This window comes from Rhamphochromis sp. 'chilingali', assembly GCF_963969265.1.
Source record: "Rhamphochromis sp. 'chilingali' genome assembly, chromosome: 11".
Classification (NCBI taxonomy): domain Eukaryota; kingdom Metazoa; phylum Chordata; class Actinopteri; order Cichliformes; family Cichlidae; genus Rhamphochromis; species Rhamphochromis sp. 'chilingali'.
The window spans coordinates 31,054,387-31,198,565 of NC_137938.1; the positions used below are offsets into that span (position 1 = coordinate 31,054,387).

The 144,179-nt window shown below is 39.3% G+C and overlaps 6 protein-coding genes across 8 annotated transcripts in view; 1 reads left to right on the plus strand and 5 right to left on the minus strand.

Annotated features, from left to right (window-relative positions):
- Positions 1–15,416: 15,416 nt before the first annotated feature.
- Positions 15,417–19,917, minus strand: LOC308406197 (uncharacterized protein). 2 transcript variants are annotated; one of them, XM_080897065.1, is made up of 6 exons: positions 18,370–19,915; positions 17,733–17,825; positions 17,204–17,644; positions 16,751–16,905; positions 16,427–16,545; positions 15,417–16,163 (listed from the first exon to the last, which is right to left on the minus strand). In XM_080897065.1, the coding sequence occupies exons 1-6, from the start codon at positions 18,554–18,556 to the stop codon at positions 16,031–16,033; spliced, it is 1,128 nt and encodes a 375-aa protein (XP_080753191.1). In that variant the 5' UTR covers positions 18,557–19,915; the 3' UTR covers positions 15,417–16,030. The 2 variants fall into 2 exon arrangements, with proteins under 2 accessions (XP_080753191.1, XP_080753192.1); XM_080897066.1 differs by lacking the exon at positions 16,427–16,545 and having other exon boundaries at positions 18,370–19,917.
- A 12,967-nt stretch (positions 19,918–32,884) lies between these two features.
- On the minus strand, positions 32,885–34,823 carry LOC308405504 (tripartite motif-containing protein 16-like; the record flags this gene model as incomplete). Its single annotated transcript, XM_080896178.1, has 1 exon — positions 32,885–34,823. Exon 1 carries the CDS (start codon positions 34,637–34,639, stop codon positions 32,885–32,887), a length of 1,755 nt encoding a protein of 584 aa, XP_080752304.1. The 5' UTR covers positions 34,640–34,823.
- Positions 34,824–39,390: 4,567 nt separating this feature from the next.
- Positions 39,391–44,027, minus strand: mettl6 (methyltransferase 6, methylcytidine). Its single transcript, XM_080897386.1, has 5 exons — positions 43,563–44,027; positions 40,653–40,787; positions 40,330–40,500; positions 39,913–40,054; positions 39,391–39,621 (listed from the first exon to the last, which is right to left on the minus strand). Exons 1-5 carry the CDS (start codon positions 43,851–43,853, stop codon positions 39,479–39,481), a joined length of 882 nt encoding a protein of 293 aa, XP_080753512.1. The 5' UTR covers positions 43,854–44,027; the 3' UTR covers positions 39,391–39,478.
- A 225-nt stretch (positions 44,028–44,252) lies between these two features.
- On the plus strand, positions 44,253–48,211 carry eaf1 (ELL associated factor 1). The gene is made up of 6 exons (XM_080897387.1): positions 44,253–44,521; positions 44,881–44,975; positions 46,120–46,256; positions 46,374–46,546; positions 46,788–47,009; positions 47,180–48,211. The coding sequence occupies exons 1-6, from the start codon at positions 44,419–44,421 to the stop codon at positions 47,227–47,229; spliced, it is 780 nt and encodes a 259-aa protein (XP_080753513.1). The 5' UTR covers positions 44,253–44,418; the 3' UTR covers positions 47,230–48,211.
- Positions 48,212–48,779: 568 nt separating this feature from the next.
- On the minus strand, positions 48,780–85,779 carry bmper (BMP binding endothelial regulator). Its single transcript, XM_080897380.1, has 17 exons — positions 85,175–85,779; positions 84,758–84,897; positions 79,191–79,276; positions 68,803–68,902; positions 65,649–65,731; positions 64,954–65,044; positions 63,827–63,909; positions 62,602–62,701; positions 62,135–62,244; positions 61,912–62,046; positions 61,338–61,442; positions 56,994–57,039; positions 56,097–56,266; positions 55,189–55,390; positions 54,389–54,731; positions 53,743–53,873; positions 48,780–53,348 (listed from the first exon to the last, which is right to left on the minus strand). Exons 2-17 carry the CDS (start codon positions 84,861–84,863, stop codon positions 53,167–53,169), a joined length of 2,073 nt encoding a protein of 690 aa, XP_080753506.1. The 5' UTR covers positions 84,864–84,897; positions 85,175–85,779; the 3' UTR covers positions 48,780–53,166.
- A 13,403-nt stretch (positions 85,780–99,182) lies between these two features.
- The window catches only part of bbs9 (Bardet-Biedl syndrome 9), a 174,741-nt gene continuing 129,744 nt past the window's right edge, over positions 99,183–144,179 (minus strand). For both annotated transcript variants that reach the window (XM_080897378.1, XM_080897379.1), the window contains exon 22: positions 99,183–101,835. In XM_080897378.1, coding sequence (XP_080753504.1) covers positions 101,507–101,835 — 329 coding nt within the window. In that variant the 3' untranslated portion in view covers positions 99,183–101,506. The remainder of the gene's footprint in view (positions 101,836–144,179) is intronic.

A 144,179-nucleotide genomic window follows, 5' to 3' on the forward strand; every position in this document is an offset into this window, starting at 1 on the left:
GCTCAGAACGCTTATGAATATATATTTATTTAAAACAAAAAGCAAATCTCAGTTAAATTAAATGCTCTTTCTATATTCCCATATACAAACATGTTAGAAAATAAGAAAATGCGAAGAAACACTTGCTATGACTTCAAAACATGTGCTGTGTTAAGGAGATAACAACTGAAGCTTAATATGGGCCTAGCCGTATGTTCATGTAACTAGTTTGTACCACCAAGTGGTTCAGTTAGTTAGTGTGGCCATTATTTATCCAGGTAAAGGTAAAATAGTAACAACAACAATAATAATAATATCTTTATTGTCATTACACATCAAAATCATCATTAAATCAAAATTGGATGCAAAGTGAAAAGGCCTGATAAAGGCTTAAATGTCTTAAACAGTGTACATGCATGTATGTATACCACACATTAGAGACATTTAACATTCTATGGGCATACTAGCACAGTTCATTCTTTTAACAAAAAAAAGCATCTTTTGGATGAAAGATATTTTTAAAACCTGAAAACCTGAAACGTGTGCCTAAGGGCAACAGTTCAAACAGAGAGTGTCCAGGGTAGGATGGATCTTTTAGAATCCATCCTACCCTGGACTTGGAAGGCTTTTTTTTAAGGCAGCAGGAAATGTAAAGATCTTCCAGGGAGAGGAGAGGCCATTCAGTTACGTTATGGACAGTGGTGATGACCCTCTGGAGAGCTTTTCTCTCTGCTATTGTGCGGCTGGCAAACCACACACGGACACAGTAGCTTAGCCCTTGCCATAGAAAAACAATGAAGTCAGAAAAACCAAAAATGCTTGGTGGTGAAAGTATACAGTGTTAAATATAATGAAAACTGTCCACTGAATCCCTCGTCCGTGCTTCTTTCTAATAGTTGTGAGCTCTGCTATCACTCCCTTTCCATCAAAGCATTCTACCTATGTGCCGGCTATGCAGTGCTGGCTTTTTGGAGGACTTTAGCCAATCATATTAGCATAGGTTGCATACCTACAATCCTTGCACTAAATTACTAAGACTGCATTCTTATTTACCATGTTTGCCTGGCAAAAGGAGAAGCCCATTAAGAAAATGGGTGTAAAAGTGTGGAACTTATAGAGTAGTACATAAAAATACAGTACCTGTATACCTTTAGGATATTGCCCTATATTTGTTGGGATTGGCTCTAGCCCCTTGCAACTTTGAACTGGATAACAGTTGAGAAAATGATGTACTGTTGGACTTTGTTGGATCCTTAAAATCATCATGTTAGTGGAGGATGAATCAGTAGTTCACTTGGACCCTGACTTTTCCATAGGCAAATAAGCACATATATAAAACAGTATGCATGAATTTAAAACCACAGTCCTTGTGCGTAGGTCTGCCTTGGTTTACACATTTGTGTTGTCCTGTGGTGCCTGGTATCTCAATGTTGTGGCAGTATGGCAGGTCTTTGGCTTGTTCCAGAGGATCCCACAGATGCTTGATATCCTGCTGGAGGAGGCTGCTGCCACTGGGGAGTGCCTTTGTCATAGAGTGATGTACCTGGATTTCAGCATTGTTTAGATCAGCAGTGGATGATTAATTTTCCCAAGGAGCAGCATGAGAAACTGGAACTATTGTGGCAACAATAAGCTGTGCCCACTTGGGAAAGTTAATGGTCCACACCTGCTTTAGATGGAAAAGTCAAACCAGCATAATGCCAGGATTCAAGGTTATTCAGCAAAGCATTCCATAATCTAATGCAATGAAATAAACAGTGTCATTCATCTGAACCTGTCAGTGGTTTTAATGTTTGTTTTTTTTGCTGAGTGATTGCTATACCTGCTCCAAGTATAGCCAGCCTTTTACAGCACTAGTTAATGTTACAGCCATTAGCCAACACAATAGCTATAGCGGGAGCCACAGCTTGGATCACAGGATCAATAATGTTCTTATTAAGGTCAGTTGTGTTATTATCTATTTTTCTTACTGATATATTTTAACATTAGTTTAAGAGAACCTCATGTGGAAAAAGGATTGAAAGCTATTGCTATAAAAATGTTACTGCTTTATTCACAGAGGTCACAGAGTTTTTTCATTCAGTTATATAGTACGATATTGTTATGTGATTGTGTTTTTATCTAAATTCCAAAATGTGCTACCTTAATATATAATGCTATCTCACTGTAAAACAGCATGATCCACATTGCCTTCCCTGTGTGACAGGCGCTGCCCTTTGCACTGAAAGGGCATCTTGTGTGTCTCTTGTTTGTGTATGACACACATTTCCGGGTTATTGGCATAAAGATGAATCCCTCAATATTTTCTATTCTTGGAAATTTGTTATTATTAACCTCACTAACTGACATTTCTTCATGATACAAGCAATTCTGTTGTAACTCTCCTTAATCCACACCACTGGCCACAAAAAGTTCCATATAAAAGTCATTTCATTTAGTTAAAAAATAAAATACTAAGAAACAACATGTAATATGATTATAGACATAGACTTAATTATAAGTCTGGGTTTAAAAACGTAAAATATAGTTCTGTGGAAAAATATCAAAGACTTTAATGTCATAACTGATATGCCAAACAGACTAAATATTGAATTGAATAATGTGTAGTGACATTGAAAAACTTTGTCCCTACTGTGTACACAAACAGCATTTTGTCCCAATTAGATTAAAAGCAGAAACTTTACTGTCCAGCTGACGCATGAAAGCTGTTTCCCAATTTGTAAACATCCCCTCTTTGGCTGTCTTGTTGAGTGGCCTTGACCTTTTCATGTAATATCTTCATACTGTATATGCACAGAAAAATTTTCAGTTTGACAGAAACATGTCTGTTGGCTTATGGATGTGAAAGCTTACTGTCTCTCTGGCTTGTCAACCCCATGCTCAGACTTGTTCCTGTTGCACAACTGTGAGTTCATCGGTTACAGTTTTTGTGAGGAAAAAAAAGCCTAATTTCCCAGTAAAATGATGTCTGAAAGAAAACTAGAGTAGGTCCAATGGACTCACACTGGCAACTACATCAATATCATCAGACTTGGCCTTCATTTAATTTGCCAATACAATAAGGTTTCATAACTATATCTTGCACAGGTATGATGTAATCATGTTGACTAAATTGGTCTACAGACATGTAAATACCTGCCAAAGTGCCCTAGTGGTGCTCTGGAAATGCACACATTGCAAGACTCACTGTCACAGCTGATGTTAGAAATTGTAGGATTTGCTGGAGTAGGACAGGGAGACCGATCTGGGGTTAAAAAAAGGTTGCGAGCACTGGGGATAGAACAGAAGAGCAATGACAAAGAAGGCAACACTTAGGTGGCCCGGTGGATAAGGTGGAACAATTCTGACGGCCACAGAAAAGCCCAGTGAAGGTGAAATCTCTCTGGAGGCTTAGTAGGAGGATGGCTGTGAAGGCGGAGCTTCTCAAATGGCCAAGGTGCTGAGGTGGTGGCTAATGATGGAGAGGCAGAACAGGTGGCCAGCTATGGCGGTGAAATGGTGGCTGAAATTGGGGCTTGGTAGGGCTTAATGAAGGGCATGTAACCCCACTGGAGGCTTTTCCAGCACCTGGTGGTGGAAGAGCATGGCAAGTGGCCAGTTCTCTGAAGACTTAGCAGAAGCACGGTGGCAGTTGGGCTGGCATCGTCATGGACTCATTATGGGACACTGGTGTGGTGGCAGATAGGAGGCTTGGCATCTGCTGACCAAGGTGGCAAAGCTGGGTGATACATTTATAAAGAAAATTATTGTACAATAACTTTTACTCAATAGAAATTTGAGGTATGATATAAAAAAAGCCAGTAGAACTCATTCCATCCATTTTTTGACAGATAACACAAGAAGAGTGCTGCACTAAACAACTCATGTGGATGGAATAAAATCAGAGCCACATCACATTAAGTAGATGTCCACAAAGCACAGAGCATAGAATGAAAAGCGTAGCAGCAGCATATGTGCTAATGTTTGGGGTACTGCAGTCGTGCACACAAGTACTGTATTAGTATGACTGAGATAAAAAAGAAAGCGACAACAGAAAACGTTGACAAAATACTCAAGTGTCAGAATGACTGGAGTGGACACAACCCAAGGTTCAAAACACGAGGACGCTGAAAAGAAAGATCCAAGGAATTTGGTAGTGTATAAATGTATAAACTCAAATGACATAAATTAATAAATACTACTTTTTCAGCATTAAGCTAACTCCATTTAGCTGAGCATAGTGGCATAATTAAATGCTAATTTGACAGCCTTGGTGAACACTGCAAGTTAAACCTCAAACTAAAAACACCAAGAAACACGACAACCTTCTGCATACAAGTGACCACAAAAGTCATATCAAAGAATTTCAGAGCTGTAAAAGTAAACAAGGTTTGTTACAGAGACAGACATTCTTTTCATGTGCTGGCATCACACTTCACATCTTTGTTGTCATTCCTAGTATTTGACAGAGAAGAATTCACTGAAAGATTTAAAAGACAGTGGCCTGAGGTGGTATTATACAGGTTTCATTATACTCAATGTGTTTACTTGCCTCAAGGGTTAAGGCTGATGAAGAAGCTCAGAAGGACAAAATCAACTGATCAGAAAAAGGAAAGAAAGAAGAAAAAGAACTCAAATCACTTTCCCAAGAACCTTCTCATTGAGTTTATGTGATGGAGACGCATATATCGAGACTGAAATAATACATCTGTTTATCATGAAGGCTTTAATAAGCTGATGACCTTCCACTCATGATACATTTTATATCACATAACCTTCACTCATAATAAATGAGATGTATTCATGATGGTAAAAGGCACTTTAGATAAAAGCATCCCTCTGTCCTCTTGTATGTTTGAGTCATTCTGAAGGACTTTCAAAGTCAAACATGTATGTTTGTATTCAAAGGAAAGATGGCTCCAGCTTAGTATAGAAAATCAACCGATTCACTGTACAAACCAATAAAAGAACCATACTTGAAAATATGGATTTAAAAAGTGTTTTTCACTCAATATGTTTACATTTTCAACCCTTATTTTACAGTCCAACATTTAGATTTGGAACACATATACATACATAGTTAAATAGATAATGTCTGCAGTCTCAAGTGAGCCTGTGAATATGCCATTTTGACACTGGACAAACATTTCAAATATTAAAAATAAAATAATAAGGTAGGAAAGGTAGAAGTGCTTAAACATTTCTTCAAAAGTATAAGATTTTCATTCCTCAGTTATTGTAGTCAGAGTAGTTTTTGATAACAATACTCTTGTAATAACTATAGAAAATCAAAATCTAAAAATAGATTTTAAAAATCAGCACTGCTAATAATACTAGCAATCATGTATGTCCATGTTTAGTATGTATTGTCATTTTGAGCACATTAATTGACTTAAAAACACAAGTGAATGGAGCTGTCAAGTGGTTATATAACCATAACTGTACAAAAGCATACAAAGGGACAGATACACAGTTATTTGGGTATTATCACATATACATTACTGGCACAACATCATTATTTTATTATTAAGCAAAAACATTTCCAGTCAAACCATTACATGGTTTTATCAATATTAAACAATGCCAGCCAAGCATGTCTCAAACTCTGATATTGATAAATAAGTCAAAGCGTTAATTTTACTCTGACTATAAATTTAGAGTGAATCTAGCCAATCAAAGCTGTTGACGGTTCTGTCATAGCTCCCAAATAGTGGACCGGATGTCCTCATGTACTTTATCAGTAACACTGAAGGTCAAGGTGCAGGTTTTGTACAGTGACACACATCTTTATTCAGACGTACTCTCACCACTCCCTTCAGGACCGCAGTCCAACTTTCCTGGCTGAAAGACATCCCTTTGTCCTGTGGGCGCTGAAGGATATCCAGTCGTATCAGCATGTTTTGTCTCTCTTTGGGAGCTGGTGATTTGTCTGAATAACAGGATATGTCAAACCCTTATAAAGAGGAAGAAGCAGACTACAGTGTCCTCTCACTGTAACCTAGGTCACAACCTAGGCTCACTGACCTCTGTGTGATTGTATGGCTATTAGCTTACTGTCACTATGATATATGACTTGTGCCAGACAGAAAAATCCGCCTTCAGTAGGGAAATTTGTAAAGAAATGTGGAATTTGTATCCAGAGGCATCATTATCCATGTAAAACGTCTCTTTATCGAATTGTTGTAGAATTTGCCTATCTACCCAAAACCTTTATCAGTAAGTTACAATCTAGTTTAACATCATCCAAACAGAGACGCATGTGGGCCAAGGGCATTTGATGTTTTCCGAAGTGATATAAATGACAGAATATGTGTGGATATTCTTAAGGTGTGATTATACATTATTATATAACAATAACAACAACATTATCACTGCTTCATTCACTGGGTCATTGTGCTTGTTAATCTGGTAAGTCATATAAGAAAAGAAGAAAAAAGTAACAAGGAGCTTTCTGTTTATGGTGCTGTTGTGTAATTTTCCAGATATGTAGAATATTCCAGGCCTTATGCGGACTTGTCAAGACAGGTCGAGGTTGATCGAGAACACATAATCCTCGTCTGAGAAAACATTCTTTGCTTTGTTTACTTCTGACGTTTTATCTGGATTTCTTTCTGATTTTTACTTTCAGGTTTGTGGCTTGGAATTCTAGTAATCTAAGAAATAAAATTCCACCCAGTCCTTCCTCTCACTGCAACTAACATTGGTTAAGAGTGTCAGCTAAATGGCTTAACTGGAGGTCAAGCTAACAATGGGCTTTTTGCTGTGTCAGTGAGACAGTTGTTGCATTCACAGCAGAAGAGAAACAGATTGTATCTGTTTAACTTTATTTAAGTGGACTGTCATGAAGCGCTTGTTTAAGTAGCTCAGATTAGAGTGTCGGCTCCTGAAGAAAAATGCTGTAGAAACCTGACTTTATTTCGTTCTAAAATATCCTCCTGCTCAGTTATTTTCTTTCACTTCTTAATTATTTAAAACAAATGGTGAAGAAATGATTGTGTTGTGACAAATAGACTACTGAATATTTTCCTTACAAAACTGGTATAAAAACTATCTGACAATTTGTGAAAATAAAAAGCTGAATGACAGATGAATTCTGAAATTCACATCTGTATACCTAGCACTGGTTACTAGAGAAGAATTTTCACACTGATCAGAACCCTATGATCATCCATCCATCCATCCATCCATCCATCCATCCATCCATCCATCCATCCATCCATCCATCCATCCATCCATCCATCACTTATCCAATTCAGGGCTGGGGGATGCTCAAGTCTTTCCTGGCTGTCACAGAACAATAGGCAGGGTACACTCTGCCAGCCTGCCAGCCTTACACAGTGAGACAGACAGAATGTCCATGCTCACCTTCAACACCTACTGAAAATTTATGATTGTTAATTAACCTAGCACATGCATGTCTGTGGACTCTGTAAGGAAGTCAGAGTACCTGTGCACCTGTGAACACTGTTCCATTTTACTCCCGTGACTGGTTAAACTGAACCCTCTGCTAGGCATTCTATAGAATAATTCTGTTGTATTTTTAGAAGGTTGCAGAGCAAGTCAAACAGTCAGTTAGGAAGACAGTTGCTGTACACCAACTGCTGCACCTCCACCCACCAGTCTGTCAAGCTAATCAAGTTTGCAGATGACACCACCGTTATTGGACTCATCTCGGACGGGGATGAGTCTGCCTACAGGAGGGAGGTTGAACGTCTGGTGTCCTGGTGCAGCCACAACAACCTGGTGCTGAATGCCCAGAAGACAGTGGAGATTATTGTGGACTTCAGGAAGCACACAGCTCCACTCCCCCCCATCATCCTGACTGACACCCCCATCACCTCTGTGGACTCATTCCGCTTCCTGGGTACCACCATCACCCAGGACCTGAAGTGGGAGCCCACCATCACCTCCGTCATTAAGAAAGCCCAGCAGAGGATGTACTTCCTGAGGCAGCTGAAGAAATTCAACCTGCCAACACGGACGATGATGCAATTCTACACTGCAATCATCGAGTCCATCCTCACCTCCTCCATCACCGTGTGGTACGCTGGAGCCACTATCAGGGACAAACAGAGACTGCAGCGTGTTGTGCGCTCTGCTGAGAAGGTGATTGGCTGCAGACTCCCATCTCTGCGTGACCTGTACACTTCCAGGACACTGGGGCGTGCAGCTCGGATCTCAGCTGACCCTTCTCACCCTGGACAGTCTGTTTGACCTGCTCCCCTCAGGCAGGAGGCTCCGGTCCATTCGCACCAGAACCTCTCGCCATAAGAACAGTTTCTTCCCCTCTTGCACACATGAACAATAAACGTATGACTGTTCCCACCACTAACACATGACCCTACGCTGTGTTCACTGCATCATTCCATGTTTGGCACTGATCACCACCTGCACTCATGTATATATCATGTATATATCTATCCACTTAGCACTTTTAATTCTTATTCTTATTTTTATTTTCATGTCTATTTAAGCGTAATTTATGACAGTATGTTTGCACTGAAGCACCGCAGCAATTTCCTAATGTTGTAAACCTGCCCAACATTTGGCAATAAAACCCTTTCTGATTCTGATTCTGATTCTGATTATCAGGAATGGGCATGACTTTGTTGTTCATCTTGGTAGAGGTGCAGTTGACGTTTAGGGTGATACAGAACAAGAAGTGAATGACCTTTTATATTTCAAAACTTTCAAAGCATTTATTTATTTGCATCCATTTATTTAGCTGATATGTTTTAAGTGGAAATCAAAAGAAAAAAAAAAGACTAGCAGGTTATTTATATTACATCTTGACTATAAGTAAAAACACTGTAGTACAGTAAATGTCTATATGGAGATTCCTGCTGCCCAAACTTATAGAAAAGGTCAGGATATGCAGGCTAGTATCTGTACCTCCAACTTTACACTACTTTACTTGCACCAGATCACCTGTTATTAAAATATAACGCCCTGCTATTTTTAGAAGGTTGCAGAGCAAGTTACATTCAGTTAAGAGGTCAGTTTCTATTACCAAACTAGGTGTAGCTATTTATTTTCATAGAAATGCAGTTGAGGTTTGATGTAATAGAGGCAAAGAGATGAGAGAAGAATAAGAGAGACAAAGACACCTGTTTGTAACAACTCAATGGCACTAGAGGTCTCTGTTTGGGATTTTGTGTTGTGTTGTACTTTGTTCTGCTTGCGCTACCCTGGGGCCCAGTGAACTTTGCTATAAAAGCTTCCTCTCCTCAGTCTCCCCCCTCCATTGCTCCATGTCCTGACATTGCTACCAGCTTTTTGACTTAGACCAGCTTAGCTATGGCATGATTTCTGGAGATATTTTTGTTTCTACAAATATATATATATATATATGCTTTACTGTACACTACTGACCTGTTGACAAACAAGTTGTCTTTAATTATGGTTTGTAATTTTAAGTTGTCACCTTGTCTGATTCCTCTCTTTTGTTTCAGTCTACAAGCTGAGCTGTGACAAATGACAGATCATCCTTTGCAGCTTAGATTTCTGGCTGGTGTTATATTCTGTAATTAGCTTCATATTCATGTATCTTTGATTTGAAACAGCTAATCAATGGTGGCAGTGTCTTTGTGGTTTGGGACTCTGTTGGCCTTTTAGCTGTGCTGAAAATGGCACAGGTTATGTATTTGTCTTTTATTCCCACCTGTCAATGTGACTAATAAAGAAGGTTAGGCATTACATACTGGCACAATGAGTGTGTTTACTGCTCAGCATATTACATAACAGCATAGGGGGCATACATGGATGCTGACCTTGATAAGAGGATAACCTCTTTGGCCGCATCTATTTGACTTCCTATCAGGATGAGGAAGTGGGATGTGCTCCGCTTTTCAAGGACAGCTCACAAATTGTCACTCATGCAGTATGCTCTGAAAATTTGCATTTAGTATTTCAAGCCTTTGTTGGTTCAAAACTATAAACAGCAGTTCTTTATTCAACCAGTTTTAGACATCAGTTTCAGTTTTATCTTCATTCCACAGTCTACAACTACAGACACTAGAAAATGCCACGTATTTCTGGGACAAATAGATTCTCTCTGCCTCTGAATAAATTTCAATCATTTGCACCAGCTCATGAAAGTAAAACAGATAGCACCAAAACTACAAGACAGTAATTTTGTGTGACATAGGAGACAGCATTTTAAATAGAACAGATTCTTAGGGTGTTACAGATATTTTGGAATTATGTGTTTTATCCAAAATTACAGTACAATTTGAGGTGAAACAAACTTATTTTGCCATGTTTAGGGCATTTTAAAAGATTAAATGATTTATAGTGAATGATTTTTTGATGATTTGATGCACAGCAATAACATGTTAACAAAGTTTTAGTTCCAGCTTTGTCATCAAAATGTATTTTATTGACATGCAGCCAAAACAAGGCTTCAGTAAATATAAAAAACAAACAAACACTCTCATCTAGTGGTCACATGCAGTCAGTACAACTCTTTACTTATAAAATCCAATATTATACAAATACTTGAAAAGCACACATAAATTATTTTGTGGTTAAAGATAAGAAAAAGTGTTGATAATTACATTGCATCAATAGGAATGTTTTGCAATGTATTACACCACCTGTCATAAAAATATGACAACATATTTTAGAAATTTGTCAAAAAACTTTTTAAGCTGAAAATATATTTTAAAATAAGGAATAATTACAAATGGAATTCACATTTTCATACCCAAATTTGAGTCGCCACACTGGACTTCTCTGAGAAGTCAGAAATTACAATTTCTCCTGATTGTTTTGGCGCAATTTCACATCTAAAAAGACTCACTTATAACTGGGTGTGTTTCCATACACCCATGTCCAAATCCAGAAGAAGCAAAGTTTTTTCTGACCTGTTAAGCCAATCCAAACTTTTACAGCACATCTGACTTCACTCACCAGTTTCTGTTTTGGAACAACTGTAGTTAGGATGCTTCATTCACTTAGATTTGAGAACAGCCATAAAACATCAGATGGAGTGTTGGACAGCTGATTTAAGACATTTCAGGAGATAACAGTGAATAGCACACCAGAGACTACATAAGAATAAAGTTACGTTGAAACCAAGCACACCATTGTTTTTCTTGTGACATTACCTATAAGTTTGATGTGTCACATGGCCCTCTTCCTATTGAAAAAACAAAAGTTGTATCCAAGATGGCCGACTTCTAAATGGCCACCATGGTCACCACCCATCTTGAGGAGTTTGCCCCCTCACATATACTAATGTGCCACAAACAGGACTTTAATATCACCAACCATTCCCATGTTATTACGGTGTATCCATATAAATGGCCCACCCTGTATTTTGCTTTTCTCCCTTTCAGAGATTTTTGTCTAATAAATCCTTCACATTTCATTTTCGTGCCTCATCACTTCCCCCCTCTACATTAGGTCTACATTTTTGCTGTACTCTTTCCAAAGTCCATAAGATTTTGATAAAAGTAAAAAAATTTAATTTATGTCTAAAGAGCACTAAACACTGAAGGCACTGCATAAAACTGACACGATGTTCAGAATTTTATGCATCTGAAATCACCGTGTAACGTACATACGCGCTCCGTTTTTGCGGAAAACTTGACCTCAAAAACGGATTGTGAAAAAAATGAAGTTGACATGAGGAGATGATGAGCTAGTCCTGATGTTACTAAATAAGAAAAGAATGAAACTGAGATTCTATGTTCATCTAATTCTCACGAGAAGACAGCACCAGGGTTTGATCTGGAGTTTCAGACATATTTCAGGATGTCAGTGGGGCAGTTTGAACATGTTAGCAGAGATGGAAGCTCATCCAAATAGGCAGAGAAATCATTTCATAGCTGTGTGCCTGAGGTAAAACAGTTTACTGTTTACTATTTTCCAAATCATAGTATAATCAGTACAGGTGTGCAATTTGAGCTACAAGCACGCATGTGAATGTGCGAATGTGTGATTGTTGTCTAGGTGTGGGCTAAAACTTGTAGACACAAAATAAATAAATAATAATAATTGAGAAAGGATTGTATGATGCACAGAAGGCTGAAGCTTGCCAATCAAATTATAGACTAGAACAGTGGTTCTCAAACTTTTTTTACAATGAGTACCACCTCATAAAATATATGTCTATTAAAGTATCACCCTTATGACTGACATTAAAGTAAAGTAGTATAGGCCTATTTAACACAATATATGCGAGACAATTTGATTTCTTATATGAATGTTATTTATTTTAACTGTCATAAACAGGATGTGATGTGATGTGAATAATTCTGGTCAAATGTACAGTGAACAAACAAGCTGATGAGTAAGATAACCAAAAAAATGTTGCACTGTGTTATAGTCTGACAGCTGCTGGTAAGATTGACTTGCGGTAGCGCTCCTTCCTACACTGTGGGTGTAAAAGTCCACTGCTGAACGAGCTGCTCAGAGCTCTTACTGTCTCATGCAGGGGGTGGGAGGTGTTGTCCATGATGGATGTTAGCTTAGACAACATCTTCTCCACCCCAACCTGCTCTATGGACTTCAGCGGACAGTCCAGGACAGAGCAACTTAGACCCTTTTTTGTAGACTGCATTTGTCTTTGTGGACCAGTCCAGTTTATTATTGAGGTGAACACCCAGGTATTTGTACTCCTTCACTGTATACTTACAGTTTCCACGAGCTGTATACTCCTCCTTGCATACTTTGTAAAGCAGTTTGAACTTCCTTTAAGGTTAGAGGCTCCCCCAGCTCCTTGTCTTTCTTGATTTCCCTCTCCATGAGCTACAAGCATCTTCAAAAAAAGAAAAAAAAGAACCCTTTCTCATCCTGTATGTAAAGCATACACATCCACAAATACATTTTTAAACACACCATACTTTGCCTTCACCACCATTATTCTGCCCTTTCCGCCTCCTGAAATTCACAGGACTCTGGTAGGAAGTTTTTTGAAAAAAGGAGCGCCACTCCACCACTGGCTGTGTTTAAATGACTCAAAATCCTTTCTCCCTCCCATTCCCTCCAGTCTGTCTCAATTAAACAGTCTGTGTTTTTCTTGGACCATTAGCACATTTATACTCTTCAGTTTGATGAATTCATACACACTGACTCGCTTCCTCATATCTCTGGCTTCATTCAGATTTAAAGGAGAAACTCTGAAGTTACTCATTACAAAGATGCAAGGATAAATAATGACATAAAATAAAATAAATAATGACATAAAACACAAAGCCTCATCTGTCATGTTTAATTAAGAACAGGACACTAACATAGGCCTTTCATGGTTAGCAACAGTGAATTTATTTACAGTGCAAAGCAAAAAGTGTTCCAAACTGTGCAGTTTCCTTTAAGGCAAAACTCCCGACTCCCATAAGGTGTTCTCTTGATCCATGGTGCAAGAATAATCCAAAACGTGTTATTTACAGATGTGCTCATGCCCTTCAGTACTCCTCCCGTGGTTACCTGTGTGGAGTTCTTTTTTACTGAGAGAATTTCAGGAGACAATCTATCTGTTAGTTATATTTTATTGTTGGGCAGTTAAAGATTCGACTTGCGTAGCAGTGGACTTCTCTGCAGAAGTCAGGCAGTCTGCACATGCAGAAGCAAAGTACAATTAATAATTCATTAAAGTATATATTAGACACATGAAAACAGGAAAATAATTGTGATTGGCTATTGATGGGGAAATACTGTGGTTTAGCCTCAGCGCTCCCTGATTTATCTGGTCTTTGACCACCAGTCTGGGATCTTGCCCTGTGTGAGAAAGCTCCTCCTACCTTACAGTTGTTACCAGGAATGTTTTATTTTCATGCTGATTTCAGTTTTAACTGACACAATGACGTCTCTACTTCTTGTTGATTAGAACATCCTGTTATTATACACCCAAGGCCAAGCAGCCTGTCCTGTCTGAAACTGTGTCTGTCTGAAACCTTCTACACTCAACTCTTTCTATCCCTCTTGGGGTTAATACTTATATCCTTTTAAAAGGAGTTTAACAAAATTTATTATGAGCATACATTGCAATTAATTTTAAAAAATAACATAATATAATATTAACTTAAATGGGAGATTCTCCTGAACTTGTTGCAACATAAGCAGCATTCTAGAGAAGACTTGGTCAAAACTTGTTATGTAATTTATTTCTTCCCTCACAAGCTATCTTTGGCTTAGCTCAGTCATAGTTTCCTTCCTGTGGTAACTTGGTAACAAAAACAAAAACAAAAAAAAAGTATTAAGAAAGCAAATTTCCCTAAATCGGCGTATTCTGAACCTTTGGCTGAGTATTATCTGTTTGTGTCACTCCTGCCACTGATGCATCAAAGTCACTCTGTAATCAAAAAATATTTGACAACCTGGTAAAAGAACATGCAGCAAAATGTGCTGAAGAACAGCATGGCAACTATTTTATAGGATGTTTTCTACAACTTGCTTCAAGCTCCAGAATATCGTTAAAAGAAAGAGGGGGGAAAATATAATTAACTACATGTTTAGTTCTCAGAATTGAGTGTGACATCCTTGGCAGCTAATTGATTTTCTTGATCCCAAAGCTCTTGTAGTGTTATATATGATGTTATAAGATGACCTAGAAGGTCATCTTATAAAACAGTTAATGATAGCTAACTGGGTTTTGAGAGAAAAGATTAAATATAAAAATAGAGAAAAACAGATTTCAAACATAGGCAGCCTACATACAAATTTGACATGAGGTCTGAAAGTGTAAATGTCCTGTTTTAGGTTCATACATTTAATTGTTTAAAAAAAAAAGACTTTAAAACAAAGAGTTTAGACCTGCCTACTCTCCCTGCAGATTCCCCAGGGATCTTCCAGAAGTGATGACATTATTTTTTGGAGAATTGATTTGTTAATAGGCATACCTGCTCCATATGTTACCATGGCAATTTAGCCCAGTAAGAAGTGAACCACCTTCTTTGTACAAAAAACCCAACAATAACCCTGCAGTTATCCAGATAAACCAAAATCCTTCTTCACAGTCCAGGACTTTGGTAGCAGTTTTACTTTAAAGGGTGCTGATAGCGTAGGTGTGGCCACAGCTGTAACAAAACCAGGAAGGAAAAAAAAATCCAGAGAATTGTTCCTCTTTCTGGATTAAAACGTACTTTTCTTAGAAGTAAGAACCAATATATTCTTTGAATCATCCACTCTTTACTTTCCTGGGGATTCATAATGTTGTGAGTTTGCTTTTTAATAACATTTTGCTGTCAGAGACAGAGAAAATAGAGAAAAAGAAAAAAAACAGCAAAAACAAAAGAAAAAAGGGAGAGATCTGTCTCATAAAGACTAAACAACTGAAATATCAGAATTACCTTTGAGAATTATTGCATATGATGTTTTATCATGCAATCTACAAACCAAAGTACAGCACAGAAAAGCAAGGAATAAACTGCATTTAATATCCAATGTATTGTTATTTGTTTATTTTTGAGCACTGAAAGAAAAAGTATAATCTTTACTTACAAAAATTAAAGGGTTTCGGTTTCTTTTTCTATCATGAAGCATATAGAAAATGGGACAGGCTACAGGTTCACCCTTATTAGATCTTAAAAACACAGAAATAAAACCTTGTCAAGTGGCCACATATGGTCAGTCCTTTATTATCACTTTATTTAAAATGCAGTCTAATATAAAAGAAAATGGCAACAACGAGCAGTGTCAGATGTACATAAGAAATAAAGCAGCTTTGTCATATTACACAGAAAATTAAAATAAACTGCACAGACACATTTTACATGTATCTACTAACATGCTGCATGTACAAGTGATTTATGGGTTAAATGATAATTAAATATTCTGGGAGTGTTTTGGATCTTTAATACTGCAATTACTAACGTATACAGTGTCCTTCATCAGATCCGACTCAGTGACACACGCTTTTGTCATGTGGGCAAGGTTAGAACTCTGAATTCAGGTATCAAGTATTTACATGTGAATCTGGTATGTGTATGGTTTAATCACAGATAAATTCTACTCTCTTATTTCAGGGCACTACAATATTTGGGCGATTCAGAATAGTGTGTATGCGTGTGTGTGTGTGGGAATAATCAGTTTTGCTGTTTGATGCTTTTTTCTATTTACTAAAGTCAAGCTAGAAGTTTAACTCCTTCTCACACATCCAGTAGTAGTTTTTGTTACATTCAGCAGTATCCCAAATGGACCAAGTTGCACTTTGGTACGCACAAGTCCAGAGTGTAGAGGATGAGGATGTTTGTCCGAAGTTGCTAGAAGAAAAAACAAATGTGTTTTCAGTGCATGAGGCTTTGGAGTGTTGAGGTTGAAATGCGCCTAACAAATAGCAGAACAGCAGTGGCTCTACTAAGGCTAAATGGTTAATAATTGTTGCTTCTCTGCTGCTCTTAACCAGCTAACTACAATCAAAAAAGGAGTCCTTTGGTGTGTAGCTCTTGCCTCAGTGGGCAATCAGACATTTTATAGTGTAAGATAACAGGATCGATGTGGTGATTTAAGATTCAAAGGGCCTCACTTATAACACAGTTGGCTTCCATCCACCCATTTCAATGTCCACATACTGCTCATGTTGTTCCACTCATATTTGAAGCCGATCCAAAAATGTACAGCCTGTCCATAAGACCTGACAAAATCCTGTTTTGAGGGAAAGTGGTTTTAATCTTTTATTCACTTTGGTTGGAGGATGACAATAAAAGAATTCAGACATTTCGGAACATGGGAGTGCAGAACACACCAGAGACTAAATCAAATAATAACTATTGTTGTTGCAATACAAACGAGAGTGGCTTTATTCTGCTAAACGTTTTAAGTTTATAGGGGAAAAAGTTTATCTAAATACCTTTTCTGCATCATCACTGATAATCACCAAATGAGCTCCAAGCCTCTCGCAGTTTTGTTTGGCATCCTCCCAGGTGGATTTAAAAGAGGAAAGGCGGTAGCAGCTTGACCTTAATCTTTTCCATCCCGGGGAACATCTTGGAAGGTTTGGTAGCGCTAAATAAACACGACAAGACTGAATCTTTATGAAACGATTTCCATCCCATTTATCACCAAATAAAACATTTATAGCTCAGTTGGTGCAGAATTTTCAATCACATTCATCCATCACCATAGGTACTGGAATAGATAAGTAATGTTTGAATTTTCTGACTTATTTCTTTTACTTACTAATTCTAACTTTAGCTTAGTTTAGCTAATTTTCACTGAAGTGTTGTTTAATGACATTACACATGTACGTGTCTTTCCAATTTCTAATGCAAGTGGCTTGACTCTTGAATCAGTTTTGTTTTACCTTGATTCAGTCTGCTGTTTTCTTCAAGCAGTTTGTCTTTCTCTTGAATGAGCTGATCAATATGTTGATTCATTTGACTGTTCTCTTCAAGCAGCTTGTCTTTCTCTTGAATGAGCTGATCTTTATGTTGATTCAATTGACTGTTCTCTTGATTCAGTTGACTGTTCTCTTGATTCAGTTGACTGTTCTCTTCAAGCAGCTTGTCTTTCTCTTGAATGAGCTGATCTTTATGTTGATTCAATTGACTGTTCTCTTGATTCAGTTGACTGTTCTCTTCAAGCAGTTTGTCTTTAGTCTGCAGCAGCTGATCTATAAATTGATTCAGCTGCTCTTTCTCTCGAAGAAGTTGGTCTCTCTCTAAAAGCACTCCTCTGATGTCATCAGCTGACACTGAGGTAAAATTGCAAGTTGAACTGTTTTTTGATTTGTTGGAATTCTCATCTACAAAGTGAATCAGATATGGGTTTGTTCGTTTGTTTGTTTTTGTTTAGTTTTTACTGTGACTTGTAAAATGTGGGCTGATACATACCGACTTGTAGCCACATATAGACATTGAGTGATGATTGTATGACACATAGCAGGCCGAAACTGATTCCAGCCAACTTGTAAATCGTTGATCCTCCTACAACACACACATCTTACATCAAAAATGTATCATCAGCATAAAGAAAGTTACATTTTTTGTTTTCTCTGTGTTTTCATGATGTTTAAATCTAATTATAGAATCCAGCTGTCTTGCATGTACATTTTGTTAACATTGCTGCATTGCATATTTTTCATCATCTTAGCTATGGGCCTGGAGCCCTACATTCTTCCATTACATTTATACAACTTTGTACACTAAATTACTTTTATTGTCATTTCTTAATGTAATTATGCTAGTATGTAGCTTCATTTTTTTAAACACCATATAACAACATTTTTATGTGGATGTCCGTCACACTGAAAATCTTTTTGCCTTTGAATGCAGATGACATATCTGGACCCAGGTTTCTCTGCAGTGGTTATTGTTCACAAAAGTAGATTAATTAAGAATAAAAGCTAAAACTATAATCCTTGATTAATTTGCCTTTTGTCAAAACTTTTGTGAACTATCAATTTAGAGAGAAATGTAAATTATAATGATCATACCAGAGATGAAAAGAGTAAAATAATTTAAGAGTTACCTGGCTTGTGATTTGCTCTTGTTGTTTCTCTGCTATCAAGAGCTGAAGTGACAGAATATTGAGTTTCCATTCTTCTTACACTGACGATCTGAGAAAGCACTGTTTCATCATGTAAGCTGAATCTCTTATTGTGGCTGTTGCCTTTAGTTTCCTTTAGCCTTTTGTTTCCTTGTGGTAAATTAATCATCTCCTTTTTATATTCACTGATCTTTAGATAGTATAGTTATAGTGGTTGTGTCATGAACCACAAAAAAAAGTGTAAACAAAGGAAATTATGATAAATCTCCCCATTTTTTTAAAATATAGAGCAAAGGCCTATCGGTGCTTGCATAATTATTTTCTTATGTTGCCTTGTCTTTATGTTACCACAAATAACCTATTATGTTTTTCTTAATGAATAAATAACTAACATTTACAAATTTAAAAAGTATCTATACACACCCTATACCACACAGTCATGCAGTTTTACTTCCTATGAGTTCATATCCTGTCTTGAAGTTATTTGACATGTTTAACATTATTGCACTGCTATAACTGTACACTTCTTATTTTGCAGTGTTTGGGTTGTACATATACATTTAACTTAAACAATTTTCTACCAGATTTTTGTGTTTGTTGCTTTTTGTTGACCATGATGTAGTATAAAATAAACCCCAGTTCCAGACTTATGTTTGCAGGCAGGAACTATGTTAATTATTTTAAAATGCGTTATATATCTTGTGGTATGCATAACCTTTAAATCAGTAGAATACAGCTTAGATTATGTCCAACAGCAGAAAATTACATAATAAAATCTACAATAAAAGAGGTGCATTAGGTGGTATAGGCATAGGAATATTGAACTTAATTATATAATACTTTGTACTAATATCATCTATGTTATGTTTACAGTACGTTTTATGTTCATCTGAACTTGTTATTCAACGCACACTTAAACCTTACTTTAAGTCTTAAACTTAGCAAAAATCCTCACAGGAAAAACTTACTGCTAAAGATTCAATAGATTTTAAACTCAAACTAGAGTCCTGAGTGCTTGATAAACTGGACTTCTTCTGGGTCTGTGAAGACGTTTCGAGGTTATTTCAGTTCTAAAACAACTGATGGAGAGTTATTATAACTCATAGTGAGGTTGTAGACATGTTCCTGAGGTCATTACCCACTATTACTCATGACAGCCATCACATCAGTCAAGGCATAAAACGGAACTTGGATAATTGCAGTCCTCACTCACCAGCCATGAGCCATATTTTTCATAACATACGTCTGTGTTATGAAAAATAAGTTTTGAGAACTGCATGATGAGTAATGAGAATGACTTTTCTGTTGTGAGAATTGATTGAGGAAAAACTGCAATGAGGAAGTTCTTCAAACCTGCATTCTTGAGGGGGCGACTTCACCCCAATGAAGTCAATCCCATGGTGGTACTTTCTGGTTTTTAGACAACATCTGCATGCTTTTTCACAATTTAACTTTAAGATTCCATAGTCTGCCTTGTGTAATGTAATTGCTATCACTGAACGGCTGTACTTCTCATTTTTGAGCGGCGTTCAGTTTGTGAATATTTACCTGAGAGTGGATCCCAGCTCTTTTATCCTTCCTGAGGAAAAAAAAAGTCTTTGCTGGACTTTCTTTACCAGGTGAAATGCATTCAAAGCCAAGGTCAGATCAGCTGTGATGTCAATGCCCAGGAACTTATTGGCAACCTGTTCTGCTTGGAATTCAAGCATTCCTGTAGTCTGCAATGACCTCCTTGGTCTTGCTGGTGTTAAGGACCAGGTTGTTTGATGAACACCATTCGGTCAGGCGCTGAACCTCCTCTCTGTTGCGAGTCTCATCAACAAAGACAATGGAAAATCAAACTTGTGGAGTTATTCAGTAACGTCTTTTATAGGCCAAACATTTATAAAAATTAACATTAAAGTATATACTTAAATGTTAGTAAATTCTCCTGAATTTGTTGCAACATAATCAGCTTCCTAGAGAAGGATCAATATTTAAAATTGCCTATACTGTATATTCTATATGTTCCCTCACAGCTATCTTTGGCTCTGCTCATACACTTATTGACAGAGTGACAGCCAGCTTGCTGTCATAGATCCCAGTTCTATGACTATGGTAATATAGATAGTGTAATAGCTTTCTTAGTAAGGTAAATAGGTTCAAGGGTGCATTGTGTTCCCAAATAAATTTTTGCAAATCTGAGTTATGTTGAAGTATTAACTTGGTAAATTACTCTTACTACAATCATGATCCAAATTTGCCTCGAACAGCAGGTCTATTTAAGAGCTTTGGCTCCTATTTATGGAACATGAATGTTCTACACATTTTTCCTGATGATAATTTCACATAATCCAATAATACTGATCCACACTGTATATAATAAAGAGTCTAAGCTTCTGTGTGGTTGACACAGAGCTAACTGGCTTGTAGCTAACTGGCAAACATTTAGCAAGTTGCAGACAAGGGGAGCTATTTGTATTCTTCATTGCTGACGGGTTTTTTTTCTATGAGTCAACACCATGAGATAAAGCTGTATTTTTCCTGCATGCGAGCCACATAGAACTAAAATTCCCATGATGGTTCTTTTTTTCCCCTGAAACCAACATCCAGATATGTATACACACTCTATACCACAATGTCATGCAATCTTACTTCCCTTATGATGTCATTTCCTGTATTGAGGGTATTTTAAAAAATATCTACTATCATTGCAGTGCATTAATATGGTTGCCCATCTTCAACAGGTTTCTTTCAGTGGAAGCAATTGACTGTGTGGCATGTTAATGGCGTAAGGAAACAAATGCAGACATGTGGAGACAAGTGGAGATTAACTGAAAGTGTGCTGTTTATTTGGCTGAAGGCAGATAATACACAAGCAAAAAGGAACTGAAGGCTATAAGTTAATGAATTCCCCAAAAACTGGGAAACATGCTAGAGCTGGAAACATTGAGGCTGGGAACCACTGGGAGACTGTGGAGATCGAGAGGGGTGGACCCAGGCGCTGACAATGAATCGGAATAAGAAACAAAAACAGTCCACAGAAAACAGTGGAGCTCACGAAAACAGTTTATATATAGATCAGAGGACCGGCCCGGAAATTGACAAAGCAGGGGTCCATTACGGAGCAGGTCCGGAGGCCAAAGGCCTGTTTTACTTTTAAGGTCCATGTGTGGTATTCTGTTTTGCTTCCTCCCTGTGATCATTTTAATTATTTACAAAGGCGTGATGTTATGTGGTAAAGATAAGATATATATATATATATATATATATATATATATATATATATATATATATATATATATATATATATATATATATATATATATGCTAATTGAAATGCATTGTATCTAAAACTACATATAAATTAGTAGTTTTAAATGCAGAAACTTTATTGTCATGAATGAAATGTCATAATAGGGCATAACAGAAAGAAAGATTAATTTCCTTTTGATCTAACTTAATGGTTAATGGTTCTATTATGCTCTCTGCGTGATAGATGATAGATCAGGTGAGACATCAGTGGCACAGGCAGCATTCGGGGGGCACAGGCAGCATTCGGGGGGAAAGGCATCATTACATTACATCATTACACATTCACACAGTGTGTGAATGTGTGTGTGAATGGGTGGATGACTGGATATGTAAAGTGCTTTGGGGTCCTTAGGGACTAGTAAAGCGCTATATAAATACAGGCCATTTAGTGGCACAGGCAGCATTCGGGGGGCACAGGCATCATTGGTGGGACAGGCGGCATTGGGGGGAAAGGCATCATTGGTGGGACAGGCTGCATTGGGGGGAAAGGCATCATTGGTGGGACAGGCTGCATTGGGGGGAAAGGCATCATTGGTGGCACAGGCGGCATTGGGGGGACAGGAGGCATTGGGGGGACAGGCATCATTGATGGCACAGGCAGAGGGTTGCACTGCAGTGGGCGGCACAATTCTTTCACTGAAAAACACCATAGAACACAATGCATTTTGTCATCAATATCATGTCACATTTAATGTTCATGTTCAGCTAAAATTGTTATGCATAGGACACTCACAAAGCAGAAACTCCAGCAACACTTGAGGGAAGATGACCAACTTTAATAATTGACCTACGCGTTTCGGCTTGTGGCCTTCATCAGGGTCAAGCCGAAACGCGTTGGTCAATTATTAAAGTTGTTCATCTTCCCTCAAGTGTTGCTGGAGTTCCTGCTTTGTGAATTATTTCATCTTCTCCATGCACCTTGGAAGCAGGTGAAGTTGTGCCAGAAAAGTTTTTTTGCTGCGATGCATAGGACACTGCAACTTAAAATTTGATAATTTTGCCTTTGTGTGACTCAAAGCCTTGCAGTAAAGGTCTGATCACTGAACTTTTTCTTCAGTGTAACACCATATTAACATCAAACTGCAATGTGCTACTCATGGATGATAAATGAGCCAGAAAAACACTTTGAATGTCTGATTACTTTTTAAAATGCAAATTTACACTCTTACTTTCTGAATTTGAACCTTTCCACCAGTTTTCAAAGACTGGTGGAAAGAGACATTTCAATTTATCCCCTGTGGATCTGAATTAATTCAGTTCATTTCAATTCATTTTTATTTATACAGCATCAAATCACAACAACAGTCGTCTCAAGGTGCTTTATATTGTAAGGTAGACCCTACATTTACATAAATCCCTACCTTATTGTGGTGGAGAGGAGTATGCGCCCTATTGATCCAAGAAGCTATGTTTTTGAGGTCAATTTGCCCTTGTAGTGTCCCAAGAAAAATTTGTTCTAGATGAAGTGTACTAAGTGGAATTCTCAAGACCCTTATTGAAGGTAAACCAATGTACCATAACATCTTGCCTGGATAGGGGTTACCAGGGCCTTAATACTGGAACTAGGCCTGGGCAAGAGGCTCATTGGTGAGCATTGGGTAGTTGGCCCCTAGGCCATGGAGCCTGGCAAGGCTCAGCCTGAATGAGCCACATGGGCCAATCCTTCCTGTGAACACACTACCAACAGGGCAGAGATGATGATGATACTACTACTACTACTACTACTACTACTACTACTAATAATAATAATAATAATAATAATAATAACAATAATAATAATAATAATAAAAATAATAATAATAATACATTTTATTTAAAAGCACCTTTCAAAACACCCAAGGACACTGTGCAGAGTAAATAAGACAAGCATAAAAACAGGAAATAAACACAATAAAAGGCAGAATTCTTGGTGGTCTGATGCCAAATTGCTGAAACTGGCTTTAGGTACATGGAATGTAAGTTCTCTGAACTAGTGTTTGAGACCAAGTGATAGCAGTTGGATATAGTATAGCACACCATAAAACACACTGGGGGATCTAGAACCAGTCTCTGGAGAGGGGTTGAACTCTGTTCCACTCTGGAGCTGCCCTTGGTGAAAGGCAACAAGTAGGGGTGGGTATACTTGTTCAGCATCTATGTGCTGGAGTTTCCCAAGTGGATAAGAGGGTTGGCCTGCTCAACCTGAATCCGAACGGTGTTTTGTTGCCGGACTTCTTTGACAACCATGCTTTGTCAAAAACAAATACTATATATATATTTACATAAGTGCATGTGGCACCAGGGCACCATAAAAGCGAAGGTCGTTTTTGTAATCGTATTACCAAATCTTCGTCCACATGTTCTGGACACAAGGGTGAAGAGCAGAGCTGGAGTTGGATCAAGTGGGCATCTTTAGGGGGATTTCACTTCTCAGCTACTTTTACACTACCTTTTGCTGGAGCTTGGTCCGCACTTCCATCAATAATTCAATCATTCAATCATTCTCGATGGATCTTGGATTCTGCTAGTGCTGCTCATTCAGTTTTTAATTTTTATGGACAGAATCGGTCACAGAATGTCATCTTTGATTTTTGCAGATGATGTTGTTCTGTTCAGTACTTTGGGGTACGTTCACCAGGTGGGGAGAGTTGAATGGGAAATTGACAGATGTATTAGACCCTTGTCTGCAGTAATACAGATACTGTATCGGTCTGTAGTAGTGAAGACAGAGCTTAGTATAAAGACAAAGCTTTTGATTTACTGGTCCATTTATGTCCCAGCCTTCACTTATGGTTATGACCTTTGGGTAATGACTGAAAGAATGAGATCAAAAATACAATACAACACAGTGGAAATTAGCTTTCCCGAAGGGCGACTGGGCTCAGCCTTAGAGCAGCTTGGCTAATTGGGCAAACCTCAGAGTAGAGCAGCTGGAGAGATTATATCAGATTATGTCTGGCTTGGGAATGCCATAGTGTGACCAAAGAAGAGCTGGAGGAGATGGAGGCCAGGGCATCGCTGAATCATGTTACTAGCATAGATTGCAAAATTTAACTTTGTTTATTTAATTCACTTACCCCTGTCTAGTTCGGACTGAAGATCCCTTATCTGAACTTGTTGACTGATGATATTGTCATTACACATCCTCTTCTGTTCAGTTAGGTGTCTATTGGTGGCCTTTAGCTCATTGTTCTTCTTCTCCAGTTGTTTTTTCTCTTGAATGAGTTGTGTTTCATGTCGATACAGCTGGCTGTTTTCTTCAAGCAGTCTTTCGTTATATTGATTCAGCCGATCATTCGCTTCAGTAAGTTGTTTTTTCTCCTGAAGCAACTGGTCTCTCTCTAAGAGTACAGCTGAGATGTCATCAGGTGACAATAGGGTGATATTGCACGTTGAATTGTTTTTTGAGCCACCTGAAGTCCCATCTAGAAGAGGAATTCAATTAAATGTTTGTAATTAATTACATGTTATACATTGCCTTGCTACTCAGTGTTATGGGAAACGCATTTGCATTCAGGTGGGGGCTAATTTAACACTGTTCTTTCTGAAACGTCATCCAGGACTCATAGTCTTCGAAACTAATTAAAGGGTGTTAGCTGATTGAATTTAACGAAGTCAATAAGGAAAAATAATGTAGTTAACTTGAAGATAGCATCAGATTGTGTAGCCCACTACAATCAGTCAGTAGAACTCCAGTCAATGTTTGCTGTGTTTTTATATTTAATGTGATCTAAGGGGTATGCTACAAGTGTAGCTCAACACAACCAGACTTTTTTGTGTTTCTTGTGTTTGCTGCCTTGACAAAACCTAAAGCTCCAGCCAAAGATAACGGCTATTTCTATGATGTTTATCGACTTTCTCTGTTTCTGCCGTATATTCTGTGTGCGCTCAAATAAGAACAGGTGTTTTGTAAGTGATTTGATTCTTCTTCTGCACAAAATGATTCCTTTGCTACTTCTCCAATCAGACATTAGAACGTGATAATGATGATGGGATTTAGTGCAGAGTGGTAAGATAAAAACTTTAACTGAAGTTAATTATTTTATTGCTCAGTGTTGCTGTTTATTTCTAAGGTGATGGCTGCAGATTAGTGCTCTAAAACCTAACACTGGATACATTTAGACATTTTAATGTCTAAAGAATAACATTTCTAACATTTATAAATATAAATAACATTTATACATGTTATTCTTCCATAGCTTAATAAAGGAGACTTTTTTTTAGCTGACAAACTAAGATGGGAATCACTTTTCAGCAGATTGAACTGAAATCAATTTTATTAACTTGGCATGTGCTCGTAGTGCTTCCAGCTAATTTTAGACTCAGACATGGAACATAACCTACTCCCAGTCAGGTTATGTGTTTTAAGCAGGTTTCCACAGTAATTTAGTCAAGTAAAAAGAAAGTGACCCTAATGATACAGAAAACTCCTACTTTAAACACAACATCGCTCATTAAGCCATCAATCTGGGTTTGTAGTACATTTCTGTGGAAGGTGTGGGCTGATACGCACCAGCTTGGAGCCAGATATAAACATTAACAGCAGACTGGATGATGCACAGCAGACCAAAGCTGATTCCAACCAACTTTAAGATTATTGCTCCTCCTACGGGTAGGCAAAAACACACATATACAATTCAAAAAGATTCTGTTATTAGCATTATAAAAAAAAGAGTAAATGTTACTTTTCAATATTTTTTTTGAAGTTATTAAATCAAATTATGCAATCCATGTCTTGCCTGCACAATTTATTCATTCATTTTAAAAAAAAAACTGTGTGCCTTTGAAGTCCTGTGGTGATTCTTTACTTGTTAGGGCCTGGGCAACATTTAGCTATTTAGCATTATGTTTGATTATAATTTTATGGTCTACTGTCTTCCTTTTTTTGTTCATCTTTTTCTTCTTGGGTTTTCACTTCCAGGAGGACATCACCCTTTCATTTTTGTTAAATAGATTTATAGTTGTTTATTGTCTTCCTTCCCTCAACCAGTCACAACAGATGGCCACCACTCCCTGAGCCTGGTTCCTTCCTGTTAAAAAAAGAGTTTTTTCTTCCCACTGTCGCCAAAGCGCTTGCTCATAAGGGGTCATATGCAGAGGTCTCGCACTCCAGGCCTCAAGGGCCAGTGTCCTGCAGGTTTTAGATATCACCCTAGGTTGACACTCCTGAATCAAATGATTAGTTCATGCCTCTGGAGAAATTCAAGACGTGTGGAGGTAATTTAGCCATTTAAATCAGCTATGTTAGATCAAGGACATATTTAAAACCTGCTGGACACCAGCCCTTGAGGCCTGGAGTTCCCCCACCCCTGATCTAAATGTTTTATGACTGTACTCACCAAAAAAGAAAAAGGTAAAATGAAGTTTTTCCAAAAGAAATTACATTCTCAAAGACTCAGAGAAAGTCAAAGACTTCTACTTCCTCAAAACATTATTATTATTATTATTATTACTACCCTTAATTCATTTTTCTGCATTACAAATTTAACTTAAAAAAAAACACGCTGCACAAAATATGCTGGTGAAATAAATATTTCACTGGCTGGGTTTGGAAAAACACAAACCAGAACTTTTTAGTGGCATTTGGAATTTAAGGAATCCTAAATGTATTACAAGCATATAGAAAATCTATGCACTTCAAATAAGCACAGACACACATTTAGTACATTTAGTAAACTACATAGTTATTTTTGTCTTTTAGAGATGGAGCAAGACAAAAGAAACTTGTAAAGAATGATTATAAACTGCTTATTTGAAGTAAAATGTAACTTCTATAAATTACAGCAATGACAGAAATGGTTGACATAAACAAAACAAAGTTTAATTATTAAAGATTTAGACCTGACTGATTGTCTCTGGTCCTCGCTCTCCTACCAACAGATGAATTGACATAGTGCCGTAGTTCCATTCTTCTTTATTGACAGTCTTGAACCGATGTTCAGCGAACGTGTTCTGGCTTGTAAATTGTGACTGTAATAGTTTCTAAAGTAGTTAGTTCCTTGATTTGTTCAAAGGGGAGGGTAAATTCATCATTTCCTTTCGTGGCCAAGTGATTTGAGACTAAAATTAACAATGAGGAGTAAATGTGACATCATCACTTGCTTTTCATTTTGCTTTGACTTTTTCAGAGGGGCAACTTATTGTTTTAGCTTGTTTTGTATTGCTTAAAAAATGTTAAAATTTACCAAAGTGAAAGCTTTGAAAACAATGTTCCGTCATAACATTTACTCTACCATCATCGGTAGCACGTGAAAGAACCTTACACAACCACAACAACCTGGCACCTCCTCCTTATGCTGGTCACCAGTTTGGTCCCATACTGCTGTGAGATGGTATCCAATTCTTCAACCAGCATTAAGCACAAGTCTGCCAGTATAGCTGTGCTGGTCGCTCTTGCACAAAAGTCAAGCACAAGCTGATCCCACAAGTTAGCACGGGACTAAATGCAGTATTTATTTTACTCTCAAATTCTGGAGGTAGTCAGTGGTAAATCCTGCTTTGTTGGGGCAATGTTGCCATTTTGGAGGATAGAGTTTCTCTGGTTGAGGAAATGCCATATCCCATCTCAGTATTTCTGTGGATTGAGATCCAGTGATGACAAGCCTTGTTTTTGGTGGAGATGAGAAAAGCTGTTACCCTATCGGTATAGCAGTCAGCATGGCGCTCTCCGTGTCTTTTCCACGTTTTAAACCTGCGATCCAACTGCCATAGGCCGTATCTGGACTCATTGCTCAACACAACATTGATCAACATGTTCAGGTTTCAGTGCACATGTTGCCGACACCAGGGCAAATGAGCGTGATGGTGTAGGGCAGTCATTGCAGGCCTCCTGGCAGCCATGTGAGACCAGAGACTGGCTGTGTGCACTCTGTTCTGGATTGTCTGGGTAGAAAGCTCAAAAATCCTCCCAATTTTCATCTGATAGTAAGTTGTTTTTGACAGCATTGTAGATATTTATTTAGCTATACAAATAATGATATTTTCTAATTCTTCGGCCATGAATAAATGAAGAAAAAGGGAAGACGTCATTTAGATTGCAGTAAGCTGCAGGAGGCTGTCAGCATAAACAAAACACAAGGCAGTATGTTTTCATGTAGTAAAAGTAGTGGAAGCAGATTTCTGTGTCAATGCGCGTGTGTGTGTGTGTGTGTGTGTGTGTGTGTGTGTGTGTGTGTGTGTGTGTGTGTGTGTGTGTGTGTGTCCTTTCCTTTCTGCAAAAGTCATTGCATGCCATTACTCTGTATCACACTGTCATGCGATTTTACTTCCCTATGAGTTCATGAACTACACTGTTGGTATTTAAAGCCCTTAATGTTGTCCTGCTATATATACACATCTATATATAATGTTAATATATAGATGTAATTTATGCACGTTTTTACCAAGCCTAGTGTTTATTTGCTTTTTGTTAAATAGATTTATAGTTGTTTATTGTCTTCCTTCCCTCAACCAGTCACAACAGATGGCCACCACTCCCTGAGCCTGGTTCCACCAGAGGTTTCTTCCTGTTAGAAAAAAAAAGAGTTTTTTCTTCCCACTGTCGCCAAAGTGCTTGCTCATAAGGGGTCATATGCAGAGGTCTCGCACTCCAGGCCTCTTGGGCTGGTGTCCTGCAGGTTTTAGATATCACCCTGGGTTGACACACCTGAATCAAATGAATAGTTCATTGCCTCTGGAGAAATTCAAGACATGTGGAGGTAATTTAGCCATTTAAATCAGCTGTGTTAGATCAAGGACATATCAGGAAGAAAATATAGAAAGAACAGATGCTCCTTTTGGATTAAAACTGTTTCTGAAAACATGAAAAACACATTTTACTAAACTGTTCATATAATTTTCTTAACATCCAACCTTTTGCTGTGTGATGTGGAACATGAGGGTAAATACTCACTTCCTCTAATACAGTTTAGGCCCTTTTTAAATCTGTCTCTCACATCTGACCAAAAATATTGGAAGTAAAAGAGTAATAATAGAAAGTAGCAAAATTATCATTAATTGTGACATGTAAGACAACATGGATAACATGTAAGGTATTTTACAGCATAATTTCAACATAGAACAGAATATTTACTTTTTCAAATCAGTGTTTGTTTATTCATCACTCAAATTATGATGTAAAATGAGTAACAGAAGCAAGACTATAATATGCATATATTTCAAACCCCAAACCAAAGTTGTTACAGTTATGACGCTATATGTCATCTGAAGTAACCTAATCCATACTTAGTATTTTAAAACTGCAAAACTAGTATTTACTAACATGAACTGAGGTGAATTGCCACAGTGGTTTTCCGACTGTTGCCTAAAAATATTTAAATGCAAACAGCCCCATCTAGGGAGCACATGTGCTCAGTACAACTATTAACTTGCACAAAGCCGTACAAATAGGTTTGTTTCTTTAAAATGTATAATACCTTCCTATTGGTGAGCAATTCATTTTTCCAAGAAGTCTTGTGGAGGACTGATTGAGATTAATTGTGTCTTTATTTTTTATAGATTATTAGGTAATAGTTTTTTTGTTGTTGTTTGGCCCAACCCTGCTTGAGTTTAGATTGGGAGACATGTGGCCATAAAATAAAATAAATCTTAACAGGCCTTCATTTCAAAAAGTAAACATTTTTTACTGATTGAATAATTACTTAGAAACCTGCAGACATATGAGTATAAAACAATGTGCGGGGGCAGTTGTATACACGATAATTGGTGCCTGATATCAGTCACCTCTTAGTTCAGTGCCTCCCACTCCCCACCAGTTTTAACCAGTTAAATAGATACACAGTCTCATATAAAACCATGTGAACTGTTAGTAGATGTTATTCTCTTCTGGGAAGTTGGCTGCTAACAATACATAGTGATTTCATTTCAGGCTAACATATTATTTGGGATACAATGATATGCCTAGAGTTATATTACTGGAGCTTGCTGGAGGCAACTCTGTACAGTCCACAGCCACCATGGTGATTCACAGATAATGTGGGAAGGTTTGGATCTTGGGCTGTTACTTCATGCTTCCACATTGTCATCACTAAGCTCATTAGTTACTTATTGCCTAAATAAGATAAGCCAGGTTTTATTCTTGCTGTCACACTAATATCAGAGCCATGACTATGGTGGTTTAAATAATGTGATTCAAATGGTTTTATAATGATGCCATGTTATATTCAAACAGTAACTGAGAACCAACTTTTCTGAGTTGTTTTAGGCAATTTTCACTTTAAAATATGTGTAACTGCCTGATGAAACTAATAGGAAATAAAAAGTGTCTGAATCATTATGAGCTAGCCCACATATTGGTAAAAGTACATGGATGCTGATTTTCTGGTAGCAGCAGAATCCTTTATCTTACCCTCTGTGGATACAGGACTGTTGTATGCAGTGGATCTGGAAAAGGTATAGAGAATAGAATAGCTCTTTATTTTCACTGTTACAAGAACAATGAAAGGCAGTTTGGCATCTCTCCATGTGTGTGAAATACACAATAGCGTAAGTATTTAAACAATAACACAAACAAATGTACATTTACACAAGAAAGATATGTGCAAGTTATACACACATACACATACACACACGCGTACATATGGATATACCCAGTATTCTTCTATACAGTATTCTTCACTAAGATTTATGTACATCTACTTCTACTAAAAATGAGATCTACTAGCTTGAATATTCTGACTGGCTTGGCCATCAAAGAATATCTCATTTCTTTGCTTTGAGAAACACTTGGGCTTGTTACGACCCAGCTCAAAGCCGCAACATAAAAAAGGAGACGAATGCCAGAGTATGGGTGAGAAGAGGGTTTTATCTTAAAATGGAAAACCAGGTTGGCTAAAATGGCTAATGCCACCAAGGCAAAGACAAGTGAGCTCCCTGGGAAGCTTGCCTCAGGTATGCTTTTATCCACACCTGACTAGGTGTGGCCAATTAGGACCAGCTGAACACACTGAGCAGATTAGAGGCTGCAGAGGGACGTAACAGGCTGCTTTAGTAGTATGGATTGGGTCATATCCATTTACAATGTGAAGTGCTGTCTGACTGTACACTACTTCTATCAACAATTTGCTTGAAATCATGAGTTGTTCTATTTCTTCCCCACACTTTTCTCTTCCATCAGTCTGGTGCAAGTTATTCTTGGTTTCAACTGACTTATAGTTCAGTCTTTGCAGTGCGATCCCCAGTGAAAAAATAAAAACAAAACAATTAGTCACAATTAAGATGGTGCAGGGAGTTGCCCCTGACAACACAGACAGGGGCAAGACAGTCTGAATTTTAACTGTAGTGCTCAGTAAAAGTGAAAGCTGCATTCAAGGCAACAAAAAAGTGTTTTTTCAACAGAGTGCAAAGAGAGGCAGTAGGTTTGTGGTGGTCAGAACGAATGCAGATAGTCACACATAGCTGAGCACGGAGTTGCATATCCTCCACCCACGCATCTGCAAACACACTCACACATTGCAGCCAGTGGTGTTCATGCATCTTATGTGAAACCTATAACCTAGTCTGCCATTTGTGCTGTGGTCCTCGTGTTCATCTTTGGTGATTCCTGCTGTTGTATCTTATCTACAATGTCATGGTTTACTGGCTTTGCAGTGGTGCTGTTGATGACTTTTCCGCTGTTGTTTGCTCAGGAGACAGGTTAGTAAACAATTTTTAATTTTTTTTCTCTAAATTTTATTTTCTTGATAACGGATGGTGTCATCGCCAGAAAATCTATCTCAATAAAACCATACATGATACGTCATTTCTAATTATACTCCTACATTAAGCCAAGAAAATCATCTAAATATAAGAATATGTATGTAGACATATCCGTGGCAGTATAACCTTGTTACAATCAAATGTGTGTTAATAACAGCTTGTAGTCTGACCATTAACCGTACTTGAAAGTGAGGCTTAAAGGTTTTGGGAATAATAGAAAATGTTACAGTATGTGAAATATTTATTCTAATCTTTTCACTGACTTAATACCAAAGAAGCATCACTCATAAACATAAAGCCTGAGTGTATCACTGCTTACAACATAATATTGACCTTCAGTATTTGACATCATCGATACATTTATACTAACCTTTTGTTTTTACACTGGATTTAAAAAGTGACCAGAACAAAGTGAGGAGTAACACCCCCCAAAAAACTCAGTGTCAATATGATATAATAGGCATTAAGGGGTTACAGAATGCAATGCACAGGTCAAATCTCCTTTTTTCACGTAATTAAAAGCAGTATCTTATCCATCAACCTCTTTTGACCAAGTTGACTTTAGTTTACACAACTTAGCAGTGTCTCCAGCCCAGTAAACCGAGACTCCGGCGTATAGCGGCTGACTGAATTTGGTTTGGACTTTGTGAAGGAGAATCATTTCTTCAGAAATGCCGTAGAATGACAGCGTACCGGCCCTGTGATCCAGGAACACCCCAATTTTGGGCATCTGAGAGCCTGAGAGTAAAGTTTTCATATTGTTATGTCTGAAATAGTAATTAAAGTCAAAACATCCTAATGCCCAAGACTTGTCGTTGTTTCCAAATCCACTCTCATCCCCAGTTCTGCTAATGTCCTTGTATGCAACAGCTACTAAAATTCCCCCACCGCTTCTCTCAACCTCCCAGTAACAACACCCAGTCAGACTCTCTTTGCTGAGGCCTTGAAGCCAGTGAGTGAATCTGTCTGGGTGACAGTCATATATTTGCTTTTCTCTCATCACTGTTGCTTTTGTGTTGCCTTCAGATAATGATATCCACGGGTTGACAGTCTGGGGATCCAACGTGATTTTACGAGAATATTGTAGGAATTCTTCTCTTGTCTCTGGCTCTGGGATTGGCAGTAAAACATCCACTTCAGTCACTTTTAGTGAGATTTTTGGCCATTCCTCATTTAGAACATTTTCCAGCTTACCTCTGATCTCTGACAAAGCCTCTGTCACATGCTCAAAGTACAGGGGAGGATGGACATCTGAGCTGGGCAAGTCTGTGGACTCACTTAAATGTGACAGTGAAGGGTAATTAAGTAGAAACTGGATGTGGTCATCAGTATTTGAGAGCAGCTCTAGTTCCGCATCCTTCACCCACAACTCAGCAATTTCCTGCTCCAGTTTCTCCTTTAACTCTGTAACTCGATTAACTTCAGCTTTCTGCCGGAATCTGATTTGTTCATTTAAAGCAGAGCTCATTTTCTCAACAAGACAAACTAGTTCTGTGAAGATCTTTTTGCTGTCGTTCACTATTTTATCTGCAGAGAAATTGATGGCCTCAATCTCCTCCTGAAGAACTTTCAGATCTTTTTCTCTGTTCTGAATTCTCATCTGGATTTTTCCCCGACTCACCCCAAGCTTCATCTGCTTATGGTTTCTTTCTGCTTTAGCTGAGACTGTGTCGTGATTTTTGTGTTCATCAACAGAGCACAAAAAGCAGATGGCCTGCTGGTCAGTGCGACAAAAGATCTTCATCACCTCATCATGATGAGAGCAAAATTTCTCCTGTAGATTTTTTAGCGGTTCAACCAATTTGTGCTTTTCAAAGGCAGAGGATTCGTAGTGAGGCTGAAGGTGGAGCTCACAGTAGGAGATCCGGCACACCAAACATGACTTGAGGGCTTTCAGCTTTTTGTCAGTGCAGAAATCACAGGCTACATCTCCAGGCTTGGCATAGCAGTGATCAGCTGGAGCAAACTGAAGTCTTGTTTTCTTCAGGGCTTCAACCAAATCAGCAAACATGGCACTTTTCACCAAGTCTGGCTTTGGTGCAAAGGTCTGTTTGCAGTGAGGGCAGCTGTAGCTTTTATTATGTTCCTCTTCAGTCCAGCGGCTTTCAATACAATTCATGCAGTAGCTGTGCCCACAGGGAATGGTCACTGGCTCCTTAAGTAAATCCAAACATATGGAACAGCAGAGCTTTTCTTGGTCTAGCTCCATCGCCATTTCACTTGATAATACATTTGAATATAACTCCGATAGGGAAAAGGGTGTGGTAGTCAGCTTACACAACATTCCAGTAAGAGGAGTGGTTTATTAGAAGAGGAATGGTGCTTCGAGTCCCTATTTTCTCAGTGAAAGTTGCATGACCTCATAAGTCTTTTTAGCGGTAGCAGAAAAAAAATATGTCTAGATATCAGGTATTTCAAAGATACAGTTTCACTTTTCTTGATTTATTTCTGTTAGAAAAAGTAAGCAATTCAAGGAAGAATGAAATATAACCACAATTTATCTGACAATTGCTGATCTGTTATTTTGTTATGAAGAAAACCTAGACATCTAGTTTTTACTCTTGCTGTAAAAACATAAGCAATAATATTTTCATTAGTAATCCTTAAAACTGCAGATAGCAGTAGAAAAAATAAATGCACTGTTTGATCGACAAAGCACAGCAGTGAGTAAACTTCCAGGCAGCTGTCAGGAAATTCAACCTGCCACAACATGGGTGGTGTCGTTTTTGAGAGTGTCCTGACCTATAATGTCCTGATAATGAGAAGCAGTAGCTCTGGGGCTCACAAAAAGGCCCTTCATAGAGTTAATATAACTGTAGAGAAAACAACACACATACCTGCTCCGAACAATATCAGAACATCCTGCTGTCTCTGGAAAACAACAAACATCATAAAAGACCCATCACACCCAGTTTACCATCTCTTTGAACAGCTCCCATTGGGCAGATGATATTTTAACACACACCAGTAGCACTGACTTTAAGTGACTCAAAAATGATTTGGGAATTCAATTTATTTTCATGAAGTGAGATATTAACACTGGGCTTTTTTTATGTTCTAGATAATTTAGAAGTCCGCTACCTACAGAAGACATTCACTCCGTCTATAGGCTCATCAGTCACACTAACTTGTGAGGCACATTACGACTTCGAATCGTGTGGTGTGGTGCATGTTGTGTGGCATGATGTCACCAGTGGAAGTGTTGAGCTAATTAACCCCAAAAAGTACTTCACAACAGTGAGTGAGACAATCTCTGAAGGGAAAAGACGCAGACTGGTTGTGACAGAGATCCTCAACGTGACACCAAAGGACGCCGGTATCTTTCAGTGCAAGGCTATGTGTACAGCAAGTGGAGAGACAGCCATGGGCCATTTGATCACTGTTGATGTCAAAGGTATTTTCATGATCAGAGTCACTAAATATGTCATTATTATTTTTGAACTTTGATTATAACAATCTACTCCTCAGTACGGCTTTGTATTTGAGGAGTTGAAATATTTGTAATTTTTTAACTTTGTGGGAAGGCGGGGAGATAAACTCAGTTTCTACCACATATGGATTTGATGTCTCATTCTGCTGTTCTGTCTGTTCTTTTACAGATCAGTGACTGAGGCAGCTGTTTTGTTGGGATGGATACTTTGATGAATATTGTTCAAAAAGCATTTCGAGAACACCTCTTTGCTCTGATTTGGCTGAATGAAGTAAATGGATCAAACATATTTTTCACCATTTTTTTTATATCACAGCAACAAATGATTTTTTTTTTTTACAAATTTAATGTTTCATCATAGAGTATAACTGCTTCAGTTGCATATTAAAGATTTATCGTATCACTACGACTCCTCTGTCTGTAATCTCTTTAATATACAGTAGTAGTAGTCCCAAAGCAGCTACTTTTTTATTTTTGTGTCATTTAGAATAGGGGAGGCTAATATTATAATACAAATCAATTTTACTTTGTATATATTAGGTTGTATTTTACTAGTGCTGTGAATTTTGGACTAATCTAAGGGAACATTAAAAATACATTGAGAAAGAATAAAGAAATATGTTGCTAAACTGACCTAAGTAAATGCAGTTCTTTCTGGATATCAGATTCTGTCATCATTGCCAGAATAATTTGGTGTGGAAACTGAAATTAAACAAAACGCAGTTTGGACGAACAAATTAATAACAATCAAGCGTTAAAATTGCACTTGGAAGCCATGCTGTGCACACATGTTGAGAGTGAAAGCAGAGAAGGAAAGAAACCCAGGCTGCTGCAATGTGGAGAGATTCAGTGGAACAAACAGACCTTTAAGTACGTGCTGGTTTGACTGTGTCGGTGCAGTAGCTGGTTGCAAAAAAGGTGTGAAAAGCCACAGCAACCATCACCAGGTTAAAAAAAAATATCAAGGTTGGAACTTGCCTCTATCTCTCAGACCACAATGTCATCATCAAAATTCATACATACTCACAATTTTATTTATTTTTAAAAACCACACACTAGAGAGCACGTAGCCACGGCAGAAATAATTAACCTGAATTGGGATATATGATGATTAATAAATCATAAAGAAAGAAAATGTAATAAAAAAATAAAACTCAACAATACAAATAATCCCCACAAAATATAGCAGAAATACTAATAAAACATTAATTTCTCCAACAGAATTAGTTAGTTGTATTTATTTTACTGATCAAAATCATTCATCATATTTTATTTAATGGTTGTAAAAAAAAAACATAACAACCTAGAATAAACTGGTACGAGCATCTTTAACTGTCTTGGCACTTTCATTTCTCGCTCGAAGCTCGAAGAAGCCAAACCACGGGACAGGAAACTGTATCAACTGCATTGTACTGCTTTGAAGTCAGTCTTAAAGCAGCGTGCATGGTCAGATTAAATAGGGCACCTCGCTTAACATATCACCGCATCTCACTAATCACAATTTTCAACATTTTTAAGGGTGACTGAGCTGTTATTTCATGAAAAAAAATTGTTACGTAGAACTGAAGCAAATGGCAATTTCTCAGGAATGAAACTAATTTTAATTTCGTTACATTTTTGGTAACCACAACTTTTCTTCCAGAACCACAGAAAACGTTTTCAGAATCAGAATATTACATTGTGTCATTAATTAAACAACACAATCTTCATGATCGTAATCTAGAACTAGTCCAGCTTAACTAATTAGCAAATTATGAAATTACTGTCATGAAAATGAATATTTGTTCATGTTTAAAAGCATACATGAAATGTTTAAACAATATAGCCCAAGATTGAATTATGTTTTAATATAAATATTTATTATTTTAATCTTTACCCACATCCCATTCACTCAAATAATTGTCATTTTGGATTATTTTATTTGACTACATTAAATTTTACAGGGATTTATGCAATTTTGATACTCACTGTGCTTTCTAAAGCCGCCCAAAATCTTTTACTTTTCACCACTGGATAACATATAAAATCTGAAAATGGTAATTTCATATCTGTGACATGAAACACTGTGATGCCAATAAATCGCACTGTGTCAAACACCAAATTATATTTCTGTTTTGAGAGGCACAACAAATCTTTAATGTGTTCTAAACTGGGAAAGTCAGTGGGCGACACAGCTGCTGAACAGGAAGCCACATTTAGTGCATGTTGCAAGTAGCTTGACAGGCCCTAAACCGATTCACCACAGTGGTCTTTTTTAGCAGAATGTACAGTACGATGAAGGCAAACATGCATGAATGCAAAACTTAACTAAACTGCATTCACATATAAAAGCTCTTATATTTGTTGTTAAATCGAAACAACGGCAAACATGTTGATCTTGGGAGCAGCTTATGGTACTGTAGTAAGGGCAGTTCTCTTTTAGGCCTTTGTGTGTCACAGTTGTTACGACTGTGCTCGTAATCATGTGTGAATTTGAGTGTCCAAAAGACCTTTTCCAGTGCGATCAATTTAAATATTTTATCAACTAAATTGTTTAATGTGGAGTCCTCCAAATGTGTACAGGGAAGAAAAAATTAAATAATTTTCTTGTCATTATTTTTTTGTTATTGTGTTTTCTCCATTAAATAGATTTTTAATTTATGCATTTTTAGTAGCCTGTGTTACTGTTAGTCTTTGAATTGATTGCTACTCAGAAATCAAAGGAGGAAATAAAATGTCTTCACAATAAATATTTAGATTCAAAGGTTGTTCACACACTTGCTCATCTAGTTTTTCATATAGACTGAAATGTCTTAATCTACAAGTTGAAAAAACATTACAGAATAATAATTTATAATTCATAGATAATTTAATTATCTATTTTGTATTTACGCTTTGGGCAATGTGGATGTCTTAGAGAAGAAACCTTTAAGGCTGCTAGGATGACAAAATCTGTTTCTATACAATGAACATTCAGTGACATCTGCCAGGGAAGACGTTTTCATTGAATCGTCTGAAGGAGAGATAGTTAAGATAGTTTTAAAAAAAGGCTCAAAATTTAGCATGTTTATTCTTAAACGTGGAAATATCCATACATCCACCACAGGCATTCATGGCCCATAAAATGTGACCCTCAAACAGAATGAGAGGCTTTGCTTTTTCATCCTAAACAATTTTTTAAAATTTCACAGAAAAAAGTGGGAAATTATAAAACACAGATTACCATGTCCTCTCACAGTATATGTGGGAAAATAATAAAATACATTTATTTAAAAAAATAAATTTTTAAATGATGACTTGAACTCAATATTAGGGGAATGAAGGGCAAGAAAGTCATAATTCTATTAGCAATCATATCACTGGTTTATATTTAAAGTGTTTCTCAGAACGGTATCACAAACTGTGAACGTTGTTTTTTTAAAAAAAGTGACTTCAAACTGTTCACACTTAAACAACCATGTTTAATGCCTTTTCTTTCCCGTGAAAAAAATCCAATCAAATCCCTTTAGATGTTGGCAGCAGAGCTTTTCTGGGAGCCTTCCTCAGGTGGTTTGGTCAGCAGATAGCAGGAGTACATATGCTAAGTTACCTTGATGGCCCAATTTCCATTCTGGTAAAGTTTTGGCACACCTTTTACTGTCCAGTTTTCATCTGACATTTCAGTGCTATGTTTTGCCAAACCTCTGTAGATCTGTGAGACGACAAACGCAAAGTTCAGCTCTCTGGTTTCATAAATTTGCTCTGCAGGAACACTCTGGGTACACAAAGTCCCTCCTTCTTGTTGACAGTCTCTCTAAGAACATAGTCATTAGAAACGCACTTGAAGCCCGTCTTCTCAAACAGCTCAGCCAGGAACTCTGAGGGCAGTTATAAAAAAGAAAGAAAAAGGTTTAGAGATTTTCTGATGCGTCATAAAAAGATGAAATGCATAAATTGAGCCTTCTCTACTTGAAAAGGTTATCTCAACAATGAGTGACCAAGGAAGGAGAGGTCAATGTTGTTGCATATGAATGTGCTGATATTCTGAAATAAAAGGTCTGAAGCCTCAATTCACACATTTCTAAACCGGTAATATATATCTATCTAATTATAGAGATAAGCTAAGTTAGTATCAACAAAAAATAACTTCCTTAAAATAAACTACTGACCTTTAGAGAAAAAGTAGGACCTAGTTCCATCTTGCCGTACATAGAAGTTCTCTCCCAGCTTATTTCCGGGTTTAAATCGGAGCATGGCATGGTCATAAAGTCCGTAGTCCCTGAAGAGGATAAATCCCCCAGGCTTCAAAACCTTAAGATCACATGCAAATCACATTAAACTATTTCAATCTGACTAATGTGGCACATTAAAAGCATATCTAGAAATTAACCACCAAATACATCATCAGATTAAAGGCTTCTTTCAATCAAACATTTCGTTTTATCCACATTATGAGTACAGAAAGCAAGTCCTTGTGTAGTTCCAGTAGGAGAGAACTCTCCCACCTATCATTTCATTTAAACTATACAAGCTGTTGGGAGTACAGACTTATACTAAATCTATCCACACGCCATCTCTGCTCTCACCCTGCTAATGTTCTCCAAAACCAGCTTCATTTTGTCAGGATGGACAGCTGACAGGACGAAGATGAGTGTGATGACATCCACACTGCTTTCTGGCACATTTTCCATCAGGTCATCTTTAGTTAAATCACACTGGAAGGCACAACAGCGGTCGGGGCAGTACAGAGGGTTTTGCTGTTAACACAAAGAAAACAAAGGAAAGAATGTTTTTTTTTTTACAAAATTCAGTGGGGTTTTTTCTTTTTGTTGATTCCAAGATTCTCAGGTTAAAATGTCTGAATCCATTGAATGTAAAGTAGTATTACAGCTTCACTAATAGAGCTTACTCTGACAAATTCAACAGCTCGTGGTGAGAAGTCACAGGCATAAACAAAGATGTTGAGGTCATCCTCGAGCAGAGGGAAGATGCAGTTTCCAACACCACAGCCTGCCTCCAGCAGCACCAACTTCTGGGACTCAAACTGCAAGCCAGATGAGACAAAGATAAATTTAAAATAGCCACAAACAAATGTAGTATCTAAGGTAAAAACAGACTTTGTACAATCAAACAAGCTTGAAAAAAATCAGTATTTGGTATGACCACTGTTATTCCTCAACACAGCCGGAACTCTCTTAAGTAAGCTTTCTTGTAATTTCTTCAAGTGGCCTCCAGGAATAGTTCTCCATGCTTCCTTGGGTGTTTATTGTCTTATGTAGTCTGGAAGATGAGTGGATGGTGGGGTGGGTGCAGTTTTCTCTGTGGTGGGGTTGGGTGGAATGTCCCGGGCTCTGTGGGGCCGGGAGGCGCTGCTGCACTGGGCCCCGGTCTGGCGGGTCGCGGAGTATGGGGGTGCCTACTGGGGTCAGCGGGGGAGCTGGCCCCAGGGAGGGGTCACTTGCCCCTCCCTTCCTTCCCTCCCCATCTCCAGCTGCCTCCCTCTTCCCGCTCCACCACAACCACCCACACATGCAGGACCTTGGAGTAGGGGTATGTCACCAGGGTGCAGAGGAGGCTACCCCCCCCCCTCTGTCCCCTTCTGGCTGCCTCTGCCTCAATTTTATCCCACAACTTAGACATTCACATTACTCACACTCTCATTACACATACATATAGGATCTTGGGGGTGGGCACGATACACGGAATCCAAAGTACCATCAGGGTGTACACCTCACCCCTGGCGTCGTTGCCCACCTCTCAATTTTAAATAGACGTAGACATTGAGGGCCAGCAGGAGGGACCATGCGCTTACCTGCTGCTCTCTGGCAGGTAGCTCCATGCCCTCCTGGGTTTTAAATGCACCTTAGAACACACATGCATCAACACTACAATGAGCGGGTGGAGGGAGGTTTGGAGTCTTCTCTCACCCCCGTTCTCTGCGGCCTGCTGGAGCGGGGGGGCTAGGAGGAGGAGTTGGCCGTCCGACTGGGGTCTGGAGTGTGGGGCCTCCCTGCTGCTGCGGAGTCGGGGCAGTCTGCCTCTCCCCACCGCAGGGAAAAGGGTAACACCACCTGGGTCTGGGTGCAGTTCCCCCCTCCAGGGGCAAGGGTACCTAGACCCGGTTTGTAGAGTACGCTTGGGGAGTGTGATCGTGTGTACAGCGTCTCTTTATGTCTGTCTCCACATTGGTTGAGTGTGGAGTAAGTGCATATGAGAGCATGAGGGTGGGAACGGATGTTTGTGTCTGTGTGTGCCTGTATTTCTGTGTCGATATGTCAGGTTGGGTATCAGACGCCACCTCTCTGGGGACATCTCAGGCCCTCCAAGGTTTGGAGGCCTATCTCCCCCTACCACCACTTCCCCTGCCAGTGGTGGACTCCCTCAGACATCGGTGCGTTGGTGGTTCTTTGTGTCCGGGGATGGGCGTCCAGGTACACACCGGCTCACTCCTTGGCGGCCGCTTATCGGGGCCTGGAGCCTGGGGCTCGCTCGGGCCACTTCGGAGGTGGGGTGCCCCCGGCCTCTCGGCCTGGGGCTCGGTCACTCAGGCACGGCTGGCTGCCGGCGGAGCTCACGGGCGCGTCACTGCAACTCCCCCTGGCTTCTGCTCCGCGACTGCTGAGTGAGCCCTCATCTGGGACTCTCCTCAGCTCTTTCTGGGACAGTGGCGCGGCTGCCCCTCTGTTGGTCTTCCTTGGTCTCTTGTGTTCTGGGGGCCTCTTGATGTCTGGAGTTTTGATCTCCTCCATACCTGCTTCATGCCCTGGAGGACGGGGCTGTGGCCCCCCCACACCCTCTAGCAGATCATTACATGAAGGAACCTTTAAAAAAAAACAAAAAAACAAGCGTGTCCATGCTCACAGGTGTACACACGGGTGATCACACCCACAAACTACACCCTTTTTGGCTCCTACCTCAAAGCATACTGTGTTCTGTTGATCTTATGTGCTGCACAATAATGTTTAATATTTAGTATTTACTGTCATATTCCCATATATCATTGTGATGTTGTTTATTCTATTACTCTTGTTCTCTTCTGCTTGTTTTCTTTTTCTTTCTCAGCAGGTGATCCAGGTGATTGATATATGCATTTTTTTTTCTCTGCCCATTCTGTTGGTTTTTGTCTTTTGCCCTTCTCCCCCGTCCCTCTTCTCAGCTGTTTCTCTTTCCTTCTTTCTTTCTCCCCTTCTTTCCCCCAGTCAAGTCTGTCCCGTATTCAGTAAGTGAAAATAAAATAAACAATAAAAGGTGAATCAAATGGACCATTACGGCAAGGCTGGGATGGTCAATTTGGTAAAGTAAATCCGTTGGGCATCTTTCTTTGCCTTTAGACAACAATTCTGATGGCAAAAGAGCCAAACGGGACAGGCAAAAAAAAAAAAAAAAAATAGCCACAAACACAAAGTATTAGTCTACTCATGTCTCTCAACTCAGCTTAATGATTTTTAATAGTGAAACTCCAAAAACTCACTTAAAAACTTTTACAATATCCTTTATGCTAAATTACTGTTGAAAGTTGCAAGCTTTTAACTGACCTCTAAATATCAGCTCTAGAGAAAAGCATTTACTTTATTAGGTGGTAATTAAGTAAAATCAGAAACTACACAGCTGATAATGTCAAGTCATGGCCTGTGAAGCCTCAATTTTCCTTTAGGGTGTCCATTGTATACATTAAAATCAGTACATTTTTTATCTATTTCACACAATACCACATGCATGGCAGTCATACAACTCAAATATTTCAAAACATACAGATGTTATGTTTAATATCCTGTAAATGAACCTCCTCTGGTGTGGTCTGTTGTAAATATTTCCTCACCTCTCGGCATGCCTTGAGCTCTTCAAATTCCCTGGTGGTCCAGTGTCTATCCTTGAAGAAATTTGTTGTGTTTCTTTTGTAAAACAAGTCCCAGTTTTTCTGCGCTTCTTTCTCCAGCTTCATCTGTTTGAAGTCAGATACCAGAGCCCGCTCACCGTTCAGTCTTTCCTGCTCCCCCAGAGTTAAAATCCTGGCAGTGGGGGTGTTCGCTTGGTCTTTCGGCTCCTCTTCTTTTCCAGGATGTGTACAGTTAATATCACCACTCAAAACCCCACTTTCTGACAATGCCATGATAAACTGCCACAAAGTGTCTCCACGTTCTGTTTATACTCGCTTATGAAAAATAGACTTTTCAAACATGCTAACCCCCAATTAACTGATTTAGAGTTTTATTTTAAAACAAATTTGAGGGTAGCCGTACTTTTTCCACATTTAATGCATCCATGTTGTCCGTTAACTAAATGATGTCGTGTGGTCTTTACTACTTAATTCCGTTTCTCATCGAGTGGCGCGTTTTCTATAATTACTCGTTACTGACTAAATTAAAGCACTGAAAATATTTTCATAGGTTATTATGTAGTGAAATGCGTTGTTTTTTTTTTTTGAAAAATCTTTTGCTTTAATGAAAACAGGTGACGTTGCTAACACAGCCCACTTTCGGCGATATTTGAGAGCCGGACCAAAAGCGGAAAAGGCGTGGCCACGTGATGTTTTGCTAACTGTTAGCCACAGCAAGCTAACTTTGTGTTGTAGTTGGTATCTTATTTTGATCCTGCTCAACTTGCCAGATTGCTCTCGGGTCTTCGTGGGATTTGACCTAAATGCGAGTTTTAGTAACCATTAAACCAACGGAGCCATGAACGGGAGCACGAATCCGCTGCTGGACAAAGAGGAGCATGTTTTGAAGCTCGGAGAAAGCTTTGAGAAGAGGCCAAAGTCTTCCTTTCACACCATCAGATGTAAGTGTGACAGACTGCGCGATGTGTTAAATAAAACTTTGGCACCATACAAAGCGCACTGTTAGATTACTGTTGTGTCAGACTCTCTTTCTCACATGGACGGAGAGGCTGTGTTTTACACAGTCTGTGTATGGGTAATTATATGGAGAAAACAATATAAGTAAGTATTTGTTGCAAATGGTGTGGCAGCATTATACACTGAATTTTATCGTTTTACTCCCCATTCTCAGGTTTTAAATCTGGGTTCGTCGGCTCATAATTTTTCAATATTTGTTTAAGAGACTTAATAAAATGTCCATGTATTTGGAATTACCTACATACAATGTCTGGTTAAATTATCTGTTGCATCTCCTTTTCAGATGACTTCAAACCAGCATCGATTGACACAAGCTGTGAGGGAGAGCTTCAAGTTGGGAAAGGAGATGAAGTTACCATAACACTACCTCATATTCCAGTAAGACTGCATGATGTGCACTTCTTTCTGTAAATTAAGCAAATAATAAAACAATTTCCATTCTTCTAGCATCAAATTCATCGCCCTTAAATACTGACTGAATTGGTACTTCCAGGAAGTGTGGCACTTGCATGTTAGATGAATATCTGTTCACATTCTGTACTGTGCAAAAGTTTATAAATGCCTTTTCATTTCCTTTTGCTTCCAAGCTATGAGACTTTCTTGTAGTTTTTTTTTTAAGTTGGTTTGAGCAATACTTTTCCAGGCTTCGTCAAGGTCTTTTTGATTGTTCTTTTGCTTGTTTTTTGTTTTTTTTAAACACTGGCTGCATTTTTTGCTCCTTTCAGTCCAGTCCTTGTATCTGACCATTTCCAGAGGCAATTTGTTTCTAGCATTGCTAGTATTTTATGCCAGTCAATTTATAACAGATTGCCTGGCATAAAATACCATAACATTTGCACCAACCAGGTGATTCCCAAATAGCTATTAGGTGTATACTTGGCATATCTCAGCATGGTTTGCAGGGAGTCCTTAGACAAATTGGTTGAAAAGTGAACATTTAGAAGATAAAAGAATAAGTGGTAGGCCTAATAAAACCCCAAAAAACTACAATCTCCATCAGATGAACAAAATCTGAAAGTCGTGTCCTTAAGAACAAGTTGTGGAATGACCTGGACCTCAACGTTATTGAAGCAGTGTGAGATTATTTATTACAAAACAAAAGGCAGCCAACATCCAAAAAGAGCTTTGAATGTCCTTCAGGAAGCATGGAGAACTATTCCTGGAGGCCACTTGAAGAAATTACAAGAAAGCTTACTTAAGAGAGTTCCGGCTGTGTTGAGGAATAACAGTGGTCATACCAAATACTGATTTTTTTTTTCAAGCTTGTTTGATTGTACAAAGTCTGTTTTTACCTTAGATACTACATTTGTATTTATGTTTGCACATTTAGAAATCCAGTATCGAGGGTAAAAACAGACTTTGTACAATCAAAGCAATTCAAACTGAAGTCAGCGAGTCAGTCACACCAGGAATAAGCACTGTATAATGATACCTTCTTCCACTGTTTTAATGTAATAGGGTCTGGCAAAATTAGCCAAGACTGTCCATATTTAGTTCTTACATTTTCTTTTTTTTCTTTCAGGGCTCTACCCCTCCCATGACAGTATTCAAAGGAAACAAGCGGCCATACCAGAAGGACTGTGTGCTCATCATTAACCACGACACTGGGGAGTTTGTACTGGAGAAACTGAGCAGCAGCATCCAGGTCAAGAAAACTAGGTGAGATATCAGTGATTACAAAATTAAGGTTATTGAAGTGGGAAGTTCAGGCTGGCTTCTATGTTACTCTTAAATAAATCCAGGTGAAATCACATCTGTTGTGTGTGTGTTTTACAGGGCAGAGGGCAGCAGTAAGATCCAAGCCCGGATTGAGCAGCAGTCGCTTCGGTCCAGCCAGCCCACCTCTCAGTTTAGGGCCCCCACTAAACCCGGGGCTGGGATCAAAACCTCTCCTTCCCCATCTAAGGACAACCCCTCCCCAGAGCCTCAGCTCGATGACATCAAGAGAGGTAAGGAAGGTGATACACGGCCATAGCTCATAATAGAAGAGATGGTTTTCCTGACATAACTATAGTTTATGATTAACATCACAAATAACATATTCTATATTAAACATATGCTACGTGACACACTTAAGTATCACATAGTTCTAAATAAATGTAAGGACATTACAGTTTGTTATAAACAATCTTTCAGTAAATGCTGAATGTCTTTGTGTTAACTGTAGCGATTCTCTGCTGTTCTTAACAGAGCTGCGAGCAGAGGTGGAGGTGATAGAGCAGATGAGCAGCAGCGGCAGCAGCAGCTCCTCCGACTCGGGCAGCGCCTCAGGGAGCGGCGATGACAGCAGCAGCAGCGACGGAGAGCTCGAGACCCCCCGACCCCTCAGCCAGACGTCACCCAGCCGCCACCCCATGGCCAACGGAGGACCTGACCGGCAGCAGGGGAACAACCAGCTCATGAACACACTCCGTGAGTACCTTTGGGTTATACTTAGACTTGGTCAGGTCAAGAGATGGAATTTATACATGCGTGCATTCGTTTTCTGTGCTGCTGCTAATCTTGCTCATTCACTGCCAGTGACTCTGTGCTACCACACTGCATTTTTGGTATTATGGTCATTTATCTTCTGCTCACCACAGGAAATGACCTTCAGCTCAGCGAGTCAGGCAGTGACAGCGATGACGACTGAGCTCTGCTGGTCAGTCTCTCTGTCCACACTCCTCCTCCTTTCTGCCTGGTTGACTTGTTTCTTTGCTGTGATAGCTGACCCCAGCTGTGTAGGTTGGTTTGACTACATATATTTTTTTTTATTTGCTTTAGTATATCCTGAAAGCTGGCCAGCCTGGAACTTAAGAGTGTATTTTTTATTAGATGTATATCTTGTTTTGTATAGCAAAACTGGAGACAAAGAGAAAAATTCTTCAGAGGTTTGGAAGATTATATATTAGAGTGCACATACATATTTTCTGTACTTAGAGCAGCTAGTTTTATTTACTTGTATCATTAATATATTTTTTTTCAGTTTTGTGTATGGTTTGGCAAGCAAGATTTTCTGTAGCTGTGCGATCATCGCTGTAACATTTGTTTTTTGTTTTCATTTTGCTAAGAATACAAAAATAGCAGAATTGCACAGATGATCTGCAAATAGCAACAAAGCAAAGAAAACAAATGCCGCAGGTATTTTGTCATCCACTAAGTTTTTGAGGTCATTGTGGAACATGATGCAGAATCGGTATCAGTTGCTGATGCTAACTTTAGTTTGCTGTTTGCTGGTCTTTTTTTTTTAAGTAGCAACACTACACTCACTAGATGTCACCTTTTAGCAGGTTGAGATTGTGGTTTGCTTATCTACGCTCATGGAAAATTAACAGGGCAACATGCTGCATGTTGTTTTAAAGCTCCAATTAGTTTGTTTTATGTCCACAAGGGGGCAGAAAAGAGTCAACAACGAGCAGAAACTCAGATTGCTGGTATGAATAACATGTAAGTAAGCTATAGAATGTAAGTCTAGTGTTGTAGCTCTCTTTTGAATTCAACTGCCACCCCCCCAAAAATGTCTAACTAATTAGCTGCTCAACTTTCCTCACCAGCTGCGTTTTACTTCCACTGTCTACTCTGTGGTGCCAGACACTAGAGATGGCACGATACCACTTTTTTATGTCCGATACCGATACCGATATCATAAATTTGGATATCTGCCGATACCGATATGAATCCGATATAGTGTTTTTTAATCAACAAAACTGTTTTTTAAAATATCTTGCTGCATTTTGCAAGTCTGCAAGTTCATACTCAAGTTTAAAACAACAACTACACTAAAGCTATTCTGTTATACCTGTGTACAAAAAAAATATTTAATAGTTCAGCAATACTGATCAATCTAATAAACTTAAACCTACACCATCCTCCCTATTCTGGTATTTTAAAGAGTACTTAGCGTAAATATTAAGCAACCTAACTAACAGGGTTCCAACTCCCAGCAACAACAAAAATAAATAAATAAAAAATAGGGAACCACCCCTCACGCGCCACCTCATGATGCTTAATCGACGTAATCAACCTTAATTTGATGCAGTGTGAAAAAAAAATGCACAGAAATCAATTATTTTTCAAGAAATATTAAATAGATTCAACATCTTTCTTCAACAAAATTGCAGACTGCACAGATGGTACCTTCCCAAAGGAAAAAGTACTATAGCTTACTAGGGTATATATATATTAGACTTAATAGTCACTATATACAGTAATTGACTTCTATTCCTTTTACATCAAATTAAAACTTTGGGTGTCAGATAATTATTTATTAAAAGCTAGACATTTTAAATGAGAATAAGAAAGAAAAGTATGTCTTTGTGCCCCCTTTTCCATGTTAATGCCCTATCGGCCCCCCTGGCTAAACTTTGCTAGATCCGCCCCTGCACAGTTACCAGCCGTCAGCTACGTAGAAAAAGATCCTCGAGTAGAAAGTAATATTAAATAAATTCTAACAACAGCTTATCAAGCTTAAACGTTCTGCTGTTGTTCAGCCGCTGGTTTCCTCTTTCTGGTGCAAAGTGGGCCAAAAGCAAACAAGAGACACGGACTCGCGACAGAAAAGCCGATCAGCTGATCATTAAGCAGTTTCACGATTGAAGTAGCAGCCGGAGAGCGAGAGGCAGTCGCTCGTTAAGCTTAACGCAGGAATGCTTTACAAACATTCAGAGATGGACTTACACACTTGCTTTACTTCTCTCGGGGATAACTTTGTCGGAGATGAAATGCCGGGTTGCTAGCGAAGCTCCAAATGCTATCCAGACCACCGACAGGTCCCGCATGCCACAGCCGCTCTATCACGTGATGCATACTGCTCCGACGTGCTAACGTTCTGAGGTGAGTTACGGCGTGTTGCAAGTTTTGTGAGGTGCTTTCCTGATATTTAATGGATCGGATTACATTTTTTATTTTTCTCCGATATCCGATCCAGTAATTTAGGCCAGTATCGGACCGATACCGATACGTAATATCGGATCGGTCCATCTCTACCAGACACACAAGCTTTTATTTTTCTAAGCTTATTTATATGAAACAGTAGTTACAAACGCACGTGTTTGCTTTTTTTTCTGATGGTCAGAGGAAAATGCAGACTTTAATCCTCCAGTCGGTCTGTGAGGCCATAACTGACAAGTTAATCATATTTGAAAGGAGACAGGTGCATCGGGGTTGGCTTCTACAAAATTTCTGTCAAGATTAAAATACTTAAATAAAATCAAAGAACCAAATTAAAGGGGGAAACTAATTTGCCCCAGAAGCATGCAATGTGTTAATCATCACTTTCAAGTTTGTTGTATCAGCTATGTATCATTTGCAAACAGAGAACATTATTTTTTTGCTCCAGTATTTTCATATAAAACCTATACCATTGTACCATTCCACGCCTTAAAGCATGCTAGCTTGGAAAAAATAAGTGAATGTGTCATTTTCTGAAAATGCCAAAGAGTTGAAATGCCCCTCGTCATGTGCAAGATGTACAGGAATGTTCACAGTGTAACGCCTTTTCCATGCATTTACTGCAGCTCTGAAATGTTTCCAGGCATCGCCTGCAGTGGTTGTATGTGACAATGAAAATCTCTCAGTCGGTCAAACCACAAGTTAAGCAGACTTTAACTGGTCAGATCCCTGTTGCACTGTGGTTGTGTGTGCATAGAGCTGGTAATATTAATTTTCTATCATGCTTCCTGCACCCTCTGAACAGGTGCCACCCATTGTATAAACTAAACATAGTGTTTCCAGTAGTTAGAACACAAACAGATCTCTTACTGTGTCCTAAATGTGTGAAAATCACTTAACGACACCAGTGTGTAATTGTACTTTTCATTTTTTTCTGTAGTTTATGTGTAATTGTGATTTGTATCAGTGATTTTCTTCCAATTTCTGCTAGAGACTGTGAAGATCCTGTTTGTGATTATGAATGCAGTATAACAAGCCACAGTGTAGAGAAAACCGAGGAGTTTTATTACAGAATGATTAGACTTAAAGGTCACAGTATTTGTTGTTAAAGAAATTTTGACGAATGCAAAATTTTAGGATGAAACGCCAGATGATTGTCATTTTTGAAACTGGTAACAAGTTTTGGGTCATATTTAAAGGAAATTTCCATCAAAATAATTAAATAGTTACTCTACTCTAAGATTAACATTAGATGTACTTTATTATAATTAGTGTTAAATTTGAGATTGTAAGGGTCTATTTTAATCAATACAGCTGTCTGCAGAGACCCGCTTTATGTGACCCAAAGCGTCTTTTTAGGTCTATTTTCTTCTGTTTAATGCTTGCAACCACAGTAATGTGTGTGGCCCATATACCATACTGTGGTTCAGGACCGAGGCTTTGACATGCTACTTTTTCAAAACCTTTTTGTGTGACTGCATTCATTTGCAGAGGAAGAAACAAGTGTATTCAAATAATCCAGCTGCCCCTTACGTACGCATCACTCTGTACAGACGGCTTAAAACTGAACTTTCATTTACTTAAAAACCACATTTAATATAAGGAACAATTACAGGGATTTTCTGAATCCCATGTACACGCATACAGATGCTGTTAAGCCTCTTCTCAGGACTGTGTGGGAGTGGATGGACCATGCTCCATCGACTCCAGCCACCACACTCACATTTTGCACCTTTTAATGTTGAACAAACTTTGAAACAGCTGACCTCATGTAATTCCCAGCATAGCACTATCCCATATACAACCTCAGCAGTACAAGGCTTGCAAACTGAAAACATCAACAAGGAGTAGAAAACGCGTGTAACTGGCATCCCAGTACGTGCATCATTTATTCAAAAAGATGTGTCAGCTACCAAAAGAGAGTAAATTTGCTCTAGTTTTCTGCTATCCTGTACTCCTGAAATGAGAGATTTTACGAGTGGATGTGCAGCATCAACATTTTGATGTTTGACATTGACTCATAGCTAAGTTCATTTTATGGGCAGTGTTCTAAACTGAAGCTAGTCTTTTCTTTTTAACTCACATAACAAAGCAGACATGATTGTGAGTTATAAGACTGTCATACTGTGCAGTACTAGAAAGAGTTACAGTAGCAGGTGAAATGTAAGTATTTCTTCTTGAACAGGGGGGAAAATTCACTATCTTCCATGTGTCAGTGTTTTGTTTCTCCACCTGGGCCAGACTGCAGTCATTTTTTTTTCTGCTTTTGAACATTGCTTGAAGTGAAAGAGGGTGGCGAATTGTCAAAGCGAGTGAAACCACTGAAACAGGTGGACACACATCTAATCCCCTAAAACCTGTACAACCCTGGAGACTCAGTTTGCTGTTGAATGAACTCTAATGTATTTGGTGCTTTTAGTCCTTATGTTTTATTTTAGAGATGTGTTCATGTGAAATATGTTTGTATAAATTTGAAGTGTATTAAAGCTGTGCAAATGTATTTAAAATAGTTTTACATCTTTTTTTCTTTCAAGATTTGTGTCTTTTATCTTTAGTGGAGATAAATCTAAGGAGCCACAGATAAACATGAAATCAGCTTTACTTCATTTTTTTTTAAACACTGGCTTCTTTTGGGAATTGAACTAGCAGCCGTAATCTCGATTTTTCTCCAGCACTACATAGAGGAAGGACGACAGTCAAAAATGAACTTCGAGAAAAGATTATATTGCTGGTCTTAAATAATTATCGTCAAGTGAAACATATGCTTTCACGAACACCTTCAGTTTACTAACCACTACAACCTGTACACTGAGCATAATACAATACAGTACTTAATCCCTGCGATGGTGCAACAGCTGAGTCACATTTGGGCATTTCTCTTCAAACAGTAACAAAAAATACACAACAAATATATAAATAGCTTTTGTTTCCCTTTAAATCATTTATAACACAATTATATTCATGATTCTGGCTCTTGCTACAACATTTCATTTGACTGATATATAAATTAACATCAACAACAAATAATAGCAATAATATTAATAATTAGAACAATAATTATATAAAAGCTTGTCTGTCTTTCATATAAATCTGGCTAGCTTACAGTATGAAATGATGGAATAGAGATGATAAGTTCAGTTTTGATATGATGAATCCGAGTTTCTCTTTGACTTTGAATCTCACTATTCCAAATGCAGATGCTCTGTTGGTCACTTTAATGTGTTTGCGAGAGAAACTCAGTCGCCATGTTGGCTCTAAGAGGAGTCCGCTGGCCCCAGACTGTTCCCTGAGGGTCCATGGCAACATGCCGTAGTTCCTGTAATTCGTGAGTTGTAAAATCTCCAAATGCCACTTAAGTTGTCGCTTGAGATTTTAGTTTTTATTCTCCAAAACTGTAATTGGTGGCGACTGGTGTAGTAACAGTGTGACAAAGAGGCGAGAGGAAGTCAGAAATCGAACGCTCCGTGATCAGATGATCATCTGAGTTTCCCTTCAGTCCGTCACCATTGTTTGGATCGCTGGCATCTAAGTCACGACAGCGTACTTCCTTGTGAAGTTATGGACCCTGAGTACCTTGTTGCATCTTATCTGTCAACTTGAGACCCTTTAGTGTCTTCCCAAACTCTGCTTTGCTAGTTTGGACCCTTAGTTTTAGTTCAGATGACCCTCCCTTCAGTCCCCTTCCCCCAGCTCATAGGGGTCACCGTCCAGGGCATGCTGTGGGTTTGATGCACCGTCCCTGGAACATCACCAGGTTGGCGGGGCAGTGGCAGCCGGCCACGCACGGCTTACGGCACGGTCCGATCTCATTCCAGTTGTCACAGGTTTTGGTGCAGCCTGGACCACAGGTGTCGTACACTGCATCGTGTTTACACTGGGTGGCTGATGAGAGGAAGAAAAGGTAGAAAGAGGGGAAAAAGTTAGGACTTGATTATGTCAATGTGAGCAGATTCTCAGCAGCTTCTCATTGGAATTAGCTGTTTCTCATGCACTCATACCAAACCCAATGCATACTGTTCATTTTATCAAGGTTGAACGATAATATCATGCAAAAGAGGGAATTTAAGCATACATAAGGTAAATCCTTTTCTACTTCTCTAAAAGGGAGTACTATGAACTGGAATGGCAGCTGCAGTAAGTGTCAGGTTTGCTCAGAAGTGAGCAGAATTTTCTTTAAACAAAAAACAAAAAGCCAAATCTGGTGTCATTAAGACTGGCTCTAATAGTCAAGAGCACCTCTCAGAATGCTCTGCGATTTATGAGTGTTGCCACTCACCCATACAAGCAGCTTCGGGTTTCCAAAGTACGGGCACACCTTCCCTCTCACAGGCTCTGCTGTAGGCGATGAAGGTCTCGCAGTAACAGTTTTTATGGACTGGACACTCACACATGTCCGTCACACACGACCTAAAGAGGGCAGAATTTGGTTTTGTTTAAGATTAAGTTCCCGTAATGAAAAAAGATTTTACCGAAAGCCTCATACAAGTATGGTTATGGTAGGACAGAGAAATGGATACGTGTGACAAGCTACAGTGTTTGTGGGTGGGGGCGATCGTGGCTCAAGAGTTGGGAGTTCGCCTTGTAATCGGAAGGTTGCCGGTTCGAGCCCCGGCTTGGACAGTCTCGGTCGTTGTGTCCTTGGGCAAGACACCTCACCCGTTGCCTACTGGTGGTGGTCAGAGGGCCCGGTGGCGCCAGTGTCCGGCAGCCTCGCCTCTGTCAGTGCGCCCCAGGGTGGCTGTGGCTACAATGTAGCTTGCCATCACCAGTGTGTGAATGTGTGCGTGAATGGGTGGATGACTGGATATGTAAAGCGCTTTGGGGTCCTTAGGGACTAGTAAAGCGCTATATAAATACAGGCCATTTACCATTTACCATTTGGCACTTTAACAATTAAGTTGTCACTTGAGATTTCTCCTCACCTGTAAAAAGACCCGAAGTCCACCACACTGTGGCACTTACTAAAAAGCCACGATTTTATCTTCTGGCACTCCCGGTGAGCCCTGAACTTGACTTTAACGCTGCCGGGGCACAGGAATGAAGTCGGCCTGCGAGGCGGGTGATGTTTGGTGCAAACCTCATTTCCCTCGACCCTCCATGACTCTGCGAACTCGTCCACGTCAAACTTGAACTGCCCGTCACCGCCTATGGTATCGTCACGCTTGTGGCCATTGTAGTTGCCGCAAAGGCCGCAGAGGCGCCCACGCAGATGAGGAGCAGCTACAACCTCCACAAAACTGTCACCATCCCATGTGATCTCCAGACCTGCAGAAAAAGGTGGAGGTTAGAAACAAAATCTTTATTATTTGTAACCATCTCTTGTAAAAGAATGATTTCAAATTATCAACTAATTTTTCAGATATGTGGTTTTCATCTGCAAAGTTTGTGCTGTTATTCTTAAAGCTGCTTTAATTTTGGACAAAAAATTCATAATAACCTTTCTGCATATTTTATTTGGGTGGCATGAGAGGGCAGAAGACTCCTGCGCTTCTGCTGATGCTTAACAGAAGGCCACACACAGGTACAGTCAGACCAAATCAGGTGAAAGGTCCACACAGAATGTTAAATAGACGATCATACATGGAAAACCAGGCTCCACTCACTGAGCCATGCCATATTTTATCAAGAACTCTCCAATGATTAATTCACCTTCAGCTGAGACCACAAATAGAGGTCAATATTTGCTGATTTAAAAACTTGGATCAGAAAGACGTATACTGACCTGCAATGGTGGTGAGTTTGAGCAGGTATCCATCCAGGTCTACATGCACCCCAGGACCATGGTAGGGCAGGGCGATGCGAGTACCATTCTTCCGTACCGTTAAGTGCTGGTGCAGGCTGAGGATCAAACTACCCAGCTTCACCTCGACAGACTGAGTCCAGGAGAAGGAGCGAGTCCTCCGGGCGTGATTCTTCACCAACACCTGAAATCAAAGTAATGAGATTAAAAGCCAATAAAACAGGACAACTCAGGATCTATTGAGGTCTCAGAGGTCCTGATGTCTTTATAAATTTCAGCTGCTTTTGGTTTCTAATGTGTGAAAAAAGTCAGCAGAGAGGTCAGCAGAGATGAGCAGTTTCCCAATTTTTTCATCCCATTCTGAGTACACATTTTATCAAATCCTAGTGTATTCTAAATTCCATCAATAACATACTATAATACAGCTTAACCCGGCCTAACTTTCAGGTATTTCACTCCTTTTGAAAATTATATTTGACCAGTGATGGTGAAAGAAAACCATCAAGTTCCATCATTGTACTGTAACATTTTGACTGTATTTATTTTTTTTGTTGTAAGTTGGTAAGATAAATGAATAATTGAATAATAGGACATCCAGCATGCACATCAATATAACAAATATAAAATAAAGATTAATACGCTCTGTAATAAGGCTTGCGGCCTGAGAAGTACAGCATGCTTATGATATAAGATGGGGAAATATGGTTTGTTTTCCTCCAGCATTACCATGAAATTGCACACTACTTAAAATTACCAACCCAATATCTAAATTTACTTACAATATAATTATTTATTTGTTTCCTGTATATACACTCAAATTCCATTTAATTACAGAGGAAGTATGCCCTCAGTTGTGGGCTATATTATGAAGTGATACCCTTCCATTTTACCGTGAAGCTCGAGTCTGGGCTGTTGAGGTTGATGTTATTCCCAGGCCCTCCAGAGGGAATGCTACCACAATCACGAGTCAGAACATACTGACAAGTTCCCTGAAAGTTAAAGGTCCTGCCGTCAAAGGTGTTGTAGTGAGGGTCGCCAAAGACTGTACACACGCCTGGCTCTGAAGTAGGACAAAGAAAAAGAAAGCTCTTGATATGTTTAACCAAAAATATAGAAAGAAGTCAAAGAAAGCAAATGCCTTTTTTAACCTCAGTGACCTAAAACATGAACTTTGGAACAGCAGTAGGTCCCTGGACAGCAAGAGGCAACCCAAAGTTAAGCACTTTATAAAAAAGGATACATGTTGAAATCTGACAGCTAACAGCAGAAAAATTATTTACGATAAATGCTGAAATATGTGGCACTAATGTGACTCACTGTGGTAATACATCTGCCTGACCAGCTAAATCTAAACTCTATATTATACACAAGTGGGGTTTATGGAGTATTTGTAGTCCTGAAATAGAACATTTTGGGGGATTTTTTTGCTGCAGTTTGAAGCCAAAAGCTAAAGTAAAACGACCCAAAGGGTAAACCACAGTCTGGACTGAAGTTCACGGGGAATACTCAAGTGAACTGCAGAGGCCAGGATGAGATTTTATTTTTTATTGCTCATAAAAAGAACAATTCATAGGTTCTGAAGTATAATTAGCTTTCTAAACATTCAGTATCAATAACTCTGATTCTTGTGCAGCCACAAACAAAATATATATATATAAATATATTTGAGATATTTTAAGACTTTGATGGGCTCAAATTAAAGGGCTTCCCTAGATATATAGATTAGAAGACACTGCAGTGAGAATCCCACAAATCACTGTGTGGAGGGTGGAGAAGGACTTACTCACTTTCAGTGCAAACTGGGCAGCAGCCAGTTCTGTTCAGGATTTTATTCTGCAAGAGAACAGACACAGAAACACTGGATTAGATAACTGACAGAGGAATTAAGGGAAGATGACAAGAAGCCTGAATGTGGCAAGGAAACTTGTTTTGACAGAATGTGGAGCAGTGTCACGAGCAAAGCATAGACACATGGAATAAAAACCTAAAAGAAAATTACAATAAGAAAAAACTGTTATGCTTCTGACTAGCTTTGCAGTTTACAAATTTCAACCGAACTGTACACGAATCAGAATGTCCAGGAAAAAAGTTTCTCTTTTGATAAATATTTCTAAAAACCATTAACTTTTTTGCCCTTGTTAAACTTTCTTCTACTGATCACAGATCACTAAGTCAGATTATTCCTAGTTTTCTGTATTTGGGAGCAAAAGAAGATCAGAGTTTTGTAAATGCAAGAAAACTAACAAAGTAGGCCTAAAGTAAAAATAAATAAAAACAGTAAAATAAAACAGAATCTGAATCAGAATACTTTATTAATCCCGAAGGAAATTGTAGGTTACAGCAGGCAGGATGCTAATGGTGCACGCGCAAAGGAACCTTCTGACCAAACTTTACATAAACATCACATTGGGAAGAAAAATAGTAGTTGGAGTTGATTCCTGATGGACCCCTGTTATTGAACGTAGGTCTGCCACATAAAATACAGTATTATAATGTATGACTTAGAATATGATGACTATTACTAATAATCTCTCATAATATTTTAACTTGTTCTTTTTCCTCTAATTTAAAGTCTTGTTTCCACACAGTTGAGAACCAAGTACTGGTGGTCAAACGATATATATTTCCCATTTTTGTTGGTAGAGATTATCAACAGTTCTAATTTTGTGCTGTCATTCAAGCAGAGGTAACAGAAGTTACATGAAAGATGGCGATACAGGAAAAGTTCACGTTTTGACAAGTTCACAGCAACACCAGGAAGGTTTCAGAGACACACATACTCCAACTTCAACTGCTGAACTTTGTCTGTGTAACAGGACCCTCTGTGTGTGTGTGTGTGTGTGTGTGTGTGTGTGTGTGTGTGTGTGTGTGTGTGTGTGTGTGTGTGTGTGTGTGTGTCCGCTGTATGTTTCAACTTCCATCAAAAGTGCAGATCAGAGGGCTCTTTCACACACCTAGTTTTTTTGCCTCAGGGAAGCCCTTTTTTTCACACGCACGCACGCACACGCGCGCGCGCGCACACACACACACACACACACACACATGTAATTCTATCTTTGTGAGGACCTTCGCTGATACAATGCCTTCCTTGCCCCTTAAAACTACCTTAACCAGCCTAACTAAATGTTTTAACCCCAGCCCCTACCCCTGTTAACCACCCTTTGAGTCTAGACTAACCAAATGACTCCTCTCCCAAGGTCTAAAACTGGAACCAGTCCTCACAAATAGACATATAAACGTATACGCAGTCTTTTCCCCCTGTCTTCCAGACATACACAAACACACACACACACACACACACACACACACACACACACACACACACACCACTCATCTGTCATCTCATAAAGAAGTTCTCTGTACCCTCAATGCAGACTCCAGAGTCCTAACCTCGGCACAAAGGGCACTCTCTCTCTTTGAAGAGGGCTGCCTTTTGACAGACTGATGACACAAACAAGGACACGCACACACACACTCATTCAGGCACACACAGTGTCAGAGATTGGTTTTCAGGGGCCTAAATATAGGGAACCTCTTCTTTGCTGTCACTCAAATGCCACACAGACAAAAGGCTGTTCGGAGACACACTGTCTCCAAATGGGACCCACACGCTCTGCCGACCTGCTGCTGACCGCAGGATGATGGCATGGGAAAGAGTATGCGTGAGGTATGTGTGTGTGTTTTGAAGGTAATGTGGACTGTAATGACCTCTGTGAGAGTGATAAGCCACACTAGATTACATTTACTAATATCTTTTCATATCAAGAATAGTGCAAATGTCAGATTTTTCATTGTTATTAAACTGTGGGACAGATTGTTTAAAACACCTGCCTACAAATCAAACCTGACTTTGTATTTTCATAAGAGAAACATTTTCATAAGAGAAACATTGCAACAATTTTATTGCAATCAGAATTTAATAAATTCACAAATTATGCTTAATATCAACATATTTTTACAAGAAATTATGTTTACTTTATGTAAAGAGCAGAAAAGTCAACCCAGGGGGTTAGCGGTAACCTCTCCACTGGTCCTGAAGTGTCCGATTTCACTCACTGATATCAACCTCACAATGCAGCACACACGTGTTATCCGATATCGTGCTATATATTCCCCACTGAAAATCTGTTTACATCCTTTTGCATTCCTTTACATACAACTACATGCATCTGGGTAACTTTTTCCTGTGTCACTTCTTTCATGTTGTTTTTTCTTATACAGCTCTCAAAAAGTGATGTCACATACTGTCTCAATGTTGTGTCAATGCTCTAAAAAGTGCATTAATATGTTAAGAATAGAGACTTTAACTGTATATAAAAGACAGCCACTGTGAAATCACTTACTAGTTAGGAAAGTGCCGGATTTAACCCATTAAAACCGACTGGAGCATCTGTGCTCCCATAGGTTTTAGGTTAAACTTTTACGTCAAACTACCATAACTCTTACACCATTTGTGCAACCACAAAATTTCAGTGGTTTCTGAAAGCAGAAACTGTTATTTTCAGTGATATAAAGGTCATTACAGTAATCCCAAGCAAGGCCCACATTCAGTACTTAGCAAATAACACAGAAAACAGGAAAAAGAAAAAAAACCCCAAAAAAGAACCCCAAAAGATCAAAAGAAAACAGATAAAAAGTTCTGTTTTCTGTTGAGCTCTTTCTCCCCTCACTCTCTCTTCTCTCAACCAACCTTTGTCTTTGCAGGGCAGTACTTGAGAAAATCGCCGAGTCTGTGCTTTCAGGAAGTTTTGGAATTCTTTCAATTGAGCATGAGGTTAAGGAGTTACGGGAGTTACAGATGTTTTTAAAAAAAAAAAAAAACGCTGTAAAACACCTGTCTGACGCCAGCGATGGAAACAGAAATACAATACACATTCATATGGCAGCAACTTGCCAATCTCCCTCTGTGGTTTCCTTTTTTTCTCCTTTTTTGATGAGTATGTCATCAAAACATCTACATTATTTTGCAATCAGTAAGACTAGAAACTTGTGACTGAGACCATAGAGGAATCACAAAAGTGTTTACTAGGATCACAGATCAAGGAAGCAGGAGGGTCATTTTCTTACAAACATTTCAACAATCTGGCTTTTTTTTTTAGCAACCAGAAAAGTCGCCCCCTGCAGGCCACTAAAAAGAATGGCTGCTGCATTCACTGCACTTTTTCAACATTGAAGCTACAGTCCTTAAAAAACTATTTGCCCTCTTCCACATTTAAAGTGACTTATAAAACTGCTTTTTCTCTGGAGACAAAACTGAATGTGGACCACCAACGGCACTGTGCCTGTTCTGACCGCAAACAACAGGTGAGGGCTCGTTGTAACCACTGGAAGCGTGTGAACTTAGACCAACATTGACACCGGCTTTGACTGCGTGACAGCCACCGGCATGCCAGGAATCCACTCCATCACGAAACGCACGACAGATAACCTCAAAGCGACCTCTGCAACAGGTGAACGCACCATAGACCCTTCTCTTGCCAGAAGTTCCCCGAGTTCCCAGCTAATGCCACATTTCAGCTGTGTTACAGTGCACTAATTGAGATCTCTTTATGCAACAGGCTGTGTTACTCTTTGATATACCCTTATAGTTATTTTGCTTATTTCTTGCATATGTCATGTAAAAAAGAGGATACATTTTTACATGACATGTTCAATGTTTTGATTCAAGCTGATACTCTACACCTGCATTTTGAGGTGAACCTGTTGAAATTGAGAGTCGGTTATGGCAGCACTGCCGATAAATCTTGACAGTATTGTCATTTTGAGGCGTTACGCATGTGAAATGAGAATCACGAAATTAGTCATGGGCTGTAAAGTATGAGTGTGAGACAGGTCAGATGGAGAAAAGGAAAGCAGATAAAGTGGAGTGACAAAGACAGGGTTGTTGTAGGTTAAACCACCAGGGGTATGAGGTATTTTTGTTTGTGCCACCAAATCTCCACCCACCCCATCACCTTTGGATGACTGACTGCTCCCAGCCTTCACTAGAGATTGCAGTGTTTTTTGCAAACATTATAGTCCAAGAAATTAAAAAGACAAATACACAGTCGAAAAGCAGCTAGGGTAACATAACAGCACATAACACACCGCTATAAATAAATGTAATCCATTGATCAACTGGTGTCACTCACCGAGGGGCAGCTGGTGATTGGTACACACTGTTTGGGCTGACACTCAATGCTGCCTTTAACGCAAGTACAGAGAGTACAGTTAACTGATGACCACATGTCTCCTTCCTGCAAAGGAAAAAAGACACAATAGGGTTAGAACAACATCCATCAAGACGTAAAGGCACTTATCATTCCAACAATACCCAAGAATACAGCTACGTATTATCTATACGTTCATCCTTTGCTGTTGTAGTCTTTCTGATCACTCAGAGTGCTTTAAGCCACTACTTTACCAATTCTTGCACATGGAACTTTAGTCACATTTTAGCTACCATGCATTCACACCTACAGCCTCTATAGAATCACCAATGTATCTAACGTGCATGTCTTCAGAGCTGTGAGAAGTCTGAGTCTGAGGGTCACACAGGAAACATGCTCCACACAGAAAGGTCTCAGCCACCAAAAAGATTTTAACAAGGAGGCAACAGAGCTAACCGTTACCATCATCCCACTCCATAATCCACCCACCCATCCATCCATCCATCCATCCATCCATCCATCCATCCATCCATCCATTCATCCATCCTGCTCTTACCCTGTAGATCTTGTTCCGGACTCTGCAGTACTTCACCTCCTCCACCTTTACATAGGACAGACACTCCTCACAGCAGTGGCTGCCTTGGCAAGTTCCCTGCCGCGAGCAGCGTTTCTTGCACACTACAGTGGAATTCTAGAAAGATTATTTGAATTAGGATTTTTTAAATTTACTAACTGACCATTGCTTTGTTTAATGAAGCCTTTGCTATTCAGCCTGATACCTGGCAGGTGCAGGTGGTACAGTTGTCGTGTATAAAGGAGGTGCCATTGTCATAGACCTGACTGTAGAACAGACAGCTTCCCAAAGAGAGATCGAACACCTTCCTCTGACCTGGAGGAAAGACAGAGTCATGTAGAGAAAAATGGGGATTAAAAACGGAATTGATTTGGTTGTATCTAAATAAAATTCTGACTGCTTCAGACATCCATGAGTGCAAAACAAAAAAATTCCCCTGCAAGATATGACTAAAGTTATGAAATTAAAATTAATGGAGGCTGAGGATAAAAAAGATATTTAGGGTTATTAGGAGCAGCATTAACCCCTTCTCTAAGGAGATTACATGTTTCATTGCCTATCTATGCTTCTGGCCACAGCTGTGTAATGTCTACCACCTCATTTTAACAGGAGTTATGTTTTGTGGTGTTGCCCATCATTATGATCCCCATCATTGAATTTCCCAGTCTTTACCGACACATCTGGGACAACACTGTCCAGGCGGGGTGTGGGTGAGCTGAGAGGGGCAAGAAAGGATGGGACACACCTCCCTCGTGCAGAGAGTTCGGCCTCCCTGAAACAAAAACAGAATAACAGCAGCAGAATTAACCTTTGAATGAAACTTTCCTAGGAAGGTGATTTGTTTAATTTTGTTGTCAATCTTTCAGTCTTTCATGCATCAGCAGAAAAGGGGGTGTGTGGTTGAATGTGTGACTTCATATTACCTTTGCAAACTACGGTACTCACATCTGACTTGTGAAATACGCTTAGATATTTGGTACAAAGCCTTCATCAGTGTAAAGTCTGGATATTTTGGTTCAGTTTTATTAGCACAAGAGCCGAGTTAGTACACAGCTAATGTTTGAACGTAGTTACCCGCAGAATCAATAACTGGTTTTCTGTCCCTGAATTCTTTTCACAGAGGCCAATAACAATTAGACAACAACAACAACAAATAGATAACTGTCTTTAGCCCCCATAAAATAAGACTTCATACACCGCCATATTTCTCTACTTGATGGCTACAAAAGTACATTTTAAAACCCAGAAAATCCATCCATCTTCTTCCTGCTGTGACAAAACAAATTTCCCACATGTGGGACTAATAAAGGTTATCTTATCTTATCTTATCTTATCTTATCTTATCTTATTTGTCCAGTTCAGTGTCACAGGTGGTCTGGAGGCTAACCCAGAGTGTGACAGGATATCACAGGACAAAGTAAATTCAGTGTAGTTATATTTATGTTGACAATTGGTTATTCATATTATTTTTTTAATTAAGACAAAACAGAAAATTTAACAGAACAATTAGTAACAGCATGCTGATTTCTATTTGGGAAACACCTCTGTATGTGTGTACATGTGTTAAAAGCTTACAGGTTCTCAAACTAGGTGTCAGCACATTAATGCTTTAATGTGTTTATGGACAAACCTGTAGGGTTTGTTTATCTAAGGTGTGTGTGTGTGTGTGTGTGTGTGTGTGTGTGTGTGTGTGTGTGTGTGTGTGTGTGTGTGTGTGTGTAAGAGAGAGAGAGAGAGTGAGAGAGAGCAAAGAAGTTATGGGGGAAAAACCAAGGAAAGGGATGTTGTTCCAACCAAAAATTTGTGACTCCCAGGAGAGTCCAACACTAACCAACTGGTGGGACAGAGCCCCTGCTTTGCTCAGAGGGGGGTGTAAGTAGAGGGTATGTGTACTCACAGTGCAGGTACACTTGATGCAAGGTTTCCCTTCTGGACTGAACTCCTGATTCTCTTTATATAGACGACCCTCAAAGATACAACCTGCAGGGAAATACGTTATACCAAACAAATTATTTTTTAATCCACTCATGTTCACACAAATCTTTTGCCTCTTCACCTGAAGCTTTTATTACTGCACTTTTAAAGTGATTTAAATATAGACAACAGCCACAGACACAGACCCTTCTACCAGCAGAAGAAATACACATTAAGTCAGAATTCAAAAAACTGCAGTGCAAGTATGTTGACTGTTTGCGCACATTGGCAAGTCCAAAAATGTTACTCCCAATTTCAACATAAGTGGAATTTGTCATATCTCATAAATAAATAAAAACTCTATTATGAAATAAGATAAAAGATCCTGTTTCATCAACTCTAATCTTTTTCTCTCCCATTCTTCAGGTCAAATAAAATGTAGTTCAAAATCACAACAAACTGCATGAGGTTCCTCTTCTTTTTTGACCAGAGAGCTAAGAGAAATTCATAACTATTGTTTAAATTTTCCTCATCAACTACAGGAAGCTTTGGGCTTAATGCTAGTTAATACATTTCCAGAAAGAGAAAGAAAAAGAGACAAAGAGATATGACATAAATGTAGCGCCCCTGGCTTCGACCTTCTGAAATTGCTGAGCACATCCTGAATTTGTTTTACTTTATCTTAACTATTAAGCTTGTTATCAGTTCCTGTTTAATATCTATAAATATTTCATTTCTGGGTTTCCTTTCAGCCAAACGGCCGCCTCTCCCTGAGCCGGGTTCTGCCGGAGGTTTCTTCCTGTTAAACAGGAGTTTTTCCTTTCCACTGTCACCAAAGTGCTTGTTCATAGGGGATCATATGATTGTTGGGTTTATCTCTGTATGTATTATTGTGGGGTCTACCTTACAATATAAAGTGCTTTGAGGTGACTGTTGTTTTGATTTGGTGCTGTATAAATTAAATTGAATTTAACTGAATTAAATTAAACCTTAACTCCACTAATGTGGATATAAAGAAAATGAATAAACAGAATCTATGCATGTACAGTAGAAATAAAACTGAACCCCCAAATGTTTCCAGGCTACACTTGTGTTAAAATTCATACTCACCGGGGCAGGTGGGGCAGCACTTCTTTGGGTGGTTTTTGGGGGTTTTGCAATGGATGACACACTGAACTTCTGCTTCAGTGATGACACCTTCCTGTCACAACCAAGTGGAAAATATTTTCTTCAGTTTGTGCATCTTTATAAGTAACATGTTAATGTATCTTTAATGCTGCTACTTTAAAGCTTATTGTTCCACCATATTGCCTTCCTTTTCTTGCTATACATATATCTTTCCTCTGCTTCTGCTTCCTCTATTTGATTCTGTTCCTCCTCACTATGTTTTTCCTACTTACCTGAATTCCTTCTGTCCAGTGCTGCCTGTTCCTTTTTTTATCCATACCTCTTTTGAGCAGTTTTCCAGACCTGTTCGTGCTTACTCCACATTTCTTCTTAATCTTTCTGGCTTATTTCCTTTCTTCCATCCCTCAGTTCTCATACTTGTTTTGTTTTCTTCCATGGCTACTCACTTTCTTTCCTTCAGTGTCTTTGTTTACTTCCCTGCCTTTTCCTTTTCCCAACCCTTTTCCTTTTTTTCCCATCCTTCACTCTTCTAGCATTATGCCTTCTTGCTAACAACATGTCTGTGTGTTTTTCACATCTGATTTGGGATCAGTGCTTTCAACTCGAAGCCCGAGCTTTGCTTCCATTACCTCTCATCTGCTAACAGTGCAGCTTGGTCAGTCAGCGCATATACACACCTGACAACGTCTTGTTATGCAGGGTTTCGTGGAGGTGGTCCAGGATACTGAACTGTTATAGGAGCATCCATCTAACGTACAACCTGGGAGAGAAAAATATAACCTTAACTTGGAAGACAAGGGAGAAGCTGGGGAACAGGAACAATGTCAAGAGCTCAGTTGCTCTAATTGTGTTTCAAGTAGTTTCTAAATTTCAAGGATGTGTAATTTCTAAAATACCTACAACTTCAGACGCATTTCACTTGTAGCTTGTGGCCGAGAAGACGGCTTGGAGAAGCCAAAGTCATTTTATGGCAAATGACCAAACTTTTTTCCAATTTGTTATTTTGACAAAGGGAATTTAAGACTGCCATCCTTCAGATAGTAAAGATAACTTTTTTAATCTCCCAGAACGTTGGTCCCAGTGTAGAAATGCAAACTATCCATGCAAATGATCTACTGGAGGAACATTCACTTTCCTGCCAATGTTTCTGTGAATTCATTTTTTGGGAAACAGAAAGCATACATTTTCAATTTCTGCAAATGCTTTAATTTTTCTGCCATGCAAAGAAAATTTTCTTAATCTGAAAACTTAGATTTTAGATTGGAAAATGAGAAAGCAGTAATCATAATTATGACTACAGCCCTGCAAAATGTTCATAGGTTTATAGCGGTGTCATTTCTAATGTAGAAAAATAAATTGTGTTCTAATCTTGGCCAAAGCTCACGGAAGTGACTAAGAACATCTGGTAGACATGTTTCAATTAGCTTTATATATTGTTTCTTTTCCCTCTCTTTGTTGTTGGTAGCCAAAGTTTCATCTAAGTTTTCATTGTAAGATGCATTAAAATATCAAGGAGGTCAAATATTACAGCTGTGTGAGGTCAAAGTCAAGTCTTCATTTTTGTGACTTAAATCTAATTTAAAGTCTCGAGTCTAAAAATAACCACATCTGATTATATGATGTGAATATTTAAACTCTCTTTCAGTTTAATGTTAAATTCAGTGTGTACACACTGATCTCTTCCTCATATACTTGGATGAGTCGCCCTCTGAGCTGTCAGCAGCTGTCTATTCAACTCTAAATGAATAGCCTATTCATTTCATCCCATTTGCAGAAAGTGGGTTCAGATCAATATAGAACTTTCCATACAATGAAACCTGATCACACCCATTGATCTACTTTCCTCAGTGTAAACTAAACCCTGTGATACTGTAATACTGCAGCAGGAAGATGTACAGTATATATTTTATTAGTACGAGTACAAGAACCCACAGAGACCAATACCCTGGCAAAACACTCAAACTGTTAATATACTGCATAAATATGACGGCTGTCAGAAAGAAGCACTTTTGCATTTGTATACCAATATGTAGAAGAACACTCATGTGAAAAACACAGTCCATGCTGTGACTCAGAAGCTTTGGTCCCTGTGGCTGAAAAAACAAACCTAAAACATTGCCCCTTGACCACTGTGCTCGACAGTTGGTATGAGGTTTTTGTGCTGATATTCTCTTTTCTGGTGTTAGCCAACTGTTGCCCTGTGGATTATGGCTCTCCACTTTGGTCTCATCTGTCCAAAGAACAGTGTTGCAGAAGTCTTGAATTGTACGATAAGATGGTGGGAAGGATTTACTGAACCATCCAGTCCTGGGAAGGCTGTGGCATTGTGTTAACACATACCTGAATGCTCTGAACCAGTAAAGTGATGATGATCAGTTGATCAACTGCATTTGATTATCACTGACTAGCTGCTAGCAGTAAGGGTATCCCCGCTGAAGAGAATGTTTAAAGTCCTGTGGAAACTTTCGATTTTACATGACTGTTTTAGTCAAAACCTGGTGACAGTTGTGTTTGTTTGGTGAGGCTGCCGAGGAAGTTCTGACAGCTATACTCCTAAAAATACGTATTTTTCAATCTCAAGTGCACTTGCTATTACACTGCTGCATATATAAACGCCTTAATTAAAGCCGCTTTATAAAGCTGTTCCCAATAAACTGATGCAGTCAAGCTGTGATTCTCTTTAACTGTCGGCATGATTTCATAAAAGTGAGAAAATGGTGATATGACATCTAGGAATTAGTGTGCTTTAAAAAGCAAAGACACAAAGCAGTCCTAAATTTGGTCACAGTGGCTACAACTTAACCACACAACTAAAACTAACACCGACTGCTGTGGTGACGTGGGGCTTTCCATGTCCGAGTCGAGCATGTTCTGTCTCTCTTAACGAAGTGCCGTGTCGTAAAATGGCGAACCGCAAACAAAAGGGCCCCCTCCCTGCCGAGAGCTGGGAGGTAGGTGTGACAGTTTATGTATTTCCGCAGAGCCACATGAGCTTCATAAGCACAGAAAAAGTAAGGGAAGCCATCGTAGTGCAGACTTTGTTTAAGGGTCCCCTTTTGGGTTTTTATAGAGGTTAAGTGTCTAAGCCAGTACAGTGGGAACTAAAGATTCGGTTCCTTTTATACTTGCTGGATGTTGAAGCTCTACAGCTATGCAAAAATCAGCTACAGTGGCTTACTTTGTCCAATACAGATCTTTTAATTCTAAAGAGGGCAAAAAATACAACAAGTCAGAGCTCACAATTGTAAATGATATATTTATGTAGCTACAGTGTGCAGTTGGAATTTAGGTTTGATGATTGCTTCAGCATTATGTCTCTGTTTTAGCCTGAATGCATGTATCTGTTTGTCTTAAATGTAGTACATAAATGTGCACGGAAAGGGTTTTTGTTAAAATGCCCAGTTTAATTAGGCTGATGTGAAGTGACTAAAACCTTACACAGAGGATGAAGAAGGAAGGTATATAGAGGAGTTCCTGCCTCATAAAAACAACTGTATTTTTGTGGGCTGTAAACCCAGCAGTGAACCCCTTCAGCAGCAGCACAGTCTCCTTGTAGTGCAACTGTGTATATGTGGCTTTTATGTGAGGTAAATAATGAAGCTTTACTCTCACATGCTCTCCTAATATAGGCCTCGCTGTTAGGATACGGTGAGATAAAGTAGTCCCCGAAGGGTCTGTGTGTGCGTGAGATTAGCATCTCTATATTTCCAGTGTCTCCCATTAGTACAGAGGACCTGCAGGCATACATAGCTTTACAATAAATATAAAAAAGCAAAGGCGCACAGGTATTCTCTTATTGTCGCCTGACCTCTGTCCACTTGCTTGTCTTACCTTTACACCTTTCACAGCAAGCTCCAGTCTGTTTCACCACCAGAGCACAGTCCTCTGAGACAAGTGGACATTTCTCCTGTTTACAGTCTGCTTTACCGTCCTGCAAAAGAGACAGAGAGAAGAAAACAACACCCAGGGTTATATTTTTCCAACATTTTTCTCCTTTTACTTTCATCCCAATTTTTACTTTCTCACAGATTTCTCTGGCTGTTATTTCTCTCTGTGGAAATTAAAATGGGATATAATACCATCATAAAGTCAAGGATTCAAATGTTAAATTTGCTGAAGAAGATTAAGGAGAAATATAAATAATGTACTTGCCAAAATCCAAGGCGTGATTATTACTGGCAAACTGTTTTTTTTCTCCCACAAGTACCAAAATATCTCGGCTTTACAATTCCTCACGGTGAACACGTGCATTGTTTAAGGTATCAAAATTGAATGAATATAGAGTCAGCAGTGTGTCTGTTATACCCTAAGCCCATTGACTAACTCTGAAATCATAAAGTGAAAGTGTCTAAATTTGTGACCTCAACATGTGTCTTGAATTATTTTATCCTTTTTTAATCAACCGCCTCTAAAGAGACTAAAACCAGGAATTATTTATCCTGTTAACACTTCTGATTTTTCGCTGCCATCCATCTTACATTGCTTTGATATTTCAGTCTTTAAAGGTCAACACTTTCATCCATCTAGACATGCTCATGGAATGAGTAAAGCTAAAACTCAGGATAATTGTAATATAAATATTTTTTGTGTGTATGTGGTTTAGGACCACTCTTTACCTAATATACCATCTCCGTTCTCTGCTGTCAACTTCATCTAATGTGAAAAGGCTGCAGGTAAAGTTCCTACATAACAAAGTGCCTCAGTCTTCACAGTTTAGCTGTGAATTTTCACACCAGTTCAACAATCCTCCTGTCACCTTCAGAAACACTGCACACTGTATCCGTCATCACCAATAACTGCACCGCAGGACTGGACAGAATCAGCGCTTTTTAAAAATTCACTCTACTTTCACACCCAGCTTTTATTGCAGATTTTATCCACATGCTGCGTGTGTTTTATTTTACACACTGTGAGGGTTCATAAAGTGGAGGCTGGCAGGTCCCGTGGCTCTGTAAGCACTGTGGCGGGCGGCTCTAACGAGAACGGATCAAAGGAGGGCGAAAATATATCAGTGTGGTTTAATATAGCTGCAGTGCTCCAACTAAACCCCAACCACACTGAGGACAGATGATGTCATGACATAAGAGCAGGGAGGAGAGAAATGGAGATGGAAAAGAGGGACAGAGGATGTAAAAGAGGCTAGAAGGACAAGGAGAAACACATGAAAGAAAAGAGACAAAGAGGGGCGGAAGAAAGACAAACGTCACGTCTTTATTCTGGAAAAGTTGATTTGAGAATACAACAGTTAAATGACAGTGGATTAGGCTTAATTACTTTTTTATTTTTGCTCCGTGTCCCTGGCAAATCAGTGTGTTTTATCCACCCAGATTAGATGTGGGATTTCTTCTACACTTGTAGGCTCGTAGCAGTCAAAACATCATTTACCCATAAACCCAGCCCTGATCTTAAACCAGAGGTGAGAGATTTCCCAGATGAACATCACAGAAAACAGTCATTCACAATGGTGAGTGAACAAAACCATGTGCATTTTACCTCTGAGCAACAGGCCTTACCAAATCAGTCAGTCAGTCAAAGAGTTTCAGCTTTAAACACTGAAACAAATATCCGGCAGCACGAAACTAAAAAAAAACAACCAATGCATGATTTGGGATTTAAAATATACAACAGATTAAAATACAGTTAAAAGTCCAAAATTTATGCCCATCTTCACACTTTATGTCCCCAGCCATTATATTTGACACCCCTCCCTTAGAGGGTTGGTCACTGCAAAATAACAATGTTGTTCCGAGTGATCACCTTGATTTCTATACTGATCTGCAGCGAATAGAACACCCACATCCATATGTCATGAGGGGAGAATGAAAATAGCCATATGTTAAAGCCTTCATATATACCAGTTCTTAATCCAGAAGACAAAGGTCCTGCTCGGCCTTACCACTTGAAAATAAAAGCAGCAAACAAAAGCAAGGGAAGCAATTTGCTATCTGTTCATTTCAAGGGTTGGACTTGTGTGCAGGTTTTCCAACAAAAACAAAGAAGTTCATAACCTGAAGTAAAGTCATGAATGCATTAGGAGAAATGGAAATGGCATTTCCACTCAGCTTGCTGCTGTTTTCCTAGTATTTAAGTACTGCAAGGAACCAGAAGAGCACATTTTCATCACAGACTAAGAAACCTGGGGAATCACTAATCATGCAGTCACACAAAACAGGAAAGTGCACAATGCACTTTTTTACATCCACAAAAAGTCTTGGATGACATTTGGTTTCTATGGTACAGAATGATCTCAGCACAGGCAGCATGGAAGGAAATAAAAACATATGAAGAGATGCTTCAGACTTTGATTATGATGGCAAACAACAGCAGCAAAAAAATGCAAAAAACTGCCGTCGGGTAGAATATACACGATGTTTGCCAAAATGCAATCAAAAATAAAATGGAACAAATAAAGAACATAGAAAGATTTCGTTAAAATCTCACAGTTTGGTCAAAAGCCTCCAAGGTCATGTCCTTCTCTCTCTCTCTCTCTTTAGTCATTCATTAGCAGAAAGTGGTGTTAGTAGGCCTCCTCCACCACTACCCGTCTTGTCATGAGGTCAAAGGTCACAGCAGGTCACCACACCTTATAAACACTCGACATACCACCACGGCACCATTGCTGGCCAACTGGACGACCGTCTGTTGGAGAGTGACGACCCCCTCGACATGTGGAGGGGGATAAAGCTCTGGTATGCTCATAAGTGTGTGTGTCAGACAAAGAGAAAGTGAGCGTGATAATGGCTTTGTGTTTGTGTTTCTCTCTGTGCACATGCTACTACAAGGGCTTCCACTTTAACTAATTTACAGTGAACGCATTTGTGTGCAGATCTTTAAATTGTGGTAAATGAACACTGTTGATCAAAAACATGCTGATCACGAGGCATGACATAGAAAGGTCCAGTAAGGTGTGCACCATCAGCATTATTGTCAGTTTAAATAACCTGTGAAAACTACGTTCTTCTAGAATATTTTCCTTTTTTTTTTTTTTGTCTATGTCCATGAAGGCCAATAATCTTTTATTAGTACAGTTTAAAATATAGTGTGACTACGGGTCATGTACTCCATTGGAAGATGTTTTTTGTCATTAATCTTTTTGACTTGGAAAATAGTTTTGATGATCACTTTTGACACTTAAGTTATTAAAAGTGAACAAAATGTAAATACTTCTCAGTTCTTCACTTTTTTATGAACATTAAAGATTTCTCGAATGGACAAATAGTCCTGAGCTGTGCCAACAGGGTTGGCGTTCCACTAGGAGGCGACAATGTTTGTGTTCAGCTTTGCTTCCCCTAATTAGTCTTCTTCTTCTTCTATCTCCTCATCAATCAAACCCTGCCTTTCTACCTAGCTCCATCACTTTTCTTCAGCATTTGAAAATCTTTTTTTTTTTTAATTTAACAAGCCACTCTCGGCTAAATATATCTATCATGTCTTGTTTTGTGTTTTAATCGTTTCCACTAATGTGTTGAATTCATCAAAAGTCAAAGCCTCTTTCTGGCATTCCTCACCTTTCTTTTTGTGCTTTTCCTCAGACACCACTGTGGAGGAAGAGATCAGGTTTTGCCAGGTGCTACAGCACAGGAAAAGAAGCTCTCGAATTAATGGCCTACTTAAGCCCTTGGACTCTACACCCTTCCGACCTCACAAAACTTAACAGCCTTTGCCACTGCGACCTTTCACCTTTCCTTCAAAACAGACCAGTCGCAACCTCCCACAGACAGAAGGAGACACGGTACTTTTGGGGACGAGACAGCCGTGGAAAGACGCTGATGTTTTCAAAACTGTTTCCACAGGTTGATCTTTCTGACAGGAAAGAGCTCAGCATGACAGTCCTGCTTCTGTGGCCCGGCTGGTTGTAATAGAGGATGGAGTGGCAGGCTGAGTGTACTGGCATGTCTTTAAGTGAAGTGGCATTTTTATAGATTGGTCCAACGTGAAATGTACAGCACATTCCACCTTTATAACCACTGAGTTTAACACATTCATTTCCCTTCAGCAGCTTTGGGGATTTTAGCTATTTAGTTTTATATTTATTTATACAGGGTGGGCCATTTATATGGATACACCGTAATAACATGGGAATGGTTGGTGATATTAAAGTCCTGTTTGTGGCACATTAGTATATGTGAGGGGGCAAACTCCTCGAGATGGGTGGTGACCATGTTGGCCATTTAGAAGTCGGCCATCTTGGATACAACTTTTGTTTTTTCAATAGGAAGAGGGCCATGTGACACATCAAACTTATAGGTAATGTCACAAGAAAAACAATGGTGTGCTTGGTTTCAACGTAACTTTATTCTTTCATTAGTTATTTACAAGTTTCTGACCACTTATAAAATGTGTTCAATGTGCTGCCCATTGTGTTGGATTGTCAATGCAACCCTCTTCTCCCACTCTTCACACACTGATAGCAACACCGCAGGAGAAATGCCAGCACAGGTATCCAGTATCCGTAGTTTCAGGTGCTGCACATCTCGTATCTTCACACCATAGACAATTGCCTTCAGATGACCCCAAAGATAAAAGTCTAAGGGGGTCAGATCAGGAGACCTTGGGGGCCATTCAACTGGCCCATGACGACCAATCCACTTTCCAGGAAACTGTTCATCTAGGAATTCTCGGACCTGGCACCCATAATGTGGTGGTGCACCATCTTGCTGGAAAAACTCAGGGAACGTGCCAGCTTCAGTGCATAAAGATGGAAACACATCATCATGTAGCAATTTCAAATATCCAGTGGCCTTGAGATTTCCATTGATGAAGAATGGACCCACTATCGTTGTACCCCATATACCACAGCAAACCATCACTTTTGTTGTTCCAACAGTCTTGGAGGGATCCATCCAATGTGGGTTAGTGTCAGACCAATAGCGGTGGTTTTGTTTGTTAACTTCACCATTCACATAAAAGTTTGCCTCATCACTGAACAAAATCTTCTGCGTGAACTGAGGGTCCTGTTCCAATTTTTGTTTTGCCCATTCTGCAAATTCTGTGCGCCGATCTGGGTCATCCTCGTTGAGATGCTGCAGCAGCTGGAGTTTGTAAGGGTGCCATTTGTGAGTAGCTAACATCCGCCGAAGGGACGTTCGACTAATGCCACTCTCCAGTGACATGTGCTACGCTGTGGGCTCTTGCTGAGTGAAGCTAGGACAGCCACTGATGTTTCTTCATTAGTGACAGTTTTCTTGGGTCAACATTTTGGCAAATCCAACACTGAACCAGTTTCACGAAACTTAGCAAGCAGTTTGCTAACTGTAGCATGGAAGATGGGTGGTCTCGTAGGGTGTCTTGCATTGAAATCTGCTGCAATGACCCGGTTACTGCGTTCACCAGATATCAACACAATTTTGATCCGCTCCCCACGTGTTAACCTCTTCGACATGTCAATGGCTGTGAACAAAGAGAAACTTGTAAATAACTCATGAAAGAATAAAGTTACGTTGAAACCAATCACACCATTGTTTTTCTTGTGACATTACCAGTAAGTTTGATGTGTCACATGGCCCTCTTCCTATTAAAAAAACAAAAGTTGTATCCAAGTTGGCCGACTTCTAAATGGCCATCATGGTCACCACCCATCTTGAGGAGTTTGCCCCCTCACATATACTAATGTGCCACAAACAGGACTTAAATATCACCAACCGTTCCCATGTTATTACGGTGTATCCATATAAATGGCCCACCCTGTAGATTGAAAAGTAACACATACTGGTTTTGTTTTAGTGGTATCAGCAAGGATCTGTCTTATCAGGTAAACCTCACCCCTCCTGTATCGATCAGCTACTGTTTGAGAGGAGACACTGACAGGAAATGACCCCTGACCTTTCTCTCAGATCGATCACAGCTACTGGGTATAAAACTCCACACCCTGAACTTTTACACGCAGCTCAAGCGAAATGTTTGTTTAATCAATGAATGCAGTGCACGTACCTCTCATGTTTGACCTTCTGAATGATGATGTTTGATTTGGTGAAGGAATGGAGGCATGTTTGCTGTGATACTCACATTACATTCCAACAGCATGAGGATAACAAAAGCTGTTTCACACGGGCACTACAGCTCTGAATGTTTTTAAACACTACCTGGAGCAGCTGCATGTGAGAACCGGACACCAATCAGACTTTACCCTGCCAGAGCGTTTCCAGAAGTGAGAGCACATCTGACGCGGGTAAATCTCCTGCTGTCTGTTACACATGCTGACTTGAATCTGCAGAAATTGTACCGAGTTCATGTGTAAAAACAGCTGATGTATTTAGTCTGATCTGAGTTCACTGAAAAATGAGGAACTACTTTGTTCCAGCTCTTCAAAGCTCCCCTCTACAGCTTTTTAGGGAAATAATCACCGTATCATTTTGTATGAACATTTGTCTTTTTAATAGTGTTTCCACTGAGGTCTCAAGTGAGATTTATTTACTTTCTCACATAACTGTTTCTAATCAGCAGAAATAGACAGTCTCGTTTCCTGTTCTTATTCGGATCACATGGATATAGAAAAAGACAAAAAGAAATCTGGGAAATTCTGCAAAATCCTGAATAACATTTAAAAAAAAATAGTGCACGATAACAATACCTGCACATGCAACTGTGACATAAATGAAAGACTGTGGACAATTAAAAACCTTCGTGAAGGTAAGAGAGCAAAATCATGGTTGATAAAAAATAAAATGTTAAAACAAAACATGCGTGAAACCCTCTACCCATACAACACAGCAAAAAAGACACTAATGCCTACTGAATGTTGGAATTTGGGTCTGTGGCTCTGCGGAGGAAGATTTGGGAAAAAACATGCCACAATTTCTTTTAATTATTGAGTTATTTGTGAGTTTTATGACAAGATGTGGCTCGTGGGTTGCCATGCGTCAAGCAACTTTTATCAGTTGTGTTCATGTTTAAGCACAAGGCCAGTCTTGAATATCTTCAGACAACTATTTTTCATTATTGCCTGAGGCAAAACTGAGTTCTGTTTCCTTTCCATGCAATGCTGAGATGAAATCAAACAGCAGATACTCATAGGTCGCGGTAGATGAAATTTTGTAACAGCAAAATGTGACTGTGCTGCTGTTACACAAAAAAAACTGAGGGAGCCAACCAGAGGGTGAGGGAGGGGAGGAAGAGCTGATGAGAGAGTGGAAAAAGACATGGAGATGGACAGACAGATAGACGAGGACGATGAAGAGAATGACGGCGATGAACTGACTCGTTTCACGATAAAGGATCGTCATGGCGACCCGCCTGTCAGTCAGTCTGTCAGCCACATCCACTCCTGGCCGCATTACAGCTCTCTACCTCACCCGGACACACACAATAGATCTTCTGTGTGTGCATATGTGTGTGTCCGATACCCACAGGGCAATTAGCAGGTACTCTGGACCAACTAAGGAGCCAACCCCCTCCGCTATGTTTCCATATATGAGTGACACTGGAGCCCGGATGCCCCCCCCCCCTCGACCAGCACTGCCACACAGGACTCTTTCTGGACATGTAGAACTGTCCAGAAAGAGTCCTGTGCAGAGGTCATGTAAGTATTTTCTGAGTTTTGACATTTCCTGGTACAAGAGGAAATTGATCATCAGAGTTTGGAACCAACTTTGGAAACAGCAAAAGTCCAGAACAAGGATAAGACAGAAATTCTTCCTTTAATGCTACAAATCAAACAGAGAGGTAAAATAATTTTATATAATAATATCATAATAATAGTGTCAAATGACAGAACATTAAGTTTTATGAAAACCGGGTCAGTATATTGATTAATAATGTTGCTCTTTTATCACCTGGAGCACAAAGAAATGGAAAATGTTTGCCACAAAAGCCAAAGTTGTGCCTTTCTACTGCAACCAACGTACTTCAAAGGGCACAACTTTTATTTTGTAGCACACTTTCTCAAGTTTCATTACAGCTTAGGCAGTACTGAAACTTAGGAAGCCCATACATCTTTCATGCAAACTAGAGGAAACCACAGTGATCCACTAGCAACCACAACAACCACAAGAAGGTTTGCAACTGATTTGACCTGGTGAAAGCCATCAGCCTCAAGCAACCTCTCTCCAACCTTGCACATTTTTTCCTTAGCAGCCAGAGGTTGCCAGCAGGGTCGCCAAACAGTCTCTATGTCTGAGTCATTGCAATGCATGGAGTAGGCAGGGCAGAGAGCAACCATTCATAACTGCATTTATGTCAGTGAGAGTGATCATCTCCTGAAGGAAGAGAAGCCATTAATTGTTTGTTACATATACATTTTGGCAGAACCTTAAATTTAACTACTCTAAATTGTAAATTCAGATTTATATTAGGAGGGAAGAAAAGCTGCATACCTCCAAATTCAATAAAGACCGAGCCCTAAGTGTATGGAAGTAAGTGTGTGTGTGTGTGTGTGTGTGTGTGTGTGTGTGTGTGTGTGTGTGTGTGTGTGTGTGTGTGTGTGCGCGCATATGCAGGGTGGCTTAAAGTAGAGATGAAAGGGCGGCCATTGCCTCCTGATGACTGATAGCATTCAGCAGGGCTTTGGCTGATGTCTGCCTGATAACACAGAGGACGGCTCAGTCAGTCTTTAAGCAGAGGGCAGCATTAGAGCAGCCAATCAGGAGCCAGTGAACAATCAAACATTAGCTGGGGCTTAATATTGTTTTAATGTTTTAATTCCTAGGAATCGTGCATTTAAAACCCAATTCATTCCCAATGTGGACATGACAATTTGGCTTAACGTAGACGTTAGCTTGATATGTACAGGTAAGAAAGTAGACCTGGTCTACTACTCTACTGCCCTCCTTCTGTGACCAGCATGGTTGCTTTCACATTTACTTTTTTATAAATTTGCCTACTTAATTAAATGCATTGAGACCCATCAGTAAGCCACTAGTGGACACGGCCTACCATCAGGCGACTCATACAAAATCACTATTTTCGGAAATATGCTTATAACCTTTTGTAAAGATCAATAAAATACTGCAGACTGCTTGCCAGCTTCATGGTGAGACGACATCATGAGGTAAATACACTTGACCAAAAAACGTTTGTGAGTTTTTGAACAGACTAGAAAAAACAAAGCGTGGCATGATGATCCATGATTTGTTACTGCTGGACACTGCCAGGCTATGCTTATATTAAGCCAAGATCAATGGCCGCTGCTGTGGCTTTATATATAACAATACAAAAGCAGAACCAATTTTCCCATCAATTCCTAAATAATGAAAATAAATTATTCCTTTTTGTAACATGTCTATTGCAAAATCTAAACTGTAATATATTGCCCATCTGCAAGAGGCATGGTCCCAATTTTGGGCTTTAACTTCTAACCAATCATAAACTTGCATTTTTGTGAAGATAAATATAAAAAGGAATACACTGTGTGAAGCTTATGTAAACTAACAAATCGGCACAGACGCACACAACACGCCCTCGAGCTCACGCTTGCATGGTAAACTGTGTTCTGGTGGCTTTTAAAGAAATGTGAATGAATCTTTCTGCCGGTGTCAAAGCAGTGACACAGAAAGGATTTGTTGGTCCATTCTCATTCTCTAAAACAAAAGGCTCTACAGCAGTAAAGGTTTGGAGAGGGTGCAGGGCAGGGGTCAAAGAGCACATGTTCCAGGAAAGAGTTGCCCCCTAACGTTTTGTTGGCTGATTTTAACAGCCAGGCCGAGCCAAGACAGCGTGATGACAAGCATGAATGTTAAAATAAACAATCCCCACTTCATGTTTCACTGATATTTTGTCGTAAATTTGAAGAAAATAGTAAAAATCGCATTATGAAGTGGTTTCCTGTACTTGCAAATGCAACTGCTTGCAATCCTCAGGTCATGTGAACAAAATATTATACACTGTGATAAAGAGGTTGACGCTTCAAACGTTTAATACTGCTAAAGTGTTTTAATCACAAAGTCGAACATTAAATCAAAGAACAGATCCATCAAATCTGACCTGAAACTTTGCCAGAAACTTGCGTTACAAAGTCCTGTCAGTCTGTTACAAATCTTTCACAACCTTCTGATAAGAAACACCTCTCAAAACTTAATAATCAGCTTTACAAATACTCCTATCAGTGCTCAGAGAGGTCATTTTATCCATTCACTCTGAGTGGAAATCCTGTAGCAGCAATTACATGTCAAGGAGGCGAGAAAAAACAGCGAGGGAAGGGCGCCATGGCAGCCAGTGCCTCTCTATCATTAGACACACTGCGACCTCTGCAACATATCTGACAGCGACGAGAAGGTTAGTCTTACCAGACAGACGCATGTAATGCAGGGGTTGTCGGTGATGTTGGGGATGTGGAGAACCTCTCCTTCATTGTCACAGCTGGCCTCAGTACCTATAGAGGAAAGGAGGAAGGTGAGATGTAGGAGAGTGAAAAACGATGATGATGATGATGATGTCACACAGGCTTGTATTAAATACTTTTGCACAACAAGCAATGCAAAGCAGAAAGAAGCTTGGATTTCTTCCATGCCAGTGTAGAGATATTTGATACGTCCTAAACTAACAATTTTTAAACATGCAACAATCAACATATAATAAATATTTAACATCTACATAAAGAAGCAGCCTAAAATACATAAATATACATAAATATCACTTTAAGTCTAATTTGTCTGTCCGGTTAAGAGCAGTGACATTATATAGATGAACCAACTCTTTCCAGTGCCTGTTACTTGCACTCGTGGGATGGAGCATGTCCATCTTCACCTTCATCTTTTTTTTTCTTGTTTCAATCTTAGTTACACACTAAAGGTTTTGTAACTGTATCTTGCCCGACTCTGGTGGTATCGTGTTGACTAAATTTGTTCACAGACAGACATAAAAACACCTGCCACAATATTCAAAACTGTCTTTGTTGGGTTTCTGCTACAGTAGATGTCTCCAGGACCACAATGATGTTGTGATGACAGACAGACTCATAAGAAAACAATGAAAACGATGTCAGCCATGCTAAAGAGACTGGTAAACATGAGTCAGTCGGTTTGTTACGAGTCCAATGTAATCTGAACCAACGACAGGAAACGACCCTAAATCCATGGGTTTATGGGTAGAAGAACACAGATGTCAACATCTCAGAGGCACCAGTTTCTGCTGCTTAGAGAGCTGTAGCAGCAAAAAACAAAAAGACTGATACTCGGCCGTTTGTTCATGCACTATATTTGTTTTGACTCTCTGAACTAAAACCTTCCTTCTTAATTACTTTAGAGCTGAATGGGTGTCATTGAGGTGAAGTTAAAGCCTGAGTGTGAAACGACTTCCTTCTTCCAGTAATTTGTCGTGCGTCTGCAGTATCTCCTCCATGGCTGAATGAACAGTTTCAGAACTTACAGTTCATCCAAAAAACTGTTTTCTAAATTGCACGATGATGAAAAGCATTCAAAACCCAAGAGTTTGAATGCTTTAACTAGAGACCATATTTCAGTGGTTTCACACCAGCTGCAGCAGTTCATGCACTAAATACAGAAATCTCATGGGCAATTACAAATCTCAGAGAATATAAAGGCATTAAATGAGGCCATTGTCCCTGTACTTCCAGCAATTAGTGGTCAAGTACTCGGCTACAACTATCTTCAAACTCTATCTTCATTTGGACCTCAAGTACACACGTGTGAAGTTTCATGACTGTACATTTGCGATACTATCACCTTGACAAAATCTATCCGCCCAAACATCTGAACAGCTGCCACAGGACTCATGGCCTCCTTCTGTGCTGGTTTCTGCTGCCATAGGTCTCTTTGGGATCATGTCTTTCCATGAGATCGCTCACGGAAACGGACTGAATGAAAACCAGGCAAGCTGTTGTAGGTAAAGACTCAGGACACTTTGATATTTTTGGTTGATCTGCTATCAGTGTGACCTCTGACTCCTGACTGTTTGGTTTGTTGCAATGTTGACAATTCAGGAATCTACCATCCCCTAAACGCCTTCCATGAAACAAAGCAATGTGCACGAGGCACAAATCTGCTCTACAGAAACAGATACTTTAGGGATTTTATCTGCTCATCACCCCATTGAATTTACTACCTACCAACCTATTTCCAAATGCAAAAAATCCCCCATCAGTACCAAGTTTTTGTGATTAAAGATTATATTATAAATCCTAGTTTCCTGTGGAGCATTTCCCCGCTCTGTGAAAGCCTCACCTGGATGCTATTGCAGTTAAATCACTGCAGCAGCTCTGTGCTGCTCTTTATTGGATTTGGGAATGTTTACATTACCTGAGTTAGTGTTGCGCTTGCCAAACACATCGGTTACAAGCAATTTAGCTAAGTTATAGAAAGACAAAACAGGTTATGTTAACAATTAGACATGAATTCTTGCACACTGTGATAAAGGGACTAAGCAGTTCTAGTTTTCTCCCTAAATACACTGAATTTAGTGACAGTCCTTTACTTTTTTTTTACCATGAAGTCCGGCCATCATAAACAAATATAAAGACTTTTTGCAAGATTTTTTTGCCCAAAATAAGCTGACTAGATACATCCGATAAACTCTGCTCGCAACAGATGTCATTTCACTTTGGGAAAAAAAAGATTTTGATGGTTGCTGGTAAAGAAAAAGAGCTTATGTGTTCCCCTGGCTAAAATCAAGCACCCAATAAGACCAAAATGACACTGAATTTTAAACCCACTATCACTGTAACTTAAATATGGAGCATGATTGAATGAAAAGGCTGAAGGCTGTAGCAACGGTAACATCAGCTCATGTCTGAAGTCATAAAGATCTTAGCAATGTTTATATCAGGCTTGTAATGCAGTAAACTTAGATTCCACGCCGCAACAATAGTTCCTTATAGCAGCGAGTCATGCCGTCTGTTTTTGTCCCTCTGAGTTCAGCAGTAAACCAGCCTGAGCCTGTGGATTCGGGCAGAGCAGACAAACCCTACTGACTCCGCCACTGTAAAATTTACAACCTTTCGAGTGTAATTAAACTGGTGGACCTATAAGTGTCGGGGGGTGAGGGATGGAAGGGAAAAGGGGTGTAGGCGGGTGGGGGTCCCAAGCCTTTTTTTACAGTGCCAAAAAACCCAAACTCTCATTTTCCAGCTGCTAGATTTGCCTCATATCCCAGCACTGTCAATATAGACATTATAACTGATGCATTTATATAGTTCCTCTCTATTTCAACCCTCTGCCAAGTGCTGCAAGTAAAAGGCAGATGAAGTAGTTCAGAAAGCCATTAATAGTGCCGGAGCTCAAGTTGACTCAGATCTGTGACCTGTCTTCCCTCAGAGATCACTCTCTGACTCTGATCGGCAAATCGGCAAAAACACCACAGCTGAGATTAAAATCTAATAAATCTTTTGTTTGAATTGACAGAGAGACTGCTAAATGTCAAATGTATCTATATTAACCCTTTCAGCTCCTTGACAAACAATTTCACACTCTGTTGCTACTTGCTCTGTAAAATCTCTCTAATTAGCTTTAACTGTGAATGTACTGCACGTTGTTATACAAACAAAAAATAAAACTAATGCATTAAAGTAATTTCAGGCACAGCAGGTGGAGCAAATGTTAACTGCTTCATATACTGTCAGGTGGTTTCATCTAATAAATCTTACAAGCATCATGTTTTCTGTCTGTTTTGTGTGTTGAAATAAATCCTGTCAAATAAATGTGGCAGTTTTCCACTTGAAATAAAAAATGAAAACACTAAAATATATTAAATGAATCTACCTTATTCCATCATGTTTCTGAAGAGCTGGGCCTTTTTGGTAATGCAGGCAACTTGGTGGGATTTTAAGACTTATGAAACATAATAAACATTTATAACTGAGTTTTGTTAACCTTGAAAAAAATTGCCAGCAAATACACATTCATGCAATTTTGGAGAAACGGTTCTCAGACTAATCCGCGAAATATCGGTCTAATAAATAATAATTATAATTATATTTGACTCAAAGGTTTTCTCCAGACAATTAAGTCACTAGCCTCACTTACATGTCAATGCATAGCAATGCAGGACTCATATAAGTATCATTAACAGTTCTGATTCAGTAAATGTTTGCAAAAAAAATGTAACAAGTGCTGCGAAGTGGATTTAAACACGTTCTACTGTGGCTGTGGACACTCTAGTGGTCAGGATGACCTCTGAAGCGGCTGCTCCACCTGCTGCACTGACACGTTCAACCATCTGACTGCAAGACCTCAAACAGCTCAGAAACTCCTGGTCTGTGGTTCAGCAGACAATAGGCAGATGATACAGCGCGTGTTTGGGATGCCAGGTGGGGGAATCTGATCTGCTGGGATCGTAATGGTGCAGATGATAAAGAGGCTGTTGGTTCTCAGGGGTTTCTCACGCTGTTTTATGTCAAACAGATACACTAGGGATACCCATCTGGTACACGTTTTGTCCCTGATCTGGTTCTCATCTATCCGGGTTTGCTTCAGGAAAATAAGATAACTGCTAAGAGAGGGGGACCCCTAAAACCAGAACTCGTTCTTATCAGGACCGCAGCGGATGTGCATAAAGTAATTTATGGCGCTCCTTGTTATGTTGAGGTCTGTATTAGTGTTTAAAGCTGAAGTAAAACGTCTGCTCTAAATCACATTTTCTCCTTTAATTAATCAATTTATGATGGCATTAATCCACTGTGGCCATGGCAACACTACCAATGACCTGGAGGACACAGTAGGAAAATAAATGATCATTATCAAATGCCAGGTTAGGTCAGTAAAAGCAGGTCAGCAGCAGAAGTCTCGTGCTTCACAAAGCTGTTTACCCAGCGATAAGACGCACACACGCCGGGCTGACTGGCTGAGGAGCCCGGCCAGCGCGCACCACCACATCCACCTTTCATTCACTCCACTTCTATTTTTCTCACACTTCAACGGCGCTGTAGGGCAAACAACCGATATCCTATGATGCAATCTGGCTGTCAAAAGAGGGTGAGCAAGCCGGGGAGAGAGCGCGCGTTTAGCCCCAAACAGGGAGGCCGCTCAGGAGGGAGGACAGAGTGCTGTTAAATTAGAGCTGGTTAAGGAAAGTGGTTTTCACTTTACAGCCTGCTTGTAACTAAAACTGGGTTAATTACAACCCAAAGTGACACAAATATCAATTTGAGTTAAAGTCACTTATAATTCTACGCAGACCTTGTATCATAATGATCCGAATCATCGTGTAATTTTTGTAAGTTTGATGTAAATCACTTTGATATTGGCTCATCGTGATAGCTATGACAGAAAACCACTTCCTGCAAATAACAAGGTCTGCTGCAAACTACAAGCATGCCAGGCTGGACTTGCTGTTTGATATTATCTCTACGGCTTCAAATAGAAGCACAAGCGTATTCCCCGCAGGGTGGCACAGAGAGGATAATCCCCGGTGAAGTTTATAATCGCGTGATAGACTTTCCCGTAAAAAGCCCAGATAAACGTTGCTTGTTCGAGAGAGAAAAATAACTAAAAACAAAATCTGTAAATACTATTTTCTAAAAAAAAAAACCTTTAAAATATACACATTTTGGTGAGCTTAAAAAACAAAATAATTTACGATGATGCTAAGGAAGGGTTAGGAAAACGGGTAATAAAACGGGTAAAATAAAACCGCTTTTCATCCTTTTCTGCTTCCTTGTGATCGTGAAACAAACTGAAGGTTATCATCAGCGCTTCCTGAACCCTTCCCTGCGCTGCCACATTACTGGTCATCAGATATATAGAAGCTGGAGTGACTTTGGGTTGGTGCGCTACTCTTGGAAGAGTAAAAAAAGGAGACGCGGCAGCAGACTAAATAACCAGGGGTTTGGGTAGATTTTTACGCACGGATGGGAGTTGTGATGTGTTATTATGAAGCCTTATGATCCCTTTAATCTTACCTGTAATTAGCGGAGAGGAAGACTGGGGCGTTTGGAGCAGCAGCAAAAAGCAAAAGAAAAACCTACAGGTGGACCAGGAGGGAGGGTTCAACCAGCGGAACAACATCCTCGGGTTTGCTCCAGGAAGAAGAATCAAAGAGCTTGGGGGGGGGAATGAAGGGATAAATAAAATCAATGAAGATAAAAAAATTCCACAATCAAAGCTAATTTCGAAAACTTCTGGTCTGCATGTCAACCAGGAGAGAAAATCTCCTCAGTTTGTCAGTTTGAGCTGAAATGCGAAGTGGCAATCAGCCAGACGCGCGGTGATTACAGTGATATTAAAATGACAAAGACGCGCCGGCAAGCAGGAGACAGCTGTGCCGCGCACGCCCTGCGGAAAAAAACACAGTCTGCGAACGAATTGAAATTATTTACATAGAGAAGCAGTCTCAGATTTTGCAGACGTGAATATCCTGAGAGGAACGGCGAGCTGTGAGTTGTTAAAATGACTTTTGCTCCACTCCGACTGTCAGAAGAGTCCAGACCGAAGTGTCCGAGGTAAATGCAGCTCTGGTGTACACGTGCACATTTATATCAACAGGAGAGTTTAAAACTCAAACGTCTTCCAGCCAGCGAGTCAAATTTTTTTCCAGCAGTAGACTTGTCTAAATCTGCGCTCCCAATCCCAAAGTCCGCTTGTCACATGGATGCTCGATGCCGACTCTTTCGGGGCGGAGAAGCGGTCTGCAGCCTCTCTCTGGCTGAGCGGTGTAAATAGTCGACCTGCTTCTCCTCCTCCACCCCCGGTATTAAAGCGGACCTCTGGTGTCGGAGCGCACCACGGAGCCAGAAAGTCCTGCCTCCTCTGTGAAACCCGGACCTCCTCCCGTCTCCAGATCTCTCCAAAACTTCCTCCATACCCCCTAACCCAGACCCTCTCTGGTCCCCATATTCAGGTTTCCTGCTGTGACCCCCAAACCCTGGTCCTCCTGCTGCTACTACTTTAAAAATAAATAAATAAATAATTAAAATAATGAAAGCTACTACTTCTGTTTGACTGCTTCTGAGCGTTTGTGCAGCTAATGTAAATCTCCCTGTATCTCTATCTCTCTCCCTGTGTGAGTGAGAGAGAAAGAGAGAGAGATAAAGTTACATTACCAACAAGCCAGGAGAGCTTTATGTCTCCACTCTGTAAGTTTATGGACTTAAAAAAGAAGATAAACACTGGAGAAGAAAAAAGGAGAGGAAAGAGAGATGATGAAAAAAAAATCAAGTGCAACGTGTGTGTTTCTTGAAGAAGCCAGCTTTCTTCTAAAATGTCATTATTTAGCACACTCACAAGTTCTAGCCTTTATTTCACTTAATCTCTCCTCGCTAAATGGGTTATTGTGACACAAGGAGCAGAATTCCACAATGATTGACCTAATAAATGTATTGATAAATGAATATTAGAGGCAAGAAAAAAGGATTTATCTCCGTGACTGTTACTAGTAATTAATTACTTCCTTTTTTATAGATTGTTATTGTGTCCTGTTTAGTGTAAAATTATGTCACCATGTTTACTTTAGGTCTGGACCTTTTCCCCCTGTTTTGTCTTAGGCTCCTTAATCACAATGAAGGGGAATTTTAATGCTCTAACATCACATCAGAGACAATATGTGTTTCAACAGCTTTCCTGTTACAACATGAAAGTCCTCACAGCACAAAGCTAACTACACAAAGAAATCCATTTCCCAGTCTGGTTATGAAGAACCTGACTGTCTTGCACATAGCCCAAAATTAATTCCAATCCAATAATTTTGAGATGAAGTGGAACATTGGTTGCAAGCTAGACCTTGCCCAGCAGTGATGGACCTCATTAACATTCTTATGACTGTACAGGAGCAAATCCGTGCAGCCAGATTCCAACATTTGGTTAAGAGTATTACACAAGAGAAGTAAAATGTGTTACAGTACAAGATTAATCTCATATTAGAATGTTTACATTCTTTTATTTATATAATGTAGTTGAGCCTGCGCATATGTATGCTTTAGTTTTATGATCAAACTTCACGCCGATTCCAGGGGTGGGCAATAAACTTTCCCAAAGGTACCACATGAGAAACTGAGACTGTCCCGTGGGGGCCACGCAAATAAGCTGAACTGCTCAGTATTAATTTTACTTCTTTAAAACTTTATTGGTGCAGTCCTCCACAACAGTCTCAGTTTCTCGTGTGGCCTCTTGAGGAAATATATTACGCAGCCCTGAATTAAGCCATGCTGAAAATTAGTTTCTATCTCAATTAATTTCACAATAAACAAGTCCTGGTTCCTGACACAGGACTTTTAAGGCTCCATTAGTGGCTCTTGAAAGGGTCAAAGGTCCATAGTTGCCAAACTGGGGTCTGGTGGATTCTCTAGGGGAAACAAATGTAAGCATTATATTATGAGGAGTGAGCAAAGGATTTCTGGTTTTTGTTTCTTTCTGAGACTGTTTTCCATTAAAAAATGCACATTAACATTTTATTCAGTTTTCACACCCATATGTTTACGATCGAATGATTTCGCCCTCTAGTGGCCATACTAACAATAGCCGTTGTTAGGAGGCTGCTGGGAGGATGTTGGGGTGGATTAATGGGCTGATGCTACTTGAAGTAAAGAGCATGCACAGTACCTTCTTATTTTGAGCATAACGATTCTCTCCACATCTCTTGACCATAGCATTGCCAAATTATATAAATACTTTCTAATGGTTTTGTTACTGTTTATTTTACAGCCCTATATCAATGGTTGCCTCCTGAAAAGTCCCCAAAAGAAGCAACAAACCACTGATGTGGTTGTTTAGATTGTAAGATTAGTTCTGTTTTTTGCTAATTTTTGGAAACACCCCTTCCCTCCTTTGTGTCAGACTCAGCATGCTCCTTCACATCATAAACGTCTCTATATTCCCGCATTAAGTTCCCATAAATCTGCAGTCTGGAGTCAGCATTTCAAAGCCTCATGTGACAGATCAGGCAGGTTGCATGACAGTGTCTGTGTATGTGTGTGTCTGGCCTCTTTAAAGTGAAGCTCATCAGATGCTCAGACGGGGAGGAAAAGCAAGTCTTCAAAGAAATAATTAGGACCCACCCAGCAGCTTTTAACTGAGCATCAGCCGCTGCTCCAAATGTGCTGCTGCACACTGAAAACACACACCAGTGCAAGCAGAGCTGAGGTGTGCATCAGTCAAATGAGACAGAGAGGAAGAGAGTCCAAAGAGTAAAGTGTGTGTTTGTGTGTGTGTGTTGCAGAGAGAAAAAAGGAAACTGTGCTTTTAAAAGTAAGCTTGTGAAAAAAAAGCATGCTGCAAGTGTTAAAGAGATAAAGATCAAGACATAATGTGTGGCGAAAGACTTTATGTGGTTAAAAGAGAAAGAAAAAAGCACAGTGTGTTCAAATGAGACCATGAAAGGTCCTGTTAAAGGTAAAGACTGTTGCAGTGAGATTGAATTTCAGTAATATTAACCACTAGATGGCAACAGGGAGAAGAAGGGGGTCTACCTGATCTGACTGCAGATGGTCCTTTAATGATCATCCACACACAAACGCATAAACACACACACAGACTGAGGAAATGTTGGAGAAAGTCATGAAGGATGCTGCAGAACCCAAAGCAGGTGCTACTGGGACTCAAATATCAGCTATACTTTTCTTTAAAAACTATATAAATATATTGTCCCATTTTATGGCATCAGTCCTGACTGACAAAAGTCTGTTATCCTGGCTTTTATTTTCTCCCTCTTTTTAATACAGGCTGCTTTGAATGAATTTCCCCAAGACTGATTAATCAAGTTGTGCTGAAGTGAAATTAAATGCTTCAGTTTTATAGAAGTCTGAAAGAGCTGTGGGATTAAAAACTGCTTCATGCATCTTACAAACCTCATAATTTTTGTTAATTTGCTATTTTAATGTAACCACTCACAAACTCAGTGAAAATATCAACAAATGAGAAAATCAGATGTATATAGTATGTGTTCAAAAGCAAGGTGAGGAGACGAAAAGACATTTTCTTATGGTAGTTGGCTGGCTTGTGGACACAGGAGGTTTTCAGGGTGTGTGATGACCCTCCTGCATTCAAACTGGCCGCAGACGGCAGCCGGAGCCACAAAAGCCCTGAGGTTAAGGCCCCCCCTGCAGTCGGTAGGTCTGGCTCAGAGGCGAGGAGGTGACAATGACGATGTCAGGAATGCTCCTGGTCAGGATGTTGTCCAAAGTCACGCTTTCTCACATATAACAACACAACAGGGGACAAGGCACTATCTCACAACTGAAAATCTTCCATTGAGTGAACATGACCCAAAGGCAGCAGCACACATGATGCCCACTCACTCACTGTAAATTAACAACATGCACTTTTCACACACGGACAGATTTCACTGACCTTGTACTCGGGAGCTGGCTCGTTGCAGATGTTTTAATGTCCAGTCAAACTGTGTTGGATGTTTGCATCATTTGCTAGAGAAAAAAAAGAGAGAATGGATAGAATCTATCCACTGTAAGAATAACACGTGACAGCGATTAAAGCAGAAGGTTTTGAAACATTTCTGTCTGGTCCAACTGGAGTCATCAGAGAAAACAACAGTTTAAGCTACTTAATTATAAAACATGTCACCTTACAAAGTGGTACCTGTGAGATGGAATAAATAATGAAAAAAAAGATCCCACATTTAATATTTAAACCACCAACACGAGTCAGATGAATGAGTTGGATGTTGATGTTGCCAGTAACGAAAATGTTGATGCTTCTTCCTGCAGCCATGGATCACAGCTGGCAGCACATAAGGTGGAGCTACACAATAAAACCCCAAATTGTGACATGAAGTTGTTGCATTTTACATCCTTGTAATGAACTAAACTGCAGATATTTAAGATGTTTATGGAGGCAGTTATGAACAGCCTCAGACGAACACCCTGGAAACTGTGTGTAAAGTGTAAATGCAAAATGGAGGGTTTGGTGCCTTGTATATTTCAAGACGTAACTAACAGCTCAAGCTGCTTATGTGAAGAAGTGAAGTGTTTTCCATGTATCATTCAGAGAGCAGGGAGGTATGTTTTTAGAGAGCTGCTGTACTAGTGCGGGAGCTCTGGGATCTATCACGCTGCGTACTCATCTGGTTTTACAAGTTTCTTACGGGGAAGTCGGGCTACAAGCTAATCTCTTGGCATGTATCACTGCTGTCGGACAGAAGCCACATATCTGCAGAAAGGACATTCTGCAGGAAGGAAGCAAGGAATGCTGTTCTTACAGGTTTTAAGGGCCCAAAGGTCATGAAACTCACTTGGCAGATAATTGACTTTGTAAATTTCAGCTCAAGTTAGAAAAAGAAAAACAGTCAAATTGCAGTTGCGAGGAGGGGTTTTCCATGATTGCAGCAGAGATTAGTTTTCAGCTCATTACCTGCTGCTCTGGACCAGCACAGGAACACACACAGAAGCAAGGAACTGTGCTGTGATTTTTGCACAGTGGCCAAACAGCATTATTACAACTTTCTCATATCACGTGACTAACGCTGGCGCAAAAAGTCTTTTTCCTCCAAGAGACAATAACACTGGACACTGGAACAGTAGTTGCTGTAAAATGGTGAACAAATCTTTGAGTGTATTACAAACCTCAGGAAATGACTTGTTTTATTATTTAAAAAAACCAAACACCCTTATCCATTCATAAGATTAACATTTGGAAAGTGTAGAAGACACTTTATTTCATCCCATAGCTACATAGCGCATGATCAAAAGGGGCTAAAATTGTGGAAGCAAGCAGAACAACTTGGTAGATTATGTTATCCAGCTCTCTTTATTACACCCATGACTGAGGGAGACCTTCACATGACAATGCCACTCAGCTGGGCCAAAAAACATTACCTACAAAAACCATCATTATGAAAATAAAAGTGCTGCTAGGGTCATTTGTGTGTTTTTAATCAATGCAGGCTTCACAGTGTAGTGGTTCACATATTTGCCTAACAAGCAAAAGATCCTGAAAGATGCTCTTCTCAACACGAGGACCGTCTTTTAATCCATGCAGGTTTCAAATATGTAAAGAATGTCTAGCATTTAGAAAAGGGAGACTTGCGGTTTTTGCTTTTAATACATCATAATAAGGTAAAGTTTAGAAGCCACACAGTGACTTGTGGAAATAGTCCATCAGGGGAAACAATGCTGCAGCAAACCTGGAAGCTGGATCAGACATTAAAGAGAGCAAACTATAATTAAAATGTGGGGATGTCGTCTTTGAGATCAGTTGAGAGTGGCTGTTTTTACATGTCAAAGAAAAAAAAAACATAACGAGTAGGAATTCAAACCCAGCTGATGTGAGACAAAGTGAATTGCACACATTCAGCAACAGGTTTGTTTATGTGCAGGAGAAAATACCTGAAAGTACAGCCAAAAATTATTAAGCTTCACTATGAAAACAAGAACTGCCAGAGTGAAAGATAAGGCTCACAAGATGGTAGTGAGACCTGCTGTGATGTATGATTCAGAGTCAGTGGTACTGATAAAAAGATAGGAAGCTGAGCTGCAGGTGGCAGAATTGAAGATGTTAAGATTTCCACTGGGAGAGACCAGAATGGACAAGACTGGAAATGAGTACATCAGAGGGACAGCTCAGGTTCAACAGTCTGGAGACGAAGTTGGAAAGCCAAGGCTGAGATGGTTTGGAGATACTGGAGAAAGGATGGTGAATATGGGTAAAACAAGGAAGACCTCAGAGAAAATAATGGAGGTCGTGAAGGAGCACATGCAGAGGGTTGATGTGACAGAGGAGGATGCTGAGGTGAGATTGAAGCAGATGATCCACTCCTAAAGAGTGCAGCTAAAATAAGAAGTAGAGTGGTAGTTCTGAAGCTTGGAGACATACACGTATCATCCCACAACATTAAGAAATACTCACTTTGACCCTTATGATCTACCTAAACATCTCTGCAGGCCAAGCAACACCTTCTCCACGGCAACAGGGCTCCCTGACGGCTTCAACCTCTCCAATAAAGACAACCAACATTTAATATATTTTTATTTTTATGTTGCGTAACTAAAAGGGTCTTTCACATTTAGTTTTGGTTTCATATAACTTGCCAACGTGTCATGAAAACATGATATAGACAAATCACCAGAGAAATGATCAGAGAGATGCAAAGAAACTTGAATCCAAGTATAATTTCAGGGGGGACAAGATATTTTTCATAAAAGTTATTATTGGAGAAATTTTACAAACCTTTCACTCTGACTCATGACACTTGTATAAATTATGATTTTCAGTTTTTATTTCCCATGATCACAAAAATTAAAGTCAATGCCTACATTTTTTTTTTAAGAGATAAAATTTGATTCGGTGTAATTCAGGGAATATTATTGCACTAAAACTGTGTTTTTATAGCAAATATATTGAAGATGTTTGTATTGAATCTCTGTAAATTTAAAACACTGTGCATTAAGTGATGAGTAGATAAATAAACGTATTTATTTTAAATAATTTTATGGCAAAAATGGACACAAAGATGAATTCTTACAAAATGGAACAAATCATATCATAAATACTATTTTTTTATTGTCCTTTCACATAAAAGACTGAAATGTGATAACATCACTTTGTGAAGTAAAAACACAATGTAGCTGCGTTACCAAGGAAAGATCATTTCTTGTAATTTTCCACTGGGATCAAAACACAGGATCAGTATTGTTCACACAAAAAAAAGAAATCCGAGCTTAAGTTCCCCGTGGCAGAAATGAAATGTTGCTGACGCTTCAAATCTGCAGCGAGAGTAAAATGATGCGGCAATTATCTAATCCAGTTTGTTTACGCCTTAAACCCAGAGAGACAGAAATAAGCTTGGAAATAAAACCCCAGAAGAGACGTCTGCTCCTCAGTGTCTGAATCCCAACTCTGCGCTCTGTCCAAACTGCCACTGCGGCCCCGTTACACTTTGATTGTTGAAGTATTGTTTGATGTTTTTAACAGTTGGGCGTGTGCAGCTACGTTTAGTGGTTCCTCACATCAGTGCTGATTTACTACAGGCGTGAAAGAGGGAAGAAGTTACTGATGAGGAAAAAAAAACTAAATCTGGGAAAGTGTTTAAAACACATAAACACTAAGCAGAATGAAACAGAGAGAAATGGCAAAAGTAAAGAAAGGAGGAGGCAAGGAGACAGGAAGAAAAAGTGGGGACTAATTTGTTTTGTGTCGGAAAAACGAACCAAATGGTGGAACAGAAAGTAGCTTGGGCATCCAACAGACCTGGATTTGGCACAGGATCTTCTAGCTGTCTGTTCTACAGCAGCGGCCTTTTTTTGGAAATCTTTATTTTATCTTCAACCTTCAAGATGAATGCTGAGTTTGAAAAAGAGAATGAGCAGAAGAAAAAAAAGAACAGGACAGAATGAAAAAAGAACGCAAACTCATCCGAAACAATTACAGGCACACAAAAAATGCTCCAGATAAACACACTCCAGTGTGAGACTAACACGCTGACTACACATGTGACCGATTCTTGTGCAACATTCATTTCGCAGGAAGAGCTGAGCTCTGTGTGACTAGTTAACCGATTTTGACATACAAAAATAAGTATTGCAAGAACCATAAATCAGTGGACGTGTAACATTTTCAAACACTCCTCGAACCTTATGAGATATTTTTCATCTGTCTCTTTAGTTGAGTTTAATCCATTTCTTTTGACCATTTCCATTTGTTCGTACCCGACGCATGTTTATTATTCTACACAAATATCGAAAACTATTTCTGTTTGTGCTCCAGGGATGCAGGGAGTTTCTTTTATTCTTTTCTCTTTTTTTTGGTAAGGTCAGAAATATGTCCAAAGATCTAAAGTTGGAACGTCATGTGGACAAAGGGGGTAGAGTTTTTGAGTTCCTGAGCTTTTGAAAAAGTTAAAGATTTCCAGGAAAAGTTGCTATGGGTGGAGAAGGAGCTGCAAAGTGCTGAAAGAGGAAAGAAAACAACAAAGAGAGTCAGGTAATTCTGTGAGGGATGACAGATGGAGGGATGAAGTGGTGGGAAAGAGGATAAAATGCTAAGGGAGACCGACCAAAGGGTGAAAGTTAAAAGGGACGATGAAAGAAGATAATCAAGACCATAAGTAAGAGATTGGGAAAGAGTTAGTGAAAGAGGAAATGGAAACCTAAACAGTTTTTAAAAAAATACCGAAAGGAAGAAACTGATAAGGAGTGAGCAAGAGCAAGAGATGTAGGATACAACAGAGAGAAAAAAAACATTGGGAGAGGAAAGAGGGATAAGAACAGAAGAAATTCACGAGAAACTGTAAAGACAGATGACAGTGGGGATAAATATAACTAAAGAAAAACAAAGATCACGTTTTTTGAAAAGAGAGACGTAATGGCAGGTATGAGCTGAAAGAGTGAAATGAAAATATTTGACCAAATGAGAAAAGGAAACAAAAATTGAGAGAGTTTTTGTGGCAGTGTAACTCTATCTGTAGCGCTCCTACATGTACACACACTGGGAGCTGCTGCCAACTTAAACAGCAGCAGCTCTGCTTTAGCACCGTTACCCAATCTGCAGCTGATCTCGCCCGTGCAGCCCAAAAAGAGGGGAAAAGAATAAACAAAAGGGGATCACTTCAAAAGTCGTCAGACTGAGCTCCGTTTCTCAACTTGACAAGTGTTAGGTTGGCTTTCACTCTTTGTCCACAACTCTCTGTGGAAACACAGAAATGTAAGAGTGTGAGAAATGATGGAAATTTGCACATTTAACCGTTTGCCCATGTGAAAAGGTCATCTTTGCTGGAATTCAAAGAAGAAAATCTTGTCCCAAGATTTACTAAGTTAAGCAATCGTTGCACTAAAAAGGTGAAATTGAATGAAGCATGCTGAAAGACCTATAGACACGTCTTTGCTCCAAGGTGAAGCTTTGGTAACTAGTCTAAATGAGCATTTTGTTTCTTGTGGATTCGTCTCTGCTACAAATATAAGATTAGAACTTCATTCATCTCAGAGGAACTTCTGGTGCTTTTTAAACATAAATATAAACACATCAGAATGTACAGTAATGAGGGTGTAGCTCTGGATAGAGGTAGAGTACCAAATCTACAAACTGGAAGGTTGGTGGCTCGATCCCTGGCTGCTCCAGTCTGTATGCTAAATATGCACAAGTTGCTGACCTAAGTTGCTGCAACAATTATTATAGACTCACTGGCAACTTTACAACTGCTCAGTAACACAAATATCTAATCAGCCAATTACATGGCAGTAACGTCATGCATTTATACATACAGACATGGTCAAAAAGACCGAACAACAAACTAAGGATCAAAAATGGGAAGAAAGGTAATTTAAGTGACTTTGAACACGGCAAGATTTTGGTTGGTCTGACTCTTGGGTTTACGGAAAATGGTGTGAAAATATCCAGTGAATTTCCAGTCAGAGGAGAACGGCCAGACTGCTTTAAGCTGATAGCAATAGTAAATAGTAAAGACTGGTTACAACCAAGTCATGCAGAACAGCATTTCTAAATGCATCAAATTTTAAGCAGATGGGCTACAGGACCAGCTCAAGACCACATTCAGTACTATGTCTGTCAGGTAAGAACAAAAAACTGAGGCTACAATTTACAAAGGTTCACCAAAATTGCTGTTCCGATTTCTGCTGCATCATTTGGATGGCAGGGTCAGAATTTCACATAAACAACATGAAAGCATGGATACATCCTGCCTTGATCCACCCCAACTGCTTTGTTACAGGATGCTGGTGGGTATTTCTGGGCATATTTTGAATGGTCTACAGTCACCAGATCTCAATCCAATAGAGCACCTTTGGGATGCGGTGGAGCAGGAGATTTACATTATGGATGTGCAGCTGACAAATCAGCAGCAACTGTGTGATGCTATCATGTCAGTATGGAGCAAATATCTGAGCAATGAGTAGGGATGGGTACCGGTATCTGGTCCCATTATGGCACCGGTTCTGACATAAACGGTAGTAACCAGACCGAAAAGCAGCGCACATGTCTGTGCTTTTTTTCCCTGAGATGTCATACACTTTAGATTCTAGCCAATCATTTTACCTTTGCAAGGATAGTAGGCAGGCCCAGGTACGTACGTTCTTTTAGAGCAAAGCTACAGATTAAAAATGCCCAAGGCGAAGCGGTAAAAGTCTGGCTGTACTTCACTGTACTTCTCAGCAGCCTGCAACAAGTGCTTTAGGGTGATACTGTGATACTGTGCAAAGGACGTAACACCTCGAATGTGATGAAACACCTGGCGATGCATAATGTTTTTTTAAAAGCCGAGAAATGCACCGTATTTCATAGCTTGCTGCAAGACCTCACACCGAGCAGCACATCTACTGCGGGTGTGGTGCCTGTTATCGGACCCGGAGTTAGCGACATCCCCCAAGAACCCAAAGAGGAGAGTCCTGGCCCCTAGCCCTGCCAGTGTAGCAGAAATGATGACGGATGGTGATGGCAGCAGCAGTCGTTCTTCTCTGGGTGAGTAGCTTAATGTTGTTCGTGTGTAATTTACGCTGAGTAGGCTAACCACGTTATTAAATTAATGCATGTAAGGTGAACTAGCAAACACTGCCGTAGTTACATGCGGCTGTCTTCTTGTTTAATGGCAGATGCTCCCTTCACCCTGGCCAAAAAGGCTAAAATGACCAAAGAAAAAGTGGAAAACAGCTAAACATGAGAGGTTTTTGGACAAAGTTTGTGGGGGTTTTTTTTCTTCCATTGTTTAAGCACTGCTTCCAGCCAAGAGTGATACCATATATGCCCTATAGCTGCAGAAAAGGCTAGCGTTGTTATCTTATTACAATAAGTTGTAGCTCCAGGGCAGCTGTGGCTACAACTGTAGCTTGCCTTCACCAGTGTATGAATGTAAGAGTGACTGAATAGTGGTATTGTAAAGCGCTTTGAGCGGTCCCGAAAAGCGCTATATAAATGCAATCCATTAAAAAAGCTAAACATGAGAGGTTTTTGGACAAAGTTTGTGTTCTCCATTCTTTAAGCACCATTTAAGCACTGGCACCATTTCAAAAGTACCGGTTTGGCACCGGTATCGGATAAAACCTAAACGATACCCATGCCTAGGAATGAGTCCAACACCGTACTGAAGTTATGCTATGAAGAATTAATGCAGTTCTGATTGCAAAAGGGGTCCATAACAGGTATTAGTCACAGAACTATCATAAAAAATGGATGTGAGTTTTCTGTGTGATAGTTGTGATTTAATTTAGATTGTATCCATCTATTATTAGGCATCACTGTATATAAAAAAGTGGTTATAATTACACCATAGCTATAGACCTCTAAATTAAAATAAAACAACTTATTATGTATGTATGTTATCTGATATGCAGAAATACAGAATGCAGAAAAAGATGCCTGGGGTAATTTAGAAATGGTGCCAAACTGTGGCATGACTGACCCCACTGGATGCCTTTGTAAAATGTGGAAACTATCTAATGTTTGCAACATTATTAAATGGTAAATGGCCTGTATTTATATAGCGCTTTACTAGTCCCTAAGGACCCCAAAGCGCTTTACATATCCAGTCATCCACCCATTCACACACACATTCACACACTGGTGATGGCAAGCTACATTGTAGCCACAGCCACCCTGGGGCGCACTGACAGAGGCGAGGTTGCCGGACACTGGTGCCACCGGGCCCTCTGACCACCACCAGTAGGCAACGGGTGAAGTGTCTTGCCCAAGGACACAACGACCGAGACTGTCCAAGCCGGGGCTCGAACCGGCAACCTTCCGATTACAAGGCGAACTTCCAACTCTTGAGCCACAATCGCCCCAATTAGAATGAACATGAGCTGCTAATTGAACCAGAAGTCTGAATCACAGTCAGTTTTGAAGCCTTTGTACCGACAAACCCATCTCACATGGTCTACCATACCACACCAAAGAAAGAAAGGTTGAATGAAGAAGCCATGTCAGTGTATTTCTTTGTAATGACGTTGGATGTCTGACCGATGAAAAGCTGTGACACGCTATTGAAACTGGTATTATTTTTCTGAGGAAATGGGAACTTTCTTTGTTTTTTTAAATGTTCTGTTTTATACTAAAAAGTCATTAAATATTGTGAAGTTGAAAAAAAGTTGGTGTTGAAATCCAGGAAATTTCTAACAGTTATGATTTACTTACAGCTTCAGCGCCAAAGGAAGAGTAGTGGAGAACTTCTCCTTGCAGGAAGAAAAATGACTGTTGTTGTGTTTCTGCAAAGAAGAATTCAGCTCAGTGACATGTTTTGACCATATTACTGCACAAGGAGAGCAAAGACAAATATACGGTGGTCCCTTGTTTATCATTCTAAAAATAACCCGCGATAGGTGATATCCGCAAAGTAGCCAACTTTATTTTTTACAATTATTATAGATGTTTTACGGCTGTCAAACCCCTCACTACACACTTTATACAGTTTTCTCAGACAGGCATGAACATGTGCACACTTTTCTCTCTTGTTTAAACACTTTTAAAGTTTAAACCTTTGTAGAAAAATAAGTCCAGTATTATAGAATGAAACTAAAGATCATACCCTGTTTTCAGGTCCCGAACATGGCAATGGAGCAGCTGTAAGAGAATACAACATTAATGAATCAATGGTACGGAAGTGAAGGAAGCAAGAACAATGACTTGAGTAAAGTTTGACTTATCTGGCTTTTTTGTTTCGCTTAATGCGCCTTATAATCTGAAAAATACAGTAACTCCTACCTTCCTTTAGCATGTCCAGAAGTCCAGCTTGTTGTGCGATAGTGTGATGGCTGCACTTACAGCCACACGCTGGTAATATCCACCATGTTAGTGTAGAGGCTTATACATAACATTGCGTTCACATTTGTCTTTCTTTAAATATAGGAATTAATTTACAGGACAATGAATAATTGGTTTGGTTCAGAATTAATCCGTATTGTTGTCAACTTTGAGTAGAGTTCTGTTATTTTGACCTCTTTTATTGGCCCAAGATTTTGATTCTTTTTGCATGATTTAACCAATTATGTTTTCCTTCGCTGCTCGGTCCATCACAGATAGTTAGCATCTTCCTCTGCCTTTTGGGTGCTACCGCAGGTGCAAAATGTTTCATCTACATTGTTGTGTTTGTTGGGGGGGAAATTTATAAATATGCAGTACAGCACTTCAGAGTCATACTGCTAGTGATCGCAGATTTATGTAAATTCGACAAGCTGAACGCATTCTGTACTGTACAGGAGACATGGCATGGAGGAGACTGATTGACAGTGGTCTACAGCCAATGAGGACGCAGAACACAATGCACTGTAAAAAAAAGCATGCGAAATTGCACACAAAAAAATCCGCGAAACAGCAAGAACGCGAAAGGTGAACGGCATTATAGGGAGGGGGCACCGTAGACGGAAATCACACCGCATGTATAAACATTAAAAGTTCACCAAACACAATTACAGCACTACCTTTGATAACTTACAGCTGACTACTTTTATTAGTAAACATTCATAAACATGGTTTATTTCATTCACATCGTTGGTGATCTTGCACCTGCTGCAGACTAATGACAAAGTCGTGACTTATTCTGGAGTACAGAAACTTTCTTTTTTAAATGAACTGTGGCTACAAAAAGCAACCTCGGAACGAGAGCTTGGTAAATCTGCACCACTAATACAACAATTACAAAACCTAATGTACATTATAAACATTCAAGGTATTCAAAACATTGCCATGTAGTACCTTGTGTTCACTGGGAACCCTTTATAACAGCACAAACTTAACCTAATTGTCCTTCTTGACAAGGATGAGCTGATGCTGGTTTCGGCTGATCCGTTTTTACCTCTGCTCAAAGTTTACATTTTAAAATATTTACATACAAAAATAAGATATACACCCTTACTATGTCATTTCTTGATCAGATCAGTCAGCAGTAGCCGTAGGCACTGCTGCAAACAGGGACTCTGTTACACAATACAAACTAAATATAAATTTCCCAGCAGACAGAAGGGCTGAAACTAAACATAAAGACATGATGCTTACAGTTGACTTGTAGAGGAGTGCAGAGCCGCTGGGATTGCTGCTGGCACAGATCATATGGCTGAAGTCTATAAGCTTCAATTCTGACTTAAATATAGCTCAAAGCTATTAAATTTATGCGTTTTAAGTGGATTTGTATGAGTGAGTGTGTCCAAAATTATATATTACAATATAATATCACATATTTGTTTTATAAATCTCTAAACCAGGGATGCAACTATATGTTTTAACAAGTAGTGATTGTTTCGTCTGGGGAAAAAACTCAGTGAACGGCTTTTTGGTTTATATTCAACTGTCCAGACAGATTCGCATCTCCACCCTTCAAGCTCAGTGTTGCACATACAGTATGCTGTAAATTTGATCAGCCAGTACAGACATTTAAATTCTAAGCTGACCAATAAACTCACCAGTCTGTACATGCCAGTTCCAGTATGATAAACTCACCAAAGAGCCTCTGTAATTATCTTATTTTGCGTCTTTTTATGAGGACTGGCTAACTCTATTTATATTGTATATTCTTTTCAAACTTCCCTCTCCTGGTGCCTAAATAATGCATACTTTTTGACTTGATAATTCAAAAATGTTTGAACATGGTTGCATTTGTGGTGTTTAGAGTAAAGAGAAGATGTTTCTGACTATGAAATGTAAAGGGACCTATGCGCTTAGACAGAAGTGCTGTCGGACATCTTTGGAAACCCCTCCGCACTCACACACACACACATCTACTTTACAAAGACAAGACACGACCCAAAGTAAGACAATATGCAGTGTTGCTCTACTGTAAATGAACTAACTCTTTGACATCATTTAGTACAGTGCAGTAAGACATTTCTTGCTCTGGTGCAAACATCTTGCGATAACATTGCTGTACGCAGCTGTTAAAACCAGCCTGCCCTTCACAATGTTCCTGACTATTTAAGGATGAGCAGAAAAGGCTGGAGTATTAAACTGGCCGTGTAGACTCTGGACTGCCACGCCGCTTTTTCAGGAAACACCCTGTTGGTTTCCATCATGCAAAAACAGTCTCAGGTTCGACCCCACAGCAACAATTATGTGTCCATCAGCCACCGCATGTCCTTGAGTATCCCAGCTTTAAAAAAATAAAACCCCAGGTCGGAGGGGGTGGCGACGGAACCAAATGTAGGATGTGGCCTTGATTTACCCGGAAGCAGCAGGATGGCTGAACGTCTCAGGCGGTTTATTCTTAGTGGACAGACGGGGGAGGCTCAGGCAAGGCCTGGTGCCATGCGAGGGGGCGACAAGGCGGGTGCGACGTCACAGCCAGAAGTAAGCGTGGGCCGGGGCGTGGTTGGGGATTAGGGAGGTACTGGGCTGTGGGTTCAATTGCTGCTGAGGCGGAAGAGGAGAAAGTCAGCAAAATGTCTGAGAGGAGGACAACTTTGCCTTCCTCCTCACTCTCCGTGGGTACAGTAAAACTACTGGATGTGGTGGATCAGCAGAGTGTGTGTGTTTTTGAGATCAGCTATTACTAGAACATGTAAATATCCCAATAGGAGGAAACTGTTTTGCTGCTAAGACATGTGACCTTGACTGAGTCGATTTACTGTATTTATTGTGTATACTGAATATAAATGTGTATTTGTGTCTGATTGAATTACATGGCTTTGTATATGTTTAAATGTGAACTGTATATAAACACATGTATATTTATATGTACGAGCCCCCAGATGTGCATATTGTATCTGTATATGCTGTTTAGACATGCTTTGTTTCTGTATGTGTGTGCATATTATGTTATCGCACTGTTTCTATTAACCCTCCGCAGCCTCTGGCTCCTTCTTCTTCTCTTTCACTTTAACTGATGATCTCCTGGACACTTTTTTGTCTCCTGCCTCCTTCCCTTCCTTCTCTTTTTCCTTCTCTTTCTTCTCCTTTGATGACTCCTTCTTCTCCTTGGAAGAAGATGATTCCTTCTTGGACTCCTTCTTTGCCTCCTCTTTGGGCTCTTTAGTTGACTCCTTTTTGGATTCCTTCTTCTCCTTGGATGACTCCTTCTTCTCCTTTTTTGTCTCCTTGATCGGCTCTTCTTCTTTTACGCTCGCCTCTGATGGTTCCTTGGACACCTCTTTCTTCTCTTTTTCTAGAGAAGAAAATAAAAAATATGTAAATTTTCTTACATATGATTTAATATCTCTACTTCTTTATTCAAAAACATTACATTCATCACATTCAGTATCAGGTCTCAGCCAAAGTGATGCCGAAGTTGAGAGTGACAAGGGAAGCCTGGGAAGAGCTGTAGAAGCCTGCTGTCACCGTGACCCAAGCGTCAGAGAAGGGTAATAAAAAAGATGGCTAGAGGTTTGGTCTGAAAGATCAGAAGGTCACAAATAGTAAATTTAAGCTTGATTTGACTCTTAGGTCCAAAAAGTCTTAATTAATAGCTAAGCTGAGTCTAAATTGAATTGTCACTTATTTATTCTCACTTCAACTAACTCATGAAGGCCAATCTTGGCATCATAGCAAGTTTAAACCCTTGATTTTAGGCAAGAAGGCAGCTCTTTCCATCCTCACTTTTGAATTAAGATCAAAAAACAGTCCTAAATCCATCCATGTGGCTGCAGTTAACAAGGGGCCTGCAGCCAGAGGAATTAAACTGCAGGCACAGTTGTTTAAGACTGTTAAATTATTAAATGCAATGAATGAGACGGATTAGAAATAAAACAGAAGACGAGCAAAAGTAGTAATTGTATTATTTTGCAAAACCATGTCGATATAAGTGAAACTATTAGTTGCACTTATATTATTCATTTAACAAAGTTAGTTGCACTTATATTGTTAGAAAAATCCTAAAACCCCTGATGGTTTAGTGGGTATAAGGAACCCCCAAAATAATGGCATAATGGTACTAGAGAGCATTAATGTGAAAAAAACATCCAGCATCTATCATTTTAAATACCAGTTCAGTCAAACACTCAGTGTAGCTATTACAATAATACGGGGTTATGCTGATGTTGCTTTAAGATGATGATGCTAATGCTATAAAACAAAGATGAGATCAGAGTGGCAGCGGATCCATGCCAGGATAATTGTTTTTCTGCTGTCTGACAACAGGAGCCGAAAAATATGAAAATAAAAATTATAAAGTGAATCTGTGACCACAATGTTGTAGAGAGGACTGACTGGAGCAGCTTTCCCACAGGTGGTGGCCTAGATGCAGTTTTGTTGTTTACAAACTGCAAAGAGAATAAAGAAGAAGAAGGGATTTAGCCATGTAGACACACGCAAAGACAATGGTGCTGTTCAAAATGTTAATGGGCCACAGATTCTCTCAGACAACTTTAGATGGGTTGTATTTTAAGTCCATTAGGAGTAAGAATGAGGATTAACTAACGTTTACCCAATCAGCCTGTGTTTTAACAGAGTGATGCAAATACACTGCAACTCCCACGGGTCTTTAAAATTAAGACAAATTGACTGACAACAGCACCTGCTGCATGACAAAGGACCCCCACTTAACTAGAGTCAAGGGTGGGCCCTTGCAACCACAGACACACAGACACTCACACACATGCGCACACACACTCTGCAGCGCTGCCTTCGCTGGATTGGCTTTCTGATAAGGTGATAACGGTACGGGCGTCTGCCAACAAAGAGACACGCTTCTTATCTCCATGAGAATGGAGAGGGTTTTTCAGACTGGAGACTACAGCCTGGTATCTCACTGTGTTTGCGTGCGTATGGAAGCACACACAAGAGCTACCTCTTAGAATATCTGCCAGTGTTTACGTGTGTGGATGAATCTGTCTTTGCATGTATGTGGTGGAGACTACAGACTGCTCCCTAAAGACTGCGCATGTTCACAGACTCCAGAGAGAAGTTCTAATCAGACAGTCCATCGTCTAGGGCTTAAGAAAGAGAGACTCTGGTAGTATGTGTGTGGGTGTGTGTGTGGCAGATGGGTGTCTGTGTGTGCTGCAAATAGCTGAAAAGTTTTTACTATATCTTTTTATAAAATCACACTTTACATTTAAATTAATCCATTAGATCACGCACCGGGCTTTCGGTGTGTGCTAAAAACAAATTAATGCAATAAAAAAGAACTGACTTTGGCTAAAATACCTTAAATCTCTTAATGACTAGAATCGGTAGTTTGGTGTCTTTTTCATATCTTAAGTATGTTGTTTTGTATATTAGTCAAAAGTGGCTAATTTCCTTTAATTGCTAAATCTGCTCACACAGGCAAGAAAATTGAAAACACACATGGATGATAAGACATTAGACGTTATGGTCTGCAGCTTCATTGTTTGAGTCTCTGTTGAACTGTTTAATGGGTGAGGCGGTTGATTAAGCAGCTTGTGTTTCTAAGTACACCCACCCAACCAGGTCTAATTAGATCCAAAAAAACCCACAAAACCCCTTAACTGTGCCGATCCACTTCACGCTCTAACATGCACAAAATCTATCGGCTTCTACAGAACAAGTGAGAACAAATAATTTGGAAGCACAAACAGAGAGAAAGCTGACCGCAAACTGTTCTGCAAAAGAGCAAATTTCCACTTTGGCATGCAAATTCTCCCCCTCCGCCTCTCTCAGTGACCTCAGAAGTTTTATAGTTCAACATGAAAGAAATGTTGGGTGAGGGTGTGTCTCTATCTAAGAACTGCAGCTATAAAGAAATAAAGACCAGAGAGAAAGCACATGCATGTGAAAATAGCAGAAAACATGTACACATCTGTGTTTTTGCAGGTGTGCTACGCCAAAGACACTATGCGCTAATCAATGATTTTCATGTGCATCAACAGCATTGGGGTCTCTGATGGGAGTAATCCTGTAATGACCACCTAATCCCAACTGGATGGTAACTATCTGGCTAGCATTGCAAACACACTTTCTTCCACATCATTCATCAGCAGCTGAGCCAACAGATTCCAGTCTGTGCTTGTAAATGGTAAATGGTAAATGGCCTGTATTTATATAGCGCTTTTCTAGTCCCTAAGGACCCCAAAGCGCTTTACATATCCAGTCATCCACCCATTCACGCACACATTCACACACTGGTGATGGTAAGCTACATTGTAGCCACAGCCACCCTGGGGCGCACTGACAGAGGCGAGGCTGCCGGACACTGGCGCCACCGGGCCCTCTGACCACCACCAGTAGGCAACGGGTGAAGTGTCTTGCCCAAGGACACAACGACAGAGACTGTCCAAGCCGGGGCTCGAACCGGCAACCTTCCGATTACAAGGCGAACGCCCAACTCTTGAGCCACGATCGCCCGTGTTGCACATGTGCATCTGTATCTCTTATGTGCACATTTTTGGGTCTGAGAGATCATTTCATGTGAATAGAGACTCTCTGCAGACGGCAAGACTGAAGTTGACCTTTAAATGATTTTTTAGCATTTTAATTTTAATGTTTTTAATGAACAAGAAGTTATTCACGAAAAGTTAGATGCCTATGACAAATTTCCCATCATTTAGGCAAAGCGTATCAGTGCTTGTATATGAAAGCCAGGAGCTTGTAGAACCACCTTTTGCAGCAGTAATTGGAAAAAAATCATTTGTGTACGACTTTATCAATCTCTTACATCATGGTGGGATTTTGGACCTTTTTTATAACGCTGCTTCATTTGATTGAGTTCTGCAGATATTCATTTATGCAAATCTCTCTAAGTGTCCTGCCACAGCATTTAAATCATGCTGAGGCCTGAAGTTTGACTAAAAACGTCAAAGAATCAAGCAACTTGTTGATTTTTTTTCCCAGCCATTCTGTTGTAGATTTGGTGGGATCACTGTCCTATGGCATGACCATGGCCATCACATTAAAAAAATTTAAGGTAAGTTGATTTATGTGGGCTGACTTTAACCTTTTATTGGTTTGTAGATGTTACCCTCGCAGCATGGTTCTCCTCTAATCAAATTAATATGAGGACGGAATGGCTTATGTATCATCTAATGGATATATTCTACAAAAGGTCACAATGAAAAATTAATTTAATTAAAATCCTTTTAAGATTTGAGAATAAAGATCATCACCAACATAAGAAAAACCACTTGAAAAAAATGTTTTACAAAAAATGTTTGGTTTTTCTCTAGATGAATAAAGGCTACAAAAGACAAAATGTCAGTACAAATGGTTTGACCATTAACAGGAAATTGAGTTCAGCCTGAAACTAAGCCTAGTAGCACCCAAGTCTTAAACCTGGGTCAAACATCTCTGTTTGAAGTCAGAGTTCACAATTTAACCCAATATTGTCCGTTCAGATTAACACTGATGGTAAATCTGTGGCTACAGATGAAGTCAGAACGCACGCAAACAATCATCATGTGAGGCATGGGTCAAACCCTGATATGTTTGGTGTCAAAGGTCCACAGTCCTTACCTCTTAGGTTTGTTTTCACAGCGCAAATAGGTCATACATGTGAATTACAAAAAGGTTGGGCCACCCAGCAATTTAACGTTTTTCTTTTGTGATTAAAAAGATTAACTTGGGTTCTAGCTTAGCAGAAAGCTGGAAATATCTAGCCAGACAGATTTTATTTTTTGTTCTAGGTATTGAGATGTCTATCATTTTTCACTGTTGTGAAAATTTACCTCGTAGTACGTGAGTGAAGGCATATCTTGGCTACTTCAGGACTAAAACCAAAACTTACTGCATGGATAGAGATAAGCAGGAAGAAAGAAAATGTTCCTTTGTAAACAAATTCGGCTTCTAGCAATCATGTAAAATGGGAAACCTGTTATCTGTGAAAGAATTAGGACACTTCAACTTCTTTTGACAAAAACAAATTCAAAATTCAATTTGTGTTTATCTTTCTTTCTTTCTTTCTTTCTTTCTTTCTTTCTTTCTTTCTTTTTTTAAATTGCAGGTCAGATACAGTAAGTCTAAGTTGGGAAGATGAAAGATAAAACTTTCCAAATGACCCAAAACAAATCTTCTGCAGTTCTGTGGTGCACTTTGTTGTTACTTCTGAAACACCTCGTGTCCATACTTGTATAAAAGCTAACAGCTAATAATGACCAACATACCACTTTATTTTGCTTCTGTTATAGTTTTGTGGTGCTGAATGGACAGTTCCCTAAAAATGATTTTGCATGCATCTTACAGTTTACTCCTGTTATCATGTATGCTTCACTGTCACAACACTTTTTTCATTAAAGTTCGACTATAATAGATTTAGTGCTGTTAATTTTTTACTTTGTTCATCTGCCATCTTGAATCACTTCATTTTTAAAGCGTGGTTTCAGTTTTCTGATGCCAGTGTTTTTGAGTCTCATTTCCGTATTCACAAAAAAGCAGGTCTTACAAAAATGTTAATGAACAGGAAGTCATAGTCAGTATGAGTTGTGACAGCAACGACAGAGGATACTTTCATGTAGTCTGAAGCATAAAACTTCTTTGTAACACTTTAAAAATAGAGCAAGCAAATCTGTGGAAACCTTCCAGGCATTTGTATGTCAAAACCATTTTCCAGCTCTCATGAAAACCACCGTCCTGTCTTAGGTTTTCATTTGTACTCTCAAAGCAGGAAATAAAAGTGTGTGTAAAGCCAGATCCTTGTGGGAGCAGTAGCAAGGAGTTGATAAACATTGACGTTGTAAGACAAGAAGTCAGCTCCCCTCCTCTATGGAAACCTAAAGGGGTCAGGTCACATCTTGTCAGTCTGCTACTTCAACAAACTAACAAAGTGGAAGTGTGCAGACTAAACAATGAAGAAACGTGTACTCTACATCACTCATAGCCACGAGGATCGAAGTGACGTTAAGCCCTTTTTGCATGGGACACGAGCTACCTGGAAAGCCTGGTGGTTTTTGTCAGAACTTAAACAGTCACAGCCTTTTTTTTAACCCCATGTGAATCTGCTACAGCTGTGTCTGGATGGGACCTGTTTGGCAGGAAACCAGGGGTAATATATTTCTTGTATTGCACATCATTGGTTAGACCGAATGGTCATTAGGGGAAAAAAATCTATTTTAATAGTATTCTACCAAATTACTTAGGAGGTGTTTCATTTTAGAGAACACACTTTTCTGCAAGAAAAAAAAGAAATAATGCAGAAACTAGGTTCCTTAATGACATGATTGCCTTTGTGTGGTTTTTTTAGTAGGTCCTATGTAACTAAGTTATGGAGTGGCGCGTCCCCTCCAACCCTAGTTTGGGTTTCCATATTTCCAAATTCATTTTAGAACATCTTAATTTGAACAAAGACTGTTTATTGGTCCATTGTGGTAACTTAACCTCGGCTGCATGATTATTCTTGTGTCATGAAATCATTTTTTTGTACACATATTACTCAGATTTGGGTTTGTGGTTGCCAGTTCAAATCCCATGATAAACTGTGGATGGGAAAACTGAATGAGCAATACTCTGTGAACACCCAGCTGCTGCAGGGAAGCTGCTGGATGGTACAGGGCAGCTTTCAGTGCTCTACACAGCTGGTATAGAACAGGAAGGTGAACTTTTTTGGAATATAAAGTCATTTTCTTTAGTGTCTTTTCTTAGCCTCTTCATTCTTTAAAACCAAAGTAAAAGATCGTTAGTGGATTTATTAAAGACAAAAAAGGACGAAATAGTTAAATGTATGGCTAGCACAGAAAGATCAGTAATGGGTTTAAATCATCTGCATAGGTGTTTAATAGTGTGGAAAACTACACTGTACACATGATGTCACTAGTGTTAGTATGTTCTGTCCTTCATAAGCAACAGCAAATTTGACAAAAGGGTCACCACTGCACACACTGTAAGCAGTTTTGAGCAGTTTTGAGCTTGAAAAAAAGCTTGAGCTTGTACACAGAAGTTGTAGGTCCCTTTTTGTGGGAACCGGGTTGTAGGATTGTGCTTGCTAAAACTAAAGTGCCTTGACTACCCTGCCTAACGAGGTTCTGAATGGCACTGCTTTCTGTACGTTAATGTGCTTCACCACCGGAGTTTAGAATGCAACACTTGTTTGTTCCTCACGGAACAAAAACAAAAACCACAGCAACAAAAGTCAGTGTGTTGATTAGATAAGGGGAGTGACGCTATCTGCACCATGTTCAAAGCCCACATGTTCTGCCTGGCTTCACATGTTAGCGACGGATCACGACTCTGCATTCATCTGCAGGCAGCCGTAGTCAAAATAGAGGAGGCCGCACAGATCGCCCGCATCCCGACCCCGTCAGCATGTAGGACAGTGCAGCAGAAACCTGCTGATTTACAGAATCCACTCTGCAGAGTGTGTACGAAAGAGAGGGCCAAGTGCTGACTGATTGGATCTGTGGTGGAGTGTGTGTCTACAAGTGTGCATTTGTAAGTGTGTATGCCTACTCATATGTGTCCGTGTGTGTGCGCGTTTGCACCTTCCAGACAAGGCGGTAGAATAGGACACAACAGGATTATGTGAAGTTGAAAAACAAAGCTGTGTGGTCGGTATTGTGGGGAAACGATAGTGTGAGACACGAGAAATGCGACACATATAAGACAGAAAAAGACAGAAAAATCATTTAAAAATATTATTCACAAGCCAGAACATACAAAAACACTAAACACTCTAAACAGATTTACTGACTTACACATGGTGCACTAATTTATTTCCTCTTTAGAGGGTTAAAACTTTGCTTTTCCTTATTTTCTTTTGTATGTTTCCGTCTGTGCATGTATCTCCTCCGAGGCAAATGGTCAGGATTCAGATTGCTCTAGACCCTCAATTTCAAGGTAACTTTCTCTACCTTTGCATCTTTAGGGTGTCATAAAGTGTGAATATCACTGATATACTGCTCTGCTTGTGAGCACATAAGCCCCTCCTACCAGCTGTCCAAACCTTTTGTTTAATGAGGGTCAGCCAATAAGACGAAAGTTTACTTAAAGTGAGGGGGGAAAAGCTAAAATGGTATATTACAGACATTGGTTAAAATGAGGGGATTAACCAACATCCAGTATGAGAAAAGCAGCATCATGTAAACTACTTTGGTCAGAATCAGCTTCATTTTATGATTTCAACATAATTTTTCTACTGAAGAGACAAAAAGCAGACTAAGAGCAATGAAAAGTCAGCGAGAGAGAGAGGAGTTTGACAGCAGCTGGACAGGCAGTGTTTAATACTATTCTTGGTGTGGAATGTGCTGTTGAAGCACAACAGGCCTTTCCATTGGTGGGTGTATGTGTGTATTTGCAGACCACTGACAGCTCAGCTAAGACTGAGCCATACACTACACCTCCCATGGAGCACTACACACACAAACACAAAATGTCTTTGCAAGAAAAAAAAGAACACATATTTATGAGAAACTGGTCATTTATACACGGGCACAGACCGGCTATTACTGTAGACTGTTATTCACGTGATGATGGAGGATGTCTTCACCAAATGATATTGCTATAAATATTCCTCAAGCAGACAAAGGAGTAGTGAACCTGTGGTTAAAATCTTAATCCCTATAAATCATTTATTGAGTATAAATAGTTTTAATTTAAATAAAGAAGTAAAAATAAAAGGCCAACCTCTTTGGGACTAGAAAAAATAAGTGGTTGTCCAGTGATTGCATTGCACTCTCAACCTCTTGGCAACCACTTTCTATCACAACGCAGTTTCACAGGTCACCAGGTGGGAGGCAATTTGTTTCCACTTGCAGTCTGACTTAGATTGACTACAACCAGTTGCAGACAGATTGGTGAAGGTTTGCAAATAATCACTGCCTAATTTATAAACACAGACAGACTGTCAACACATTACAGTTGATCTGAGTTAGTCTGCACCAATGAAGCCAACTCACATGCACTGCTTCTCTTTGTAGTATTTGACTTGACTCAACTGGTTGTATTCTGGTTATTTTCCATATAAGAAAAGTTGCAGAGTGCCTATGTCATCTTACAGTTAAATTGTTGATGAGGATTATTAACCAGGCAACAGGTGGGATTTAAAATACTATTGTTACTTTAAATTTGGGCATTTGCTATAGCAATGGACACATATGTTGTCAGATAGGTCACACAAACTAGTTTCAAGATTTGACTCGCAAAAATGTGTTATTCTGAACAGCATAAACCACCTAAGCTACTTTTCTACTTTATTTATTTGAACATCAGTTAGGGACTTAGACCCTCACAGATTTATTAATATGGAATTAGTACATTTATTACTGAGCAAAAAACAGAGCAGAGGGGAGATGGGAGTTAAAGAAAACTGGAAAAGAAAGGGAAATGCTGAGGTTTGTGTAATAACAGCATGAATTAAGGAAGAGACACAGACAGAGAGGAAGATGGTAATTCATGTTTTTAAAATGAGACAATAAAAGAGAAAAAAGAAATGAGAGACAAAGATTTATAGAGCGAGAGAGAGAGAGAGAGAGAGAGAGAGAGAGAGAGAGCGAGCAAGACTGACTGAGGCTGCTGCTTCCATTGCTTGCTCTCTCTCTCTGGGTGTGGTATAGTGGGTGGGTTCATTCCCGTGGTCAGCTAAGATATTTTCTCTCTGCTCAGCTACGCCCTGCCACTAACCAGCATGCAGGCACACACACATCCACACACAAACACACACATAATGTACAGAAAAATATACAGTGGCCAGGCCGAAGAACCAGTCTTTTGGCCTGATACAAAAGGACATGAAGTTTTCCAAGTCTGGTGGTGACACAAAATCTCTTCCTCTCTGTCCCTCGCATACACGGACTGATTCGCACAAACACACAGATGCACACATACACGCCTCCGTCAACTTCCTCGGCACTCTCTGCACTCTGCCTTAAATACAGCCAACCACATCAGAAAGGGCATTTACAAAACTGGCTAACTTACACACACACACACACACACACACACACACACACACACACACACACACACACACACACACACACACACACACACACACACACACGCATACACACATAAGCTCAGTTTGCAACACATCTCGTATGAACATATGTCACGACCCACACACATAAGCATGATGACAATTTGCATATGTGAACACAAACACTCCAAAAACATAGGATGCAAAATCTAGTGTTTGTATGTGTTGGCTTTGATGTTTTGTTCTGCCCATTGTTCTGCTCTGAGACACAACAGTTCATCCCTGAAGAGTGTTTGAACACCCACACACACAAATACCCGCATGCACAGTATATATATAAGGTGGATACCATCTACACACACAGTCAGCACACAAAAATAGCGCAACAAGAACTTGTCTAGTTCGTTTTTGCATGTGGAACAAAGAGAAAAAACCTAAATCATTTTACACTTTATTTTCATATTCATACTTCTGTCAAACTTTATCAACTCTACACTTGCACAAAGATTTTCAAGGTAACTGGAGATCACGCCAAAGTCCTGTGGATCTCTTTGCAATGATGTGTATAATGAATGGATTGCATTGAGATCAGGACTTCTTTCTGTCAGATGTCCTTCTTAAAGTATTGCATAGACATGTGTACCTAAAATTACACACAATTCTAGACTGATATCAACCAGAGGTGTCAACTCCTTACACACTGTTTCCATCTGCAGTCTAACATTGACTCTACCTAAATTGATTTCCAGTGGGTGTGATTTTCCAGTCACTAGAGGCCAACATATCCACCCAAATTTCATCATTTCAAATAAACTCGCTTCAGCGGGCCTTGAGATTGGAGTGGCGCAAGCTAAAAATGATTCAGGATGTTCCTGCATTTGTTTGTCATTCCTTGGTGTTGCCAAAAACAAGTGAGAACAGGCCATGTTGCACCACATTGCTTGACAACAGCTTGTCAACAGCATTAGTCCTGCCCAGTGTGATGAATGGCAAATCCTTGGTCTACCATGGCTGCTAGTAGACACTGTAAAGTAGAATAAAGTATCCTTTCAAGTGCTTTACGACAGAATGCTAAAAACATAACAACAAATAGCAACCCAAAAGTAAACCAAAAACCTAAAATATCTTATAAGTGAAAAAAATTATGTTCAGCGACCTGGTTCCTGACAGAAGATCTAGCAAAAGTGGGAAGAGAACCCAGGGTTTCCATTACCTTAGACACAAGTCTGTCAGTGGCACAAACAAGGACTTCTGTTATTTAAATATTAAGTGAGAGAAAATTGTCTGCTACCAACGTTTAATAGGGTCTAAGAACCTATAAAATATCTTTAACTTGGGTCCTAAAGAGACACACAGCTGAATTAACGTCCTTAAAATGCTCGATATGTGCTAAAAAGGGAGCAGCTATAAACCGTAAGGGCCCAAAACAGAATCTAGTGGCATGCCATAGGCAAGAGAAGTGAGAGACCCATAGAAAAAGATTGTTGTGTCAGATGTGATGTCTTTGAGCAAAGATGCAGCTAAAATGTTGACAACAGGCGGATTCTTTCACTGAATTTAATGATTTGACCAGATTAGGCACAGAAACGGGTAAGAAACTTTCAAAATCCTTTCTATAAGCACAGTCCTTTACATTGATACATTCATGCCACTTACGCAGACAAAAATATGCCCAGTGTGCATTTGTTAAAAATATAATATGTGCATTTGAAAACAGCCAGTCTGGTCAAGCCCTGTACACTGACACACACATGTTCACACTGTGAATGTAACAGGGCGATGAAACGTGAGCTTTCTTACTATCTGTTCAACCCAGAAACACATAAATAATATGTAGTTACTGAAGAAACGATTAAATTCGTAACCAGAATCTCACAGGTTTTAGATATTAAATAATTATTTTGTCACTCAGTCTTTCTATTAAGGTTCCAAAGAAAAAGCTGGTATGCAGTGGATAAAGTGATAATCAGGAGTCTTCCTGAATGTATAATTTTAGCAGTGCCCACAGAGGAACAGTGCTCTTGTTATGCTGAGATAATATTAAAATTGGTGTATAATGGAACATTTTAAAAAAATAATAATTTTCTTAAATCCAGTGGAGAGTAATGATGACAGGTGACTTCTTTCTTGTACAATCTGTTCTTCTTCATGTCCATGTTTCCAAAAATTGTGCTGCACAGTATCTTTACAGTCCCTCCATTAAGAGATTAAACTGTTTCACAAGGTAATTTTTCCCAACTATTTGGCATCAACAGTACGGCTAAAAGCCAGTTTGATCTGAAACAATAACACTGTATCATAGTGGGCTTTTTTCCATTTGCTGTAAAGCGGTCTGTTGGATTGGATCTATTCTCAACAAGTTTATCCAAGTGGCAGAGATGTTTAATATTACAGATACTAACACTAAAACTTGAATTACAGCTTTGCAGCTGCATGCCTGAACCAGCCAGTCAAGTGGTAGCTTATATCATTTTTTGGTAATGGGAGAAGTTTCCTGAGGCAAATTTTGATTTATGATAGAAATATATCTGAATCAAAACTTGAACTAGCTAGATGATTTGTATGGGTTCACGTGGTTTGTGAAGCAATGACGGTATGCTTCAAATAAAAATGTGTGCAACAAACTCTAAAACACGAATGCTTTGCACAAATCATAAAAGGTGCAGCACAGAAGATCTATGGAATCACAATTTCCCCTTCTGTTTCTGAGTTATGGCGAAAACAATTTCTTTTCAGAACATTATGATTATCACATTGAAACTATCCTATTACATTTCTGGGTTATTTTATTTCTCAAGTGCCTGAATCCTTAATTTATGGACAAAAAGGCTTTTCTTAAGTCACAGTCTTTGACTACTGAATGCTAGAAATTTTGAGTTCAAGTTGATGTTTGTGTCAGACATTATAAAATTCCCTCAAGGCATTTCTGAGATATCTCATTCACAGGAATGGGAGTGATGGACTGCAGCAATTGGACTTATCTGTGTTTTCTGCTCCCACCTTTGCAGTACTGCCACAACAAGTGATGATAAAGGGAAAGGCACCAAGGATAGGAGCCAAGTTCCCCTGACAATATATTATCAAAATCCATCATGGCTGCTGCCATCTCTACATCATATCTGACGGGATCATTGTTATTTATTTCAGTATCTCATTCAGTAGTTCTTTGTTTAGTTTTGTTTTTGACAGTCTGTGACATGGGCATGAACCCATTAAGAACCCTTGTATTTCTAATATTTCACCTCACAGATGTTAAATTTACAGCTTATCCTGCCAGTGCCCCCACACTAAGTCTCTCCTGGGTGACAGCATCAGTGAAACTCCCACCATGTGAAATATAAATGGAAAGAGCAGAACCAGCATGGCTGTGACCTTGGCTTCTCTTGAAACAAATTACAAAAATATTTACAGATATTTTGAGACCTTTTCATATTTCAGGGCGCTCGGTGTTTTCCTTGTCACTCATGCAAAGCGGAGGGAGGAAGGGGCAACACCCAGGCTGGCTAGCCACAGACAGAGCACCCTGCTGGGGGAAACCCTGCACACAGACACCCTCTTCCTCAACCTCCCAACCAAGCTGAAAGACCCCTGAGGACCTGAGGGACACCACAGTGTATATACAGGTAGACTTTACAACATGTACACAAAACCGCTTGAGTGCCTACAAATTAAATGCTGAAAGAGTCTTTCATACTCACATATTTACGCACAATAAACCGCAGCAATGGAAATGTATTACACATACACCACGCACACAATTAACGTGGGAAAACTGTGACTTCATAACTAGTCTGTCATAAAAAAATACTACCATGAAAACAAACAACCGCAGTAAAAAGATAAATGTATTCTTCAGCCTGGAAACAAAATTCAAAACACAGTACAAAATAACATCCATGTAGGAAATGTTCTGATGCATTCAAGGATATCACATGATCCTCATCAGTGAGGGAGAGTTAGCTTAGGGAGAGTGTGCTCCTTCCTTCTTTCTCTTATCCTAAAATCTCATATCCTCCTTAGCCCACCACCTTTTACCCTCCGGTTTCTCCCTCATCTTTTACTTTTCTTTGCTTGTGTTTCTTTCTCTTTTTTAATCCTCAATTCCAGCCTCCTTCCTTTTCTCGTGGCTACTCCATTTTTTCCATTTTGCATTTTTGTTCACCTGTTTTATTTTTTGTTTCTTTGTCTCTCTCCATTCCTCCTACCTCCTTCTTTGCCTTCCATATATGCACCTGTTTGGTTTCCTTTTAGACGCTGCAGCAGCTCTGGCTCGGTGAGCATGTGTTTATTAAATGTACTGTGGTAAACCACCATTTGTCCTCCTACTCATCCACTTAACTTCCCCTGCTGAAGATACATTTTACCTTGCCACATCTCCGGCAGGAAAGAAGGAAAGGGAGAAAATGCAAAGTATTATGACTCCCACTGATTAAAAACAAAAGAGGCTTTATTCTTGAAAACAAGAGCTCAGACAGCTCTCTTTTCTCACCAAAAGCCACAAGCATTCAAAAATGCCCGCATAACACTTTCATTCTTCAGTCAAAGACTTTAGTTTTAAACCACTATGGCTTCCAAACTATGACCTAAGGTAATAATAAATAAATAAACATCAGTACTAAAAAGACCAGTAATAATTTTGATAACTGATTGCTTTTCTATCAAGTATTGCTAAAAATGGTCTAATTGAAATCTAGTAAATTTCAAATTCCAGTATACAAAACAACAGGTTCTTATGGAACTGTGGGACCATAGGAATCTCTTTAAAGAAGACACTCTTTTAAAGGTAAGGTAATTCCCTGTATTGCACATTTAGCTGGTTGTATAGTGAATAAACTGACAATCTTATGAAGTGTTACCTGATTTTTAATTACCAACTGCACTTATTAAAAAAAAGAAAAAACTGCATTTGAAGTAAAGTTAGATGAACTTGCTCTGCCTCAAAATATGACACAAGTTAAAGAAGCTTGTTTTCATTCTACTGCATGGTAATTTAATATTTTTCTACGGTTTTCAGTTCCTTAAGGCCAAATAAAACATCATAAATGACAGACTGACAGTGTGAGTGCAAACTGTTCAGGGATCCTTCACACACTGTGTTTGTGTGAATTTCTGTGTGGTATAAAGTTTGCCAAAATTATGTCTGACTGATTTACCCAGCATTAGTAAACTGCACGTAGTCCACACACATATACACTCACCGACGCGTGCGCGCAAACACACCAAATTTACTGCAAACACACTTTATTCCAGGGAATTAACTGGTGGAAAAGTTCTTACAAGAAACACATGGGGCTCTTTCATAAACACACAAACACACCAGATTAATTCCACAAACATACTTTAAGTAATGCTCAATATAATTTCAGAGGTAGTCACTTATTTTAATGACATTTTACCTTAGAAACACACACACACACACACACACACACACACACACACACACACACACACACACACACACACACACCATTAGCTTAGTAAAAAGGTGAGAATCAATTAAGCTGATATAAACACTGTGATGTTCTCATTGCCATGGAGGTGTCGTGGAGGCCACATACACATTTACACACATACATGAACACACAGGTAGCAAACATCCTCCACTGTGTAATCACACAGTAACTTTGCTCACTCTTTACTTTCACGCTTCAGTTTGAGCTCCCTCCTCCTCCCCTTCTGCTTCCTCTCATTGCTCTCTCCCTCTCTCTCTCTCCTGCTATCTCCTCCACACCAGCAAACTCTCAGTTGTATGTAAATTGTTGCTGCAGCCCTGTAATCACAGTTCAAAACAGCCGACAACACGGCCACTGCTGTGAACGTGAGCCATACTGTAAACAGAAGCAGGAACATCACAGCTGATTGTAAATGCAATAATTTAGATAAAAGTGGCTATTTATAATTAATTATCACAGACTTTTAGTCAACTTCAGCATCATTAGAGTGCTGAAGGTCAAACATCACAGACCTTATACTTTTGTCAATTAGCATGAGTCTGAGACGTAGAAGAACCATTTTAACCTACTCATGCAGACGGAGACGTCTGTCACTTTGCAGAAAAGGTGCAAAAAAATGATGATATAAATATATATTTAATTAATGAATATACAGTGTCTGCTTCTTCTTAGCATGTATAAAAAGCTGCCTAGTATATATGTTTGTTTTATTCTTGAAATTGATGTATGATGGTAATTATTAAAGTGCATATATAATATACACATCATTTGACTACACTATCACTGTGCTGCAACTTTTATTTTCAGTTCCACAGCACTCAAATGAAGCAAATATTTTACATTAGTAACTTATTTGTTGGTTTACAGCCACTCTCATCTAAGACCAGCGTTTGAGAAGCAGAAATGAGTGGAAAAGAGTGAAAAAAAAAATACCAAGAAGGTCAAACAGTGAGTTTACAATCTCCACATCTTTGGCAAACTCATCAAATTTCCTGTTACCACAGGTGTGACTGTGGGTGGTTCAAGTGTTTAAGTGATCCAGAAAAATATACTGGTCACCAGAGTTTGTGCACACTTACACACACAGGCAGGGTTACGCTGGATGTATAACTACAGAATGTGCTCACTTTTAGTTTGCATACACATTCAAAGTAAGTCAGCCACACCCACATACCACACACACACATTTACACTGGCTACTCTTGCAGGCCATGCCTCATTGCTTCTATATTTAAAACAAGCTTCTGCAAATAAATAAATAAATAAAATAATAGTAATAATTAAAGAAATAAAAATTTTCATGAGTCTTTGCAAAATCAGTTTCACTGTCTTTTCTAAAAACTGTCCATTAGCACATCTACCTTCTCTCATCGTCACCATTAAAAAACAGGAGCGTGCAAAAGTTTGTAGAGGTAAAAGATAATGTGATAATGCCATGAAAATGCACTGTATGTCTGGGCTTGTAGTAATGCTGCATAATTATTTGTGATTCCTTCCTATAATATGGCAGGATTGCATTGATGATACTCCAGTTCAGGGTTTGCACACTGCACTGTATTCTTTTTGACTTCTGATCACCTCACAATTTGCATCAAAAGGATGGAAAAATACTGCATAAAGCACTACTTCTTATGCAGAACATCTACACAGATATTGAAACTATGTCACAAAGTGAAGTGACAACTTGACAAAAAAAGCAACTGGAATTAATATTCTGTCATAAATCAATAGCATTATGGAAAAGTCAAACTTCGAGACAAACCAAAATATACAAACTCGGAAAGACTGCAGAAAATTTGTGAAAGATGCATTAAAACCTAAGAGAAACCTTTTGTTTTCTCAGAGCAGTTTTGCATCTAAGGGCAACTTCTACAATGGCTGCAACTGTAAACACACAGACAAGTGATTAATCTGACCACTCCTGCTCTTGGCAGTGTGTTTCCGCCAGTAAATCTGGGCTCTGGTGGCAGTCTGCATTCCACAAACGCACACATACATCATGCACAAACTAACAAGGCCAAATTTAATGAATACAACTCACACATTCAGATCCACCCATGCACACACCTGCAGAAAAATACACATTTGACCAAAGTATGCTTCTGTCAGTACAAGCATAAAGCACACACCTGGTAAATTTACAGTTATGTGCTCCTGTTACACAGTGAAATCTCATGCTGGCAATGTTTATATCTGATGATCTTTTTCAAGGAAATTCACTTTTTTTCTTCTTTTTTTTAATAAAAAAAAACACCTCACCAGAAAAGCATTACTTTACTGCATGACATACAGCAGCAATAGTTTATGTTTAGGTAGAAGAAAGTGCCTTACATGATGTTATTAATTGTCACTCACTAATAGCTACTGGTGTTCCTATAAGGAGCTGTGTTTAAACAACATAGCTAGCTGATATTATAAATTGGCCCAACACAGTCTTTCCAGCATGCACAAGGTATCCTTTAGTGTTGTTGCTTTAAAGCTCTGGCCGCAGCTATACTGGCTGCTGAGAGATAATAATCATGTTTAAAAGAAGTGCAAAATCTTTGTTGACGTGGTTGGATAGCTAGACAGAAAACGCTGGTTGATGTCCCATCATGACCTTTATCTTACACATAACTCACTGGTTTGGTTTAAGAACAAAAAAACTATTTGGTTAGGTTTTCGTACTGAAATCCTCTTGGTCTGGGCTAGGAAATGAAAAAGAACCTGCTCACCAATAAATGGTAAGTTTCCAGTGTTGGACCACTTTCGATATAACTATAAACATTATGTGAGATTACTAGGGGTGAGTGAATCAATCCAAAATACCAGTGCCAACATTAGTATTGATATCATATCGATACGAAATGATGGGATCAACAGTTTGGCTTCTCTCTGTATTCCATGTGTTGCTCCAGTTTCATTAAAAGTAGACAGGTCTGTGCAAACACTGCTGCTCTCACATCTCCAAGCAGACTTTTCTCCTTTTCCTCCTCTGCTGTTTTTTGTTGTTGTGCTGTAATATGACTGAGCAACGCTGAGCAGACAGATGAATGCTGCAGTGACATCTGTATGAAGGCTATTTGCTACTGTGGCAACATCAACAATTTACAAGAAAACATGAAAAAGAGAACTCAGAGTGAAGAGAAAAAAGAGGAAACGGAGGAAAATCTTTTAGACAGACCCAGACCCCTGGCACAGAGGCAGAAGCCACTGGCAGATCCCTTTCAGAGAGGCAAATAATATCCAGCTAGCTCATATAGTGGTGAAATTGATGTTTGACACATGACTTGGATCTTCAGTATTACTTAATGTTAATTTTCAGAGTGTGACTGGTAATGACAGGTCTTACTTTAGGAGATGATTTCCCACCACTGAAACGTGTTGCATTACTTACTTCAGTGGAACTGAAAATAATCACCTCAAAACATTCCATTTGTGTCAACTCAAGTCAAGACAAGGCAATTTATTTTAAATGCACATTTGAAACAACAGAAGCTGATCCAACATCATTTCCAGGCCAACCAAAAACAAAAAACTGGAATGTAAATGTAAAATTTTCAAAAGCTGAAAAATTGTGAAAAATGCATTTTGTTGTGTTAACAAATTAACAGCAGAAAGCAAAAATCACAGTCAGTTATTTGGTCATTAAAATGCAGTTGGCAATACTGGCCCTGCATTTACTTTTTAAATGTATTGCATTGATACCAAATGATGCAGTATGACCCCACTAATCATGACATCTACATTTTTACTTTTTTGCTGCTTAGCTCTAGCAGTCCAGAAACTGAAGGTGTCCTAAAATTTTGTTTTATCAGCATGAAGAGATAAAGCTTAAGTTGCAAATTTCAGACCTCAGATCAGCATCTACATTTGTATATGGCAGTGTATTTATACTACAAGTGAGGATTTAGATAAAAAGTAACTGCAGCACGTATCCAGGGTGTGTAGGTTTTGTGTTGTGGCCAGTGTAGTCTAATTGTAGAGGGAAGTGTCTGGCAGTCTGCCTGTCCTCTTTTGGCCCAAGGATACTCATCATAACAAACCAGTCGTGCATCCTATCATTTCACAACACCTCACATACGTTCAAACATACCAAAAAAAAAGCATCAGACAAACTACAAAGAACTGCACAACGCACTCCATTCCTTAAATAAGTTTAACAAAAGATCACACAGACGAGCCAAAAGCTGCGTGCTACTGAGCTCATTGTTTGCACTGTTTGGCTAATTTATTTTAACCTTAGCTAATCTAATCAAGGGAGGCAAAAGCCTAAATACACACAGTCTCACGCAGAGTACTAAATTTATAGTTTGAGATAAGGTTGGGAGCTAAACAGGAAACAGGAAGTATGTGGAATTGTGGGAACAAACAGACTGTCAACCCTACTTCGGCTGGCACACAGTGTGGCTGCCCACACACCGAAAATGACTCACTGGCAATTTGCTAATGTAGCAGAGCAAGAACTTGGAGAGAGAGATACTTTGGTTTTCAAATGAAGAGTGACGTTAATCTGTAATTTAACGTTAGCTTTAATTTTAGCCTCATCACATACACACTATGTGCACTGTGTGGGGTATCTGAGCCTTTTTAGTCCAGAGAGCTGGTTAGTATGGCCAACAATTAGAGCCAGAATAACTTATCAGTCTGTGTAATTTATGATGACATTTCTGCTCCAAAATTAAAACTTCTTTTTACTGAACATACAGCAGTAAAATGGACCACTTATTTTCACCATTTCCATCCTCGTATTAAAGACACCACAACTTCTGGGGCATGCCTTGCTTTGGCATCATTTTGGTTTGTTGTGTGTACAAGTTTACAACCTAGGGAACCTTTATCTCTATTTCAGCTGGTTGCAGCAGATGTCTGCCCCTCCCTGATTCTGCCGGAGGTTCTTCCTGTTAAAAGGGAGTTTTTCCCATCCACTATCACCAAGTGCTTGTAGAAGCTCATCTGATTGTTGGGGTTTTCTCTATATTATTGTAGGTCGTTATCTTACTGACTGCTGTTGTGATTTGCTGCTGTATAGATAAAACTGAATTGAAATGAAAAAAAACTTTGAAAGAAAACTTATTTCTCTTCCTGTTTCAAATTCTTCCATTCCTGCACCAGCACTGACATTTGTTTTTTTTTTTTTACTGAGCAGTAACACCCATTGATCAGGAGAAGACTGCTGTGAGTCCTGCACACCTCAAGCGCCAGCAGAAGCAGTGACTGTCAGAGTTGGCATACGCAAAAGCCAACATAGTGACCATGAATGAGGCTTTACGGTGATTTTGAAATGGTATGACTACATAGTTTGTCCAGCAGAGCCATTTCATCATTTATAACAAATGTAGCAGAGCATGCATCATTGGTGAGCAGACAGATGGTGGTGTAGAATAAAGTGGCCTTTTTAAAACTTTTAGCTTGATGTTCAAAGTGCTATTATATGACTCATAATGTATTTATGAGTCAATACCTTTCTCGTTGATATTTACATAGCACACAATTTTTCTTCAATTTTAAAGTGACAAACTGCTACATGCCTCTATAGGCATTAGGGATAACAGACATCAATGCAAACCTAGGTGAAGGTGCTCAAGACTTTAGGCCCTTTTCCATTAGTACCTACCAGGACTGACTCGCCACGGCTGTCAGGGTTTTCTATTAGGTCATAGTACCTTGTACCAGGTACCCAGCAGCAGGTATATAGTCTCCTTAATGTCCATCTTTGTTGTAACATTCGTGTCGCATACTAATTACGTCACAGGAAGCTCAGCTGCTTTGCTATAATGACGACAAACCACCCATATTAGGTGGTACTCAATTGTAATTAAAAACCAGTTGATCAGAGTCGAGCCGCAGTGAATTGTGGTGAGTCAATCCAAGTAGGTACTAATGGAAGAGAGGCTTTTGTGCTATGGCTTATCTTCATGCTCACTCAAATAGAATACCAAGGTGTAGCAATTTTAATTTCCTAGTCTTCATGAATAGGAAATCAAATTATATTTAAGCCACAGTTCTTGAACCCCGCAGAAAAGAAACCTCCAGACCAAAGAAAGTTCAGACTCCAACGTAGTTGCAAAACACAACACCATCAAGTTTTCTGGCTACTGTGTCAGTTTATCAAAAGACTTTTTCTTTCTCTTTAACTTATAACAGTGGCCACAAAAACATGTATATATGTTGATGTAAATGACTATATAAAACAAACAATTATATATTTTACTGTTTTCAATCATGTCAAGGTAAGAATGATCATTTCACCTGAAACTGCAGCTTTATGATGTGTTGGCTATTAGAAAGTTAGTTAGAAATTCCTGATATTCCAGCATGAAGCATTAGTGTGTTTAACAAGAGTCTCTTGAAGACTCCTGCAGGGATATTTTTACCGGAGAGAGGAAAGAAAGAGTTGTTAAAGGCAGCGCTGACACAGCAGATAACACAGCCTTACAACCTTATCACACACACACTTCTCACCGGAGTGTGTGCGGCTAAGTGAGTGAGTGTCAACAGCAGAGAAGCCGGTAGTCTTGTCTGCACGTGTGAGGAGATTCTGAGTTATGGCTGTGTGTGAATGTGTGAGAGAATACTGCTGTCTTTGTGTGTGTGAGTGTGTACAGAATAAGACTTATGGGGCATTTGAGTGAATGCTTGTCCATTTAAGAACTCAAAGAAAACAAGCAGTGTCTGAACAGTGGTAAAAATGAAGTGTGTGAATATGTGTGTCTGTGTGTGTGCTGTGGGATGTGGGCTGTGAAGATGAATAAAGGTTGTGACACTTTTTGAAAGCTAACAACTCTCTGTTTGTTCTCCCTCTATCAATTCAGCAGCCTGCCACCAGCTCACAGTGTGTGTGTCTATTTGTGTGAATGTGAGCAAACACAATGGGAACGAGCTTCAGCAATTATCCATTTAGGAGGTGAGAAAAGGTTATTTTCACTGAGAGCTTTATGCATGTTATTATTTGCAGTTTTTAATACTAAGGGCACAACTGTCAATAACAACTTTAATGATGTCTGGCTTTATCTTGTTTGTCTTTTTTTTTTTTTCTCATACTAAGGAAAGGTTTAAAAGTTGGTTGGTTCAAAAGCTTGGTTCAAATAAACAACTTTTTAGTACTAGACTGAACATGATTCCTTCCACACCGTTGTTTATTAGCGAAATAATCTTTCATCAGATAAAGAGAAACGTGGCAATCATTAAAAATTACCCACAAACTGCTTTATTTATAGTACAGCATTTCTTTTAAATAAAACTGTAGACAGTTCCATCCAATTCTGCAAACAGCCTCTAATCCAGCTGCATAAAGTGTGCGTGTTTGTGGTGCTAGTACAGACATCTACGTGCAGCTTTACTCATCAGTAACACTCTGCCCTCCAATTAACAAAGACACACTGGGACTCTTTGTGTGATCACACTGACTGTAATTTATGTGTGTATGTTGGGGGGTGCTCAAGATGGGAGGGTTAAATGCAGGTGGTGTTTTTTTCTTCCTTTCTGAACATTCTTCATTCTCCCTCTCACTGTTTCACATGGCTATTGCATTTTATCATCAAAAGGAGGAGGAAATGTTTCTTAAAAGAGAAGTCTAGCTAATATAACTCTGCTTACAGGGCGATCGTGGCTCAAACAGTTGGCAGTTCGTCTTGTAAGGTTGCCGGTTCGAGCCCCGGCTCGGACAGTCTCGGTCGTTGTGTCCTTGGGCAAGACACTTCACTTACTGCCTACTGGTGATGGCCAGAGGGGCCAATGCCGCGATATGGTAGCCTCACTTCTGTCAGTCTGCCCCAGGGCAGCTGTGGCTACAACTGTAGCTTGCCTCCACCAGTGTATGAATGTGAGAGTGAATGAATAGTGGAATTGTACAGCGCTTTGAGGGCCCCGAAAAGCGCTATATAAATGCAATCCATTATTATTATTATTATTGTTCCTGACAAATATCTTCTGACCAGTACATGCATACAAAAACAGAAAGTCAATAATTTGACTTAAATGTTAGTCGATTCAACTTGAAGGTTCCCGCTAACATCATGACTTGCATTTTTCTGTGTGTAGGTTCCTGTTTTGTTTTTTTAACCTTGTGTATTTGCATAAAGGCTGGCTAAACAATGCTAAATTCTAAGAAAAGAAATGCCTGTTAGTGGGTTTTATGGCAAGGGAAATGTTTGATATAAACAAATCATTTTAGTGATAACACATCAGGGAAAACATAACTTTTTGTAAGTTTACCAGATAACTCCAGATGGCACCTTTAATCATGACTCTTTAACAATCTTTCCAAGTAATATAAAAATTTACTTTGCTATTTTACTTCCTCTTTTACATACCAGTACTACAGTTTTATGATCCAGTACTGTGTTAGGGTAATTTTGAAACTGTGTTGTTACACAGTACTGCATTACTTCCAGGGCTATAGGTTTAGAAATACATCAGGGATCTGACTTGGTGGTCTTCTCTGATACATGTATGTATTAAACACATATGACGGGACGGCTGAATGTATATTTCTGTTTATTTTTTTTGTTAAACACTTCAATAGAGCCCTATCAGTGATGTCAGGACTTAACAGAAGCCAGGCACGTATTGTATAAAAATCAAGCCCATGTCCTATATTTCAATTTTTCATGTGTTTATAACTGTGATCTGCACCCTGAAATCCTAAACAGCTGACAGGCAAATGTGGAAACCACGGTTCCTGCTTTGCATGTGTGTTTAATGTAAAAAAGGACGGCCACGTATGTGCTCGGTGTGGAACACATGAATCTGCCATCGGACTTACAGACGGAGACAGACAGTGAGAACTGGGGAAGCTCTGAAGCTGAACCTGCTTGACACTCTTTCCTGTGGTTAATGCGCACAGTGGTTCATATGATTACTTAAGTGATTTCACCCCATTTTATTTCTTCCAACACAGAAACATCTGCAGGTTTTATACCGCAAGAAGGCAGATCATCTAACGAGATGGTGATTTTGATGGCTTCTTTTCTGAATACTAGATATTGTCCAGTTCATCAGTGGCCTAAGGAGCTTGGAAAGAAAAGCGTCTGGACTTCTTTAAGTTGCTTGAAGAGGTTTCAACCCTCTCGTCCAAGAAGGTTCTCCAGTTCTAAGGTAAAATGGTGGAGAGTCCCAGATTTAAGCCCTATGGCAGTGTCCCCCAAGAGGGACATGGACCCCCTATTGATCCTCTACCTAATCACACGAGCCAAGGTGTAAAAACAGGTGTAGGTCACAATCAGCCAAGGTTTCGGTTGAGCTCATTGTGAAACCTAGCCCCACCCTATCATGTGATTTCCTGAGGTCATCAGTGATTACCCTTGATATGGAAGTGATTTTACATAGTGGGCCACATACAGCTCACTTTGATCTTAAGTGGGCTGGACCAGTAAAACTACCCTTTCGATATGAGTCAGGGTTTGAACTGTAAGAAATAAATACGTAAAATACAGTAAAAGATCTGTTACCTCATAAAACAGTCATTTAATCGTTCTGCTTCTTATTTACTTTAGTGTAGTATGATTGACAATGGAGGAAGGCTTTATGAATCAGAGACGCCTTAAAAGTTATGAAAAAACTGTTAAAAGTTCATCAATTTATTTACACATTTTCCAAAGCTGCCCAGTGGGCCAGACTGCTGTCTTTGGAGAGTTGTTTCTGGCCCCCGGGCCTCATGTTTGACACCCCTGCCAGTAAATTCATGTAAATGCTCCAGTGTTGTAGGGACTTTATCTTACAATAAAAAGCTCCTAGTGATGGATCACATTGTGAAATGCTGCTTTAAAAAAAATTAACTAAGCTAAATTTAAATAATCTAAAAAAGTGCAGCCAAAGTGGCAAGCTTTCACTTTGTATATGTAAAAGCCAGAATTTTTTAAGGGAAGAATTTATGTTGAGACTACGATGTCTGTAGAGATGATTGATGTGTTCAACTTCAGTGACTGACTCGAACATTTATATAAAAATACACTATCACCAGTCACGAACACAAACACTACAGCCACAGGGGTTTAAGCTATATGCTAATGCATAACCAGCACATTAACACAGCACAAACAAAAGTACTGATTAGAACAAAATATGCAGCACCAAAACTTTCTGAATAATTTCAAAAGTTTTGTCGCTGTAAGTGTATTGTATATTCTGCTGGAGTTGTTTAACCAAACACTCACACAGCTCAGTCTTTCACCACCAACCCTAAACGGTCTGTTCATTGATGTGATGGATGGCCAGCAATGTGTATATGAGATATGGTAAATTGTATGAATACTGAAATACAGTCAGGCAAGTGTATTTTAGTGTCTCCAATGTAGTGAAATACATGAACACACACACACCCTTGGAGCTAAGTATGTTATATCTAGGGGAGGCCAGGAAGTTTTCACCACCCTTATTTAATGACACCATTTATCTCTGACCCTGTGTGCATGTACATGTGTGTGAATAGCTAGGCCTTTGTTTGCAGTACAATAGGCAAGGTGCCATTTAAACAGGGGATAGATCTCTGAATGCGCCTATAAAGGAATTCTAGAAAAATAGAAGTAAAGAGGTCAACCAGACCCCATGTAAGTGAAAGTCCAGGTGCTCTGCAGGCAATAAGATGAATGGTTGGTTGGTCCCAGATGGGTTTTCAGAATTTGTTTGTGTAGGGTTATAATTATTCTCATAATCCTCCCTTTCTCAGACAGTTAGCATGTTGCATTGCAGAGGTTGTCATTTTTCTGCAGACTTTGTGAACTCATAGTGGCACATGAACGCTTTAATCCACCTGCTATGACTTGTGGTTTGAGTGTCCTTCAAGTTCTCCAGTGCAGAAAGAAGACTACCTTCACCCTCTCCTCTTCAGAACAATTATTGGAGTCAATTGGAGAGGTGCACAGACTCTCTCAAGAAGCAGCTGCGAGCCTGCAACCAGGTCAGCCTGCTCTAAGAAAATATATGTGAGAAAGGTTGGGGCTAGCCTGTTAGCAATTGAACTTCAAAATACACAATTAAATCTACCAGAGCAGGTATCCAAGAAAAGGTTTCTTGGATTAAAAACAAACAAACAAAAAAAAAAAACTAATGAAAAAAGCTACAGCATGTCACAAAACATACTTTAATGGTAGAGGAAACACTGACCGTATTCTCCATTTATTGCCAATAATGTTTACACATTCTGTATTTTATAGGATTGATGATAAAGACAATTATGATGTACTGACTCATTCAGTATATGGCTAACAAGTATGCTAGTTGGTTGGTAGCTAAAGTAGTAACAAAGGCTTCAGTCACAGTACAATGAATGTAATCGAGCACTGCATGCTGAAGATCTATGAGGAGATAGTGTGTGTTTTCCTCTGTATGGCCAGATCCGCTTCTGGCCATACAGTATAACAAGACACTTGTGATGAAGGTGTTAGCTGTGCAGTTCTTAATTAATGCAAAACACTAAACTGTATGTGAGATTGTAATCATTCAATAAAATGATTAAAAAAAAGGCTTTTTTGTGTATTAATGCTAATGCAAAGAGCATATAGTCGAACACATCACATGCAGTTTACCTACAGCTCTTAAGGCAGAGCCCGAAGACCTGAGACAAAAACAGAACTGCAGGTAAAAAGACTGAAAGGTCTCTAGGTAGTGAGGCTGGTCATGGGAGAGAAACTGTGCTTACAGAGGAGAGGAAATCATCCCTCCAGTCTTTATGGATGCTTCACATATACACACAAACGTATACATACACTACATCACACTGAACGGAGGAGGTTATGTTCCCTGTGGTCACATTCCCAGTCAGAGGAAGAGAGGAGTTTCCTCTAAAAAGCCAAACCTATGTGTAAATACTTTCAGCGTCTTAATATTTGTTTAACCCATTGAGACATTCAAAGTAAACGCAGTGGGTATAGTGTAGCTAATAAATGGGAAAAAAAAATCTTATTTGCTCATGCATACAATAGTTTCATCTACCTAATGTGCATGTGTGCTACATAGTGTAGACTTACCGTATTTTTATTCTCTCAATAAAAGTTACAAAATGTGAGACAATGTTCCTTCAGTGTGGATTTAAGTTACAAGAATACTTAATACATAAAAGTGGGTTGTGCATTTTTAGGGAGTTGTGAGCTGTAACTATTTCTTAGTAAACTTATAACTTGCACATTATTTTTCTCAGTTTATATATAGAAAAAAACCCTATACTTTAATCTTAATAACTGTACAGTCCTCTGTTTTTGTAACTATTGTCCATGATGTAAATATTTTTTTCTGTAAAAATTGTTTGTGTTTATGTTCTTTGTCCTGTTCTGTTTGTATATGTGCATTTCTTCTGCTGCTGTTACAACCAAATTTCCCATTTTGGGACAATTAAAGGATTATTCTATTCTATTCTATTCTATTCTATTCTACACAAAAACCCTGAAAATACACTCACAGCACACTTTATTTGCAATCAGAATGACTTAAATCTTTGTGGCATAGATTCAACAAAGAGCTGGAAACATTCCTCAAAGATTTTGGTCCATATTGAGAAGAGAGCGTCACACAGTTGCTGCATACTCGTCAGCTGCACATCCACAATATGAATCTCATTTCACCACATCCCAAAGGTGCTCTGTTAGACTGAGATCTGGCGACTGCGGAGGCCATTTGAGTACAGTGAGCTAACTGTCCTGTTCAAGAAACCTTAAACTTCGTGACATGGCAAGTTATGCTGGTAAAAGCAGGCATCATACGATGGGTACACTGTGGCCATAAAGGAATGGACACAGTTGATCAGCAGTTTCTGAAATAGACCAACCCGTCTGGAACCAACAAACATGCCACATTCAAAGTAACTTAAATAACCTTTCTTCTCTAATCTGACCTGATGAAGTTTAAATTTCAGCATGACCCTGTTCATGTGCCTAAATGCACTTAGCTGCTACCATATAATCAGATATTTGCAATAAAGAACCAGTTGAACCAGTTTACTTCACAAAGTGGCCAGTGAGTGTAATTATTACTATTATTTTGAGGTTACAGTTGACAATTTTTTTTTAACCTTTGTGTACAAATTAAATGAAGAAGACACGCTAGTATGGGTAACTCTGGAGACGGCAGGGCTGGCCATTCAGTTAAAACAAAGACAAGCGCTACTGACTCTTTCCTAGCACTTGGCAGGCAAACCCAATATTAATGTAACTTGTGAAAATCACTAGCAATAAAATTATTAGAAAATGATGAGAATGTCAGTAATTTTAGGTATGTGATATTTATATGCATTAAGAAGCTTTTGAAATACCTCAGCTATTAGTCTGTTGCACTTAAAGTGTCCTAAATTACAACGTTGCCTGTGTTTTCTATGAGGAGGGTACCAATCATCCAAAAACATATCTCACTACAAACACAGAGAAGAAAGAGAGGAAGAAGAGGGAAGGAGAGAAAGAGCGGCAGGGAGAGGAAGTGTATACATTCCAGACTAATCCTGATATGATATACCCATTGGTTACCAGGCAGGAAACAACTACATTATCATGAAGCACACACACATACAGTTACGCAGAGTTGGACAGTACTGATTATTTATGAGCTGGAGATTTAGCATTGTTTGTTAAAGGCTTGTGTGAAAGGATATTGGTACTTAAAAGTGCACACATGCATTTGTGCAAACTCTGGATATTTGTTGGTTAAATATAACCCTCGGAGTATGAAGCATTTAAAAGTATGAATGAGAATGAATGAGTGTGTGTGTGTTGCGGTGCTGGTTCAACACAGATCCTATACAGTATTTACTTTGGCACAATGAGAACAAAAATGGTGGTGTGTGCAGGAGAGAGAGACACTGAGATAATTCAACTTATTTCCCAACACAGTACTTTTTTTTAAATTCCATGTGCCATAAATCTGCCCAACTATAATAGACTTCCCACCCTGTACCTTCACAGACTCTGTCTCTCTCTGTTTCTCACACACAAACACACACACACACAAACACACACACACACACACACACCCTCTAATGTGTTAAGGATTACAGTGTAGTTTAAAGTAAAATACTCAACAGGACAAAACCCATCTCACCCTAAGCTTTCTGTGTTGAACAAGCTGACAAATGAAATCTTTTTAATTTTTTAAAGGTGTCGGTATTTGATGGAAACATCTGGTGAGAAAGTTGAGTTGATGACATATTTAATTCTAGACATTAGTTTGAAAAGGCAGTTACTTAAATTTGAATTGAATTGAACATAAAGTTTGGACTTGATGTCAAAATTTATGTTACTTATGTGATAACTTGTTTATTTTAATAAATGGATGTGGATAATAAATCCTGAAGTGAGCCTACACACTGAAGAGAAGGAGATGTGGTCCATTTCTCTCAGGGTTCCTACCTGCAGAGCTAACTGCAGCATTGCATTTTGATGGTCCTTAGCAGACAAGAGACGTGTAGCCCACTTTATGCAGCGTGCATGTTTTCTCACTTTACTGTAAAGGTATATTTTCCCATTTTCTTCAGCTTCTCTTAGCCAGTACTTTCCATTAATATTAAATGCTATGATATGCTAAGCTTTTCAATTTTTGAACGTATTTTAACCATCAGAGAATTGAACATACAGTCAATTTTTTTTTTTTAAAAAAGAGGAAATAATGGGTCAAACCTTTCGATCCATGTCTCCTAAAATAATGTTAAAATAAAGTTAAACCAGTTTAATATGCAGCATTTTCTGCCTGATCCATCAAGTGTGACAGATTTCTGTTTCTCACAAAAATCTTAGGGAGGAGGTAAGTGTAGATAGATGGGCACAAAAGCCTCAGGAGTGTGACGCTAGGCCATGGTTCGAGTCCTACACAATACAGTAAAAGCTTACTTTTAATGCAGTTTTCCCCACTAGATTTAAAATAAATAGATACATTTTTTTTTCTTCGTCAGTCATGTTCCAACACTCCATCCTTTTTTGGATCCTTTATTCAAAACATTTTGCCATTAACTGATGGCAAAATGTTGGATAGAATAGAATAGAATAGAACAGAATAGAATAGCCTTCTATTGTCATTGTACAATGAGCTGCTAGTAAATTTTCCAGAGATATAAGCTGCAAAGATCTTGATAAATTAACAGAAAAGGTATTATGCTTGCTATTAAACCTATTGGCCGATAAAATATAAATGAGAATATAGCTTTTAGGAGGTTGTCATGGCTGTAAAGGCAGTATGGAGGATTTATTGACAGTGTGGGGTTTAACCTATTAAACCTGAATGGTAGAAGCTCTAAAAGTGCAAGTGTCTTGTTGATCCTGACTTTTGACCTTTGGCACAAATGAGGATGTTCACAGAAGGCTCCTAGCATTTACTCAGTTGTAACTGGTCAGATGCAGTGAGACAGAACTGAAGATGCATGAAGTGAATTATGAGAAAATGACCTCAGACACTTTCCACATTTCCTTTTTCTCATTTGTTTTATGTGGGGTGACATCACAGACTCGCCCTCTCTTATCAGTTCTTTATTTTCCACCTGCCTTTCACTTCATTTCTCTCTCACATTCATCTCATCTGTTTCAAGTCTCTGTGGACACTCATTTGTGATTGTGTGTGTGTGTGTGTGTGTGTGTGTGTGTGTGTGTGTGTGTGTGTGTGTGTGTGTGTGTGTGTGTGTGTGTGTGTGTGTGTGTGTGTGTGGTTATTTATGGCACCTGTGTGAGGAATGGGAGGGGAGAGAGAGGGTCAGAATAAGGAAAGGAACAGGAAAGGCCAGATGACCTCATCTTCTCAGAGGCTCTCAAGGCCATCTACTGTCACCTGTGTGAGTATTTAGGTTCCACATGAGTTCATGTGATGACTTTAGACACTTTCCTGTTTAATCTCTTCAGTATCTTGGAGTTAAGAGTGTGTGTTTGTGTGTCTGACAGCAGGACACCTGGCTATCAGAGTGGGAACATCAGCAGGACTCTCCATGCATCCATAAAAACCCAGACAAGGACGAACTCCTCTCTTTGTGGGAAAGAAAGATGGGTGAGAGAGGCGCAGAGTAGGAGAACTACCTGCTGTTGTGATAATTAAAAACTGTCTGCGGTGGCTGGAGGCTCATTAGGGCACATTACTAAAGTAGTTACCATGGACGCCATGCATAGACACACACACACACAAAGGATAAAAAAGAAGAGAAACCAAAAAGACACTTGACAGAAAATAATAAATTGGGTTAATTATAGGTATGTGGAGGGATGGGAACTTAAAGAGAGGGGGAAAAAAAGTGAGGGGTAAATACTATATGGGACAGGCAGTGTGGAGAGAACTGGGGGAAAAGGAGCAAGAGGAATTGAAAGGTGGGTTGGGATAACCAAGATATAGGTTAAAATGAAAATTGAGAAATATAGGAAGAAGAGGGAGAAAATTAGGAAAATTAGGAAAAATAAGCAAAGATAAGGAAACAAATGAAACAGAGTGAGACACAAAAGTTTATTAAAGTGATCTGATAAAGATTTGTAACAATAAAGATAAGTTGAAGAACTTCATAGGATATATGACAATATGAATTACCACTTTAAAATTGCAATGAATCACTCTTTTAATATAGTTTTGATAAACAATGTAAATCAGTCCTTGTCAGTTAAAAGTTACGGACAGACTCATTCACACATGAATGCACTCAGCAGGTTTGCTCCAGCTTTCTGAGGACTGAGCCAAGTTTTACATGTGGTGGGCAGTTTGTGGGTGTGCGTGAAAGGATCACCCGGAGGGGAATGAAAGAGAGATAATATTATATTTGCGTGAGAGAGAGAACATCAACCCACAAGAAAGAATGATGTGAAAAAAGGCAAAGGGATTTTAAAAAAAAGAAAAGAAGATGAACATTTCAGAGAGAGCGCATAGTGAAGGGGAAAAAACAGACAGGAAGTAAGTAGGAAGCAAAGAAGAAGGAGGAGGAGGAAATGAGTGAAGTGAAAACCGATAGATGAAAAGAGAAAAAAAGAAGCCGCCTTTAAAAAAAGAGTGCTGCTGCATTGGATGACAAAGTAATGACACTGCTTGATGACAGGTTTATGTTCTGTGCGCTGTAAAAAGCTCTAAGCTCAAAGTTGGCTTTATGAAGGAGTAGCTGAAGGAAGAAGACGGGGTTAGGAGAGCTAGGAGAGGATAAAAGGTGGGGTGAAGTAAGAAGAATGAAAAAAAAGGATAGAAGGAAGGAGAAAAAGGAAAGAACTAGGAAAGAACTAGGTACTGGTTGTGGGAACAGATCAACATAGAAAGCGATGGATAAGAGACGGATACGACTTTCACCAGTAAAATAAATTACCTCAAATAAAGCAGCTGCATGATGGTGTATCTAAATCATGCTCTTGTTTGTGTAGAAGAGGGCTGGCAGCCAAAGAAACATTTTTTTGTGCATTGTAGCAAGATGCTACATTGAAGAGCAAAAAATGTATCAGTAAAATGTATCAGTCTCTAAGATATTTTCAATTTTTTAACTCTAATAAATACCTAAAGGGACAGAGAAGGGTGTGTGAGCACACTTGTATTCAAATGTGTGTTCCTAACACATGAGCATCGCAGTGTGGGAAGGGTGACAGTGAGCTTTAGCGACATCTGCTCCATACCAAGTACAGCACTGAAAGCCTGATCATGACCCTATGTGTTTAACTCTATCCCATGAGTCCATTACACCCACACAAATACGCACTGTGTCGCCGTCATAGCAAACATAAACAAGGCAATCTGCTCTAATCTCTTAAACTCACAGTGGAACTTGAACAGATTCGGCTTATACCATTTCTGACTTCCACAGTGATTAAACCAAATAGTTGATTATTACTGTTGTTATTATTATCAGAGGAAAAAGAACAGTAAAAGAGCATCCACACAGGAAGTGATTAACATGGATGTGGTGATCAGAGACCACTGAAACGCTTCACTGACTTCGAGCGACAGCAGGCAGAAAAACGCCTGAGGACGCAAAGTGGGCGGGTTCTGAGTTTCTACTGTACCAATAAGAACAAAGGATGCTGTTGATTTAACATACGGCAGCGTGGTAAATGCATTAGAGGGTTATCCAGGCAACCGGAGCCTGGAATGTCCACTAGTAACCAAAACTTTCCACCGGTGTTTTTAGAAAGTCTTACAGTGTCCATTTCTCTACTTGTTGAATGTGTAAAATGCACAAAACTTGAATCTTATTTTCATGGGATTATAAAGATAGAAACAAGCAGTGAACTGGAATGATACAATAAGTCTCCTTCAGAATGTTTTACACAGTGTGCAGGCAGAAGAAGACAGTTCACAGGTTCAACATCAACAGATTTTACAGAGACAAGGTCTGATGTCTTTGCCAAGATGTAACCAAAGCAGGACCACATACACAGCAACTGCAATGACATGCTTTTCATCCACAGCTCATAAACAACTCTCCTGCTTCTCTGTGGATCGTGTCACAAGAGTGAAAGAGATCAAAGACAGAAAGAGAAAATGAGTGCGTAGACAACAGACTCTAAATTGTCATCTGTCTCTTTGAATAAGGAAGCTTAACATGTAAAGACAAAACACACTCATACACAATATAACTAGACATAACACTGCTTAGTTTACGAAAAACACAAAAGACATGTAGCAGACGCAGATACCTACATGGTGGAACTGTCTATAACTTGTGAGGAGTGGAGAAATCGACATTACTTTTGCTTTTATTGCACAAAAGACAAAACGGCAAGACAGAAACAACAAGTAGATGCACCTGTGATATAAGGTTTGCAGAAAACTAACAGCAAAGAAAAGGAAATATGTTTTGTGAATTAAAATTAGTTACAACTACGGAGGAAATATCCTTAGTTTTGCAGTTTGTTAAATTGGTCAAATTTGGTAACGCAAACTGTCTGATGGACATGTTTACCGAGGCTTTGATGTCTACAAGACTGTGAGTCAAAGCCCTACTTTCAAGTTTTGTTTATATTGAAACATCTATTTTGATTTTCCAAAATCTTGCCTCTTGTTATTTTCCATAAACACAATAATAATTAAAAAAAAGACTACAACTAACACTAAAACTAATGCAACCTAAACTAAAACTAAAAAATAACTAAACTAAAACAAGCAAACCCAGTCTGGCGAAAACTGTCAAGCTTAAAATACCACACTGAGTGTGCTAAACATTGTAAATTTGAGCATTAGTCAGTGAAACATACCATATATCACATAGGTCTACAAATACTATTACACATTACAAGAATTATTACACTTCAGCATGACACAAATTCCAATAAACGTGGTTTTACTCAACCATACGCAATCTTAAACACAATCCAGGCTAATGGCTGCTGATGATGATGATGATGAATAAGCTCCATTTTAGCCTGTTCACGGCCAATGTGCTCTTAAACTAGCAGTGAGTTGTTATCTGATTGGTTGAAAGCCAGGAGGCAAACCAAGGTCACACCAAGCAGCAAGATTGGATAACTAACTGCTTGCATGTAGCACTACAACTTGGACCTCTTTAAAAATACACATTTGTAATTCTTGTAATGAAAAACAAGTCTTACAGCTAAAAAGATATTTTTAAAAGAGTCCTGGTTTTACTTTTGGAATATTCTCTTTCCATTTTCCACCAACTTTATCAATTATTTGTTGGTCTTTTTGTTTTTGTCCACAGGATATAGCACATGACCTGGTTATCAAACAACCCATATGAAACGATTTTTACAGTTTTGTTGCATTATTGCTCTAGAGGAGAGTCTGGGCTGTTAAATAACATGACATTATTAGACTTTATATTACAACTCCAGCAATAAAAACAAGCTATGCCATCTCTCTTTTGTCTCTTCATAATTTCTGGATGAGCTGCTCAGTTTGTGTGTCTCTGTGTGTGAGAGACAAGGGTTAAACTATGTTCTCATAGGCAGGTCATGTCTGGGTCAATCTCTCTGGCTCCAGCATTTCCCTGCTTAACCCTTTCATATCCCCTCTCTCTCACTCACTCTCTCTCACAGACACACACACACACACACACACACACACACACACACACACACACACACACGCATCCTTTAAACAACCTCTAGCTACTGTATATTTCAAACAAATGTGCAGGGGTGGATGTGTGTGTGTATATAATAATAATAAATAATAATAATAATAATAAAAATAATGGATTGCATTTATATAGCGCTTTTCAGGGCCCCTCAAAGCACTTTACAATTCCACTATTCATTCACTCTCATTCACACACTGGTGGAGGCAGCTACAGTCGTAGCCACAGCTGCCCTGGGGCAGACTGACAGAAGCAAGCCTGCCATATCGCGCCATCGGCCCCTCTGGCCCTCACCAGTAGGCGGCAGGTGAAGTGTCTTGCCCAAGGACACAACGACCAAGACTGTCCGAGCCGGGGCTCAAACCGGCAACCTTCCGGTTACAAGACGAACTGCCAACTCTTTGAGCCACGATCCCCCAGAATCTGCATCATACACCTTTTTTTTTTTTTATCATATCAAGAGTTATATTACTTGTTTTGCATATTTAAATTGAGATTATCGACATTATAACGATGCAATCAACAATACAAGGGGAATATTTAAAATGTGTCTACTGTGCAAAAGTCATTAGCCACTACCTTATATTTTGCTTCCAAGGAGTCAGACTCTATTGTGAGTTTTTAAAAGTTGTCTCGAGTAATAACTCTTCAGGCTCTCTGAAGGTCTTTCAAATATTTGACATTTTCTTTGGACACTGACCTAAAAAAATCAGCGGCAACAGGTCTTATGGAGTGACGAATCCAAATTTGAAATGGTTAGTTTGAATCGTCATGAATATGTACGGCGGATGTTAAGAGACAGGTGTTGGCTTCACTTTTCAGCATGACACAACAGTGCACTGTCAGTCATGGATTGGCCTCCCCGAAGAAGAGCTCTAAATGTCCTTCAAGAAGCCTGGAAAACTATTCCTGAAGACTATGACGGCGGCATTGAAGAGTAAAACTGATCTTACCAAATATTAACTTTTCTAACATTAAATGTATAAACTCTGTTTTTGCCCTATAGAAAGTATTTTCATGTATGTTTGCACGTTTCAGTAAAATATAAAGAAATGAGGAGTTCCTCAAGACTTTTTCACTGTAATGTACATTGATAAAAATGTAAGCCAGAAGGTCTTGACTGGTTTAACTTTAATTTAATCTGACATTCCTATTCCTATTACAATAAATTCCTATTACATAAAATGACAATACATATACATTCTCAGTTTGGCTGTTTAAAGCAGTTTTACACATGAATTTCTGACAGTTTTGAGAGAATGTGATTGGGATGTTTTCTGCAGTTGTCACATGTTTCCCACCATTAAAGCCCAGATATACTTCACTTGAGACACGTCCACCATGCTGGGAATATCATGTGTGGTTTAGACAAGGGAGAAATAACAGGGAAAATACAATAAATCACAAACAGCGCAAACACCATGGCATCATAAATATCTAACAAAACCTCATCTTTCAAATGTGTGATAACTCCAGTAAATATACAAATAAATATACAAAACACAAATATACCCTACGCACGTGTGTTCACAGTGTCAGTATGCAAACTCCCTGCAGACATTCCAGTGGTTGAAACAGATTGGCTTTGATTGATGGAGTCATTCAGTACTGGTCCCACTGGGATGTTCCCAGTTAATTACTGTCTGACGCCACACACATAACAGGCATTGCAGGCTTTGATGTGTACATCTAATAGTGACATGGTACTCAAGGGGTGAACACAAGTGCGTTCAGTGTGTGTGTTTGTGTGTCTGCATTCCACCAAAATAACAACATGCTTTGACAACTAGGTCCAAAAGTGAGTTTTAGTGTCAAAGAATATGTTTGTGTGGGTGCACTGTTTGTGTACGAACTACAGCTCTGTGTGCAGTTGACCAAGAATATTTATCTCTCTCTGTACACTCTCAGACTACTTGTAAGCTTTGAAGTGTTCACCCTTGCTGGAAGCTAACAACAAAATTGCTTGCACCCAAAGTGACAAAGTATTCCAAGGAATATAAATGTATGTGTGCGGTTAGCCCGCAAAAAAATACTGTACAGGAATGCTCAGTTTGGTGATTTGACAAAGAACCACACATATAATTATACCTCAGCTATCTTAACCTCAGTGATTCCAAAAATTTGTCTGAGCCACTTCCAGAGCTGCATGAACCAACATGGAATCAGTGAAATGAAACCCACGCAAAGCAAAGTGACTTTGGTTTGTGTGTTTGGTGAACGTCTTTTTTACGCTTAATTCTGTTGTATTTTTCAGGCCAAAACCGCCATTTATGCACATATGGAGGAGACCAAGAGAAAGACTGTAAACTACTCTGATTTGTAGTGTTTGGTATGAGGCTTTGCAGGGGCAAAATAAATCACCAAAAACTAGGTAATGCATATCTGTATCATGAAGGTCCCTCACACCACTATACAGATGCATGTTATACATTATAAAAATCAACAGTCCGTAATAAAACTAGAGTCATGTGGCCAATTCTGCAAGGCTACTTCTACACTAAACTAAGCATGCTAACATTTATAAAATAACACTGCAGAGGTAAAACATTAATTCTATTTATGTATTTAATTTCATCTAACTCTCCATCTAACCATACCATCCTCCTTTGTCACACCAATCCTGTGCATGTCATCCTTCACTCCATCCATGAACCTTCTCTTCTCCTCCGGCCTGACAGCATAATATTTAGCATCCTTTGTCCAAAGTATCAACTATCTCTTCTCTGCACATATCCAAACCATTTCAGCCTGCCTTCTCTAACTTTGCTTCTACACATATACAAATATCTGAGTGGGTCACAATTCTATTTCAACTGGCTACTGTGAAACGTAATTTAAAATTACTCCTTAGCATATGTTCTACATAGTGCACCATGTGACTATTCTGTCATTTTATCTAAGTGTATCAAAGACCGCAAAATACATCACAATGAAACCCAGAAACAATACAGTCAAACAAGGAAAGAGAAGCAAGCAGAAACAACAGCAGCGAGTGTGGTGCTCCATGCTGTGAAGACACTCCCTCTTCCATCAATTCCACCTGAATCACCAGAGCCAAACACCAAAACACAGAGCGGTGACGAAAACCCGAACAAGCCCAGCAACCCAAGTGGTCGCAACCAACACCAGTGTAATCTACAACTGTTCATGATAAAACTAATAATGACTCACTAGATTACAACATTACATTATAGGAGTAAACTATTGCATATTTAAAGGTAAGAGTACATTGCGAACTTTTCAAAAGAGTTTCAGACACAAGCACAATAAAATGGGATTCAAGCTTAGTTTTAATGTAAATATCTGCTGATGTGAGTTGACATTGGCTGATGAAAAACAGGAAGACAGAGGTAAAGCAGCAGAGCCAAACCTTTTAACCAACTACATGTGAGTAGAGATGGCACGATACCACTTTTATATGTCCGATACCGATACCGATATCATAAATTTGGATATCTGCCGATACCGATATGAATCCGATATAGTGTGTTTTTTAATCAATAAAACTGTTTTTTTAATATCTTACTGTATTTTGTATAAGTTCAAACTCAAGTAAAAAAACAAACAAAAAAAAAACACTAAAGCTATTCTGTTATATCTGTATGCAAAAAATACACTGCACCCAAAATATTTCATAATTCAGCAATACTGATCAATCTAATAAACTTAAACCTACTCCATCCTCCCTATTCTGGTATTTTAAAGAGTAAGCAACCTAACTAATAGGGTTGCAAACTCCCAGCAAAAAATAAATAAATAGTGAACCACCCTCCACCGCATGATGCTTAATCGACGTAATCAACTTTAATTTGATGCAGTGTGAAAAAAAATGCACAGAAATCAATTATTTTTCAAGAATAATTGAATAGATTCAACATCTTTCTTCAACAGAACTGCAGACTGCACAGATGGAGGAAAAAGTACTATAGCTTACTAGGGTATATTAGACTTAATAGTTACTATATACAGTAATGGACTTCTATATATTTTACATCAGATTAAAACTTTGGGTGTAAGATTCAGATAATTATTTATTAAAAGCTAGACATTTTAAATGAGATTAAGAAAGAAAAGTATGTCTTTGTGCCCCCCTTTTCGCTGTTAATGCCCTATCGGCCCCCCTGGCTAAAAATTGCTAGACCCACCCCTACACAGTTTCCAGCCGTCAGCTACGTAGAAAAGGATCCTGGTGTAGAAAGTAATATTAAATAAATTCTAACAACAGGTTATCAAGCTTAAACGTGCTGCTGTTGTTCAGCCGCTGGTTTCCTCTTTCTGGCGCGAAGTGGGCCAAAAACAAAGAAGAGAGACGGACTCGCTACAGAAAAGCCAATCAGCTGATCATTAATCAGTTTCATGATTGAAGTAGCAACAGGAGAGGGAGGGAGAGAGAAGAGGCAGTCGCTCCATATATCGGTTGTTAAGCTTAACACGGGAATGCTTTACAAACATTCAGAGATGAACTGACACACTTGCTTTACTTCTCTCTGGCGGAACTTCCTCAGAGATGAAATGCCGGTTTGGTAGCGAGGCTACAAATACTCAACCAGACCGCCGATAGGGCACGCCACAGCTGCTCTATCACGTGACACATACTGCTCCGGCTGCTACGGTTATGAGCTGAGTTAAGCCATGTCGCAAGTTTTGTGAGGTGCTTTTTTGATATTTAATGGATATCCGATATCCGATCCAGTAATTTAGGTCAGTATCGGACCGATATCGATACGTAATATCGGATCGGTCCATCTCTACATGTGAGTACACGCTTTTAGAAGGGAAGACCAATTTGACTGCATAAACACTTTCTCCATAACACACAGCGATAAACAGACTAACACATAAACCAAGCTAGACATACACATACCACAAACGCAGACGAACGTCAAAGCTCGGTGCTTCCAAGAAAACTGTTCCTTCCTCCCCACACACTCCCACATCCTTACACAGAAACTTACAAACACAGACATACACAACATTGCATCTTTCCAGACAGGCATCAGTGCCATAAACATCAGGGCATAGCTCTGTACACCACAAACGATGGAAAAATACCTCAGTGTGTATTTACACTGTATGTGTGTGTTTGTGTGCGTGTTTCAGGGCATCTATCTTTGAGAGTTTCCCTTCAAAATCTAAACTTACTGTACACCCAGCAGCTCAAAGACAAGGGTGTTTGTTAAAAGAATTCAGATGAGCTCATGCACACATATTAGGCTGACATTGTCTGCAAAACATGTTAAAGTCTAATTTTGAGTCCACCTCAGTGGTCTCTTCCTGCTGGTGGGGCTTGGCTGTCTTTGTCTGTGTTAAACCCTCTTCCTCCTCCTCCAGCTAGCGCAGCACCAGCTCAGCACATAGCTACATTGCAAACATGTGTGTCTATGTCAGTGTAAGGGGTAGAATAAAACACGAATGTGTTCAGAAATTAGAATTATCTGTGTGTATATCATGGAACAGATCAATGTATCTGTATTGTAGCAGTTACATTGTATCTGCTGCTGGTATTCTGACCAATGCATCAGTGTGTGTCCCCTACAAGTCAGTGGAGCTAGTAATGGTAGTAAACAATTAAAATTGACATATTTCACTTTCCCTAACCTAAAAAGCATATCTTTGGACTGCGGGAAGAAACTGGAATATCCATGGGAACAGTAGTAGTTGCTGTCAGAGCAGCAACGGCAGTATTAATTAAAGTGGTATTAACAATGGTAACAGCAGCATTCCAGGATACAAGGGACACTATTATGCTTTCCTTTATTTTCTGTCATATATATATAGTTACTGTTGGATGTTCATGTAAAAAAAAATGCAAATTCTTCAAATAATTCAAATAATTAAGTCATTTTAGGCACAAATAAACCCTATAAGCCAAAAGGCTTCTCTTTCAAACAGCTTCTCCAATACTCTTGATTGTATCTCTTGATTTTCACTATTGTCAAAGAGGGAGGATGCCCTTAAAATAGTCCTTTAGTTAGCTGTAAGCATAGCTCACCTGTGGTTTAAACCATCTGTTTTCAAGGGGCCAGCAATCAGAATAAAACTGGCTTAAAGGGAGAGTGGGCTTAAAAAGAAAAAGAGTTAAAATGTCTTGTTTCATAAAGTGGATAAAGTTGGAGGCCAGGTATAAGATAACTAAAGATTTATTTTGAACTGTGAATCATGCAAAGCTTCTTCAGCAGAGGCTAAGGACAAAAAATGTGGAGCCGGTAATGAGAATAACAGGTCCACCTTGAAAAGAAATAAGGTACACCTTGCACACACATTTTAAAATTATTACAGGAGCCCCGTTTATGCACAGACACTCCCTAATATACATCCAACTTTCATCAAGGTGTGTGTTGCTGAGAGGCAGCTCTCACACCCAGGGCTGTGTGCCCAACTCAGTCTGGAACTGATCACGTCTCATTAATCGCTGGAATTAATTAAAGCCGCAGGAACACACTGCTGTGCCACAACCTGCGCCTATTTGCTTTGGCACATGTGTGTGAGTGTGTGTGTTTTCCATGGGGATATATTTGAGTGTGTGTGGTGGGACTGGGCAGTGTGTATGAGGCCAGAATGCGTGTGTGCGTTTCCCCCTGCATGAGAGGGAAAGAGTCAAAATGTGGTCAGAATGTGTGTGTCTGAATGTGTGTGTGAATATGACTGTTCAAGTTTGTGTGTGCGTGCGCTTGAATGTGTGTGCATGTCCATTTGCTGAATAAATGAGCAATGTCCTGTCCAGGACTCAGAGCCCGTATTAGACGAGTGTTAGAGGTGTGCCCTTTCAAAGTGTGCATGTGTGTGTGCAAATGTCTAATTTCCATGGCCCAATATTTGCTATGGAGCAAAGCCCGGCCTTTAGCCTAATGAAGGAAACTAATCATGTCCTCTGATCACACACATATACACTACTCTTATTCCTGCGCACACAACACCAGACTGCGAGAGATGGAAGGAAGAATGGAGGGCGTGAGGAGGAGAGAAAGGATGGCGAGGAAAGAAGGCATTATGTACCCATAATGCTTCTGTCTGCGGTCGAAAGCCTGTACTTTGTTTTGAGAAGTTGCCAAAACAGAAAACTGGCCTAACTCTTTTTACTGACACTGATCACTTCTCGCTCTGCTAGAGAAAACACTTAAGCTCTCAGAGGAACAGGTAATTTCCAAACCTCTAGAAAGTCTATATGTGAACTTTGGAAAAGTGAAATGACCTCAGAGTCATCATTCAGTGTGACGGATTTAACTTTTCCTTTGTTTATTTATGAAATATTTAATGTAGGCTTTCTTAAAGGAGCAAAAATCAGTTCACCAAAGTATGGCTTAATTTTAACAACAAAATCAGAA

Bases quoted from the DNA above. Each gene is read 5' to 3' on its own strand.
- mettl6 (XM_080897386.1), bottom strand. From the start codon at position 43,853: ATGGCATTGTCAGAAAGTGGGGTTTTGAGTGGTGATATTAACTGTACA. The intron at 40,788-43,562 runs GTGAGGAAATAT...TCTGGCTTGCAG, and splicing joins AGCTCAAGGCATGCCGAGAG to TTTGAGTCCCAGAAGTTGGT. The intron at 40,055-40,329 runs GTGAGAGCAGAG...TGTGATCTTAAG, and splicing joins TTTTGGAGAACATTAGCAGG to GTTTTGAAGCCTGGGGGATT.
- bmper (XM_080897380.1), bottom strand. From the start codon at position 84,863: ATGTTGTTCCGCTGGTTGAACCCTCCCTCCTGGTCCACCTGTAGGTTT. The intron at 55,391-56,096 runs GTAAAATGGAAG...CTTTGATTTCAG, and splicing joins GCCCAGACTCGAGCTTCACG to GTGTTGGTGAAGAATCACGC. The intron at 54,732-55,188 runs GTCAGTATACGT...CTTTTTCTGCAG, and splicing joins CAAACTCACCACCATTGCAG to GTCTGGAGATCACATGGGAT.
- LOC308406197 (XM_080897065.1), bottom strand. From the start codon at position 18,556: ATGATTAATTTACCACAAGGAAACAAAAGGCTAAAGGAAACTAAAGGC. The intron at 16,906-17,203 runs GTAAAACAAAAC...GTGTTTATTTAG, and splicing joins AAACAGCAGACTGAATCAAG to CGCTACCAAACCTTCCAAGA. The intron at 16,546-16,750 runs GTATTTAGATAA...CCCTCAAAACAG, and splicing joins TCAGTGATGATGCAGAAAAG to GATTTTGTCAGGTCTTATGG.
- eaf1 (XM_080897387.1), top strand. From the start codon at position 44,419: ATGAACGGGAGCACGAATCCGCTGCTGGACAAAGAGGAGCATGTTTTG. The intron at 44,976-46,119 runs GTAAGACTGCAT...TTTTTCTTTCAG, and splicing joins TAACACTACCTCATATTCCA to GGCTCTACCCCTCCCATGAC. The intron at 46,547-46,787 runs GTAAGGAAGGTG...TGTTCTTAACAG, and splicing joins GCTCGATGACATCAAGAGAG to AGCTGCGAGCAGAGGTGGAG.